The sequence below is a fragment of the Hyperoodon ampullatus genome (assembly GCF_949752795.1).
Source record: "Hyperoodon ampullatus genome assembly, chromosome: 20".
Classification (NCBI taxonomy): domain Eukaryota; kingdom Metazoa; phylum Chordata; class Mammalia; order Artiodactyla; family Ziphiidae; genus Hyperoodon; species Hyperoodon ampullatus.
In genome coordinates this window covers 26,446,968-26,591,146 of record NC_136933.1, presented here as the reverse complement: position 1 = coordinate 26,591,146, position 144,179 = coordinate 26,446,968, and the positions used below count along the sequence as shown (strand labels likewise).

The window sequence follows — 144,179 nt, the reverse complement described above, 5'->3', positions numbered from 1 at the left end:
CTTTGATGCACACTTGTTTCTGACTAAAATCTCAAAAAAGTACGGAAACCATGTAACGAAAACTGCTGGAACACAGATTCATGAAATACCCCATGTAGTGGGGTATCTGATGCCACCATATCGCTTTTTTCGTAACTCAGGACTAGAAAGTTGAAGTCACCTCCCCTGAGTCACAAGCTAAACAGTTACAAAGCCCAGACTCAAACCCAGGACCCTGTTGTTCAGTCCAGTGATGAGATCAGCATCTTTTTAAGACAAGATCTAATACGAAAATCATCTCTCTTTGGATTCCTGCTCTTATAGCAACTACAGGTGTTTCTATTTTGATTACTTTTGTCCCTAAGCAACTAATTACCTATTAGTGTTCTTTTTTAATCAATTAAGCTACCGTTCTTCATGTCAAAGAATCTCATCAGAAGTAATGGTCTTGTCCTGCTGGAAGTTAATCTTGTTTTCTTTATTAAAACGTATACTTCTTAATGCCTTCGAGGAAGGCTGAAAGGGAGCAGAAACAGAACCAATCTGATTCGAATAATTTTCTCCTGTGTCCTCTCATCTCGGGGGTTATTCTAACCGTCTGTTCTACGAAAAGGCAGTCTCTTCCGATATTTCACAAATCGGGAAGTGTCACTGCATCGCATATGCATAAGAAATTTCAAGCTACAGAATCTGAAACGACATCTAAAATCATTTTTCAACTTTATTTCTAGAAGTCCTACAGAATTCGCAGTGCAACAATCATGACCTGTGTTGTTGTTCCCTGGAGCCTTAGAGGGTACAGCAGGAGGTACCGCGTCTGCCACGCCTACCTCCACGCCTGGTCTTGCCGTGCAGGGAGCAGAAGCCTGAGAGTCACCTCCCTGGGAAGTCTAAGTCGTAGGCTAAGGCTGCAGGGTATCCTCAGATCTCTTCTTTCTTCTAAGCAGAAGATCTCTTCCCCAGGGTCGTCCTGGTTCACCGTGCGGAGGCTTGGACGTCAGACCACGCTTCCTACCACCACACACCCAGGGCTGAGCCAAAGCGGTCTCTTCAAAACCCTAGGATCCCCTGCAGCAGATGTTGAACTTACTAATTCAATAACAAATCTGAACTTTACAGAGGAGGAAAGTCAGGCTCAGGAAGCCCAGCCAATTCACCTGGCACGTCCCCGGGAGCTGGTTCACAGCCGAGGATAGAACCACCCTGCTCTTTGTGGTCCCCAAACGCCCTGTGACCGGGGGCTGCCTGTTCAGCAGACAGGACCGTGGTCCTGCAGATACATCATCACTGGTGCAGACCCGTGCTGTGATGGCTGGCGGAGGGCGGGTAGGGATGCAGGACCCCCTGCCCAGCACAAGCTCCTAGCAGGACACGGGCTACCTCTGCCTGGGGCACCCTCCCAGCCCCCTCAAGGAAAGCCAGCAGAAGGGCATTTCCCTGACCTGGACCCGACCCAGAGGCCCTGGCCGCTCAGAGGTGAGAGTGCCCACCCCCCAAAGGGAAAGTCATCAGTGTAAGACCCCTCCCCATAGCTAGGGTCTCCTGAGGGAGCTTCCAGGCTCTTTTCAATAACAGAAACCTAAGTGTTTGGTCATAATCAAGTTGGCCGTAGGAATTACGTCCATTTCCTGGCTGTCTTAGAAAACCACCAGATCGCACGCAACTTTGGCTTCATTGGAATGTTCTCTCGGGCCTTTCATCAGCCAGGCTTGAATATTCCAAAAGAAGGGATTCACGCCAGGGAGCAACTTTGTAATGCAGAATAATTTTTAATTCAAAATAGATAAAACCTCTGTTGTCTCTTTTACGCCCTCAGTATATAAAGAAAATTCCTTACTTTATCAGCCAAATGATTGAGTCATCACCAGTTAATGTGAAATCTAGAAAACACATCATAGAAGACCAATTAAGAAAGGAAGAAGAATTAAAGAACATTAAGGAAACATGTAAAAATAACCAAACACTCAAATATGTTCAGCTCAAATATAAACAGGTTCGTTTCATTACATAATTGCTGGAGTAACTCCTTTTTCAATAAACACAGGAAATATGCCTTATAGATCATGCAGCAAATTGTTATTACAATTGAGTCCTTCTTAAGTAGCCAAATAATTAATACACTGCCTCTCCTTCTATTGTTCCCTGGATGCAAGATTTTTTTCAGAGTCCACGGTGTAAAAGTAATAACTTGCCCTTAAAACTCAAGGAATTAAATGCCTTATAAGACACATAACTTTTTTTTTTTTTTTTTTTTTTTTTGGCGGTACGCGGGCCTCTCACTGCCGTGGCCTCTCCCATTGCGGAGCACAGGCTCCAGACGTGCAGGCTCAGCGGCCATGGCTCACGGGCCCAGGCGCTCCACGGCATGTGGGATCTTCCCGGACCGGGGCACGAACCTGTGTCCCCTGCATCGGCAGGTGGACTCTCAACCACTGTGCCACCAGGGAAGCCCCAAGACACATAACTTTTGACAGGCGATGCTCAACCACCTGAGGGAATGTAAACGTCCCCCTAAAATTTAATGTTACAACCCGCTCCCTCTGGAGGCTACTGTGGTCATCCTCTTCTCCTGTCAGAAATTAGTTCTTGAATTCTAAAAACTACACATTCACAAGACAGTCTAAGCAGCCCACATGGCAGGTGGGGTTTCCCTACTAAGAATTACAGTAGAAATGGTACCATCATCTAAGAGGCAAGTGGCTTTTTGGAAATAGCCTGAAATAAAAAATTGAATTCTTGAGGAGTTCCCTGGTGGTGCAGTGGTTAGGACTTGGCACTTTCACTGCCATGGCCCCAGGTTCAATCCCTGGTTGAGGAACTAAGAAGCTGTAAAGCCGTGCAGTGCGGCCAAAAAAAAAAGGAATTCTTTTTCTAATTTAGAGTTCTGCTCAAACTGGAATCAGAGCTCGTAAAAAGGAGGAATTAAGAGTATTAGTAGACTTTTCCTTTCAATAGCTGAAGATTTTTAATACATAAAAGGAGATTGTTTAGCAATAAATAGAAGATGGCAGGAACAATGATTAAACGTCCATTTAAGAGAGCCAACTACTTTCAAACACTTTTATTTTAAAGTTCTGATTTGCATTAAAGTAATTAATATGTTAATTATAAACAAATCCCATCCATGTATTAATTCAAACCTTATACACTTCTCACCTACTTCAACTTTCTGTGTGTAGAAAAATGTACAAAACCTCCTCTTTGTACTTCTCTCTATGCTGACTAGGACCTGTTCGTGATGCTAACAGAGAGAGTGGTACCAACACTAAATCAGGGCTTGGGATGCAGCTGGCACTCTGCTAAACATCTCACTGCAGCTTTATGGGGTCCTTCATCAATACACAGACATTGAGAGCCTGACTCTGCTCTGAGTGCTAGTGATAAAATAGTGACCTGAACGGATGTGGCCCTCATCTTGGACTTAAACACTAGTCAACCAGAAGGAAGATAAGTGCACAGAGACATAAAATGCATAGAGCGATAAGTGTCGGGGGGTGGGTATGCGAGGGCAGTTAGCGTGTCCATTTTATAAAGGCGGGATGTGGGATGAAAGTAACTTGTTCCAGGACACAGAGTTAATGGCCACAGACCCAGAACTGAATTCACTAAATTTGCAGTTTGTCAAACTCTACAGCCCAAACTCTTAATCACTGCACTTTATAATACTTTACCATGACTTGTGCAGGGTAAATGTACGTATATTGGGCTTGCTTTCTGTTGACTGGGATAAATTACTAATCAACTCATTCAAAACCTATATGGAGCACCTACCATGGGTCAGACATTGGAAATCCAGAAATGGATAGATATGGGTTTTGCCTTCTTGGTGCTCATCTCCAAGAGACTTCAGAGGCAAAAAAAAGGAAAAAAAAAAAATCCCAGATTATTATCAGGGCATGGGAAAGAAGTGTAAGCACAGACAGGAGTGAGGGTCCTGACCAAGCCCTGAGCTGCTGTTGTACCAACACTGCCTCAATCCGTCACCATAATTATTTTAACATCTGATGAGCAAAGGGGAACAGCTTTTTTTTTTTTTTTTTTTTGCGGTATTCAGGCCTCTCACTGTTGTGGCCTCTCCCGTGGCGGAGCACAGGCTCCAGACGCACAGGCTCAGCGGCCATGGCTCACGGGCCCAGCCGCTCCGCGGCATGTGGGATCTTCCCAGACCGGGGCACGAACCCGTGTCCCCTGCATCGGCAGGCGGACTCTCAACCACTGCGCCACCAGGGAAGCCCAGGGAACAGCTTTTTAAAGAATAAGTAAAAGAAGCATCAGTCAATCATAAAAGAACCCTGTGGGCACATAGCATATTCTTACACGTGATATTAGTTGTTTGCCCCCGGAGTAAAGACTTGACAATGAGAGAGAGATGGGCTGGAAATACTTCTCCGTACCTGGCAGTCTCCTCGCTTTATTTCAGTCAGATGCCTTGGCCATCCCAGCTCTACAGTCACCAAGTTCCCTACCTTAAAAATACTCCAAAAGAGCAAGCAGTGGTTTTCAGTTCTGGCTAAATAAAGATTCTTTGCATAAAAATGTGAGTAGGGCTTCCCTGGTGGCGCAGTGGTTGAGAGTCCGCCTGCCGATGCAGGGGACGCGGGTTCGTGCCCCGGTCTGGGAAGATCCCACATGCCGCGGAGCGGCTGGGCCCGTGAACCATGGCTGCTGAGCCTGCGCGTCCGGAGCCTGTGCTCCACAACGGGAGAGGCCACAACAGTGAGAGGCCCGCATCCCGCAAAAGAAAAAAAAAAAGTGAGTAAATGTCTCATTTGTCCTTTCAGCCTCATTGCCTACTAAAAATTATTTTTTCAAAAAAGAAAAGAAAACATAGTCGTGTACAAGCGCACCTTCAATTCCCCATCCCAGCGCGAGTGTTAATTAATCCCTCCTCCCAGGCCTCCGCCCACTCATCTCGTGAGATATGCCCGCTCAGCTGCACAGTCTTAGGGCGGGAACATTCTTCTTATTTTAATCTCCCTTCTCCCAGTGCCTTACTTGCACTGTTTGGATAAATAACTTCAGCTTGGAGAGGATGATAAACATGGATCAAAAACAACAAAGGAAGCAAATTACTTCCCGCCTACAAAGCAGCAGAATAGAACTAATAATCTCCGAAGACACCCCCCTGATTTACAGGTGCAGAAACTGCCTGCTCAGGACATGGCTCCTTCCTGAACGTGCGGGGACACAGAATATAAAGGAAATGAACTGGGTGTCTAGATTTCTAATAATGGCATTTAAAATGCAGCCCGTGCCTGGCACGCACGAGGGGTGAATGAGCAGACGCGTGAGCTGGAGTGGCCCGGGCAGGGCCCAGGACCGCACGGGGGCTGGGGCCACGGCTGCCAGGGCAGAGGGCACCATGCTCTGGAAGCAGAATCACCCACCCACCCTGACCGGGGGCCTGGACGGCCCCATCGTCGGCTCTTAGCGGAATCCAGGAGGATTCTTTACTAAGTTTCCATCACCCAGCTGTGGACGACATTTGACTATGAAAATGACTTCTGCGCTTCTCCCCCAAATGCCCCTAAATCTTGAGTTAGGCAGCACCTTCCCTCTTGTCTTCAGAACGGCCGACACAAGCTTTGCGGCCCAGAGGCGACACTCGAATCTGACCGCAGGCCCAGCCCTTCTACGGGGAAGTTACCCGTGAACTTGGGCAGCCCAGGCCCGACCGCCGCCCCCCACTGCCCCACACCTCCCTGCTCACCCCACCTCCCCCCCACTTGCCCGCAGCCTCCCCCGCCTGCCCCTGGCCCCTGGGAGGCTCCATCTATTGAGACTTTATAATTCAGTTCTAGTCAACCCTGCCAGCTGCTCCTTATTTTTTTTTTATTTTAATTTTTATTTACTTATTTTTGGCTGCATTGGGTCCTCGTTGCTGCGCGCGGGCTTTCCTTAGTTGCAGCAAGCGGGGGTTATTCTTCGTTGCTGTGTGCGGGCTTCTCATTGCGGGGCTTCTCTTGTTGCGGAGCATGGGTTCTAGGCACGCGGGCTTCAGTAGTTGTGGCACGTGGGCTCAGTAGTTATGGCTTGTGAGCTCTAGAGTGCAGGCTCAGTAGTTGTGGCGCACAGGTAAGTTGCTCTGCGGCCTGTGGGATCTTCCTGGACCAGGGCTCGAACCCGTGCCCCCTGCATTGGCAGGCGGATGTTTAACCACTGCACCACCAGCGAAGTCCCCCAGCTGCCCCTTAGATGTGATCGCTTGAATCCCCACAAACACCCCAAAAGGAGGACGTAATTAATCCATCTACAGAGGAGCTGCAAGCTCCTCCCATGTGGAAGAAAAGCAACTTCCCCCAGTGTGGACGGCAAGCGCCTCACAGCAGGCATGCAGGCGTGGCAAGCTCTACAGCGGGGGCCCCTTCGGGGAGGTCCTATGCCTCCCACCTCGTGGACAGGTGGACCCAGGCCTGCTTGAGAGGCCCCTCTCACCACTCAACGCAACCTCGGTCCTGACTCGAAGCCAAAGCAGATGATGGTGCTGGTGGTGGTCCCAGCCAGGGTGGGGAGCTTCCAGGGACTCAGCTGTTCGCCTCCCAGGTGCTGGGGTGCCTTCACCCACATCCAGTGCGCTTCACTCCAAACATTCGTCTCTTTCGTTCAACCTTGAAAAGTGTGTAAATCAGAATCCGTGAGGATAAGAGATGGTGTCGGAAAGCCGAAGGGGAAGAGAAAGATGGGGGGCGTCTGCAGAGGGAGGAGCTGAGTCGCTGATGAAAGTGGGGCCCACGGACCCCAGACCCCAGTAACGAGCAACGCCCGCCGAGGAACAGAGTCCGTCAAACGACCTCGCGCGGACGCAGGAATCTTAGAAAACAAACTGGAAGATGGGAAGGTCTAGGCATAAATATTCAAGCAGGTGTTATGTCCTGTTGAACCTTTTTGGGGGGATAATATCAGGAGGACGGCATAGAGGGAAGCGATGGAGATGAGTCCTGTAGGGGCAAAGCAGAGGCGCGTCCCTAGATGTTCAGGCCAGAGGCATCCGGGGACGAACCACGTGGGACTGACCTTGACGGTCTCCCTGGAGGCCTCTGATGCCGGGAGGACTCCTGAAGAATCAGAGCAAAGCCCAGGATTAGAGCGAGCGCGGGGGTGTCCCGGGGAACTGAAACGAGGGTTTCAGGGCTCACCAGTGACTCACACTCAGGACAAATGGAGCCGAGACGCCAGCAGGTCACAAGCGCGTTTTCACAAAGAGCAAAGCCAGACCCTCCTCGTGACCTGGTTGTCCCCTGATCTGGGCAGAAAACCGGACTTCAGCCTGAGCATTCACCGCGCAGCAGCCGAGGTCTCACCGCCTCTGCTCACTCCCTGACTTGACCTGGGGAAACTTCACCTGCTTAACAAGCCTGCTCCTTCCAGAGAAATCCAGGGGCTTCACCACACTGACAGCTTGAAACTCCCACTTGCAAGCTCTACACACGATGAGAGGCGGAAACTGTAAGGAAGAGCGATGCTTCCCTCTGGAAAGCGGCCCGAGCCGAGCCCTTCAAATTATCACGCTGAACGTGCCGGTTTCTCTGCCCACATATCTAGACGTCCCTTTATCGCGTCAGATGCACTGGAGACCAGGTCCCTTCCAGAAGTTTCCAGGTTGGAGGGAGCTGCACAAGGAACAGCTGCTTTCCTCCCAGTGTGAGAGCAAAGGTCGGTGTGGGGGACTGAGGTCCACCTACAGAGCTGCCACAGAAACGCCCCAGACCTAAGCACCCCGGCCCACCCTCGGGGGTGAAGCGGACCGTCCATCCGGGCTTCCTCTCCTCCGGACAGCTGGGCCAGGAGCCGCGCCTTGTTCTGTCTGACTGTGATCTCTCCACTGCTGCTCAAGTCCAGTGATCCAGACACTTGTTGATTCCCTTGCCTCTTCACTCTTTCACTTTTGTGCTTCTCTATTTCCTTTCTTGTGTCTATTTCTCCATCGCGCTCAGCATGGTATCCTCAAGAATCAGAAAACTGACCTGATGGCAAGGTTTGAGTTTCTAGGACAAACACCTTAATATAAATCATTGTCTCCAAGACAGGCTTCTGTGATCACCACTTGAACCAAAAGTTAGTTACTGTCTCTCTCCACTTTGGAGTTAAATTTTAATTTTATCAAGGTATAAATATGTGAAAACAAATATTTAAAAATAAATAAGTAAACTGAAAAATAAGTAAATATTTAAAAATAAATATTTTAAAGCCAAATATAACTGTCTCATAATGATCAGAATCACCAAAAAAGCCCTTACCCACTTAAAAAGATCCTCAGAAGCAAATATTCTCACCTCTAATCTGTTACTGATGTAAAAACACCCCATTGTGTGTCCTCAACTTCTTTCTCATCTGCCTCAAAATGTCTCTGTATCTTTTTACGCTCGAGCCTGAATTGGCCACCACCTGGACTGTTGATTCTTCTCTGCCTTCTATACTTCACTTTTAAAAAATACTTTCTATTTTTAGACCGGTTTTAGGTTTACCATAAAATTGATAAGAAGGTACAGGGCTTCCGTATACCCCCTCCCTCCCCCACTGCTTCCCCCGCTATCAGCATCCCCACCAGGTGGTCCATGTTTTACGACTGATGAACCTACACTGACACATCACCATCACCCCGAGTCCATGGTTCACGTCAGGGGTCACTCTTGGTGTTGGACGTTCTGTGGGTTTGGACAAATGGATAATGACATGCATCCATCATTATAGTGTCATACAGAGTAGTTTCACTGCCCTAAAAATCCCCTGTGCTCCACCTCTTTTTGTCTTCCCACCACCAACCCCTGGCAACCACTGCTCTTTCTACTGTCTCCATAGTTTTGCCTTTTCCAGAATGTCATGGAGTTGGAATCATACAGTCTGTACCTTTTCAGATTGGCTTCTTTCACTCAGCCATATGCACTGAAGTTTCCTTCATGTCTTTTCATGACTTGATGGCTCATTCCTTTTTAGGTGAATAATATCATAATATCCCATTGTTTCAGTGGACTACAGTTTACTTGTCCATTCACCCTCTGAAGCACATATTGGTTGTTTCCAAGTTTTGGCAATTATGAATAAAACAGCTGTAAAAACCTGTGTGCAGGTTTTTGTGTGGACATAAGCCTTGGACAAAACTTCTTTGGATAAATACCAAAGAGCGAGATGACTGGAGCATACGGTGAAAGTATGTTTAGTCTGATAAGAAACGGCAAACTGTCTTCCAAGGTAGCTGCACCATCTTGCATGCCCAACAGCAATGATGAGAGTTCCTATTGCTCCACATCCTCAGCAGCATTTGCTGTTGTCAGTGCTCTGGATTTTGGTCCTTCTCATAGGTGTGTAGTGGTATCTGCATTTCTTTTTAAGGAATTTTTAAAGAAAGTTCTCCTCTCTCATTGTCCCTTCATTTTCATCCATTTGATTGACTCACTCAGAGGTCTATCTATACACATGCCTAGGTCTCCTCTATGTGGAAAATGCATGTTAAGTTATTTTTTTTAAATCTGGTTTTAAAACTTCAAACTTCCTATTTTTCTCATGACATTTGAAGGAAAAAAAAATACTAGTGGCTAAGAGCCCTTATTTGGGGGTCATATTACTGAATTTACTGCCTATGAGGTCTTGGGCAAGTAGTTTAACTTCTCAAAGCTTCAACTTCCTTTGCAATCAAATAAGGATTAAAATAGAATGTACCTATCAGATTTCTGTGAAAATTAAATGAGATAATACATGCAATTAGCTTAGTAGACTTCCTAGCAGGTATAGTAAGTGCTCAGTAAGTGTTAACAGTAATAGTACAAAGGACCTTTGGCTTCTGCATTCAGAAGTTCAACAATAGCTTCCTAATTTCTTCCTTGGAATTTATTGTCTTCCTCTTTGTAGCTTGTGATGATCTTGGCTACCCTTCTTTCTCTCTCTCTCTCTCTCTCTCTCTCTCTGTCTCAGAACTTACCATACCAACCATAGAATAAGGAAATCTTAAGTTCAACATGATGACCAAGTTACTACTTCTGAGTGTGTGAGGCTTCAGGGCAGATATAAATCCCACTTCAACTTGAAACAAGATAAAGGGAAACATTAACATAGTGTTCATACAGACTCACAACAAAAAGCCAAGCGTGAAAATATACAATTTTGAAAACAAAGTACATTTCAGGTTCAAATTTCAAAAGGAAAAATGTATACGCTAAAATATTATGAAATCCCAAGCATAGGAAACACTACTTAAAAGGGAGAGAGTAAAAACCCCACCGCCAGACAAAACAGGGAGTTAAGTTATCTGACACAGTGGAGCATTTGCCAAGTAAGGAGGGAGATTTTCTGGCAGGGAGAATAATAAGAAGCAGATTTCTCTCTATCCCAACACCACTCTCAATGCCAGCCCTTTTGGTGCAAATATTTCTAAGAGATTTTAAATGCAGCTTGTGTGTGTACGGTAAGACAGCAGTTCCTCCAGGACGGAGCTCCGGTTTGGGATCATCCGTGCATCTTGCTTCTTCCCTCTTCCTCCTGTTTGTGATTCAGTTGCTCATTCACCCAGGCTGAAAGGACGGAGGGAAGATGGAATCTGAGCCAGTCCATTGTGCTGCTTGTTAGTGGTGCTGGTCAAATGCTTGCGGGGTGGAAAGGTGGAAATAAATGGGGCGGGGGTGGGGGAAGGGCTTCTGAGCCCCATGGATTTCATTTTCTCAAGTCCGCTCTGCTTCCATTAGCACGGATAATTCAGAGTTGGCTGCATGGGTTCCCGTGTAATCGGGTCATCTGTAGGGAGATGAGCATTTGATTCCCACACGTCTCTATTTAGACGCTAAGAAACAGCCTCCTTGGAAGCTTCGTGTTGCTTAATTCCGAGCAAACTCGAAGTGGAAATGAGAGGCACTAATGAAGATATTTGTGAGTTCATTATGGAGGAAATCTCAGTTAACAGAGAGTTGAAAGCAGGCAATTTTCCTGGTCTCAGGGAAGACCCCAGGAGAAAGCAGGATGCATTTACATGCTAACGAAAGAAACATTAAAAGCAGAAATCAAGCATGAGATTCATTTACAACCTATTCAATAATGTTTAATAACTTAGGATCTTATTCTCCTCACCTCCCAGGAACCATAGGAAGACGTATGGTACCATATGCCAGAGAACTCGGTGAATGAAGACGGCCTGTGTTTGTGAATTTACACTCTGCTTGTGCCTGAGAAATTACCCTGAATGACTGTAATGCATGACCGCCATCATGTATTACGGGTGTGGGAACCTGCGCTGTATTCTCTGTACCAAGGGCAAGCAGCTCTGTGACCTTGAACATGCTGTGTTATTTCCCAGGGGTCAGGCCCCCGCAAAGGTGTCAGTGAGATTCTCAGTGTCCCCTGGATGTACTCCTAACACTCTCCACCCAGAAGGAGGCCATCCCTCTCCTTCTCGACAGCCACACAGCTCAGAATAAAGTGACTATGATCGTCCTGCCTGCAGGAAACATCTCCAAGTCCATCCCAGGGTCCCATGAATGTGGCAGGCCAGCCGGGCCACCTGGAACACAGACCGTGTCATCGCCAGCCAATCCAGAATAGGGGGCATCAGAAAGCAGCGCTTCGTCCCAGTAGATAAAGGAAGAAAAGAGGAACAGACAAGATGGCAGGCGTCAACCAAATCATGATTTCAGTCGCTAAGACCTCCAGCAACCTAAATAGTCTGTGAATTTATGGATAAGAAGAAGAAATAAGAATACACATATACTTACATATATATGCATAAATCAACTCTTTTAAAGACAGTGAGAGGGACCTCCCTGGCGGTCCAGTGGTTAAGACCCCGCGCTTCCACGGCAGGGGGTGCGGGTTCCATCCCTGGTTGTAGAGCTAAGATCCCACATGCCTTGTGGCCAAAAAAGCAAGAGAGAAAGAGAGTGAGAGAGAACGAGAGCGGTGACATTATTATTTAGGGGGCAACAGAGCACAGCTGGTTAGGCCGACGTGATGGCTTCTTTCAATCACCGGCTGCCACACAGAGGGACATCCCCTCACAGCCCGATACACCCTGCCTGAGCCAACCTCTCTGTCCCAAGCTGACCCAGAAGCTGCAATTACTCAAGGCCCTTCTCACCCTCATCTTCCGTAGGGCAGCTCTGGCGGTCGTGCTCAGCATCTCACAGGCCTGTCTACAGATACTGCAGAAGCCACCGGCTTCTCGCCCTCTCCTCCCATCCACTACCCACAGAGAAGGGACGGTCATGGGTTGGGGAGAAAGTGGAGGGTAAGGCCTGGGGCTGGAGACTCAGGTCCCAGCCCTGCTCGTCATCCACGGACGGTGGTGATAAGCCCGTGTCACACGGGGCCGTCTGAGATTCTAAAGTGGGGCTTTAAGAGCTGGAAATATATACACAAATTGCACATATAGCACGTGTGTAATTGCGCTGACTCACCCAGAATGCGTCCCCACAGGACTTCGTTGTAATGACTACATCATGACGTGGTTCTCGCTGTCAGGCTGCGAAGACCTGGGGGTCGGGGCCACCCTGTGTTTGCTTGTGTTTCCCCAGAGCTCCGCGTGGCCCAATGGAGGGGGTCAGAACCTATGGTGTAAATGAGCCCAGGGGACTTGCTGATGTGTGTGCCCTTCAACGAGACAGTCTCATGCATCAGCCTTGACTTCCCAGAGTTTTCAAATAGGCTCCTGGGGCCGTGACTCAGCCGGTGAGTGGGACGCGCAGCCGAACCCCAGGAGTCCCTGAGTTCCTGCCCCCCCCAATCCCTGGGTGATGACACCAGCCATCACAGACACGAGGGCTCCAGCGTGTCTACACCACTGTGGAGAAGCTCACGGCTCGTCTTCTCTGAGGGCCATGCCCACGGGATGAAGGGAAACTCTGGAAACGTACCAGTGTAAGGCATCAGACTCTTGTGGTTAAGTGGTGTTTTTGATGGTTTTAATCTCGGGGATGTGTTTACACTTCGAGCATTCTGCATCTACCCCTGTGGGACACGGTGAGGCATAGACGTTTGGCCTTCATCTCCAATTCCTGTCCTGGGACCCCTAAGACCCTTGGAACTGCCTGAGTGATGGGGGGATGGGTGTCTGGTGTTCATAACAAGCCCCTCTCACCAGCCTGAGTCTGTGCCGATGAGGGGAGTCCCAAGGGGCCCAAGAGAGGAGCTCAGGACGGGCGGGGGCCAAAGGGATGCGTGCGATTAGAGGGTCGGAGCTTTCAGCCCCACCCCCGACCCTGGGGAAAAGAGGGGGTTGGGGACTGGGTTCATCCCCGACAGTCACAAAGGCGCTGGAGGGTCTCCAGGTTGGTGGCCACTGGAGGTGCGGGGTGGGCAGTGCACCCAGGGGGCAGGGAAGCTCCCGGCCCTCCTGCCCCCTCACTCTGTGCATCTCTGTTCCTGGGTTGTGTCCTGTCTAATAAACTGGTAAACATAAGTGTTTCCCTGAGTTCTGTGAACCGTTCTAGCAAATGACCAAATCCCAGGATGGGGTCGTGTGAACCCCTATTTATAGCCCACCAGTCAGAGGTACCGGAGCCCTGGACTTGTGATGGGTGTGATGGGTGTGACCCTTCACCAGTGGATCCACACTAACCCCAGGTGATCAGTGTCAGAAATGAGTTAAATTGTGGGACACCCAGTTGGTGCCCACTGAGAACCAGAGAACTGCTTGGTGTTTCCTTCACCGTCTTCTCTCCACGACGGTGTCAGGGCAGGACTTCCTGGGTCCCTGTGGGTGACACGGCTCACCCCTCCACACCTTGGTTCCCTCACCACAACACGGGGCAGGACAAAGGGAGGTCAGCCCTCGTCCAAGCCCATGGACACCCCTTCCTGTGACAGGGCCAGCTGCCCACATGCCCAGGGAACTGGTCAGTCACTCAGCTGCAAGGACAGGATGGGACCCACTAGATGCCCCAGGGCCCCTGCCCCTGCTCCCCCCTCAGGAGCTCCATGCAGGACCCTCCAGCTTCAGGGCTCAGAGCCCTCCCACCCCGGACAGAGACAAGGACACCAGGTGGACAGAGTACCTGCCTGAAAGAAGCTCAAGGAAGAGAAGCCCAGATACATTTGTGCAGACTCACGGGGCGGACCACACCCTGAGGGACTCTTGTGTGCAGTGTGGACTCGGGTGATGAAGACGCGTCCCTGAGGCTCCACCCACTGTCACGTGCACATCGGTGGGGATGTTGATGGTGGGACAGGCTGTGGCAGGGATGCAGTACCTGGGAAATCTCTGTATCTTCCTCTCAGTTTTGCTGGGAACCTAACTTAAAAAAATGAAGTCCCTTTTGGCCTGAGCACAGCCAAGAAGGCCAGATAAACAAGGCCGTGTCACAGAACAGAGGGAATCCTAATAATCTCAGTGCCATCGCCTGAAGTGCTGTGTCCACCTAAAATTCATATGCTAAATCCTAACACCCAGGGTTAAGGAGTTAATGGTGGGCGTGGCTTTGGGAGGTGATGAGGTCACGAGGGTGGAGCTCCCATGAATGAGATTAGTGCCTTTATAAGAAGAGACCCCAGAGAGTCCCCTAGCCCACTCTGCCATGTGAGGACAGTGACAAGACAGCCATCAATGAACGGGAACTACGAGAGATAAATGTTTATAAGCCGCCCGGTCTGTGGTTTCTGTGAGAGACACCCGGCCCACTTAGTAATTGATTCAGCAAATGTCTGAGTGCCTTTCAGGCACCTAACAGTATCCTGGCTTCTGGGAATCACTGAGGACTGGAAAACATTAACCAAAATCCTGCTCTGTTTCACAGCAACAACCACGGCCAGAGAGGAGAGAATTTACATAGTTGGTTGCTTTGGAAGGTCCAGAGAGGTAAGGAACCACAAGATAGATAACACCATCAAACCTCACTGAATCCAACCTCCGTTTTTATTTAAAAACAAACAAACAAACAAAACAGCTTTGCGATGCACAGAAGTCCAATCTGCCACACAGCCCCTAGAGGTGAGATGGGAGACCCTCATCACCCCAATTCCCCATCCTGAGCTCCCCCCCGAAAGCAAGTGGAGTTTCCAGGAGTCTGCGAGTCAATTTATAACCCATTTTGTTTTCAGAGCAGAGTACATAAAAGTGGAGATCAAGGGTGCTGCCTGATATCTGATATGAGGACAGGAAAGCAGCCAGAAGAAGCACTGCCTAGGAAACGTCGTCATTCTTCTGATGTTTATTCTCTCTGTAAGATTTCTTTTAATCCTTTGCATAGGCTCTAATGAGAAACGCATAGTTTTTAATTTCTGACTTCTTTAAGCTTCGTTTGAAAAGACTAACTGAAAAAGATCAAGTCCTTTTAAGTGACACGTCTGTGTCTGTATGATTTTGCTCTGTCTTAATTACAACATGCAAGGGTGTCAGAACTAAAAAGAAATGCAGATTAATTCTTTCTGTTGCTTAAATTTTCTATCTATGAAACTCATTGAGAATGTTTTATTTCCATACCTGATCAATGTACTCAGTAATCTCACATGAAATAAAAGCATTCTAATCGATTTGCTTAGAAAACTGTTAAAAGGCAGCCAGAGCTGCCTGAGTGATGTCCAAATCAGCAAAGGACCAAAATAGTGCTTCAGAGTCATAAACTGTCTATTCATAGGCCACACTGGGAATGTTTCATTTCCATAATTGATCAGCTTATTGATTCATCTCAAATTATATAAATGCCTTCTAAATGATTTGTAAAATCTTTAGAAAACCTGAGCTGCAAGAGTGATTTCAAAATCAGCAAAGTGCTTGATATGCATAGAAATATTACCTGGAGTCACAGAATCACTAAGAGTAGACGGAAAGGGGATTTTCAGAGCCTTCTTCTTTACTGCACTTAACCCGGGAGAAGTTAGTAAGAACCTCTCCAGAGTGGGTCCTGTCCCCTTGAATTAGCTCATCCTGTCCTGGTAATAACGTTGAAGAGACACAGTGAGGAGAAAGAGGGTGCAGGGCACCTGGAACTGCACCAACCCTTGGCTGAGGGCACCCCCAGCACAGCGGTGAGAATAAAACCGATCTCACCAACCCTTGGCTGAGGGCACCCCCAGCACAGCGGTGAGAATAAAACCGATCTCACCAACCCTTGGCTGAGGGCACCCCCAGCACAGCGGTGAGAATAAAACCGATCTCACCAACCCTTGGCTGAGGGCACCCCCAGCACAGCGGTGAGAATAAAACCGATCTCACCAACCCTTGGCTGAGGGCACCCCCAGCACAGCGGTGAGAATAAAACCGATCTCACGAGACTGTGGGAAGGATCACAGGAAACCAAGCATGCGAAAGCTTCCTCTACAAGAGTTGAAACCCTTGGAAATAGCACAAACAAAATGAGAAGAAAACCAATAAGTTGCACAAATGCCTGTGTATGTAGAGTATATACATGCATATGTGTGATTAACACGTATGAAAATATTACACTGGTCACACCATGAATATGCAAATAGTGAGTACAGATCTGTAAGAAAATGATTATAAAGTAGTCAGCGAAATGTATGGCCAAGGACAATCAAACATTTTTGATGATAAAGCACCACGAACAATCCAAATGCCCAAGAGCAGAGAAATGGTTAAGAAGTAGGCATATTTGATCCATAGAAGAAATATTATTATGCCATTCAATGCGGAACTGCTGAGGACTACTAATAACATAAAAAAAATTCTCATAAAATGAAATGGAAAGAGAATATAAAACTAGGGAAACCATCTCTATGATTCTGGTCTACACACGACACATAGAAACGACTTTAGTTATTTCAACTTTTCATGTCCATTTATAGAATGGAATAAACTAAGCACCTATATACATATATTTTAAAAAGATGATTTAGTAGGAACAAGGATAACAGTGAAGATGTAGAAATCTAGGAAACTGTTTTTATGTTCATCAAAATAGGATAATATTGGTCTAACACGGGACAAAGGGAATGCCATATTACAAATCCTAACTTCAGTCATTCTGGACCTGCAAAATTCTGTTTTGTTTATCATTAAAAACATTTGAGGTTTTTCTTTCTCTGGGTATTAGTAAAATGTTTGTAAATTTGCTCTGCAATGTACCTGTGTGTGGAGGAGAAGACAGACCAGGAAGTTTGATGTATCTGCCACATAGCAAGTGAGATGCGTCTGGACAAACAACAGCCCAGAGGCTGCAGGGCCGGCAGCCACCCGAAGGGCATGGTCGGCAGAATTGGGCCCATCCTTATATTACAGTTTAAAGAAATTCCAAATGCACAGAGGTTTTACCCAAAATCCTCAGCATGGTTGGGAGAAGGGGCTAGATCTCACATGCACAGCATGTCAAATAGAACTTCAAGACTGGAGACATTTGTCAACGCCATCTTATCTCATTCTCCAAATGACATAATACTAGGTAAAAGGGTCAACTACCTCTACTTTATACAGTGCTAGTAAGACAAAATTACTAAAATTGGAAAAAGTGACCCCAATTGCCATATTATAATTATTTTAAACATTCTCACTAGGAGATCTCTTTCACCTTGGAGAGTCCTTTCCAGCTGTGCTCATTTCCAGCTGAATTTTAAAGAGATTCCAATGCTCTTATCTGATATTTTTGTTTAAAATGTTTAAATGATTTTCTGCTTCTCTAGAATCTCGAGCCTAAATCATAATGAACTAGGAATCAGAGATCCTCACAGATTCAGGACATAAGGCAAGATAAAATCTGCATCTCTTAAAGAATTAAGCAATAGTATTACCACGTCAGTGTCCAGAGCCCTTGCCTCTACCAGTGACTAGTAACCCAGAAAAGTCGTGACTTGGCCTCATCTGGAAACGTCCAGCTTCTGAGGGGCCCTTTTGGTGGTGGGTCCTCTTAGCGGTCCTTCCTCAGCCATCTCTGACGGAACGACCTTGTGGAATTTCTCTTAGGAAAGCTGCTCCAAATACCCTTTAGTTGAATCATAACTGGATTTACAGCCTTTTCAATCTATCGTGGTTTAGGAGTAGATATTTTCACCCAGCAATTATTTTTCCCTTAATACTGAGCTTACCTACTGGATAAGCAAAAGAGATACTATCGATGAAATGCTCTTGCAGTGCCTCAGCTTGCATTTGTCATCTCAGCCGATAGTTGATGCCCCAGGGCCAAATAAGAAGAGTGAAATTTTCAAGTTTTTAGAGACTATCAAACTCTGAACTGTCAGCTCCTCCTGATATAAATCTATTTTCATTTCAGTTTCTTCTGAGACACTTAGCTTCCAAACTGCCGTACTGAAAGTAAAAAGGAGGATAGAAGAGGGCGTATTGTTGAAACACAACGCAAATAATTCAAAAGCGCGAACGATTATACAGTCCCTGGCCAGTGGGATGGGAGGATGCTCACTGTACTTTCGCCTTGGCAAATGAGTCCTTGTCTCTATGTTGTCACTGCCACATTTCTATTTTCTATAGTAAGCTTTGCATTAAGTCGTTGTGATGTTTCCACGCGTCCTTGAAAACAGAGATTTATCTTACTGGTTAATTACAGATCAATACAGGTTAGAAATCACGGGCTTGTTGCTGGGCTACAACAGTCTCTCTGTTCCTGTGTCACAGTCTTTTGTGATCTCTCCTCAGTCAACACGGGATAAATATGCTTCCTGTCTGGAGAGTCAGACGGGCAGCCCGAGTGCATCCCAGTGACGCTGTCTCAGTGACAGGAAATCTCAAAAGGACGGTTATTCATGGTAGTTCTGTGCTACGAAGGCCCCACGAACACTGAACTAGCAAATACCTAATCACTGCTCGTAGGGGAAACACGGGTCACAACATTTGCATCAGTCAGTCCATACAGAACCTGGTTTTATGTGGGCTTCTGTTCAAAGACATCCTACTTAATACAAAGTGTTGATTCATTAACGTGAAATCTCTGCTAACAGCACCATAAGCCACGACCAGAGGAAGCTTCTCTGACACGTGTTTCCCTGTGAGGCTCTTCGCAGTCTTCTTGTCCTAAGGGGCGCTGGCCAGCCCTGCAGCACAGGCCTCGGGGGCCACTGTAACCAGTGACATTTCCCCAAAGAGCACAAAAATGCACGGAAACTTGGCACTAAATAGACCACGAAAAGAATGGTTTACAGGATGAGCACGATGAGTACTGAGTTTGGCGTCGCACATAAATGTCGGCAATTAGGCTGGTGTGGAAAAGCGGAATCTGTGAATAATGGGGGTCAACTGTAGGTAACAAGGAAGTCAAGACACGCTCATGAAGACGCCTGCAGATGTGAGAATAAACTACAGGTGTAAAAAGTATTAATGATGCTTTTCAATAATCCTTCTGGATCAAATCTACATATGATACGTAAACCGAGACTTGGATTGTTTCATTAGCAAAAGCAAAATGTGCCCCATTTTCTTTCATTAGTCATATGCATTGGGCCTCCTAAGTGGATCTGAGGCCTTTACAAAAGAAAGGAAGAACTCAAAATAACAATTTAGATCTAAAACAGGACAGGGACCATCAGAGAGAAGCAGAAGACATGGCTATTAGGGGGAGCCCAAGTGAGTTTGTTGAGGAATAAGGCAACGTGGACCTTGGAACGTGGTGATGGTGGCACAGGTGTGTGCATGGGTCCATACTTACCAAGCTGTTCATGTTCATTATGTGCTGGTCTTTATATGCCAATTACACCTCAACAAAGCTGGAAGGAAAGCCTTAATCCTGTCATTCCTGCAGTGTCTCTCCACGACACTGATACACGTACCCTAGAAACAAGCCAAGGGCTCCAGTCTCTGAAACCCAAAATTGGGATTCTTTCCCAGCTTTCTCAAAGGTGGGAAGGGAAAACTATAGAAAGAATTCTCTTGTTATTTTCCCTCCAATCTTTGACATCTGTTCCTTTTTATCTAGTATTAAAGTTTAATATCAAAGTAAGTCACAAAGAAATATCACCCCCAAAATGTAAAGATCTACCATGATTCATGATTCTGTAGCTTGTTTTTATTTTTTGTCTTTGTTTGTTGGGACTATGTGCTCATACTAAGTTTATTTTGTATATATAGGTGCGTGTGTGTGTACATGTGTGTGTGTGTGTCTCACCAAGTGAGTGGAAAAGTTATCCCTTACTTGAAAATGCAATAAATACGTCATTATTTCATGGTATCCAGCAAAAAGCAGCTACTTTCCAGTTACAATACTCCTTGAGTACTTTCAGAAAATGCTGATCTAATCCAACCTTTCAGTATACATTTAGAGGAAATATGCCCCTAAAAGTTAAATCACAATCACTAAACATTATAGAACCTCCTTCCATTCCTTCATTCAGCATTTTGAGCACTTTTTATGCTCTAGGGACTGGACTAGCTCTCAACAGACAGACGTGAAAGCAAACATACTCTCTACTACACTGCAGATCTTTCAGTCTCCTGGGACTTAGTATAAAATAACTTCAAATAGCCTTTTGGAATCGTTTTCTATCAATTGTCTTTAAAGTGTGATTGAATAATATTCACTCATGACTCAATACTTTTGTGAGAAATACAGATTATCTTACCTAGGAATTTAGTTTTCTGCCAAGAAGAGTTAGTAGATCAGCAACTGATATCAACCAGGCGATGGTACAAGATCCAGTCTTGAATTCCCCACAAGGTAAGGGGAAATGTCCATCCTTCTGACTTTGCTGTCCTCCTCTTAGCCAGCAAGCCTCTTTCTCCAATCCAACCTCCCAGCTGTTCCAAGGCTGAGTTTCTGCATCACTTCCTCTGGAAGCGTCCCCCCACCACCAGACCCTCAGACAGGCAGGACTCCTCCCTTCTCAATGCCTGGGCGACACTCCGTGGGGTTAGTTGTGCAGATACACTAAGAACAATGCAGAGGCATCATGGTACTTATTTGTTGATTTATTTGTTGACATTAAGCTCCTTAAAGCCAGAACTGGCATATGAAGGGTTTACCATATGCACAAAACAACAGCTGATTCACGTGAGCGCTTAGTGAGTGTTTCAAAATGGAATCAAACGGTGATGCTATTTACAGCATCAAAAAGTTGGCCTCCTAAGGTAGCGGTTAAGATGTGGGCTAAACTGTCCTCCCCTGGGCACGTGAGTGATCATCTTTCTACTGGAAAGTTGGATGGATTTCCCCTCTAGCACACATTAACGCACATGTGGCCAACAGAGAGACCAGCAGGTGGAAAAATCTGATTTTCTAAAAGGGCTCAGATGAGCTCGGACACGTCCAAAGTGCTCGGGAGAGACCTCTGCTCTCTGAGTAATGTCCTTGCCTTCATCTGAGCACCAGGTCTGATGCCCCTCCCTCTCCCCACCTTCCCTGAGGCCCAGGAAGCCATCCTGACTTCCGGGCACATTCCGGAGCCTCCCGTTTATCTGCAGGAGCGGCGCAGACCCTCAATCTGCTTCCACTGGTCTCCTCCAGCCTTGGTCCCCTGTACAGCACGTTCTCCCCAAAGACCTAATTCCTGCCATTATGTCTCCTTCAGATGAGGAGACCAGATGATGACATTTGGTTCTTCTCAGGGGTACCCTGACCACCTGGGGATGGGGTCCCCATTATTTGGTTTGAGGATGGCAGGAGGGGCAATAGCAGGCTTTGTGGGTGTCTTGAAAGCCTCCAAGATCCCCGTCGCGGTGGCTCCGGTGGCTGGGTTGACACAGCGGCCGTGTCCTGGAATGTCAATAGTTGGTGACTCAGGTGCGCTTCAGTGCTATTCAGTTTGTGAGTCCTCTGACTCCATCCCCACCTGGAAGGTCCTTATCCTTTATCTCGATTGTCTAAGGCACCTGACTGAAGATTCCTTCATCTCCATCAATCCAGCTCTGGTCACAGAGCTGGAAAGCATTCTTTCCAGGGCACCGGCCACAATGCACAACAGTGGCTTCCTGTTCACCTCATTGTCCTGTACAATAATAAACCTGAAACAGTGATGAGCTTAGATAATAAACACACACCAGTCTAGGACTCAAGTGAAAACAGCTGTCAGGCACATCCAGGGAAAGGTCTCAGTGTAATTGTAGACTATCTACTATCGCAAGCAAGGAGGACATGACTTTACCGCAAATTCTCTCAGGGAAAGCGCCACCTCATCCCAAGAGGGAGGCTATTTTGGTCCCTGTGGATTCTGACTCCAGGTATAACAGAGTTTTGAGGTACATGGAGAAGATGTCACCCTAAAATCTAAACTGACTCTCTGGTTGGCAGGCAGGAAAGATATTTATAAGGTGGAGAGAGGGCAACTCTAGTCTCCACACACCATCCCACAGGGGCAGTCCCAGTTACCCCAGGGAACAAAACAGGACCGTTTTCTAAAGAACAGGGGAACTGCCTGACCTGAAGTCGGCCTTGATGTTCAAGCTGGTGTTTCTTAATTAGAGTGTATGGTAAACACGTCTAGTAGAAAACCTACACCATATCTGTGTCTCCAAAGAGACCCCTATCAGGTGGCTTCATTAATCTGCCCAAATGCAGGAGGCGTGCAGACCTTCACTGCAACGTTATCAAATAAGCACCCAGGTTTCAATGAAGTTTTTAAAAATGCTCACAGCAAAGCCCAGCCACTCTTACTGAGACTCTTGTACTGAACACGTATTCGTTCATCAGTGTGAAGCAGCCTTTGGTCACCCTTCACGCCCAGACTACATGTACTCGTTGTTTTTAGCTGGATTTTACACTCGGCACTGTCCCTGGGGCCAGTGTGTTGGGAAAGTCCGTCTGTGCCGGGCTCGCCATTACCATTTGGAGGAAGGGAAATCTAAGACCAAGCTGAGGGAACCCAGGCTTGAGTCTGAAAGATGCCGTGGGTTTAAATCAGCAGATGCATTACGGAGGTGCCTCCCCTGGTGAGGTCCGTGCTCTCACCTACCTCCTCTCTCAGCGGCATCCTTCTCACCCCCTGTAGAAACCAGAAGAGTTCAAATCCAGGGTCTTTCCAGTTCTCAGGCCGTGATGCTGTACGAAGCTGGCGGCAGATCCAGAATCTGAGTTCAGATCCACTCCATGGGGCGGGGAGCCGGCAGCATCAGAGTGAGATCCTCAGCTAATGTGCATCGTGGGCCATGGGCAGTGATGCAAAATCACCTTCATTCCAAGAACAACAAGTGCTTATTAAGGACCATCCCATATCTTCCCCCCAGGCCAGCCCCCTCCTTCCCGCCCTGAACAAGACATCGGCAGAGTCTCTTGCTCTAAAAGCCTGAACCCCACTAGGCATCACCACACCTGTCACCTGAATTGGGGACTTTAAAGAAGAGTGGAGTGTGAGCCTGACACTCTCCACGCTTGTGAAACTGAGCAAGTAGAGGCTGGGGTTCCCTGGTGACGAAAACACAGGGCCTATCCCCATGCAGGTCAGCCGGGCAGCAAGACACCTCCACAGATGTAGCTGATCTCAGCCCCCGGTGGCTATTTTATTTGCCCGGACTGTGCAAGCTTCAAGTGGAAATTTAGACAATTTCCCCAGAGTTTTCTTACGTCTCAGACACAGACTTGGACAGAATCACTCCATATCACTCAACAAATAACCTGCTAGCTTGTATTTCCTTTAATGACTTCAAGGGGCAATTTGACAGGACCCACTAAACCCGTGGGCTTCATCACGATCAGGAATTCTTCCTGTTCCTCTGAAATGTATCAAAGCGTTGCTCTCTGGACGGGATTCGTATAAAATTAGCTCAGTAGTCATCCTTATCACTCAAAATGGTTTCAGGTTAAATCTAGGAGGAGATTAATTTGTTCACAGTAATGTTACAGATCTAATATATGAGAAGAGAGATCCCAGAAGATGCTGAGGGGAAAAGGCTTAAAATGAGTATTGAATGATTTGGTGGAGAGTCTCACCGGCATTCCTCCCCTTGCCATGCATTTATGAGAGCGAAATAATACGCTGGTGAAGGGCTCCTGTGCGTTCAGGCGTACCTCTCAAGGTATAGGATGATCATCTTGCCTCTCTGGGGAAATGTGATGGTGTCATGGTCCCCATTCTGTAAAGGATAAAGGCAGCCTGATTGACAAAGTGATTTCCACGTTTCCAAGAAGCAAGGAAATCCCACTGCTGGACCGTAGCCTCCATCCCTCAGAACTGTCGTGCAGAAGCGTTTGCAATGGCGCTCACCTCTGAAGCAGACATGATCGCTCAGAAATTGAGGTCACACCCGCTGAAATTGCCAGTGGATGTTCATCCTGTGAGAAGTGTCATTAAAGCAGTTAGGAGGCAGGAAAGCTGGAACGGGGTTGACACTCAGGCGGGATGCAGGACCTGACAGAGGAAGGGCTCGCTGTCTCTGACCCTCCACTCATCCCTACCTCCAGGGAGAAAATGTGATCCTAATTGCCAGATAAAAGCCCTGTTTCGTTTGTAAATTTTGTTTTCGAAACCAAGTGTTGAATGGTGTTGTTGATGTTGCTATTTCATTTATTTATATCGCATGCATCATGTCTTTCGATTCCCCAAGAACCTTGCGAAGCAAGAAGGAAAAGTATCTTCGCTCCTATCACACAATTAACGAATCTGGGTCTCAGACATGCTAAGTGCCGGGCACAACTCCACTGTGGTGAGCAGGACCCCAGGAGGGACCCGGCCACACGAAGGCAGCATCTGTGGAGAGTCCCCTTGTGCTCCGCCAGAGGGACCACTTGCTGGGTGACTGTCCCCTGGATGACAGAGGACACTCAACGGGCAAAGGGCTGCTTGCGCCCATCTGAGCTGATCCCGGGTGGGGACACCGGAGCGTGACCGCAGCCGCCCATCCAAGTGGAGGGTGAGGGTCTGCACGGCCAGGAGATGAGGGGCTTCCCGCTCCCCAGCGCATGGTGGCCCCTGTCCCTCCCCCAGTCCCGCATGCGGGGCTGAGATACAAGTGGTTGAAGCACTTGCAGTTGCAGGAACCGCCTCGCTAGGTCCCCGGGCTATGACGGTAATTCTCTGTGTCACCTGGGCGGGACTGAGGGATGCCCAGAGGGCTGGGGAAACAGCATGTCTGGGCCAGGCCTGTGAGGGTGTGTCTGGACGAGATCAGCATTCGAATCTGCAGACAGTAAATAGGATCAGCCTCCCCAGTATGGGCGGCTTCATGAGGAAGGGAGAACTCTCTCCCTGTCTTTTCTTGAGCTGGGATGTGTCCATCTTCTGACTACGTCCTGGGGCCTTAGGATTTAGGCTGACATACATCACCGCCTTTGCTGGTTTCTGGTTTGCAGACAGCGTATCTCAGCGTCCATAATCACGAGAGCCGATTCTCCTAACAAATCTCCTCTTGTATCTCAGTCATCTATCTGTCTATATCTATCTGTCTCTATCACCTATCTATCTATCCATCCATCTATCCATCCATCCATCTTATTACTTCTATTTCCTTGGAGAACCCAAGATGCTGGCCCTTGGTGTAAAGGTGACCACAGTGAAGAGGCCAAATGGGAAACTTTGAAACAGCCCACAAGCCCTGGCCAAGATATCAAATCAAAACCATTGTCACACCGGGGGACGGGGAGGGGAGTAGAGATTAGGGCCCTAATTAAAGACGTAAAGTGGGGGCGGGCGCACCTCTCCTGTGGACAGTCAGACCGCACGTATGTCAGGTTTTGCAGACACCATGTCTCTGTGGCCACTGCTCAGCTCTGCACCCCGGAGATGCATGAACCCCGTGAGGGCTGGGCTCACACAGAGCAGTGACAGAACGGATGTGGGCTCGGTGGGGTCCAGTGGGCTGTCAGGTGCGCCTTGGGGGTGCAGGGTGGTGGTCCCCGCCCCGCCCCCCTTAGCTCGCTGGGGATGGCTGTATGCAGGCCAACGTCCGTGGACCAGCCCGGGTGTCACCAGGTAGCACCCAGCCCGAGTGCTGTTTCCACAGCAGATTCCTGAGGCCCTGGCCATAAGGTGTGTGGCCATCGATTTGCTGAAGGCATTCTTCCTCCTTCCAATTAGAAAAGAGGACGAAAAACAGCTGGATTCACATGGGACACACAATAATCTCCATTTAGGTCCCGCCTCAGGGCTAGGCTTCCTTGCCCTCCCGCTCCCACATCACAGGCCAGCCCTGTCCCTGGGAAACCCGACAGGAGCCACACAGGTGACTCTAAATCTTCCAGCAGCCACATTTTGAAAAGCAAAGTGTTAAATTAATTTTCATAATGTCTCTTATTTAGCCCAATACATTTAAGATATTATTTAACATGCAATCAATATAAAAATTATGAACATGGTATTTTACATCTTTGTTTTCATACTCAATCTTGAAAAACCAGGGTGTCCTTTGTCCTCAGAGCACCCCTCAGTTTGGACCAGCCTCCTGTCAAGTGCAGGATGGACCCAGGAGGCTAGTGGCCACCACTTGGACACTGACGCTGTGGTCTAAGGGGGTCTGGACCAGCGGGGCAGCCCAGAGAACACGTGACCCGTAGCACCGATGGCATCATGCTGATCAGAGGGGACAGGATGCATGCACTCCGGGGGAGGGACTGACCTCTGGGCTTCAGTGTCTTCTGAAAATAATTGTGACACCTCGACGTGGGTCATCATGGAAAGTAAATGACTTCAGTTTCCTCTGACAATAATTGTGACACCTCGACGTGGGTCATCATGGAAAGTAAATGACTTCATGTGTATCAAGTGCCGAGAACAGCGCCCGGCACATTCTAACGTTCGGAAGTTGTTTCCATCATTAACTGTGTAAAACGACAGGTTGATGAAAGAAGAAATAAACTAATAAATAATTTTAAAGGGAAAAAAAAGTGAGACTCAACACTTTCATGTAACCTGAATCTGTCTGTTGCCCTTAACACCAGAGAATGAAAAGGTGAGGTTTGTGGGTATTTTCAACCTCAGCAACATTTACACAGCTGCACTTACTAGTTTATGATGCTTGGGCTGAGCTGTTCCCACTGACGTGGAAATACATTTCACACCAGTCAGTAATCTCAGTATCCCCACAAAACCACCTTCCCAGCCCCCACAAACCATCTTAGGGGAAGTGGCCCAAGTGGGCCTGGCCTGTGAGTCTCCAAACAAGCGTTACCTGGAAATAGAAGATCCCAGAGGCCCCCTGGAACCTGGGAAAGCCCTGGAATCAATTACAGCAAGGGAGAGGGAGCAGGGACCCGCTCTGGTGTTTATACAGGGCAACAATTCAGCAGTGCTTTTGATTAACTGCCTAAGTAAAGACCAGGCTTAATATATTCCGGATCTAAAATAGAAAGGAGCTCAGCCTGACAGGGGATAATAAACCAACGTGAGCCGTATAATGGGCTGTAACAGCCTTCCAAGTTCTCGGCACAGATCTGAGGGCTGGAGTCAAGTGAAAAGGAGCTTACATTTAGTGCTCAGAGGAGCCAGCCGCTGGCAGGCACTGAGGGCTGCAGAGCCAGGATGCTGCAGCCCAGGGCGCATGGATGGGACTCTGTGGACCGGGCTTTGTCTTGGGTTTTCCGAAGAGGGTGAATGGGGAACTGATTGAAATCTCATCGTGCGTCTCCGCTTTTGCACATCACTCCCACTCCGTGCCGAGCCTTCTGGAAACTTTCACTGATAGTCTAAAGCCCCAGAAAGGCTCTATGTAAAGAAAACGGAGCACCTCTACCCACTTTTGCTGATTTCATATTAACCACATAAGAGCTTAGTAAGCATCCCACCTACTTCACTTCTGGGAGCACCGTGGTCCAGCAGCCAAGGCCACGGGTCTACGGGAATCAGACGAGTCTGAGCTGTTGGACCCTGTTGTCCATCACGGCACCCCGTCTCTGTGCTGCCCTCAGCCCTGGACCCCGGGACCCAGTGCCTGCCGTCACCCACAGGTTTCCAGATGTGGTGACTATGGTTCCCTCTGTGAAGCCTGGCCTGCAGAGTGAACCACTGCCTGCCTGCTAAGGTAGGTAATTAGAAATTTTGATATCAATACACATACCCCATCCATTCCCCATGAATGCCAGTGGATTTAGGGGTTAGAGGGAGAGAGAAAAGGCAAGCAAAAAATGCATGAAAAAAATACAGCACGTGTAACATGAATCTATCCATATAAAATTGCATTTGTGCCCATGTGCACAGAAATTTGGGGATAAATAGATAGGGCTGTCTAACGATATAATGCTAAAAGGAAAATAAACTTACTATACAATGTATATAGTATTTTGTTACACATTCAAGATTTTGTTAAAAATTTAAAAATGAATAAAACCCATCTACATGCCTATATCTGGAAAAATGCTGTGTATCTCCAGTTTGATGTGATGAGGTTTAGTTATGATTCATCACCTAATGCATCCTTCAGGAATTACTAGCATAATGATTTTTCAGAGTACAAATAAGCAAACAAAGGAGAGAAAACACAGATAATTACTAAGTTAAAAACAAAGCGCTGGGATTTCCCTGGTGATCCAGTGGTAAAGAATCCGCCTTACAATGCAGGGGACACGGGTTCGATCCCTGGTCAGGGGAACTAAGATCCCACATGCCGCAGAGCAACTGAGCCTGCGCACCACAACTACTGAGCTCACGCGCCTCAGCTAGAGCCCGTGTACTGCAAACTACAGAGCCCACGAGCCCTGGAGCCTGTGCGCCACAGCTAGCGAGGGAAAACCCGCACGCCACAGCTAGAGAAGCCCGTGCACCACAACAAAGAGCCCACGGAACGCAACTAAGACCCGACACAGCCAAAAATAAATAAAATAAATAATAAATAAATCTTAAAAAAAGCAGCGCCATTTAAGGAGCACCTGTGTGCAAAGTTAGCTGCTGACACCGTGACTCCAGAATGCACAGTTGTTGTATTCTGCAACTTTCATCCATATGTTTATCCATCCCCTTTTATTTATTCTTTTCTGTCATGAATATGCATCGGTTTCTCCTCAATCACACTCACTTGCTTAAGTGTAGCTACTCCTTTGAGATTTATGCTCATTTTCTGAGCACCGAGCGAGGAGAATCTGCAGGAAAAATCAGGCTGCATGATTCATATCATATCATATAATTCAGATTATAGCCATACAAATCACATCCATGATTTGTATGCCATAATTTCAGCCAAATTTAAACAGCATCACATCTGTTATCTACAGAAATAACCATGAATTACCTCTCAAAACAATTTTCCACATTCTCAAAGGTACCACTTCTCTTCCTATTTATAGATATTTTTGCCATGAGATAGTGAGGTATGCGCTGGGCAGCTAGGTTGATGGAGAAAATAACTTTTTTCCTGAATTTAATTAAACAGAAATGGATTGAGTCCGTACTGTGTGCTGGACCCATACTGTGGGCTGCAGGAAACACATCCCGGCCCATGCGGGCTCCTCACTCCTGCTCACCTGCCACGGTCACAACACCTGCTCTGCAGCCCCTGTGCTATCACCAGTGCAGGCTGCTTGGGTTAAGTGATCTCAGGGACATTCTGAGTCCCACGGAGATACTGCTCAGAGGTCACCCCGCCCAACGTGAAAGCATGTGGGAAATCACAGAGAATCATAACCAGGGGTATCTCTTTACTCCAGAGGATTCAGGGATCCCACCTTCACTGCATGAATCTTGACCCACAAGGGATGGCTAAGATCTCATGCTTAGCTGTTTGTGTCATACTGTCTGGTAGCCCTTTTGGGGTTCACCACTGGGTGTATGCTTCTGAATGCGATGACCTCTAAACAGAGCAGAGTTCTGCAGCGAAGCTTCTTTTCCATGACTCTTGAGTGCCTTTTATGGTCTTTTAAAAAAATATCAAGATATCAGACTGCATCTACCAAAATATACGTAATTCTAGCTTTAATCAGAGGGAGACTAATTGCTCCCACTTCGATTGTAAGGATAATGTGTGCTGCCCTTTCTTAAAATGAAAGATTTATAGATCATTTTAAAGGCATTTTAATCATTTTCTTCTTCTTTTTAATTCAGCATATTAATTTGCAGGGACATACTGACAGCATTTAAAGTCTCCACAAACTCAGAGGGAAACACAAAACAGGCACTTCAGTAATTCATTAGGCTGAACGAGGTAGCTGGGGTGACGGAGCGGGATGTATGTGCCTATAACATGGAAATGCCCTTAATTATATCAGGGGTCGCCAAACAAGCAGCTTGACAGTGAGACTAATTCTTATCTCTTAAAAGAAAGGAGGGGGTCGGTGAGGATTTCACCAAATTCATTTTACGTGGGCTCTCCAGCATTCTGTGCCAGAGCTGTGTGTGTGTTTGCTGTGTGTTTGGATTTTGCAGAAATGATACATTGAGCGCTGAGAAATGCACAAGCAAAGAAAAAGAAAAATTAAATGGCTTAGGAGGAGGAGATGAAATCAATCTTCGGAGACTCTGCAGTGACCTTGAGCCTTTCTGGTGGGAGGTGCTCTGCCCAGATGAACTTCCCCGGGAAGGACCAGGAGTGAAAGGAAGGGCTCCAAGTGGAAGAGCAAAGGAGGTTGAAACGCCTCTCCTGTGCCCTCAGCCCCTCGCAAAGTGTGAGTCTTTATCTGTAAAGTGACCGTCCTTCCTCCCTGAGTTCTGTGGGTGTAAAGAAATGAGTATTTGTGGATGGTCCCCCGTCGAACTACAAAGTGATGTGGGAAGAAGGGATGGAGGGGACTCCCCACTTCCCTTCCTCCCCTCCCTCTGCAGGAGAGGCTTCTGAGGGGGGCTGGGGACCAGGGGGCTGTGAGCCTAGCTCTGGGGGAGGCTGACACGGCCCCTCCCCTCAGGAAGGTGCTGTGCGCATCTCCTACAGACTGACCAGCGGAGAATGCAGCTCTGACCTCACCTCACCTGAAGCAGTACCTTGTGCCACGTCACCGAGCGGCTCTGGGCCACTTCCCATCTGCACTTCAGCAAACAGCATCCTTCAGCCACATGGAGCCAAAAGTAACCCAGCCCTTTCCTTGTGTCTTAAATTTAAGGAAACACACTTACTACTCACGCCTCTGGCAGGATTAGTGTAGCCACCTTGTGCTAAAAGTGTTAAATTTTTTTTATGAAAATGCCCCTTTGGCTGATGGGAAGTAATTAAAATCAAGATGAGAGTGAGTAAATAAACACTATTGGGGGGAAATCCCTTACTGGCAAAATAAATAAACAAAAATTCTCCTTGAGGCTATAAGACGGAGCAAGGTTACATCCAGACAAGCCCATCTGTTTTACAGGTCGGCTTGAAAAATGGAATCAGAGAAGGTGGCAACAATGGGATCACATGTGCTCATTCCCTCCCGAGAGGTGTTCACGACACAGAGCACGCTGCAATAAGCTAATTCACAACAACAATTATTTTTATCTGTTGATACGTCAAAGTACATAGCCATTGCCTGTTTTTAAAAAAAAAAACATTGAGGGCTTCCCTGGTGGCGCAGTGGTTGAGAGTCCACCTGCCGATGCAGGGGACACGGGTTCGTGCCCCGGTCCGGGAAGATCCCGCATGTCGCGGAGCAGCTGGGCCCGTGAGCCATGGCCGCTGAGCCTGCGCGTCCGGAGCCTGTGCTCCGCAACGGGAAAGGCCACAACAGTGAGAGGCCCGCGTACAGAATAAATAAATATAAATAAATAAATAAATAAAACATTGATTCTTCGACAATAAAAGTAACAGGAGCTGCTACAGAAGGTCCTACATGAGCATCGCTGTCCAGCACACTCCACACAGCCACTTCCTCCCCAGAGGCAGACACCCCACCAACCCTGAAAGTGCCTCCCACTCCTTAGTAAGGCTCCTTCTCATCCAGGTATCCACCCAGGGTCTGGGACCATTCCTGTCCCCGGGGAGGGGGGGGAGGGGGATGGAAAAGCCAGGGGTCCTTACTCAGGGATCTCCCTGCTTGGTCTGGGTCCTTGCCGTTGTGCCCCAGGCATATTAAATGGGTCATAGCTTTGTCCTTGTGTCCTGAACACACCATCATTCCCTGTTTCAGCTCCTCCCATGGGCACGCCTGGAATTTCCCCATCTCCCACCCAGAAATTCTGACATCTCCTGGCCCATCTGTCCGTTATGATCCACCTGCCCTCCTGTATCTCTCAAAAGCCCCGCTCCCGGGTGGCCCCTCCAGAAGCCCTGGTGGACATTTCTGATGCTGAATGCTTCCCAGGCCTCACCTGCCCATACGGCCACCTGTTCTGGTTATAGAAGGTATCCTGACTTGACAGGGTCCCTTCCTCAGCACTCAGCTCTGTTCCTGCAATAGGAGGATGAACACTGAATCCCAGCTCTTTTCACTTGGCCCAGTGCTTGCAGGTAATTCATTCCTTCACGCCCGGCAAGATCACAAACTATACTACAGACGTATTTCGGGAAGTCCATTTTTTGCATGTTTTGGCATATCCTCTCATAAAATGTGCAAGGTTGGCAGGGGAGTAGAAATGGAGATCCACCTATCACATCACTAAATATAGGAAAGTTAAAGTCAAGCTAACTAGCAGTGAAGTAGAATGCTTTGGAGCCACTCCCCTTTACAGATATACTTTCATGAAATCCAGGAAGGTCTGGTTCTACCTGACAACCTGTAACCGAGTCCAAGCTCACTCTGCTCGCTGCACGACAAGCCAATACATCCGGAGACGAGGTGTGGAGGCAAGGAACACAACTTTATTTGTAAAGCCAGCAGACTAGTGTCTCTGAAAAACCACCTTATCACGCCCTGGATGCCAGTTTCTTTTACAGAACAGAGAGGGGGAGGAGGTGAGGAAGTAAAGTAAAAAGGCCACTTATCTTGCAAAACATCTCCCGTGGCCAGCATCAGGGAGGGGATGTGTTAATCTCTTCCTTTCTGCAGCCATTCACAGGTGGGCAGGGTCAGATTGTCTCCCTGTGAGCTGAACAAAGGCACCTTAGTTTAACACTCTGGCAGAGGGGCAGGGTTCCCTGAGGCAGGCCATTATGTGTGATTGTAATAACAAAAGCAAAGACTAAAGTCAAAGAAACAGATCCAAGATGGAGGCAAAATTGTCTCTTCCCTGTTACAAACTGTTGGTCTTCTCAGAGCTCCACCTGGATGGGGGGTGAGCTGCAAGGAGGGCTGGGCCCCGGCCCTACCCCACACCCTGGGCTTCTCACCCCAGGGTACTCCCACGATGCAAGTGGCATCACACACACACACACACACACACACACACACACGCACACACACACACGAGTGTGGATACCCAGGCTCTGTCCACCTGCAGATGGGTGCCTCTTGGCTGCAAACTGATGAAGAGATGTGTCCCTCAGTCAAGGGACCTGGGGAAGGAGCCCAAGAACCCCTAGGATCAAGGCCAATCTCCAGGGCATCTAAGGCCCCATGGGCACATCCCCTGGACCCCACCAGTCAGAACACAGCCTGAGAGGGTCCCATCAGGGGTCAGGGTGGCTCCTGTCTGGACCAAGGACAGAACTGCTCTCAGAGACCCAGAGTTCGCCATCAGGAGAGGCGCTAGGACCACTGCCAGTGTCTCGCCTCCATCCTCCTACAGAGAGGGGCACCCGGGACCACCTACCACCTCTGCGTCACCCAGCAGTAACTTCCATCTGAAGGACGGTCCAAGTAACCATCGGACCAGAGGAGGAAAGCTGCTGTGCTCACAAGGCACAAGGTGGGGGGGTGCTGCAGAATGACCGTGTGCTCAGTCTTCATCCTGTCCTTGGTCCCAAGGGCTCCTGGGGGAGCATCTGAGCTGGAAAGAACAGAAGGAGCCCCCGAAACACCGCAACCACGGGAACCCGGAGTGGGGGAACACCCTGGGGAAGCTGGCAGGGAGGGGGCACCCCTCCTGCAGGTGGCTCAGGGGGGCTCGGCTCAGGGACACCGGCTTTTCCAGGTAGGCAGCACTGGTCCTTGGATTGTAAACTCCACCACCAAGCGCACCTAGGAAATAGGGACTGTGGACTGACCTGATCTCAGGGTCCCCTCCCCACCCTGGGCTGAGGTCAGAATGGCTTCCTAGACCCTGGACGGCATGAGCTGGCAGGTATCGGAACAATTCAGGGCTGGGAGAAGTCCTGAGTGGGCTGTGCTGGGTGCACACGGGATAATATACTCACATATTCATACAGCACCGGCTTGTAAACCCTTGGGGAAGCAGCCATTCCTGCACAGATACACACTTTTCATTCTTTGGGTGTGTTTCATCAAAGGCCTCAAAGTCAGATAAATTACACCTGACCCTGGGAATGTATGCACTGCGTGTGGGTCTTGCTGAGCTGCTCGCTTTTTGGAAGCTTGGGGTTTTTTCATTTTCATTTCTTTTCTGATACTTCACCTCGCACAGAGAGGGCAGGCATCCTCTCACTCAGTGCTCGGTAGCATCACCAGCTGTGAAGCCCCCGGGGAGAACCCTCCAGGACCACTGCCCAGCCACCTGCCTGTCACCTGCGATTTTGCACGGAAGCCCCTGGTGGACGACTTACTCAGGCTGAGTGCCAGGCCTCCTGATGCCACCTGAAAAGATGCTTTTCAAGAACCAAGAAGAAATGAACGCATGTTTATAAACAGATAAAAAACTGCTTGGCGCACCAAGGGAGCTGGGAAAACCGGAGCTTTCACTGTTATTTTATGTTTCTGTTGCCAGTTCACTCAGGACATACTTTTGGGCACTTAGAACATGTTTCAAGGGAATCACAGCCTGATGGTTTTATCATTTTTTAATTTAATTAAACATATATTAAAACTTTTAAGATCGAAGCTATTTTCCCTTTTGTTACCTTTCTCAGTACATCAAAGAACTCAGAACCCAGAGAATCACTTCAGTGTTTTCTTAAGTCTTGCTCAGGTTTCCTCATTGTCTTTGGACACTACTGAGCTCAGAGATAAATTATTTCCATATTCAATCATTGGGTAAGTTCTCACCTCCGCATGAATTTCTGTGTGTTAATTTTTTAATCTTAATACTCCCTTTTAATTTTCTCTTTGACCTAACTTCCCCTCACTTTGTGTCATTGTACTGTACATATTGAGAATTATTACTAAACACTGTTGAAATGAGGGGCAGAATAGGTTGACTGACCAGATGGATGGATGAATAGATAGAAGGTAGATAATAGGGTAGATCGATACAGAGGTGATAGATACCTAGATAGATGATAGATAAGTACATACATACATACATACATAGATGATAGATAGATAGGATAATTTAAGATGTTATTAATCCTCCACACCCATGTGGAAGAACAGAAATAAAATTCTTAGCACTGATGACATGGTTTGAGAAGTAAGGAAAGGAGCACAAGAGAGGAAACTGGGATAAAAGTGAACAAGGATTTATTTTCCTTTTACCACTTTCCAGTATTTTTTTTTTACAATGAGCACTTATTACTTTCAATAGTTTAAAAATGCAGAACATTAGAAATATACATACTCTATAAAAATAAATGCTACATCGATAAACTATTAGAAATATAAATGAATATAAAAAATATAGGGTTGAAATGTAATATATCTTTAAATTCTACATATAAAATGCCACGAAGGCTGCACCAATTTACATTCCCACCAACAGTGCACAAGTGTTCCCTTTTCTCCACATTCTCACCACTCTTGTTGATAACCTAATTTCTGGTGTATTCTAAAGTACCTCAGAAGACATCTTCATTATATACTCACTCATTTTATGTACATATATATTCCCCACCCCACCCTGCTTTGGCCATGCCACCAGGTATGTGGGATCTTAGTTCCTTGACCAGGGATCAAACCTGTGCCCCTTGCAGTGGAAGCGTGGAGTCCTAACCACTGGACCACCAGGGAAGTCCCTACTCACTTTATATTTGGAAGATAGAAGCACAAATGGATTATCTAAGATTGGAGATAGAGCAAAGAGAGACCTACACCGATGTTTAATTCACTCTCCACAAAAGAGTTGAGAGACATGTATTTTCCAGCGAATTCATAGCAGAATATTAACAACGTAATCATGAACTGTTTTTATTAAATGATTTTATTTGTGTTTGCTTGGTAGATAAGATTTATGGTGAATTAAATAAGGTCAATGAGATTTTTTAAATTAAATATATTAATCATTTAGAAATAGACATGTTTATGTATTTGGTGGGTACTTTTCTTTTTAAATAATGAAAAATAATGAAATCCAGGGGAAAATTTTGATCCACACAAAACAAAAATTGAATCTAAAAATGGTACACACACACATATATACACACACATACACACACATATACATACACACATACATATACACAAACACACACTTCTCATTTGCTTCTTATTTTTTCCTAATTTCTCCACTTTCCCCTACTTTGACACAAATTTCATGGATAAAATTTATTTTTAAATATTATTTTAATTTTAATAATATTAATGATACTAAATACTATTTTAAAGAAAAAAAATTTTTTTACAGCAGCTAAACAACCTGTCAACACCATACTTTAAGGAACAGGAATTATACTGGCTTGCAAAAGACAACACAGGAGAAAGAGGCATTTGACTTTTAAAGGATGATTTTCCTGAAGTTCTGAGGCCAGAGGCCGCGTCCAGATATGCTGGCTGAGATGACCTTGAACTTGGGAGTATTTATAGCCTGTTGAGTTACATAAGCCACACAAGCGTACACTTCATCAGGCAAGAGCGCTGACGGGCGCATTCCGTCAGGAGGACGAGCAGGACAGCTGGTGTGTGTGGATCGTCTGTTGCTTAAGTTCCTGCTAAAACTGTCAGCCACACCCTCACCCTCTCCGCCGCTGGCAGAAAGTTGGCACAAATTGTTCCATAGACAGCAGTCTCTTCATTATCCTTTAGATTTATCCTTTAGAGCAGCCCAGGACGGTGGCTGCTCTAAAAATAAAGCTTTTCCCCTCCTCGTTCTGAAATATGCAATGACAACACTGGATAAAAATGGCTAACGTTTTCAAAAAGACAGAAATCATGCCTCCTTTCAAAAGGATGGATGTCTGCTCCATCCTTTTTCCATGTCTGACTTGGAAAATTGGATTAAGAAGATGTCAGCTCACTGCTAAGTCTCAATTTGTTAGAAATGCAGGTAGCAGAGCTCAGGGAGAGGAAGTCAAATCACTGTTAAATCTGAAGTTGACAAAGTTTGAATATTCGCAGGTGGTGATCTCTCTGTGAACCAAAGACTGAGGGGAGAAGCCATCAGTTTCAAGATCAGGAGGCCCCGTGTCTGCTCTGTTCACAGGGCAAGTTGTTTTTCAATCTCATAATAACCCTGCAAAGAGTTACTGTCTCGATTTTACAAATGGAGAGAGGACTCCAGAGAGAACAGAGGTGATGTTCTTCAAGACCCTGGCACCTCGATGAGGCAACGATTGGTTACAGCTTCCGGTCATTTTTATTATCAACACATATTGTGATGAAAACAAACAAGGGATTAATGATTCCCGCTGAACTCTCAACATCTGGCACTTGAAACAGTAAACAGCAGATGAGAGCAGCAATTAGTCAACTGGGATGACGTTCCCTCCACCAGCCAACAAGATGTTGACAAGGTGAAGGCAGACCACAGTGTTTTAGAAGGTTCTAGAAACAGTCCACCCCAACTGGAGACAAACAGCTCCTGCACACCAAGTAGAACAATTGAGGAGAGCCACTCCTTACAGCATCACTACATAACCTTTCCTATCAGCCCCCAAAGACGAGATACAGGAGAGGATCCAGGATCCACCAGAGATGGGGACTGTGAACCCTCTAATTTGGGGAGAAGCCAGGAGAGTTCGATGGTCAGGGACCCCTTCCAAAGGGCGTCAGCACATGATTATTAATAATCATTGCTTTACGTTAAAAAGGAAATAAATAAAAGAAGAGCATTTCCTGAATTTTCAACCTGTGCCAAAATTTCTCCTTTTTCAGCTACACTTGCCACCTCTCCGGTGTTCCATCCACCCCCTACCTGACAAACCTCTTGTCGCTCAGGGGCCGTGTCCCTCGTAGACTCCCGAGGAGGCTCCCTGCCACCTGCACCTACGCTCCTAGGGCGCTGATTTTGCAGCCGGCTTTGCACACCTTACCTGCCTCCCCTGATGGATAGAAAGGCTCTGCTGTCCTGAATAAATGACAAAGAACTTGAAACCCCAGCAAAGGACCACAGATAAGGTAGAATGCGCCGTAGCACTGATGCTCTAAAAGCTACAGCTCACGGTAGGATACAGGTCAGCCTGGGCTGGAGGAAGGCTAGAGGCTGTGAGCCCAGGAGGCGAAGGTGAAGTGGCCTCTATTCTCCCTGCTCCCTGAGTACCACCGGGAGAGGCAGCGGGAAGGGATTGGATACCCAGGGTCCAGGGAGCTTGGCAAGTGTCTCGTTCCTGCAACTTGCGATGTGGCCAGCAGCCTGTGGGCTCAAGAGGTCCCCTTTCCCTGGACTGGGGGGGCTGGCAGTGGGCACTGCACTGGACTTGTTCTACAGCATTCTGTACACACCCCTGGGGAAACCCGTGCACTCTGAGGAAGTAGGACCTCCAGGGGTGTCAGCCAGTTTGGGCACAAGTACCCACAAGACCTCGAAGCCGCTGTGTTTGTGGACATACACACTGGACATTCCTCTGCTTGTGACCAGCGTCCTCAATGGCCATGCGTGGTGGATATGCTGACCTCTGTGTTCAGCCTGTACTTTATGGTTTGAGGTTATGTTTCTCTTCAGAAAAGTGTTTCCCCTGTTGGTACCTGCTTGCCCAAGTTAGCCTTTGCTAATTGGGTCTCCACCATTTAATGTTAAAGAAATAGGAGAAACCGGCTTGTTAGAAAGAAGATTATAAACAGGAGAGAGATAATTATAAGGTATCCATTGTTAGCTGCCAAGGTTAATTGTTCCTAATGGTTTTTCACCGAGTTTTAATTACACACAATCTGAAGGTGGTCTGCCTGGTGGTGGGTGAAGTAACCACAGGGAAAGATTCTGCAAGCCCCTTAAGATCAGGAACAGAAAACTTCAAGAAACCAAATTTACATGGCAAAGCCATGCATCAGATGTTTGAAAGGAGAGGTGGTGGGTCCAGGAAGAGGGAGCCTGCCTGGGGCCACCTGGAGGCCTGTGGCTGCAGGACAGGGCTGGGTCCTGGGTAGGCGGACTCGGAAATCCCTTAGGACACTCCCAAGACGTATCATCCTGCATCTTCCAGCTTGAGGGCACATTCCCAGGGGCCAAGGTACCACATAGTCTCACCGTTTTTCAGTGAGTTGTAGATTCAGCAAACAAAAGCTTTTTTAAATTTACTCTCTGTTCTCAAAGAGTTTGCAAATGTTTATTAAACTGAAATCTCACAAACTTAAACAGTGAGCAGTTCCCTGGAACTGGAAATTAAACTCTTGTAATTGACAGGTAACAAAGATCCTACCTGAGTATTCTTCTCATTGGAGATACAGAGTGTGTCAAGGGGAGATGACGAGCTAGCGGAGACTCAAAGCTCTGTGCTGGGCGAGTGAGGGTTTCCTGCCTCTGAAGAGATGTGGTGCATTTCATGTCCTCCTGCACCCTTCTGCCTCGGAGAGGACGTGAGGTGGCAGCCACATCTTCATCGTGCTTCCACAATCCTGCTTGTGGACCTGCTGGTTCGTAAATCAGAGAAATTGAGTGTGAGTCCACCCCCTTCCCTGGGCAGCCTCCATTTCACATGATTATTCAAGTTACCATCAGGTTCCTGGTTCCCACACGGCACTGGACCACCACTTGGGAGCACCCATCTCTCCGTCCCACAGGTGAGGTCTCCGAGGTCCCCAGCACATAGCTCACGTGCTGCCCACATTGGACTCAAGACCTCAGACCCCAAAGCCTCTGCCCTGCGTCCCTGCCTTCACGGAGGACGGAACCTGAACAACGAAAACACGAACGTGGGAAATGCTCACTTATACCATCTCACTCAAAACACTGTGGGGCCGCTTTCCTGTTTTGATGTGAAGAACATCGTCTTTCGAAAGAAGAAAAAGAAGATAAAACTTATTTTATCCTTTGATTCTCAGTGAGTGGCACCTCCACTGATGATGATAAAATCATTAAGTGATCAAGTTTTCTCATTTAGTCAAAAAACAATATCTAAACAAGGGGCAATACATAGGTTATGGTGTTTGGTTGAAGTAATCAGAGGAAATACCGCAAAGGCTGTATTTTTCCGTCCATGGAATGGGGAGATTCTAAGCGGCTTTCTTGTGCCTGTAGATACGGTGTTTTGTTGCTGGTGGTGGTTGTATTTTGCTTTCTGTCTGTTAACCCAGGCGATTCAACCCCGGCAAAGGCACCTGTAGCACCCGCCTTGGGCCCAAGACCCTGCTCGTCACCTTCACACGCTTTTACTATAAGAAAAGGCGAGATTCATCTGCTCTTTTTTCCCTTGATGGACAAAAAAAAAAAAGGTAAGGTTTTATCTTCAACTTAGTTACAGCAGGGAATAGCATTACCTCACATGTTTCTTTTCCCCTGGTAAAAACTACAAGAACACAAACCTTTTTTGTCTTTAACCCTTAGGCCGAATCTGTGTCCAGGTTAGTTATAGCTGTTCGGGGGACATCCCCTTCCTACAATCGAAAAGGGAAACGCAATTCACTATTTCTCTTATGCGACAAATCGATGTGAAGGATAACATACCAGGGAACATATTTTATTTACATTAGTTTAAGAAATCTGTCCCAAATCAGCTCAAATGCCTGCAACGATCCATTTCCATGAGGCAGAGGCAGGCAGTTTTACTCCGAGGGCAGGGGTCTGACTTTCACAGCCCTCATACACCTGCCGCCCATGAGTGCCTGTTTATAATTGGGAGCCCAAGGCCAGAGAAGGGGTCACTGACCCTCATCTACCTAAGAAGCGGGGTCCAGACTAAAGCGGATACCTGCCCTCATTCCCTGAGAACGGCTGTTTTCGGTAGGTTCCACCTCCTTGATTTATTTTATTGTTTTGTGGTCTGTACACGATTCATATCTTTTTAGCCAAGTTAAGAGGGAATGTTCACTGCAGATAAACACAAGCTGAATTGAGGGTGATGGAGACTCAGGCTAAGGGGACCAGGGACCCCACCCGCCCCTCCCAGCCCAGCGAGGACCAGCCAGCGGCTGCTTGTGTTTCTGGAAACCTGTCCAGAGAATGCATGTCGTGTGTCTGTAGCTGAAACCTGAGGAAGAACAGCAAAGAATAGCAAGGAGGTCTGTCTCCTGAGGCTCCAGAGTAAATGGTAAACTCACAAGTTAAAGATGCCTTGTGAGTCTGAGTTGAGGGCAGATGACATAAATGGTAAACTCACAAGTTAAAGACGCCTTGTGAGTCTGAGTTGAGGGCAGATGACACGTCGATTGGGCAGCAGAGACACAACAATGCTCAACGCTGAGAGCAGAACAACTAATTAATCCCGGAGGACGATGCGCTCCAGTTCCCCCAGGGGGTACAATTTAGCTCAAAGTTGCCGCTTTCCATTACTCTGCAGTATCACTGAGAAACATTAAGGTACATTTTCTATTTGTTACACCAGACGTTATACAAGCAATTTTCTCAATGTTGCGATACGTGTTAAGATTGGGTCTTGTTCATGTAACCACACTGATCTCGTAGAAGCTTTGGACCAGCAGACCTGGTTGATTTGTCAGACTGTTTATCGTTTGATTTTTATTTCTTGTCCTCACGAATGACAATGACTTCATCAAACTTAAAATATATTTATTCCTTCAAAGAAGAGTCCCAATTTAACCATTATTACCAAAAAATTGTGTAAAAAATACACAACAAAATTGAGATAAATGGAAAAGAGGGCAGAAGAAAAATAAATACTATCAGGAGAAGAGTTCCTATTCAGTGTGTCTGTCTTAAAGATCATGTGAACTTGATCTGGGTGGAAACATCAACACTGAGGTCCTAGCGCCTAATTCTTCTTCTTTCTCTAGGTACAACTGACAAAAAGTATACATATGAAAGATATACAACGTGATGATTTGATACTACATACGCAGGGTGAAATAATCACCACAGTCAAGCTAATTAACACATCCATCACCCGTGTACTTACCTCTTTTTTTCTTTCTTTCTTTGTAATTCTTGAGGTTTAAATGGTTGTTTATGTATAAAGAAATCAATGTCTGTGTTACCATACTGATAGGCCTCAAGGGAACCCCTAGCTGCAATTTTGGGAAAAAAACTATTTTCTTGACTAGATTCAACTGAGACCACATCATTGTAAAAATGATGCTGATTGGTTGAACACAGAAATAGAAAAGAAGTAAATTCTCAAAAAATTATTTGTAACAGTGTATAGAAGGAAGTGGGAGTGAAACCTCAGGAAAAAAGATCAGAAAACGTAATAAGCCAGAGGAGACCATAAGGCAGGAAACAGTGGCGTAGGGGTGGGAAATACTTAAGCATCCCTTTACTTAGGTAGCCTAGTTGATAAACAGGAGCACTTGCTTTTTCTTTTTCTTCTTTTAATCGTTAGAAGGGAAAACAAGGAAACATATTTCCCGGGCGTTTTCTTCCATTGGTCAAAAGAACTGGGACATCTAAAAAAGTCACTCTCACCACCAGATGACAGCCTCGAGTGGGGTCTTGAAGGGGTGGGGGCCCCAAGGCCCCGGCCACCAGGTATAGCAAGCACCACGCCCACCCACCGGCTGGAGCACGCACCGCCCACTTGTAGGAAAGGCCCCGCCCACCTTCTGGGGAGGCCCCACCCACCGGCTGGAGCAAGCTCCCCGCCCCTGCAGCTCACTGTGCCCCTTTCTTTCCCAGCATGGGCCGCCCTGGGCCTCCCGCCTCCGTTCACCCAGAGCGCTGAGCTGTCTGGGGCCTGAATGCTCAGAAGGTTTGTCCCCGGATTCCAGGTCCCTTCTAGCCCCTTTGCTGTCCCCAGGGTCCTGACTCCCTGCCTGGTTAATGAACGCCCTGCTGAACTTAAGGCGTCCTCCATCCCTTCAGAGCCGGCTTCCTGCCGGTGGCAGGTGACCTCAAAGGCGACCTGCTTCTCTGTTTCTCACCTGGTGGTCTCCGGGGATCAGCCATCCTTTACCATGTGGTGAGCTGTTTCTTTAAACGCTCTCCGTGGTTCAACTAGGACATGGGAACAAAGCCAAAAGCATGGACATCCTGGGCGAAGGAGCCTTCCCTGAAGCCAGAGAACCTGCTGGAGCCCAGATTCCACCACGCCTCCGGCAGCACGCAGGTGTGTTTGCCCAGCCCGCCTGCGCCTGCACCGCATCCGCCCTCCGCGCGCCCACCGGCTGGCAGCTGAGGTCTTGAACTGACTCCTCATCAAAACGACAGACAGAGAAGCTGATGTCCTAAAATTCAGATCTGAGAAGTACTTTAGGAAACTTTTGAACTGCCTGAAAAATCCCAAGAACCTGTTGAAAAGGAGTCTTCTGGAAAGTCCCGCATATGAGACGAAAGCTGAGCGTCATGATGGCGGGGCCCGAAGTGTGCGGGGGGAGCTGGTGATGCAGTGACACACCCCTGTGGTGCGTGGATGGAGCTCAGCTGGAGAACTGCTGGTCCCACTTTTACAGATTAGGAAACTGAGGCACAGAAAGATAAAGAAGATTTGCCCATGGTTGCTGTGCAGCTGGGTTCCGACAGGGCCAGGACTAAATCCTGAGCTCTCCCTGCGACGCTGTGTTCGCCACTTTTCTACGGCAATGTATTAAAAGCAACGAAAGAAACGATGTTTGCGTTACCGGAGAAGCGGAGGAACATCTTTAATAAAATAAAAGCAGATACATCAGCGTGGCTGGTGAGTGAGAGCTGCAGTAGGGAGCGGAGTGAGGAAGAGGAACCAGAAGAGCAGACGTGGTGCGGCCTTGGCGTCATAAAGCTGAACCGAGTGGGGATTGTTTATCTTCATTTTCATTTTTAATACACCCCTTTATTGTACCTCTTTTATATGCCCCCTTTGTTTAAAAAATACCATCATAATTCTATGCGAAAATGAGGTTTAAATGGATTTTCAACTATCTTAAGCCAGAAAAAAAAAAAGAAGAGAAATTGTTATGTGTAATCTTTTGTTCCATTTCTTTCTTTTTTTTTTTTTTTTTTTTGCGGTACGCGGGCCTCTCACTGCTGTGGCCTCTCCCGTTGCGGAGCACAGGCTCCGATGCGCAGGCTCAGCGGCCATGGCTCACGGGCCCAGCCGCTCCGCAGCATGTGGGATCTTCCTGGACCGGGGCACGAACCCGTGTCCCCTGCATCGGCAGGCGGACTCTCAACTACTGTGCCACCAGGGAAGCCCTGTTCCATTTCTTATTTAACTATACGTCCAAGGGGCAATAAAAATGAAAAGAGATCCCCCAAACTAACCATGTTTGTTCACTATAAGACAAAAGGTGATAGGGGTTGCTAATGCCCCCTGGCAGCTTCCTCTCCCAAACATGCATTGTGAAAAAGTCCTTTGAAAAATCGAGAAGCAGGGCAACCGTTGAGAAAGTACTCAAGGACAAACAAGGGCACCTGGGTGATCATAGCTCCCCGAAGATCCAGAAGCTCCTCTGGTTCAGATCCCACACCCTCACCCGATAGCTCCGCAGCATCATTTGCTTCCCAGCATCATGGGAAAAATTCCAATGCTGTAATTTACTGCTTTGAAAAATGAGGGCGCCTGCTGCGTTTGACATGCCTCTTTGAAACAGGGAATCTTTAAAATTCATACCCCAAACTTAATGTAGAGATAGATCACATCTTTTTATGACTTCACTGATGTAATGAGAGCCTTGTAATATCTCACAAGGTATGTTTTATTCCTTCTAATGTGTATCACGTGAAGATTAAGAGGCTATATTATTGCCTTCACAATGACCTGCTATTTCCTGGACACAGTAATTTGCCGGACCTGTCCTTGTCACTGGGATAAGCATAATGCCTTTAATAATTTTCCATTCACTAAGCGATGTGTTTGCATCAAAAAGATGGATCTGGTTTGCCCGGGCAGGCAGGCGTTCGGTACCTGTTCTCCGAGTGCCATCTAGAGGTTTCAGGGCCCCGAGCACAGGAACTGCCTGGGAGAGCTTTCTCCACGTTCATTAATTAGCATTGAGAGCTTGTTCCCCAGGCTGAGAACTAGTATCTCTAAGAGCTGGGTTATCTCATCACTTCATTCCAAGCGGGAACTGTGGGAACGCAGCCGAGAGAGTGCCGGCAGAAAGGGGCTGAACCTGGGTCTGGGGCAGATTCGCGCTGAGGACAAAGAAACCGTTTGAAGCCGCCAGCAGTCATCTGAGCTTAAAACCCAGTGCCGCGGAGAAGCGGGCCTTGGAAAGGCTGTTATATTGAGTTCTTTTTCCAGCAAACAAGATGCCCATCAAAGGTGATGCGAGGAAAGCAAAGGCTTTTATCAAAACCCTGCCGGTAGCGCATCCTTTCAGCCCACCTGCCTTCTGAGTGACCGGCCACCATCCTGTCCCCCTGCCCGCGGGCGGCCGTGGTGCGTCTCTGAGCTGCGGCCCGAGGGGTCACAGGTCACGGGAGCTCCCGTGGCATCGGCCGCCTCCGCCTGGAGGGACCACGGTTGCCAGGCTGGTGTGTGAGGCTGACCGGCCGTGTGTTTGCGTGTGACGTGGCACCAAGTGGAGAGAAGTGTGAGGCCAGGCGTGGCGCACTGCTTCACACCAGAGCCACAGTGTGACTCGCAGTGGCCTGCGAACGTCCGTGATGGAGAGGTAAGCGTGACCCATGTCGCTATGGAACTACCGCCACTGATTACCCACAATCCCCTCTTCTACTGCTAAGGCAGCAAAACCACCATTTTGAAGGAAAGGAGGTACAAGCCCAGCATCCCCAAGGCCTTAGTGTGAAATGAACGCTTAGCGAGCGTGAGGACAGAGAGGCAAACCCCCTCCTGCGGCGCCGCAGCTCCACGCAAGCAGCCGCGAGGACGGGGACGGGCCCCGACTCGTGGGAAACTTCCCTGAAGGGAAATGGTGAAGAGTGGCCTCAAATTTGACCTAAAATCACAGAAAAGATGGTTGAGAAAGAGCAACAAAGTGTGGATGAGGAAAAAGAGGGAAAAAAGTCAAGAGGAAGGTAATCTGGGTTAAATACTAAATGTTAATATTAAATAGTCATACAATGACGGTCATCATGAGAGCAAGCACGCACGTACGCAGCACTTGCTGTGCACCAGGCACCGGCCTCAGGGCCTTCTCTGTGCTCGTCACGTGACCAACAAGCTTCATCCGGAGCCTGGGGGTCAGGTCCCACCACTGTCCCCGTTTTACAGCGGACGGAGGAGGACCTGAGTCGGTGACTGTGCCCGGCACCCAGTGCGTGGGTGGCAGAGCCAGTGTCCTCACAGCTCAGGCGTCTGGGCCCTCTGGCCCCCTCGGTGCAGAGGCGCTGGGAGCTTCAACAGGGACATGGTGGGGGGATGGGGAAGGGAGGGCGGAAGAGTTGCGGAGGGAAAAGAGGGATCCTTATTCCTAAGGAATAAACAGGGCTTCCTTGGTGGCGCAGTGGTTGAGAGTCCGCCTGCCTATGCGGGGGACGCGGGTTCGTGCCCTGGTCCGGGAAGATCCCACATGCCGTGGAGCGGCTGGGCCCATGAGCCATGGCCGCTGAGCCTGCGCGTCCGGAGCCTGTGCTCCGCAACGGGAGAGGCCACAACAGTGAGAGGCCCACGTACCGCAAAAAAAAAAAAAAAAAAAAAAAAAAAAGAATATGGGCAATCTCAATGCCCAGTTTTATAAGACGCAAAATCTCTGTATTTCCCACGTGAGTTGAACAAGTTAACACAGTCGTTTCCCCTGGGTGTATTGAAATATGATTGACGTATAACATTGCATGAGTTTCAGATGTAGGATGATTTGACACGTGTGTCTGTTGTAAAACGATGACCCCACCATAGCCTCAAATCACATAATTACTATTTCTTTTTTGTGGTGAGGACATTTGAGATGTAATCTCTTAGCAACTTTCCAGTATGCAATGGAGTATGATTAACTATAGTCGCCATGCTGTGCATTAGACCCCCCAAAACTTACTCCTCTTGTAACTGGAGGTTTGTGCCCTTTGACCAACATCTCCCCATTCACCCCCCCAGCCCCTGGTAACCACCATTCTACTCTCTGTTGCTGAGTTCAGCTTCTTTACATTTCACGTGTGAGATCATTCAGTGTGTGTCTTTATCTGCCTGACCCTTTCACGGAGCATAACACCCTGGACATCCATCCATGTCATTGCAAATGGCAACATTTTATTCTCTTTTATGGCTGAGCAGTATTCCATTGTGTGTGTGTGTGTGTGTGTGTGTGTGTGTGTGTGTGTGTTCACAAATATGCATCACATCTTCCTTCTCCACTCACCCGTGATGGGCACCCAGGTTGTTGCCATGTCTTGTCTATTGTGAATAACGCTGCAGGGAGCATGGAGGTGCAGGTATCCCTTCAAGACAGTGATTTCACTCCCTTTGAACGTACACCCAGAAGCAGTGACATATTCTTTGGGTGATAAGCAGCTAGTAGGAATGTTTAAGCTACAAAACAATGTTTTGGTCTGTGGTCCCCTTAGTAGGTCCTGTCTCAGTTCTGGAAGCTCATGTCTGGTAACGTCATCAGTTTGGTGAAGCGTCATTTTTACAAATGCCAAGTCACACTTCAATCCTTTACATTCCCACCTGCTCAACCTGTTCTCCTCCCAGATGAAGCCTTCTTCCATGGTTGATTCATATGCATTTATACCTAACAATTCTCATGAGATGGCCAGAGAACTAGACATTTTTAACTGATGGTTGATTTCTTTAAAAGCCCCCATTCCACCCTCACCTACCACATTTCATAATCATATGAATCTGAAATTCACTCTTGCTATAACAGCTATCAGAATGCATATCACACTCACTCGTAAAAGGCATCATTTTCCTCCATTTTTGTAGATACAAGAAAACAAGACTTAAAATAATCCAAGTGTGGAGGGGGGTGGTGGGTGGGATGAACTGGGAGATTGGGATTGACATGTATACACCAATATGTATAAAACAGGTAACTAATAAGAACCTGCTGTATAAAAAAATGTATACCATTTATGATAGGATTGCAAAAACAAAAAAGAAAAGGTACATGGGAGGGTATTTTCATCTGTCTTTGTGTCTGATTGTGTTTTATGTTTTTATTAAACCTTTGTTCTACGTTTTTAAAAAAGTACCTTATGCTATGATAATTAAATATTATGTTTTCCAAAAAAAAGGAATCTAAATGACTTGCCCGTAATAAAAAGCTGGCCGTTCGCTGAGCTGGAACTCGGTGCTGGACCTGGGCTCCACGCACTGCGTTTCTGCAAGGAGTCATCCTTACCAAGGCCTGAGGTCGTGAAACAGAGGCAGATGTGTCTCATCACGAGCTTTCATACTGAGGCAGGAGTGAAAATGAAGCCACACGTGAACTTGACCTCTGCGGTATTAGGGAACAAAGGTCACCGCAAATGACCAAGAGGAAAGTCCTCACAAAATTCCAGCCTGTGGATGCTGAGACTTCGGAGGTCAGGTGACACCCAGACAAAACCCCCAGAAAGGGGACTCGCCACCCAGGTGCCAAACACAGAACATGGTATTCAAGCTGAATTTGGACAATTTGGGAATAAGAATAAATAAGGACAATAAAATATTACAATCCACTGAATACAATAGGAACCCATAGGTCCAATCTGAGGATGATAGATAAATATAGACATTCACATAGACATAAACACAACACATAAACCCACGCCTGACGGGGAGGGGACCCTTGCTCAGAGCCGGATGCTGAGTAAGAAGCCTGGAGGGTGCAGCTGTCTGAAGCATCACCCTCCTCAACCATCGGAAGGAAGATGGATTCAGATGAGACTTATCAGCGGGCGCCAAATCTGGGTGGGAAAGCGCCGAGGAGCAGGGTGTTTACAAGGTCCTAAAGTGCCCCCACAGATGGTGGCCTGTGAGCTGCACAGGGACACAGAGCAGCTACCCTGGTTCGCACGATGAAATTCAACTTCCAGTGAAGGACGGTGGGATATTGTGCTTCTGGACGTGCCCCACCGCACCCTGTGGTAGTGGGCTGGCTGATTTTGTGTGTCACCTGGGCAGGGCCGAGGGATACCCAGAGAGCTGGGAGAACAGTGTTTCTGGGCGTGTCTGTGAGGTCGTGTGTCTGGAAGAGATCAGCATTTGAACCTGCAGACTGAGTGAAGATCATCCTCCCCCGTGGGGGCGGCCTCATCCAGTCCACTGAGAGCCCGAATAGAACAAAGAAGCGGGGAAAGGGAATTCGACGTCCGGTCTGCTCCTGCCCTCGACTTCGGAGCGCCTTTTTCTCAGGTTTTGGACACAGACCAGGAACCCCATAGCCCCAGATTCTCAGGGCTTGGGACCCAGAGGGAATTTTACCACGGCTAAACAAAAACGACTACTTAAACTAAAAAATAAGCAAGTTCTTTCTAACTAAATAAAGGTCAAATATAGAGAAATCTGCCTGGGTCTACCCTTGCCAACGATGTTCTTGGAAACACTGGTGGACTTTGCAGTAATAAGAAACTCAGCTAAAGATCACCTGTACAACAGAAGAGGTAAAAATGATTTTAAAAATTCGTATCGAGACTCACAGAAGCCTGCTCAGCTGGCTGGCATTATGAGGGATGTACTTATATTTCAGGATTTCTTTGATTACCTTTGGAAAATATAATCCAATGTCATAGAGTTTGGATTGGCCTTAATGACACAGAGAGAGAATATTCTGGACTCTCAAAGCTTTCTCTGTTACGGAGCAATATGTTTAATACAAAACTAAAATACGGAGATAGGATTTTTATGCCAGAGGAATTTCAGCCTCTTTCCAAAAAAGGGAGAAAAGTTCAAAGAAAGGATATGTTCATCCCACACATTTTTAAATCTTCACCAAGAGATCTTCTGTAAACAGCCAAGTTTCACTTTTCCCCCCATGACCACTACTGTGATCGTTTCAAATGAGTTTTCTTCCCTTTGAAATGCCTTAATTAACACACTCAAAAAGCATGCGGCCATCTATGTATTTTGTTTTCCTGACAGTGATTTTTACATCCAGTGGACATTTCTAAGCCCGCACGAGATGTCACCTTCCCAGTCTAGTAGCCTCGGGCCCAAGTCCTCACGGGGAAGCTGCTGGGGGTAGCGGGCTGTGCTGGGAGTCTGGTCCCCACCCCAGGCTCCCGGCTTGGGGTGCATCACCTGCTTGTTCCAGCTGTGAAGCTGCACCGTGACCCGTAATTAAACAAGCCAGAGGGGAGCAGGCAGATGTGCTGGGGACGCAATGGTACAGCAGAGACACCGCAAGTTGCCTTTTAAAGTTTTATTCACCTGAAGCAAGAGAGAGCTGAGAGTACGGAGGCACACACGCTGTCCCACCAGCATTTCAGAGCCCCTAGGCCTGAGGGCACTAGAGGGCACAACCCCAGCGCAACGTCAGCTCACCTCCAACCCACCCCGTCCAGCACCTGCAGACACAGCGGTGCAGCCTCCCGGAAAACATCCGCGTTTCCGCTTAGAAGGACAGAAACCCCTAATCACCAAACATGAAGACTAAAACCGAAACGCACAATTGACTATCAAGCCACGCTGGACGCCGCGGGCCCTTGTCACCTGCTGGGCACAAGCACCCGTGCCGTCTGGCTCCTGGGCCGCCCCTCAATGGGTGGGCGAGGATGCGGACGCGGGGATGAGCTTGGGCTTGGCCTGCTGGGGCAGCGCCACGTCGGGGATCTGCTCCCCGTGCTTGTATACGCTGACCGTCACGTCGATCTTCTCGCCCCCGTACTTGTTCTTGACGTGGATGCTGTACTTGCCCGAGTCCTCGGAGGTCACGCCCTTGATGGTCATGTTGACATACTTGGCCTGCTCCACCTTGACCAAGAAGTGGTCGCTCAGCTCGATGTCCCTGTCGTTCTTGAACCACACCACGTCCGGGTCCGGGTTCCCGAACACCGTGCAGGTCAGGTTCAAAGTCTTGTGGGGAGGGTGGGCAGAGAGGGGAGAGTTAGAGAAAGAAAAGCCTGGCGGCCTCCGAGCAGCCTGGGCCCTCCACCCACTCGGCTATTGATCTGCCCTTCAGGACATTTATTTAGTCAACACGCTCTTTACGTATATGTAGGCACCACACTAGACACCAGGGATCCAAAAAGAGCAGGAAGTTCACAGCTTCCTGGGGCAGCTGGAGAGAAAACTCAAAGGTAATCTTTTCTATTTATTCCCAGATCTAATTCATGTGTAAGTTGATTAAAAATTTGAAGGTAATCAAGCTCTGGGTTTTCCAGTAGATATTTTTAGCCTGGTTCTAAATTTCCTTTATATTCAGACTCATGGGTTCCCTTTACCAGTTGTTCTGGCAAATCCACAGACTGCGTTGTCTTATGATAAACTGCATTGTGGACACTTAGCAAAGCATGCTTTCGGTCCAGGATAAAGTAAAACTAGTGCTAATCCTCAATCCATGACCTGCAGGTACAGCTCGCCAGGTTTTCCTTAGCTGCTAAAGAAAAGGGCTCTACGTTTTCGTGTTTTGGCCTAATAAAAATTCTCTCAAGTAGCTATGTCCCCGTGACACTGAGATGGAATCACTCAAGCACCCAGAGAAGTACCAATTAGATATCAGTAATTCCAGTGACAGGTGACCGATTAGAACTCCAATAAATGGTTTCCCTTATACACCCCAAAATGACCTTGACAACTGGAGTGGAGATTGCTCTTTTTATTTCACACTTGACAAGGCGGCTCCCACCTTCACACGAGGCAGGTGGGTCGCGTGGGCGAGGGTGTGGGTGGGGCCCACCTGCCCCTTCATTCACGCCCTCGACTGGCCCCCGGGACCCGTGGCGTCAGAGCCAGGTGGACACCAGGGCTGGAAACACCGGGTGTCACAAACATACCGTGTAATGTGTCTCCCCGTGGTGGGAAAGGTGCCCTGTGCGCATTCAGAGGGTTAGACTATTCCCTTTGAGGACACAAGTTTCCCAGAGGCAGCCTGGGCCCAGCAGGACCCAGGACGCCCCCCTCCACACCGGCTGCTGGCACTGGGCCTGCCGTGGGGACCCCCCGCTTCGGCCGCCCTCCCTGGGCACCCCGTTGCCTGCCCTCACCTTTCCCTCCATTATGGTCACCACGTCGGGTAAGCCGCCGAGCACCTTGCCACGATCTGTAAGAGCGAAGCGACTCTGCTGAGAAAACCACCCATGGGGACCATCCTGGGGGTCGGGCCCTGGGCTGAGCACCGAGGGGCACAGCAGGAGCTGGGAGGGGAGCGCTGGCCCGGGAGAGGACACAGGGCAAGGCACACCGAAGCGGGGACCCGTGCTAAGGTGCAGGGTGGGAGCAGGGGGTAAGTGACTCCGAGCACGGGGGTTGTGAAACGGTCGAGAGGAAACGCGGCCGTGAGCCGGGCGTGAGGAGGAAGGTCTCACCAGGGGCTCAGCACAGGGCAGACCCCGTCCTTCTGTAATTTAGACAGGAACGGGGGGCCTGGCCTCTGGAGACGGGATTTTGCAGGGGGATGTATTGCAGGCATGTTTTCACTTTCTGTCTACTGTGATGCTCTGACATCGTAAGTCCCGCCTGGCTGGGGAGAGACAACCCCCCGCCAGCCAAAGGCCCAGCCAGGAGCCCGCCTGTGACCTGTGCCGACAGCCCGGCCAGGCCCGGCCTCCTCCGCCTGCCCCACCCCCGGGGAGGTGACCCTCCTCTGCCCGAAACACCCGGGCCGGGTGCCCGGCGGCTCGGGGCAGCCCTGTCACCCGAAGCCCAGCAAAATCACTAAAAGCAGCCAATCGTACATGTTCCCCCCGCACCGCCTGCCTTTCCCCTGGAAACCCCAGTACAGGCTGTGCCCTCAGTCTTCCTCCGTCCTGTCCTCTGTCCCCTGACCCCCTGGCCATCCCCCCACGTGCCCGGCGTGGCCCTGCCTCTAGGACCCGAGAGCCCAACAAACTGTCCTCCCTGGGCCTGTCCTGAGCCTCCTCCGGCGGCCACTCCTGACTGACCAGCTCGTGAAAGGACATAGAACAGGTGGTGGAAGGTGAAGGCAGAAAGGAGGCTGGGGGTGGGGTGGGGGCGGGGAGCTGGAAGGCGGGCTGTGGGGAAGCTGGGGATGAGCAGGTGAAAGCAGCAGGGGCTGTGGACAGTCCTAAGGGTTTCCAAGCGGGCGGCAGGGTTTACTGTCTATTGTTTAACGCACGAAATGAACACTCTTAAGTGCAGACCTTCTGCTCCACCCCAAATAATCTTTTGTGCTTGTTATAATCTAACATGTACTTACTTTTCTCTGCAAAAGCAGCTGCCCTGAAAATTAAAGGGGGGCAGAGAATAAAAGAGTCATGAGCAAATGCTATCAACCAAGAGCATCACACATTTCAGAGGTTTGCTAGAGATGAAAGCCAGATGAAGAAGGAAACGTGTTTGCTTCTCCTAGAAGAACACATTCGGGTCACAGGGTCTGAGGACCCATATGTATGTACTTTTCCTGCCGTTTCCCACTGCCCTGTCTTCCAGCTGATAAAACTCACAGAAAAGTTTCTTTTTTCACCAGATTACATTGGAGATTTTTAGATATTTTTGAAAATGTTGGTATTTGATTTACCTAAATCGTCCATTCATCCATTCAACAAATAGTTACTGAATAACCTAGTAAGGGACAAAGACTGTTCCCGGTGTCGGATGCTCTAAACTTTAGACACATGTTTAGAAACCCCCAGTTATTCTTTAAAAAGTTGCTCTAAACACTGGGACATTGTTCAGCTAAAAAGAAATGAGAATTTTCTGTACCTTCCTCTCAGTTTTGCTGTGAACCTAAAACTGCCCTAGAAATATAAAGTCTTAAAAAAGAACCTAAATATATAACATTAAAAAATTGCTCTGTGTGATGTGTTGCTATAATTATACCTATTTCAGAAACTCAGCATTTAAATTCATTTAAATTAACCCAGGGTTATTATAACTCTAAAATTAACTGATAGATGCATTTACAGTTTAGAAGAATGCCTTCTTCTAGATACTGAATGGCTTAAATTGTTTGTTTGTTTGTTTTATTGCGGTACCCGGGCCTCTCACTGTCGTGGCCTCTCCCGTTGCGGAGCACAGGCTCCGGACGCGCAGGCTCTGTGGCCATGGCTCACGGGCCCAGCCGCTCCGCAGCATGTGGGATCCTCCCAGACCGGGGCACGAACCCGTGTCCCCTGCATCAGCAGGCAGACTCTCAACCACTGCGCCACCAGGGAAGCCCTAAATTGTTATTTTTAATCCCAGCTCCTAGGAACATCACATTCCTTGGGTCAGCTAGGCGTCCCTAGATGTTCCCACACTCAGCCAAAATGACACCACGTCATCTGGACCCCAGACGGAAACATAATAGCCAAGCATGCAAATCTTACTTGAGCTGCTGGAATTCAGCAAATGCTTCATCAAAAGCTGCAAGGAAATATTTTGTACATTAGTAACCGTTCGAATGTGTTCGGCTTTTGTTCATTCCCTTAGCTGCTCTGCTCGTGAGTTTGCTTAATGAAAACTGATTGGTTTGCTTAATGAAATAGCCAAATGAATAAAGTATCTTCTCTGAATGAAAATGGTAAAATCAGATTGCTTCCCTCTCAGCATCCTTGATCACTAAGGTAATCCCTAAGTACAAAATTATTAGGTGCTAAAGAATAATGATCTTACCTTGACCGGACAGGTCAAGTGACCGTTGATGGTTATTTTTGCCGTCAAAAATCTCGAAGGTGTATTTCCCTTTATCCTTCTCGGTGGGCTCGCAGATCTTCAGCCAGGCCATCTCCTCACTCCCGCCAACCCTCATGTGCTCACTCGATGCAATCTTAGCATCCCTTTGAAAAAGTCACAGGGACATACTCAATTTAGAATCTCATATTACATGTAAGATACCGGTGGGGCCATATTACACATCTTTCAGGGGGAGCCTCCTCTAACTTGCTGGAGCTGATGTCATCATAGACTTTTCTGGATGTTATACATTTACTAACTACATCAGCAGCTCAGCTCTGAAAACCTTCTGAAATTAAATCTGATACTTAGTTTTTAAAGATACCTTATGGTTTAACATATGCTTATTGGTAATAGGTAATAGACTATCAAATACTCTAGACAGTATGGCATTTTTCTGCTCAAAAAGTTAAAAATAGAGTCACCATGTGATCCAGTGGATGCACACCCAAAAGAATTGACGGCAGGGGCTCGAACAAATATTCGTACACTCATGTTCATAACAGCATGACTCACAGTAGCCAAAAGGTAGAAACAACCCAAGTGTCCATCGACAGATGATGGATAAACCAACTGTGGTCCATCCATATAATAGAATATTATTCAGCCTTAAAAAGGGAGGAAATTCTGACACCTGCTACAACATGGATGGGCCTGGAGGACACTATGCTGAGTGAAAGAATCCAGTCACAAAAGGAGAATGACCGCGGCATCGGCTCAGCCAGGACGAGGGGTAAATGATGCACTAGAGGAGGAGGAGTCCACCAAACGCCAAACCACATGCAACCCGCTGGGCGCCCTTCTCAGGGCCCTGACCCCAGCTGGGCTCTAGCGCAGGAGCCCACGGCCCCCTGAGCCAGCATGTGCACAGCCTGGCGCGTGACCCTGAGCTCAGCTCCAGAAAGGAGCCACTCGCCTTCCATCCTAAGCCCTGACCTGAGTTCTGACCCCGCCTCTGTCACAGCCCTGACGCCTTGCTGGACTGGGCACAAATGCTGTTCCCAGACACCATGTGAAGCCACCCGCCAGCAGAGGGCCAGCAGCAGACACACCCCCCGCCACCTGGCTCCCCCTCCCAGCTCAGAGCCCCCAGCCTGGCTCCACCCCTGGGGTGAATTCCAGAACCCTCCCTAATCAGCAGTCCCATCCTCACCCTACACCCGCTAAGGCTGGCTTCTGCTGAATTAGCCAACTTATAAGAAGGCAAACAAGTCCTGGTAGCAAAGCAGAGCTGCTGGCTGCATTGAATTTGTTATCACTGTTACCCCCTAGGCAGTGACTTTGGCTCGAAGGACTATTTGTTTGTTATTGTTTTGGGACTTAAATGGGCCAAGTCGGATAAAACCTCTTCCTTGGTTTTATTATTGGATCACAAAACATGACCAAATCCCTTCACTCCCAACTAAATTTAAAACATCTTACCTTAAGGTAAGAAAGAGGAGGATGGAAGAAAGCCTAGGTGTGTCTGCTCGTTTGTGCGAAAGAAACCCAGGAGATGGGTCCCTGCAGGGTGTGGGGAGGGGCTGGAGGAGAGGGTGGGGAGGGGTGGTGGGCGCACCTGCGCAGCAGCCCCACATCTCCCCTCCCCCAGGGAGCTCCAGGCTTCACTGAGATTTCAGGGGCTTCTGCATGTGAAATTTCCCAGGTTGAATTAAAATCCAAAGTGTTTTCTTCTATAAAGAGGCCACGCGGCATCTTCAGTGGCTGTGATGCTTCTAAGTCTTCAGTGGTCCATACTTAGCAATTTGAGGTCTAGCCCTTTCTCGATGACAGAGTAATTTCACCTTTGAGCAAGAGAACAAAATCCTTTTGCAAAGGGACATGTCTGCTGAGTTCCCCTTTGTATGCTTCTAACTCGTTTGAAATAAGTTTCAGCCCTTCTTCTAAGTGGCCCTCGAGGTCTTACTCAGCATTTCGTCAAAGAACAATCGGCCTTGCTGACGCCCACATTTCCCCAAATCCTCATCATTCTCTATTGATTTCTCGCCACCCACTGGCACAGAATGTTCAGGTCCACAGCTCGAGTCTCCCTCGGGCGTCCCTGACTCTGTTAGGTGGGCCATTTAGCATCCAGCAGCACGTTGTATTTCTTTCTTTTTTAAAAAATAAATTTATTTATTTATTTATGATGCGTTGGGTCCTCATTGCTGCACTGGGCTTTCTCTAGTTGCGGTGAGCGGGGGCTACTCTTCGTTGCGGTGCACAGGATTCTCCTTGCGGGGGCTTCTCTTGTTGTGGAGCATGGGTTCTAGGCACATGGGCTTCAGTAGTTGTGGCACATGGGCTTCAGTAGTTGTGGCACGCGGGCTTCAGTAGTTGTGGCACGCAGGCTCAGTAGTTGTGGCTCGCGGGCTCTAGAGTGCAGGCTCAGTAGTTGTGGTGCACGGGCTTAGTTACTCCGCGGCATGTGGGATCTTCCCGGACCAGGGCTCAAACCCGTGTCCCCTGCATTGGCAGGTGGATTCTTAACCGCTGCGCCACCAGGGAAGTCCCACAGATTGTATTTCAACAAATGTTTTATATTATTCTCTATTTTTCCAAGTATTGCCTAACAAGAACTTACTTAATAGTCAAATAGTGAAAAATAACCAAGGTTATATTTCAGTGAGAGAATATAACTATAAAATAAAGTTTAACATAGCACTGAATACTATGTAATAGTCAAGTAGTAAAAAATAGCTAAAGGTTATATTTTAGTCATTAAAGAACTGAAGAAATACTTGTGTTGATTCTGCTTGGAGAAGAGAAGGCATGGCAACAACCACGCTCAGGAGTCTGTGGAAATCTGCAACACAACAGCGAGCTCTGTTGGTCTCTAGGGATGGTTTCTTATGATACAACATTTTTGATGAGGCAGACGTGATCCGAGCCCTTATCTCTCAGTCCGTCTGTCCACCTGCAATCAGTCCCCTCCTTTCGGCTGGATGGCCCTCAGCACTGTAGTGGCCAGAATCAGACCAACTAGTGTTCGATCCCTGCTCTTTCACTTACTAGTTGTGTGACTTTGAACAAATGCTTTATCTTCCTCTTGCAAAACCTCAGTTTTCACATCTATAAAATGTGAGTATTAATACCAAGTTCATAGGGCTTTTGTGAGGGTTAAATGAAATCATGTGCGTGAAGTGTATAACACACAGTAACACAACATACATGTACCCGCATGCCCGGGCACGTGTTCACGCGGGATGTGGCATGTATTTAAACTCTGCACGCCCGGCACCCAGCACAGATCGAGCCGTGCCCTGGGAGGCATAGCTGGAGAAGCAGCAGCCTCCTGCAGGGGACATATGCGTTTACCAGGGAAGATAAGACATTTATCACAGCTGCACACAACTTACTGAAAGATGATAGGCTGTAAATAACAAAGAAGCCCAGAGAAGGAAGTGATTCATTCTCCTTTTCCAGGAGAAGGTTTGATTCAGCTAGAAATAGACATTTACTCATTGGTTTTAAAAAATATATCCTCATCAACAATTACATCACAAAACTACACCAGAGTTTCAGTCTTCAAAGCTCCTGGTATTGGAATCCTCTAGAAAAAGCCACTTCCCCACAAACCCCTTAGTATGGGATCTGCAGTGACTGCACCCGATACAGATTTCCATACTAACTACCAAAAACAGAGATGCAGGATTCCAAACACAGATGCACTAAGACGTCAACACATCTTCTTAGTTCATGCTTCTGATCATAACGTCTAAGACAAAAGCACAGCACGTCAAAAGGTAAATAGGAAAAAGATATCCCAAGACATCTGTCCATTCAGCACTTCGGTTTACTCACGAATAGATTCACCTCAATAATGCTTTTACAAGTAAAGTAGTCGTAAGCATGAAGTTTGCCTTTTGAAATGTTAATTAGGGGAAAATAACATCTAAAGGCACGACGTGGACACTCTGATGTCCCAGTCCGTGGAGGAGCAGACAATTTTGGTAGATGGACATCACTGAAAACCTGGCCTGCAGGTGTTGCCCGTGTCCTCAGGTTAGGGACAGACACCACGGTCCCCGCTCCATCCGCTCCCTTTGACGGGCTGCGTTAGAGATAACCCTGGGGGGATGGTCGGAAGGGCAGACCCCAGGGGGCTGGACGCAGGCACTCGTCCACTCGCTGTGACCATAATGAGAGTCTCCAGTGTTTTAGTAGCGAACATGCCCACCTGGACAGGCAACCAGCAGCAGACATGAAACACAGAGAAAACCTGCTGTTTGTACAGGGTTTCATCCCTCTCGCTTTCTTCTTTTATGTACAATTAAGTTTGTTTTGGCCCTTTTCTTTTTAAACAATCTAGTGAGAAACCAACAGACTGGAAATCTGGAGCATCTTTTCCAAATATTATTTTTCCATTAGCTCTGCTGGATTCCAGACAAAATGGTGTCATCAGTAAAACCACCTTTGTCCAAACCAAGACACCGAAGAACTTTGTCTCCAGTACCTTCAGGCACTTCTTTATCTTTGTCCTTCTCCACACACCCCCCCGCCCCCACCCAGTTTCTGTGATGGTCCTGCCCCAAGCCCAAGGCTGTCATCATTTCTCAAAACTACAAAGTCTTGAGCGGACTTGGCTATGAGCACGTGTCCCAGCCGTGAGCCCTGGGCACCGCCCCATGGATGGCATGGCCACAGTCCACTTACTTGTGGTACCAGTTCACTTTCATTTCTTCGCTGAAATATTTCATGAAACACTGAAGTCTTATTTCTTCTGAGGTGCACAGTATCTTCAGTGGAGAAGCAGAGACTCCTGCAGAAAATAAAACCTACTCAGATCTGAGGAAAGCAGTCTGAGCTGTGTGAGAATGGACAAGCCCTGTGGCCAGCTTACATCCTGCTGTAAATGCACCCTCACGCATATATTCTAACATCCGTCAGCCACAAATCCTTACAATTTGCCCAGGCCACGTTCATTCATTAAATAAGCTTTTGCCACACCAAAATAATCTGAAAATCTCTTTGACGATAGCATCAAGGAACTCAAATGGCCCCAAGAAAATATTCCCTAAGGGCACTTCTCACATCCCTGACCACTGCCATCCAGTCATTACCACAGGAATCAACTTATAAATTAGACCACCCACAAGCTTCCCATATAGATGGGATTCCAAACTGACGGGGTCTGTCCTGTCTGCAAGATTGCACCCACCTTCTTGCATCCCCCCCTCCTTCTTCCTGGCATTTGCTAAAATAACCTTTCCCCTGAAGGGAATGGAGCCTCCAGGCACTCAATCCCCTATAGAACTTTCTGGAAAATCCATGTAAATGATGTAGGGATGAGAATCCCCTCATGGAGCTCCGTGGCTGGAGCCCGTCTAGCTGAATGCCCCACCTCCGTGGCCTCTGGCATCCTCTTTCTCTCTACTCCTGCCCAAAGAGAAAGGCAGAAAATGATTTTTCCAAACCCCTTCCCCCGCTTTGCTTCTCCCTACGTGGGGGAGGGCAGTGGGCCGACCAGATGCAGAGGGTAACAAGCTGCACATCCTTGAGCACAAAAATACGGAAATGTTGCGGTCTTAAAGCGGCTGAATAGCTTAAAGTCAAGGGTCCTTTTTCAGACTACACTCGCAGTCGATAAATGATCATGAGCCCACAAGGTTTTCCAATCAAGCGGGGAGGAGGGAAAGGTACCATCCATGAAACGGACAGACAGAAGGAGAGCCGTTCTCAGCTCAGATGCAAGGATGGTGCCTGGCACGTTCCCTAAGTACTGAGAATCAAGACCCGCACACAGAATTAAACTCTAGCCCACAGAACCAGATGGGTTTCATTTCAGCTAGAAAATCAACAGATAAGTAACTTCGCCCACCACAGGGAGGAAAGGATGGCAGGATGCATGTTCCAAGTCATCGGATCACAAGAGCCTGATTTCCAAGAATGACGCTGACCAGGGCCACATGACCTAGGAAGTTGTATCCCTATTTTCTGATTTTATATCCGCTGCATCCTTACTGAGCCTTGATTTTGAAGGTTTAAGGGGCATTTATATCTTATTAGACAAAATTTAACCAGATAGGTATTTAATCTACACAGTCGCCACACCAAAAGTAAGTTCTGCCGTAGGTGTTGCTGTTTCACAATTGATTCTTAAAGTTATTTGATTAGACATTTCAGAGTTCTATCAATGTTAAACATCAAGGTATATAGTTTAAGCTTGGCCCCCTTTAGGTAAAATACGCCTTAGACATTTTTGTAAAACTGAAGGACCACCAACGTTCAAGAGGTGGGTGGGTAACGTCTTAGAATACACGTCTCACGATGAGGGGGGAGTGCCGAAGGGCCGTAGAAGGAAGGCTGGACTCCCCATCTAGGGACACGAGAACACTCTGCTAGTAGTTAACTGCGTGACCCAGGACAAATCACACAACTTCTCAGTGACCAGAGTCCTCATCTAGATAATGTGGGTCTCTTCCAAGGTTCTGCAAAAATACAAAGAGCCCCTCAGCACGTCTTGTCAGATACAGTTAATGGAGATGCCGAAGACCTAACCAAGGAGTTTGAGTCTCCAACTGTGTTTTCTGCATCTCAAAAGTCGGCATGGAAATGAAGAGAAATGTCAAAGGCATGTACACACATACACAGAAGCATGTGCACGTTCACACATACACACAAAGCATCATCCACGTAGAGAACTGTAACTTTGGCCTCGATTTTTATCACGGGTTTGTCCGCAGCCAGAGAATTATAGAACTTTACATCTGGATGAGAACTTGGACGTCGCCTTGTCCAAATTCCTTATTATAAGGATGAGGAGGTTGAGGAACCCTAACTCTCTCTATAACAGCAGGTTTGCTTTGCAGCCAAGCACAGCCTTTAACCTTCGGGACACAAAGAACAAACAGTTGTGTTCTGTGGGCTGCTAGCTGACCCGGCAGGAAAGCCTCCTGAAGGAAAGCCTCCTACACTCTGCCATCCACAAGCCGCTGCAGGATCCTCTCTGTGGGATCAGGGTCGGGAAGGTGGGAGCCCGGGAGGCTGATGTGAGGATCCCATATTTATCCAAAGCCTCTAGTTGGCTCTGAAATTCGAACAAAATTTGGGGGGCCCTCAAGAAGAGCCACTGATTTCTTCCCAACATGCAAACCCCAGAGGCTGTTCGGTCTTAGAAGCTCTGGGAACACTATCTCCCCACACTCCCCCCCCAAGCTGTGAAGGGAAATTTGGTTGAAAAGCCAAGAAAACGAATAGGGAAACGTTTCTGTGCTCCAGGAAACAGGAAAACACTGTTTTGACGGCTCTCTACTTGAAAATTCAGAAGTACTCCTTACATCAACCCAGTATTACGCCTGATGCTGCTCCATGGAACTATAGAATTTGACCCAAAACGCCTCTCCCGGGTGGAGCTGGGCCCTCATTCAACAGGTAGAGGCCACCAGGCAGCCAACACGCATGGCGAGACCGCGACTCGCGTCACAGCGTCCACGTGACTGTCAGCAGAGCACAGACGACGCGTCCCCATCTTCACTCGGCTGTTTCAGGAGTTGCGCGCTCAGCGCTGTCTGCTATCGGTTAGACCAACTCGGGGCTGCATTAGGTCTAAAAAGCCACTGATTGCAGGTGACAAGAGCCCACTTGGAACCCAAGCAGGAATCATGGCGCTTTCAAGGATTAAGAATATTCCTGGGGGGCGGGGGGCAGGTGGAGGAGAAGTGAGGGTGTGTGTACGTGTGAGCGTGTCTGAGTATGTGCCTGGGCGTCAGCACCCCCAAGGGCTCTCAGAAGACACAGAAGAGGCAAAGGCACAGCTTCTCTGAGGTCAGAGGTCAGAGGACGGAGGATGGAGGTGACCGAGGTCCCTGATGGATACAGCAAGGGGACGTGGGAACCACAGATGTCACACCTGGACCGACACCCCAGGCGGCCACGACACCTCAGGGCTGCGGGGAAAGCCCACTGCAGCCTGAGCGGGACGGCCGGGAAGACGGGGCAGCTCTGGGATAACGGGCCGCGCGCGGGCTGCGGAGAGGCCCCCGCTTGCTACGAACACATCCCCCTCGTAGATCAAGTAACGCTAGCTCTGTTCCTCTCCGGCTGCACCAGCACTGAACATGCAGCGTCCGGTAGAGCCAGGGCCCGGCTCCTCGGGAGGACAGGGGCTGAAACTGCTGATGCCACGTGTCCCGTGCCTTCTCTCTGCCCACCACACTAACTCTCAGTAAGACGCACGTGGTCCTTCCAGGCTCGGGCGTCTGGGACCCAAGATCACGAGAATACGATAGGAAACTACGTTCTGTGTTTCTCTGTCCCCTTCACTGGTACCTTCACTTTTCAAGACACCACGATCAATCGCATCACCCATGTTACGGGTCACATGATGCTTTAATGCAAGGTCATCCCATGGAGCATTAAGCGTGAAGCCACCTTTCAAGTGGCTTAACGTACCTTCGCAAAGTGGCACGTACACCACGGAGTGGCATTCGGCCCGTTAATAATCATCAGCAGTAAAACTCATTCAAAATGTGGTCATCTATGTGACAAGCAAAAGCAAAAAGGAACAGTCTACCTCACGGGGATGTTTTGAGAGAGTGATGAAAAAATCAACGTCACAAGTTTTCCAGAAGGATGACCAAAACCCTTACGGGACAGCAGTTGAGCTCAGACCTGGGAGAGATGTGAGCTTCTGGTCCTGACTCTGGCTGCCAGAGTCCCATGGTTAAGCCACCTAACTGCTCCGGGCCTTAGGCGCCTGATCTGATGATATCAATTAGGTCATCTCTAGAAAGCCCACAGCCATAAAAGTTTATAATCAGCAGAAAGCCCTCTACAAATATAAGCTATTATTATCAAATTAATAACCAATATCTTTGTTCTCACAGTTTCCATGGAAGGGTAAATAGGAAGAATTTATTTGCAAAGCTACAAAGTGGTTTAGTATGTATTAAACCAGACACAAAACCAGAGGCTTCAAAATTCATTATTGCTATTTAGCATTTGTAAGGCAGACGCTGAGAGCAATTATGGACAAAGCATCATCGGAGTTGACCTAAGGCAAATTACAAGAAGTGGCTAATTAGGGAATCCAAACTGAGTTTGTTTTGTCTCTTTTTTTTTTAAGAAAAACATATTCTGCATATAATGCCGAAAACCCCCTTAAAAAGCATCACTGAGGCGGTCAGATAACTGTTCTGCCGTTGAATCTGGGGCCTGTTCACAGGAGATGCACTGTGGTTCCATTAGCTGTGGAAAATGCCCTTCTCAGGAAATAGCAATTTTAGCACCAAAATGACTTGAAAGTTAGAAGGCATTTACTTACCACAGACTCTACTGATGGCCAAAATCATATCCTCGTACACTGAAAGGAAGAAGGAAATGCACCATTACGATGTCTAATTTGATCAGCAGCATTTTCATGTTTAATTAAATTGATACAGGAAATCAGGACGTTCATTTGAAAAATGAAACATTAAAATGGCAATAGTTATCCATCAAAGGCTCACGTGTGGCGATAAATCCTTCTCGTCTATTCACTTTTTAAACAAGGAACAAGAACATTGTGCTCGACATAAATCCGACCGTACATTTAATTGAACCTCTTCACCACTGTTTCGATCACTTTAATACATTTGTCACAGGATAGAACTTGGCTCCTGAAGGGGGACTGAGACGGCATTTCATTGAAGCCCAGAGTAATATCATACCTTGTTCTAAAACACTCAAACAGCTTTGAATGCAACTCAAGTACAAAACTATTTTCTTTTCCTGTGTCCCCGCTGAAGAAACAATATGTACTAAGGATACAGATGCTGTGCCTTCATCACACGGTTCATCCTGCTGGCGGAATGGATTTCCTTTTAGTAGAAGGAAGAAGGTTTTATTCTACCTTTGCCAGTGATCTCAAGGACAGACACATCTTGACCTCTCTCGTCTTTCAAGGTTGCCTTATATTCACCGTGGTCCTTCTTTGACAACTGCAAATAAAACACATCCCATATGTACGTAAAACTGACGCCATGATACAAAATGTAATACAGGCTAATACATTCTCTTTGCAAACCATGGAAATTCAGGAGGCAAACTGGGAGATAATGCAGAATACACAGGTTGTTTGAGAGAACTTTCTTATCTTGCTTCTATCTGTTTTCTTTAACACAATGTACCTTTGGTAGGAGCAGCTCACAGACCCCCTTCTCCAGATCAGGCAACTTTGCCGGTTCATACAGAGCATCATCCTTTAGCCATTTGAAGACGGTTTCCTTCTTGGTGTTTGCAACCTACAAGACAGGAATTTTATGTTGAGTATGTGAATCGCTGTGGCCCATGGGAAAAAAGTCTACTCTGATTTGAAATCATAGACCTAAAAAAAATCAGTTTTTATTATAGACAGTCTCAGACAGAAGCACACGGGAAAGCTGTCGGTTCTAATAATAGCAAATACATTTCTAAATTTCAGCTTCTAAAATAATTAAGCCCTGACAGTTCCATTCGGAAGAACAAATGATTCCTCTTCGTGCTAACCCATGAAATTAGACGGTGCAAGGTTTTTTGGTTCACGTGAGATGTCAATAATAAAGACAAGATGTAAGCAGTGTATTTTAAATTTATAAATAATATAAAATATCATTATTGGTCTATAAAACTGTTGAGTGACTGCTTTTTTGGCAACATGACATTGCAGACACACAGATGCAGGGGAAATAAACTTTAACACAAAACGAGCCCACTGGGCACGAGGACTTTCCTACTACTAAAATTCCTCGAAATTCAATCTCTGCCCTAAGCTTGAACTCGAAACTCAGCTTTGCAGAATTCCAAAGATGAGTAAGCATCTCAAGTCACATGCTCTGACCTACACGTCCCACGAAGAAGAATAATTCTGGCTCTGTAGGAGTGGAATGTACTGATCACATTGAACTGTGTGACACGGACCATTCTGCATTCACATCCCATAGAGACTCAACAACAGAGATGTCAGCGACAAAAAATAAATTACAGGGCTTCCCTGGTGGTGCAGTGGTTGAGAGTCCGCCTGCCGATGCAGGGGACACGGGTTCGTGCCCCGGTCCGGGAAGATCCCATATGCCGCGGAGCAGCTGGGCCCGTGAGCCATGGCCGCTGAGCCTGTGCGTCTGGAGCCTGTGCTCCGCAACGGGAGAGGCCACAGCAGTGAGAGGCCCGCGTACCGCAAAAAAAAAATAAATAAATAGATAGATAGATAGATAGATAGATAAATAAATTACAAACATTGAGAGCACGTGATTAGTTCTGAGAGTGTAGCAGTGCAATGTATTTTAGACTTCCCATAGCAGCTACATCAGTTGCTGTCGTTGGTGACAGCTCTGGGGGACAATCCCCAGACAGCAGGGCTCCAGAATGTTCTACTCATGCTTGCACACGGGGCACAGCAGCGTGCCCGATATGGAGAATAAGTCCATAAATGTTTCAGAGTAAGTGCAGGGCTGTCTCCCGCTGATCTGGGAGCTAGGCTCTTCCTTCTGAAGCCAGGACCACGTGGTGACAGTCAGCGGTAGGATGGAGCGAAGCTAAACAATCCCAGCAGACGGTGTCCTTTGTCCTAACACCTCAAAATCTCCCTTGTGTCCATTTCCACGCCAAGCCAGTCCCCGACTCTCGCCCACCTTAATTCAGCACTGCGGCCTCTTACTCTCATTTTCCAAGATATTTACACTGTCGGTCCTTGGGTGCTAAATAAAAACCTTTCCAATGACCTTCAGCCTCTGTTCTCTAAAACCTATATCCTCAGTTACTTTATTTGTCCTGTAGCTCGGGGTGGGGGGGGAGGGGGGTGTGTTCTGCCCCCAAATAACTCATTTGTCGCTTCTCTGAACTCTCTGCAATGTCTCTACCACTTTCTCTTTTTCTTTTCTTCCCTCCTTCCTTCCTTCCTCCCTCCCTCCCTCTCTCTCTTTCTTTCTTTGTGGCTGCCTTGGGTCTTCATTGCTGCACGTGGGCTTTCTCTAGTTGCAGCGAGCGGGGGCTGCTCTTCGTTGCGGTGCATGGGCTTCTCATTGTGGTGGCTTCTCTTGTTGCGGAGCACGGGCTCTAGGCACGCGGGCTCAGTAGTTGTGGTTCACAGGCTCAGTAGTTGTGGTGCATGGGCTCAGCAGTTGTGGCACGTGGGCTTCAGTAGTTGTGGCGCACAGGCTTAGTTGCTCCGCGGCATGTAGAATCTTCCCGGACCAGGGCTCAAACCTGTGTCCCCTGCGTTGGCAGGCAGATTCCTAATCGCTGCGCCACCAGGGAAGTCCTCTACCACTTTTTCCATATGCACACCTCACATGCACATAAGTATCTAGGAAAAGGTCACAACAGGATCACTCCTGAGACACGGGGCCCTGCGCGACTCTCACTGTCTGAGTGCGCCCTCCCCAAAGCTTTACTGGAGGTGTGTGAGAAATCTCTCTCCCAGATTTCCTTCTGTTCATGACTGAGGTTTCTCTTGCCTTAAACTTTTCTTTTAAAAGATGGTTTTCTGTAAAGTTATAATATGAATACGTCCTCACATTGACTTTTCTCCATGTGTTTTGTTATGTAAGTAAATAGAACAATAACCACCTGCCAAAGTATTATTAGGCAAAAACCTATGCGGAAGAAGGTTCACGGAATCACAGGAGTGATGGGACACGAGTATGCAGGCTACGTGGGTTAAATTGCAAAAGACTCACCTCTCAAGCAACAGTTATTCAGTTTCTCCAATATCTGTGTTTAAAGACTTATGACTCACTTTGATCAGGGAACTTAAAATATTATCAAATATTCACAGGAGGGCCTACACCACTAGGAGGATGTCAGAGCACATGGGGGGCAGAACTGCTATTTGTCCCACCACCATTGTGAGCATGTACTCAGGACACCCTTGTCAGAAAAAAGAGCCAACTGACTACAACAGAGCTGCTGCCTTCATTGACATTTACCACCGTGTATGTTTAAGGTGTACAATGCACACAACTTGAGACACATACATATTGCAAAATGGTTCTCACAATGAGGTTAGTCAACACATCCTTCACCTCACACGGTTACCACTGTGTGTATGTGTGAGCGGTGAGAACACGCAAGGTCACTCTCTCAGCAACTTTCAAGTATATAATACACTGTTATTAGCTACAGTCACCACGCTGGGCATTAGACCCCAGAACTTACTCATTTCATAACTGGCAGTTTGTACCCTTTGACCAACATCTCCCCCACCCCTTAGCAACCACCACTTGTCTCTTTGTTTCTATGAGTTTGGCTTTTTTTTAGATTCCACATATAAGTGAAATCATGTCGCGTCTGTCTTTCTCTGTCTGACTTACTTCACTGAGCTTATTTCCCTCAAGATCCATCCATATTGTTACAAATGGCAGAATGTCCATCTTTTTTATGACTGAATAATATTCGTGTGTGTGTGTGTGTGTGTGTGTGTGTCACATCTTCTTTAGCCATTCATTCATCAGCAGACCCTTGGTTGTGTCCACGTCTTGGCCATTGTGAGCAATGCTGCTACGAACACGTGGTGCAGGTGTCTCTCCACAACAGTGACATCACTCCCTTGAGATGGACTCCCAGAGGTGGGATAGGTGGATCGTATGGGAGCTCTATTTTTTTTTTTTTTTTTTTTTTGCGGTACGTGGGCCTCCCACTGTTGTGGCCTCTCCCGTTGCGGAGCACAGGCTCCGCACGCACAGGCTCAGTAGCCATGGCTCACGGGCCCAGCCGCTCCGTGGCGTGTGGGATCCTCCCAGACCGGGGCACGAACCCATGTCCCCTGCATTGGCAGGCGGACTCTCAACCAGTGTGCCACCAGGGAAGCCCCGGATTTCCTTCCTTTTTAAGGCTGAATCACAGTCCGCGAATTTACCACATTTGTTTATCCATCCATCAATGGGCACTTGGGCCACCTCCACGCTGGGTTATTGTGAATCGCACGGCCACCATCATGGTGCACACGTATCTATCTGAGGCTGGATCGTACAGTAATTGCACCCATTACTTCTGAGGAGCTGCCATACTGCTCTCCACAGCGGCCAACTCATAATTCACTCTCTAATCCTCCGGCTCCTAGTTTCCCACGCGGCTGTTTCACGGTTCAGCCTGTGGGAGCGGTTTCCACCCTCGTCGACCTGTACCCTTCTCAGTCATCCCCCTGCACTCAGCTCAGGCTTCACCACTTTGTTGACTTGTCTGCTTGTTTTTCTCTCTTGTCTGTGAGTAGCTTGGGAACAGAAATGATGCACGATCGAGCTTTCCCCACAGCCTCTTCTTCTACAGAGACAGCCATAGAGCAGGGGCTCATTAACTTAAAGTCTGTTCCCCAAAATACAGGTTTTTATAGTTAGTAGTAATTCAGGCTTACTTTATTACTGAATTGCTCAAACAAAAACTTAAGAGCATCTTATTCCCCAAACATACCTTTTATTTCCTAAAGAAATCATATGAGCAGCATAGAAATTACCAGATAAATTTCACCATAGCATTCTTCCCCGTAAGTTCACTTACTGAAATCTTAAATAAATATTTTATAAACGACCTACCTGAATCTTCGTTTGGTTGCCCCTGTAATCTGTTGACAAAGACCACAGACGAGACTGAAAGTCTGAGTACCACCCGCCCCTGATCCAACCCCCCGCGCTTCACCACCAGTGTGATCTGAGCGTAGCTGCTTCCTGACTGTCTCCACTGTCACAAGAATGGGAGTCTCACTCTCTTCTGGCTAGAACCGATTCCTCACCTTACAGACCAGCCGGACTTCACAGTCTTCTGTAACATCCCAGTGCAGATACTCAGCGAAATGAGGGCCTGGCGGGGAAAAGGGAAAAAAGTTTAAATAAAGGAAAAAAATGTATACATATACACACACACATACAAATGCATTTTGGGCAGAAGAAAGTAGCTGTTCAGTCTGAAACCAAGATAATTTAATAAAACTAATTTTCAGGGCTCCGAAGTCAGTGTGTGCAATACTCATACTGAAATCTCTATTTCTAGCTGGATGATGCTGTCTGATCTCTCCTTCTCGGTGATGTCTAATAGCTATTGCTCTTTAGAAGGAAGAATAATGAAGTATTATATTTTTTTCTCAAGACAAGTGTCTAACAACATCCAACAGCATAGTATAGAAAAACTTTAAAATAGGAGAACTAATTGAGGTAAGATGAAGAAAAAGCAGTTTGACCTAGCAATTATGTCAACACATGATATTTATATGGCATTTGAAATCAAAGATTAATTTACATATCTTTCAAAAATATCATTTTTACTTAATATAAATGCAGAAGTCATACGCTAATAATACATTCAACACAAAAATACAAAGCAGTTTTAGAAAGTATTTATTGATTTCTTCCATATAAATACATCCTACAGAGTTGTAGAATCATATTGTAGAAAAAAAATCATATTGTAGAAATGAGTAAAATAAATATTTTTGACTACTAAAAATAAAAATAACTTAAAACAATGAAAATAATGTCTTCATTTTATATTTTAAAAGCTGTATTCTAACTTCTTTTCAAAAACTATAGAAATCCCATATAAAAAAATTTTTCAAATAAACCCTTGGGTTGTAGTTCAGTTTCTGAAATTTATCCATTTCCCTTTGTATCTAGTTAATATGCATTTTTATTATTTATTTATTTATTTATTTTTAATATGCTTTTTAAAAACTATATATTTAAAAAGTATTGTTTGTAATTAAAGTTAAAACATCTAAAAGTTGAAAAGTTCACACAATTTTAAGTAAAATAACAAGCTCCTGGCTATTGGAACTGGGTCCACTGCCCTCTCTCCATTTCTCCTAATAATCCCCCCAACTCACCCACCCCCATTCTTTATTCCTTTTTGTCACAATCACTGGACTCCATCTGGACATGTAATGGAGACACCCTTTCCTTATCACTGCAGGAAAATACGAACACTCAACAATAGATTCCAGGGCTTTTCAAGGTAGAAGCAAGAAGAAAATACAGATGAAATAAAGGGAAAGGTCAAAGAAGAGAAAAGTATCCAAACTTCTACAGCTAAGAAGTGGTCTGACTTCTCCATCATTTAAAATTGAAGCTAGAGTCGTTTGGCATTAAGTAGGATCTGCTCCAAGCAAATGCTCAAATCCTAAACCTTTGTCTTGTGCTAGTGGTGGGGAAGCCAGCCAACCACATACCTTGTTTCCTGAGAAATTCCTTTCTTTGAAATTCAGCCTCTTCTAGGACAGCCTTGAATGCTAAATCCAATATTTAAGGAGAAACAAATAGAAATGAAATACATTTGCTTCTCTCTGGTCGAAAGAATTTGCTTTGAATTTTCCTTTACAGACATATGAAGACCTTCCACACGGCATACCGTCTCCAATGAGAACCAGAGAAGACTGATTTTTGGCTTTTCCGTCGCGAATCTGCACAGTGTAGGTGCCTTCGTTTTCGATGGTAAACTGATCCATCACCATCTCAATGAGGCCAGTTGACTTGTCACACTTGATTCTGTGTGTCTGGGAGCACAGAAGGAAGGGGAGAATTCCACCGTGAAATTCCTCCCTCCAGTTTTCCCGCTGGCACCTCAAAGTTGCACCAACTATTGTATCTTAAGGGATCATGGTGCCCAAAAAATACACAAAAAGAAATTTCAGCCACTGAACCTCTCGGTGAACCAAAGAGCAAACGAGGGACATTGGGCGATGAAGCCCTAGGTCTGCGTGGGGAGTGACCTACACACAAAGAACCCAGCAGAAAGTCTGCACACTCCTCGGGAACGTGCCCCTGATGTGAGATAACTCAGCACACGGGGGAAAGAGAACGGGGCGCCCTTGGCCATGTCCGATCACAAAACCACAGGCAACCACCCACCACCTCCACAGCCGCGAAGGCTTCAGTCCCGGGGACTCTGGGGACACGGGCATCACGACTGGTCGCCCCCTACTCAACACCGCCACCAGCACCAGGGTTGAAGGTGCCCAGGCTCTGCATCCCCCATCCGGGCAGCCTCCAATGGGGACCCTTTCCCGGTGCTGCCCGTCCACAGCTCATGTCTCCCTCAGACTCTACTCTCACCGCCTGTGATGAGCTACAGAGACAGACGTGTGGTTGCGAATGGACCATGTCTTATTCCACCCTTGGATACGATATCTGCAATCAAGTAGGGGTCAGGGAGGCCGAAGGAGCACATCCAGAGAATGACTCGCCTTCGATGCAGCCGTGATTCAGGGCAAGGAGAGCATAGCGGCGCCAGGACCGGGGCTCCCCTCAGGAGCACCACTCACACCACCACCGGAGGGCTGCTTCCTCTGGCCTGGACCCCCCCAACGCTACGCCCAGAATGAACAAAAGCATGACAGCCTTTGCTGGTGACCTTTCCTGCAGGCATTCCTGCTTCCTTTCAGAGGAGCCCAGCTGGGATTTACGCAAAGGCTTCCCAGCCCGAGTAATGAGCCGTCCCAGGAAGGTGGGGCTGTGGGGTGAGATGAGCGAGTCGTCGCCAGTAACCTGTGGCCAGCAGCCAACAGACAGGACCAGCGGGAGGAAAGTCCACTCCCTGCCCTGAGAACCTGCACTCCTTCTACAGCCCTCACCTGGAAGAGACTATTACAAAGAACTCCTATCTGTGAGTAACTAACACAACATGTGTGAGATCGGCCTTTTTCTGACACATCATTGTGTATTTATTTTCACAATGCTCTTCTTTCTCTTTCAGGTGACATTTATACTTTGGATTCCAAATGCTAGTGTCACAAGAGAGCTGAGAAGATGACTATTAGCAAAATAGCACCATTGTTCAACATCCCTAAGCCCGCTTCCCTAAGCATCGGGCATCGTTTCTAAACTCTCATGCCTGATGTTGGAAGCGGCACCTCTGCCTTCTGACCCCTTCCGTTTAATCCAAGTGTATTTCCCAGATGCCCCATGGCCACTCCCCTGGTCAGCCCACCCTCGTTGCCCCCCGGCCCCCCACCGTGCTAGCTCTCCCGTGTGCAAGCTGCAGGGCACACCTGTTCCGGGGCCCATTCTCTGCATTCCTCCTCCAAAGGAGAACCCAGGAATCCACTGCTCTTGAAATCTCCCCTAACTACTCCAGCCTCTCCACACACCCTGCCTTCTCTGAATCGGTGCTCACTGTACTGTTTTTTTGTTTTTGTTTTTGTTTTTGTGGTACGCGGGCCTCTCACTGTTGTGGCCTCTCCTGTTGCGGAGCACAGGCTCCGGACGCGCAGGCTCAGCGGCCATGGCTCACGGGCCCAGCCACTCCGCGGCATGTGGGACCTTCCCAGACCAGGGCACGAACCCGTGTCCCCAGCATTGGCAGGCGGACTCTCAACCACTGCGCCACCATGGAAGCCCTCACTGTACTGTTTTAACACGCTCTTCATTCTGTATTTTTTCTATATCATTCTCTGATTGAAGCTGCATTTCTTCAACTCTGGCATAAGCTCCAGGGGGGCAAGTTTACATCTCATTTTTCTAGGCTATAGCGGACAATCAAAAACAATCTGCAGACTATAAGCTGCCATCCACGGGGAAAGGAAGATGAGTGTCTGGGGTCCCAAGGGTTAACGTGATGCCTGAGGTTCTGCTTGATCAAATATGACTTTCAGGTTTTAAGTGAATAAAGCCCACCCCTGCCCACAGGCCCTGACTTCCAGGAAACATAAAAAAAATCACCTGGAAATCGGAAACTCCAATATTGTTTCAAGTAAGTAAAGCATACACTGTGTACTTGTACAACATCCCTTAGATTTTTTTCTCGATGGGAACTTGGTGTATATAAAGTGAGAGAGAGAGATCAATGAACGAGAAGGCATGAGCTCAGATTACATTTTGAGAGAGAGGCCATTGCAGGAGGCGGTACCGATTACAGGAAGCCTCCTGATTATGGCAACAGGACACTGCTCGCTCCCCGGAGACTCCAGTAGTTCTTGGGGGCTGGACAAGGAACAGCAGTCTGAGGGCTGCCACAGGTGTACCTTGCCGGGGTCCTTGAGTTTCTTTGCAGTTTTGAGTATTTGCTTTTGAATACGGGGAGCAAATTTCAAGTTGATCAGACAACGGTGTTGCTCTGGGTCTGTAAGACGTTCGCCCCCATCAAACATCTGTGAGTAGAGGCCTCTAGGAACCTGCTCTAATTAGGTCTGAGAAGTGAGAAAGAACCACGCTCACCAGCCGGATTCTTAATAATCCAGAGCCTTCTCCATTTTCTCAGCTTCTGCACCGCAGGCTCTGGGCAGGTTTGAGAAAAGAATCAGGCTTCTAGCGATTGCTGTTATGCAGTGAGATGATGTTCAATGGTTTTATGGGGGCCATAAATACAGGCTATTATGTGACTTTCACAAAATAGCATCAATCTCCCCATGGAAAAGTCACCTGTGGATGGCTAATTAAGGAATGAAATAGTACCGCTGTATTCCAAACGATGAGCCGGGTAGCAAAGACATCCATTTTTAAAGCAAGCTCTCCACAGCAGGTAGGAATGTTAATCAAAAGATGTTCTACAAATAAAGTGCAAGTACACTAAATTCCATTGCATTCCGTAGCATGATCTCTGCTCAAAGAAAATGTCTCCAATTACCTTGATCATGCGATGCTCTTCCATACACAGTATCTATACTGTGGACTTTTTGGCAGCCAGGAGGAAACCGCATGCTTTCTACTTACTAGCCAACTCCCCAATTTGTACAGTTCTTCAAGGATGTCATCATTCTCATGGGGAAGATGGACTGGATAAAAAAACTCACGTAATCTTCGTCCATACACGATTTCTTCCTGAGAGACGTTTGTCTAACCAAGCTTTACTAAAAACCCATCAGACACAGAGGCCAGACTAGGGATGAGGCGCCCAGCTCAGAGGGAGAGTAAGTGGGCCGCGCACCTGGCATGAGCAATCCCTACATCTCAACCATCCCGTTAATACCCGTGCAGCAGACACACCGCTGAGGTACTGAGAACTCAGTAGGATAGCTAAGTAGACACGATGCATTGGGTATCAAGGGAAAAGAGAGTGGAGGGGGTAAAGATGGTGGGATGTGAGAGACCCCAAGGGCACCGCTGAACAACAAAGAAAGGCTCCATCAAACAGGTCGTCTTTTAACTGGGTTCCCCGTTGTGCTGTAATAATTAGACAAGGGGACATATATGGAAACACAATGTCCCACAGGCAAAAAAGGAATCCTTGTAATATTGGTAAGCTTCATTCTACACAATTAAAAGTAAAAGAAGGGCCAAGTGTTTGTATCATAGCATCCTACACACTTTTCTCTGCCCAGATTTGCCAGGCCAGCGGGGCAGCCTAAAAGCTCAGGGAAGGTGCAGGAACTAATTTCCCAGCCTTTGCCTTCCATGGGGAGCTCTCAGTGGGAGGGGGGCCTAGGGAGGCGTTGCTCACATCAGGGCAAAAATACACCCCTTCAAAACTGTCATCAAGAGTGAATAAACTGATCCATTGAGGATAACCGCCACCCAAGGTAACCTGAACCTTTTCATAACACCAAGTCTCTAAACGTAGTTTGTCATTTTTTAATTCCAACAGGCTTGGATTTAAAGGCCTCCTGATCTCTCATCTGACCGAGACCAAATCTCTGACCATTGCAAGAATCAACCATCTCTCATTCATGTTGTCAGCCTTCTACACCCCAACTTCTACAGCTCGAAAAGGGATGAAAACAGACCCAGAATACTGACTTTCAGGAACTGACCTTCCCAAGTAATACCTGGCCATCTCCAAAGCCAGGGGCCACGCACACATGTACTCACCTCGCTGTCACTGACTTCTTTGTCATTAATGATAAAGCGGTAGGTGGCGTCTGGTGATAAGTGCTCAGCCTGCAGCCAGAAGCGGACCTGGCCCTTATCAAAAATCCCATAAGCTAATTCTGACTTCAGAGGAATTGCTACAGGAAGAAAAGAAATCACAAGTCAATAATGCATGAATCCTTGTGAGAAAGAAGAGCTGTATACTGTAGGAAAATATCAATCCTCATTATTAAATTTTTGGAGAATGTGAAACCCCGGAGTATTGAACTGGATTATGAAAACCAAAACAAAGAAATAAGACTCTAGTTAGCCTGGTGCTGCATTCAAAGCCTCCATGCCCCGTGAAGCCTTGCACGTGCACGGTCTGCTTTCCTGATGGGCCCGGTGACCATAGATGGATATATTCTTTCTGAATTCAATGTCATCCAATAACTGAAGATCCCATTTGATACAATTCTCACCTGGATTAAACAGCCATACTCAACCCGAAATCCAAAACACTGCATGCAATGAAAATTGCTACACGTTACAATATTAGCTAATACTTGTTTTGAGCGAATTGTTGACAAGTGTGTAAGCTGGCGCACGAAACGAGGCCATCCTCTTCCCCCAGAGCGTCCCTTCCAGAGCTGCACGCGGTAACGAACATGCCTTCCCAGAGCGCAATCCTGCTCTGAGCTCCAGGCTCACTTACTGGGATTTTTTATCTCATTGCTCAGCGCCACCAAACGTTCCAGCTCTAAAATTAAGAAAAATATAATCACTGGTTTTGACCTGTACGTTCAGAAGCTGGCTTAAAAGCAAAGCAGAGATTTGACATCACATCACCAAGTTTAATGTGAGGCTGTGAAAGAAATTAGAACTGGGGGTTCAAAGGAGACATGGGATAACTGTAACTTTGAACACTCCCCCAGTGAATGACCACCTGCAACTAAGATCCTCATCATTTAAAGAACCCACTTACTCAAGGGACCTGTTAGGACGGGTTAGGGCAGAGGTCCCTGGGAGTGGAGGGCACTGGGGGCGGGCAGGTGTATTCCTCGAAGAGAGGAAGACCTACAGAGGGGGCATGTAAAGGGACCCATTTCCAGATCCTCTAATTCCATATGAACTCTTCCCTGAAATGGGTCTGGCTGGCTGAGAACGTGGCTGGTCTGTGATTTTCCTTCTGCATTAAAAGCGTCCTGCTTCAGCACCTCTCTCACCCACCCGGAATTTCACTGTGGTGTATTATCATGAATTTAAATAATAAATAATAATGATACATTAAAAAATAAAAATGCGCTGCTCCTGAGACTCCCAAGAGCACGTTAAGAAAAATCGAAGGTTCTAAACCATTTCTTTCCTTTTCCCTCCTTCCTTCCCTCCTTCTTTCCTTCCTTCCTTTCTTCCTAACTTCCTTCCTTTCTTCTTAAAATTAGCATTTAGAAATGAGACCATGGTCGCAAAGGTCTGTATGCTCCTGTTTATTTGAAACAAACAATGAAGCAGACTTTCTGTGACCAGAAGTAACTCCATCTAGAAGGCTGATTTGAGGCTGAGGGCTGACACCCCCATTAGGTCTCACAGTGGGAACTTCCATACATCAAATGAGCTAACGGCGCAGCATCAAGGTTTTGCCGGAAACGTACTTGAGGTCCATACACAGCATGAAATGTGCTGGAAATGCCCATCCTTTGCAACAATTTAAATTAAGGTGAAAACGTCATCTGCAAACTTTCAAATGGAGCACAGGAGTACATCACCTGTCAGAAGTCTTTAAGGATGTTTTGCTAGTAAAAAGCTGTGTGAAGGCCACTGAGTGAGGGTCAGAAAGGGCAGCTTAAAAGGCAGCTGAGCAGATTCCGGTCCCTTCCCGCCCTGTGAGCAGTGAGCTTGCCAGGGAACCCAGGACGCAGAGATGGTGCAGCCCCTCTGCTGTTCTCCTGCTGGTCCCGTTATATGCACATGGGCTCACCCCAATGCCCCCAACGTCTACACAGGACCTGCGGACGCCTGCAGCCATCAGACCCTGTCCCCCCCACACACCCGTCCTAGGCGTCCCCCCCTTGTATCCCTCCCCTGGGACCACACCCTTTGCTGCAGCCAAACAAGATGCCAGCTGATAAGGAAAGGATTAGACTATCAAGCTTAGGGCATTTTAACTGAGGGCCCTCAGAGACTCAGAAGCTTTTAAAGGCCCAACATGGAGTTTTGAGGGTTCTGTCCAAGGCTACACAGTTCCCTGCACATCACTGACTCATCATCGTACAAACTTGTAAAACTGACTCTGACCAGCACGGGGTGGTAGATAAGGGCTGGACACAAACATCAACCCAGGCAGTGGAAGAATCCTCCTCCCGAGGCCAGTTCATTGTGTGGGGGACTCAGACCCGGGGACCTGCCTAAGAGAAACGGCTGCTTTTCCCCGGGTCATAGTAAACCAACTTCCTTCACTTCTTTCTGCTGTTTTCTGTTTATGAGAGCGAGTGATTTTAACTATGGAAATTAAATATTATTTCACACACCTAAAAAAATATATACAGATAAATGTGTGTGTATATATATACATGTATGTGTTTTCTTTTATCATCTGATTAGTCGATTATTCAATGTTGGGAGAAAAGGGAGGATTCCTTCATCTGTGCGCCTCTCGTTAGTTTTACGGACTTATTTGCTAACATGCTACTTGCCAAACTAATGAAACGTAACTAAAACTCATCTCTAAAAGTACAGGTGGAAGGCTATAAAAGCAATATATAGAGCAAGAAATAAAGTACCCCCGGACCAGTGATTTATTTAGTGGCTAGAGTACAAACTCAAGAGTTTGTGTAATTTCCAAAGTAATTTTTGGCTTTCAAAGGATTCCCCACCCCACCCCACCCCGCCTCCTGCAAACACACACCCCTTTTCTAAGCAAATCAGTCTTTTCTCTGTTAGGGTCAATCTTTGAAAGTCTTATAAAACCCCAAAAGGCAAGCCTAGGTCCTACAGGTGTTACCTTCCTCATCCAAGACAAAGCTGGAGGACACACCATCCGTGTCACTGACGGACACAGAGTAAGTCCCTACGTCCACTTTATCCAGATTCTTAAAGTACAGCTTGGAGCTGAAAGGGAAGGAAAGCCGGTATGTTAATTACTGTGTCTGTAGGCGTTCCTAAGAGGTGGTGACGGCCAACTCCAGAGTGGAACTTACTGGTCCCCCACGGTCTCAACCTTGAACCTCTCGTTACCCGCAATGTCCTCGTAGGATTTGCACCACGTGAAGTGAGAGGCGTCCGTCATCTCCTGGCAGTCAAAGCTCAGGTAGATGTTGCCTGCTTCATCCACGCCCGCGCTGATCTCCTTGGTGCCTGCGGAGCGAGAACGCCAGGGAGCATCTTAGGAACACAGTGTCCTTCCAAGTCTTTTTTTTGGAGAAGGGATGGCCCAGGCGGAGGGCTTGTTTTACATCGAATCATCAGGTTTTGCCTACGGTCTACCCAGGACATCGGGCAGATGGGAAAGAGCGAGCCCTCTGGGCAGCGGATGGAAAGCAGAGAAGTTCAGGTTTGGGTTTTAAGTCATCACCTGTCTGTCCACTTCCTCTTCTGCATCCAGCACCACTGGAGAAAACCCTCTGGGCTGCCCATCCCGGCCATAACGATCCTTTTCCCCTTTGGGATCTGACCCCTCGCCACTCCTGGGGCCCGGGCAGCGTGGTTAGGGCACTTGTTTCCCACACACCCGGGCTCTACTTTCTCCACTTTTTCCTTCGGGGGATTGTTTGTTTGTTTGTTTGTTCCTTTTTGACCAAGTGGACACGTGGCCCAACACAGGCCAGTCAGCATCTGTCCCTTAAGAGTCAGAACTGGAGGAGACACGCCGGCCTGAGCCAGGTGCACACAGACGCGCCCCTTGCCAGGAGGACAGAAGAGCACAGAGCCGGGTGGCAGGGTATCCATGGAGCCAGTCTCCAGGGAGGGGAGGAATCCAGGGAAAACATGGCTTCTGGAGACCCTCCTCCCCACGTATGCCGTGAGCTCACCCCGCTCCCTCGGAAGCACTTCCCCGCCAAGGTCCCCTCAGCTGGGCTTTTACTACTTTTAACCAAGAAGATTGCCAGCAGCTTTATCATTTCTGATCAAAACTCAGCAGTAACATAAAAGACCATTGTCATCCCTGCACGTTCTACGGCTGAAATGAAGACCCCGCCACCCTTGCAGAATGACTGCATGTGCCCCCTGCTGCCCAGGATGCTGGGGGGGTGCGTGCAGTGGGTCTTTGAAGACATGCTGTACTGCGTCTGTCAATCCAACTCCTTCTATAAATGTGACGGGTACCGCCCATGCATCCGCCGTCCATTCACACACACACGCATCCCTCCTTCCAGATCACCCTGCTCTGAGGTTTGCCCTGTTAACAGCCGAGCAGATGAGGCTCACCTGGCCTGGCCTCCACAAGTACCGGCTCCGACGTGTCTGAGGGCTTCCCCACCCCACTTGCATTTACTGCCCGGACACGGAAGATGTAGGTTTTTCCTTGGTGCAGGTTGCAGACCTTGAAAGAAGGAGGAAACGTCACATGTGAACAGATAGATGAAAATGACTTCATTCTTCATCACATTTTATTACAGATGTGTTTTCTTTTTACAAATAGCCTATTCTTCCGGTCAGAATAGCCGTACAGAGGAAGTCAGGAGTGCAGAAGGGAAAAGGAGATGGGCAGACTCATGACCTCACTTGGTGAGAATAAACAGGGGACTAAATATCTACGGGACTAAATATCATTTCACGTGATTTTTTACTTTGTGCAAAATATCCCATCATTGGGGCAATATCAAAATTAAACCCATCTCTTATACATCTACAGATGACGTATATTGTAATCTGCATTGATAACCAAAAATAAAATGTATATTAGCTAATTTCTAACAAATTCATTTAACTGGATTCTGAGCAGTTTTTGTTCGTTCAGAAGACACTGATCTTGTTTCATGTTGTCCAACTGCTCTCCAGAGGCTGCTGCCCATTTACCTGTCACTCAGGTGTGGCCTTTCTTTAAGGAAGTACATTGCCTCTCTGTCTAAACCACACCGCAGAGCCCACAACCCAAAGAAGAAAGCCTCTGACGAGGGCAGCTGGATCCCCGGGTCTAAGCCACTGTCACCACTAACCTGACCCCAGTGACTGGTGAATTGCAGGTGCTAAAATCAGAAGTATTTGGAGAAAGAGGGGATAGAGAAATTACACATCATAATTCTGCCAAATGTGTTTACACTCTGTGTACGTGTGTGTGTGTTTATCATATAGACGTGCATCAGCGATCACGTGAACTGAGTGAAGTAAACACGGGCTTGGTGCGGAAAGACATAATTCTAGTCATCACTGTGGAAGGCACATCAACACAGCCCATGACCGTGAAGTGTCAGCACCATTGGGGGTTGTCAGACGGCAGGAAGGTGAGGAAACCCATCCAGATGGTCCCCACACGCAGTCGCTCCCCACGTCCACGGAGGGGCAGGCACCTCCTTGAACCCCGTTGGCTGGCAGCAGGGGTACCAGGTCACGTGCACAGTTCCCTGGGGGCTTCGAGCTAGACCCCCGACAGGGATGAAATATGTTCCCCAGAAGACAATGCCTGAGAAAAAGTACCGTCACCTTTAGGTAGCGATGTGCCGTGGTGGCCTCGTTGACGGTGATCCACTCTTCGGAATCCTCTTCCTTATGGTCCACGAAATACCCAGAGACGGGGCTGCTGCCCGAATACACTGGGGCCTTCCAGAGCAGCACCAGGGACGTGTCCCGGACCTCACAGAACGTCAGGTCGTAGGCAGGACCTGAAAAGTCAGGTGAGCCTGTGGACTAATTCACGAGTCTACACGCTCGCCCGGGACCAGCAGGTACATCTCACAGAGAGAAAGGTGTGCAGGAGAGGATCCTGAGGTACCCACCCACCTGCTGGGCTGGAGACCTGGGCATCACAGGACTCACCCAGGGAGTCTGACCACCCGGGGAACCAAGCACTCACCAGCTCCACCAGCCTAGTACCCCAGGCCTGCCTGTGACAGTAACCCTGGGGGTGCCGCTGACCAAGCCCAGGTCCAGGGGAGCCTTGAGCAGTAAAGGCAGGAGGGGTCCCACCCTAAGCAATCACTCTAAGCCCCCAAAAGCCTCTGGGAACTTCTACAGCTTCTCCTTCCACTGCCTCTTCCAAGGGGAAAAACTTAATTTCATTAAAACAAGTATCCCCCACCCCCCCAAAAAAAAGAAGAAAAGAAAAAGCCATATCATCTGGCCACAGAACTGAACAATCGTCTCAATTTTTTGAGCTTTTCAGCTTCAACTTCAGGTTCGTTGTTTTGTCTCACTTTGTTTTGTTCAAACCATGAGCATATTATCCATGGCATTAGGGGTCTTCATGGACTGGATACAGAGAAATCGATGCCCAGTCCCTGCAAGTTTGTGAAAACAGTTTAAAAATGTGGAGCCCTGAGTAAATGCAGATATTTTGTCAATGTTCACTTTAGAACCAGAGGCCCCAAGCTCCCACGTGCTCTGGGAGGAGGAGACCTGAGTGAATACACAGTCAGTAAGGTCCTGCTGTCCCCACTCTGGCCCAGCTGGAGCCTCTCCTGCTGGGAGCTGGCCTCCCTCCGCCCCTTTGGGAGAAGTCCACCTGGCGCAGGTCTGCCCTGGACCAGCCTCTGGCCACAGCATCCTCGACCGGGGGAGCAGCCAGGGGTGGGTGGCCCCCCAGCCTCACACTTCAGTGCTAATGACTCCGTGCCTGTCACTGCCCTACCTGTGTGTCCATGGCCCAGACCACAGGGCGGGGCCACCTAAGGCACAGCTCTGCCCCGGGCCTGGCACGTGGTAGTGGTGCCAGGATCTGTGCAGAGTGACTGAAGCCTGCTGGCTGCAGAGGCTGGTAAGGCCTGGGCTGGCGCCACGGAAGGCCCCCTCTCCGGCCAGCCCCGCGTGTGCACGCGAGGTACCCAGGGGTGAGTCCTGGAGAGACCGTCTTACCGGGTTCCGGCGCCGTCCAGGCCTCGCACTTGAAGAGCTCGCTGGGGTCCGACGGCTGCCCGATCCCCACGATGTTGGTGGCGGCAATTCTGAATTCGTAGAGTGAGCCCTCTGCCAAGCCCTCCACCTATTCAGAGGATGTTTAAGTTATAGATGAACCCACAGACATAGGAAACAAGCTTATGGTTACCAAAGGAGAAAGGGGGCAGGGATAAATTAGGAGGTTGGGATTAACAGGTACACCCTGCTGTATATAAAATCGATAAACAACAAGGACCTACTGTACAGCACAGGGAACCACACTCGGCATTTTGTAATAACCTATAAGGGAAAAGAATCTGAAGAAGAATACATATATACACGTATATGTATGTATAACTGAATCACTGTTGTACACCTGAAACTAACACAACGTTGTAAATCAGCCACACTTCAATTTTTTTAAATTAATTAATAGGTGAAACAAAAGCTGCGTTACGACCCACGATCCATCGGGGGAAGGGGTATTTCTGGTTGATTTACAGATGGAATGTGAGGGTGAGGGACCCTGTCAGTCAGTCAAGTACGCGTCTGTGGAAGGTTATTGACCCACCTGCACGCTGCAGTCACCACCTTCACCCCGACACGGTTTGCCTCATCCACTCCATAAACCCTCCCCCCGGGGATGACGTGATGACCCAGGCAGGGAAACAGGCTCAGAGACAAAAGCCACAAGGAGCCAGTGGAAGAATGGTGGGCGGGACCTGACCTCGGGCCCAGGGTCTCTACCCTCCACCCCCGGTGACACCGCATCTGGGGTGTCAAGGGCCCGGGCCGGGAAACGTCCTCGCCAGGGGACGGTGGGGAGTGACCTGTCTCCTCCCCGTACACTGGCTGGAGGCCCCTGAGGGTCCACTCTGCCTGGTCTGTGCCACAAAAGATGGAGGGAAGGCCCTGGACCAGACCCTCAGCCCTGCCTGGCAGCCCGGCCACTGGAACAAACACAGCATCTGGATGACATTATCTCTGAACACAACAGCTCCCAAAGCAAGCACGTGTCACGTGGAGCCGCTTTATCCCCTGGAAGGCAGGTCTGGCCTCGTGGAATGCCAGCCTTCAGAAAGTACGTGGGCATTTCCTCCGGAGTTTGGGACCTGACAGCCAATAGTAAGGTGTCCGGGGACAAGCGTGGACAAAACACCAGGATCTTCACACCGAGCTTGAATTTTGGCAATACGCATCATACACAATAAAATGCGTGATAAGTACGTATTGCATAAATAGAGGTATTAGCACAGACTCTTGTACAAGACAGAGATGAGACCTCCTCTCCGCCTCCCGCAAAAAACCCCTCGCTTTACCGCGTGACTCCTGTGAACGAACAGGTGGGCGTGCTGCCTGGTAACCGCGTGAGCTACTGTCACCGACCCGGGTGTTCCGTTAAGTACACGCCTTCTCCCTCATCCCTCTCATGAGAAGCCCCGTGTGGCGGCTCACGGGAGGAGCGGGGGCTCAGGGAGGTGAGAGCTGTTGCCCGAGGGCTGCCAAGGGCTTGCCTGGCGACTTGGTTCTGCCCTTTCTTACTCCAAGTCCATGTGGCTTGCGCTCCCTGCACCTGGACGGAACGCGTAGTTGGGCGAGAGTCTCACTGGGAGGCTTGAGCACACGCCTTCCTTGGGAAACGGGGACAGACAAGCAGAGGAGCCTCGATCGGCACCGTCTCCTGCGCATCCTGCCCCGAGGCTGAGAGCTCCAGCCACCGGGGTGGAGGCCGGACGCCGCTCACAGCAACACCTGCACCTGCCAACGACCCACCTGCCGGCTCGCCTCCTCTGCTTTGCTTCTCAAAAGAAGATGCTCCGTGACCCTAAGTTCTCAGGGTGAGTTGTTTCATTCATTTTTGTTTCTGTGTCAAATTGCCTAATGTCACTGAACTCTGAGGCACAGAATGGGGACCCTGCCCCACATGAGAAATTGCCTGCAAAAGTGAACGAGTCCGTGAGCACCCACCGTCAGGATCCTCTCTCGGAGAGGCGAGGCGTTGACCTCGTGCCAGTTTTTATGGTGAGCCTCTCTCTTGTCTATGTAGTAACCGAGGATGCGTGAGCCACCGCTGAACTTAGGCACCTTCCAGCCCAGGGTCATGGAGCGGCCGTCACAGTTCAGAAGGGTGATCCCGTAAGGATGGGACGGGACGGCTGCAGGAGACACAGCGGGAAAGTCACCCGGACCTTAGTGCAATCATCATTAATCTACCGCGGCTGGCGCCAGCATCTCAGAGGGACAGGCAGCAACGGGAGATGGCCCTGGGTGCCTGTACCCTCTGTCCTGTCCAGGTCTCCCTGCTCACCATCTTCGCTTGTCTTTGTCTCGTCTTTTAAAGAGAGTAAGTTTTTAAAAAGCTTCTTTCATATATATTTATTGCAATTTCTAAATACATCTTCCAGTACATCCATCCTCCAATATCTCAATAATACAAGGGCCAAGAAGGACACTTGAGACAAAAGACTCTCCCCCTCCTCTAAGGAAAACCTTAAGAGAGCAGCTTTCTCATCACGGCCATGAAAAATGACCACCTCACCTTCCACGGCCAGTGATGACCCATAGACTAAGCCACTGAGTCTTAACTTCCCCCATAGTTATAGGAACTTCAGATTAATTCAAATGAGTATGAATTCAAGTTTCCCTTTTGAACACCCTGCTCGGAAATGGACCATCTTTTCCTAACAGGTTGAAGAGGATGTGTCTCTGCTTCCCCCTTCCCCAACTCTGAGCAACCTACGTCCAATCATCCTCTGTTACCTGAGATACAGGTACCCGGGAATGAGCTGGTCTTACTGCAGAATTAAAACGTAAATGATTGGCTTTCATTTAGCAGGAATGACTTGAAGAGGATAGTGGTAATGTTTGAAAGTCCCTCCTGGGAAAAACTGATAGATTATAATGAGCTTAAAATAAGAGTTAATCTTTTACTATATTGCCCACCTAAGTATCATCAGATTTGACATTCCTTGGAAATTCCAGTAACGTTATTCTATCTATTGTTAGACGAGAAATCATAATTTCTGAAGATACTTTTAGATTTAGTTGAAGACAAAAATAAAGAGCAAAACATTTCTCTCAGAAGTGAAAAGATAATACTATGATGCAAAATGTGTCTAAGAGGCGATCGTGGTCCTAAATCTTCCTGAATACTTCTAAGTCATGGGGTCCATTTTATATGAAACAACCAGAGCAACATTATACAACACAGAGCTGCACAGATCAAGTTTCCTAGGGCCCATCACTGCAAGTTCGGCCCTGAAGTGTTCTGTGTGGTCAGAATAATAATTTTGAAAGATCACTATTTATGAACAAAGCCACAGAGTTACATAAACATTTGAAATTCTCTGGAATGTCGTTAAGTTCCTTGAGCTAAGAATAGCTGAAAAAGCCATCGACATTCTGTTTTAGCACCTATTTTGAAAAGAGACGGTCACACCCTACAGCATACATTTTAATGGGGGCACGTGCGCTTGGAAACCAGTTTGACCTCTGATAATATTTTCTATTTTCAATTTGCATTTTACTAGCATATTATCCTTTCTCCCTCTCACACTGGCATTTCCAAGACAAGTAGCCAACTGATGAGAGGTTTCCACAGAACTGCATGTTCTCTGTTCAACAATTTACATCCACTTTTCCCCTCTGGTAATATTCCAAGCGGCATCATAAAGGTTTGTTCATGCAGAAATTAAAACGTAGTGGAGAACCGAAAGCTGGCACAGAGTCGCCCATGAATTACTTACTGAGGGCGGCCTGGACTTTTATGACGTCAGACTCCTGAGAATTCTCACTCGTCCCAACAGCATTAACGGCTTTAACTCGGAAGATGTACTGCTCACCGGTGGTTAGGCCGTGCACCACGAACCTGACAAAAACACGAGTCGGGGGCGTGAATACGAGGCTCAACCCTTTCTCTTCCTACAATAGACACAGAAGGCACTTTGAACACGCCACGAACATCTGTCACTGGGACTGAAAAGAAGTTTACTTTTTCGAGTGCCTCATGGATGCATATTAATTCCAATCAACATGCCACGTCCAAAAGTAAGCCAGCAACACCCAACGACACTGGGGCTGAAGGGAGCTGGACTCGGGGGGCGGCGGGGGCACCAGCTGCTGCCCGCAGGTCCCAGGGGGGCGCGGGAAGCAAAGCCCTGGAAATCCTGAGTGACCTCACTCAGTGCCAAGGCTCCTCCTTCTTTTCCAAGCCTTCTGGATTTTGTCTGCATCAAAGCTCTATTCTAAAGTAGGGTTCCTCTCCTTCCCTCAAAGAACCCACGTCTGCAAAACTTAGGGAGAAGGAGTGACACCACACTGGCTAAGATTTGGCTTGGAGACCGATTTTATGTCCTCAGTCAAGTTACCTAAAAGACTTTGTTTTCCCATCTGTGAAAGAGGATCATAGTACCTACTTCTCAGCACAGCCACCTTGCCCACGGTAAGTACTCAGTAAACGTGAGCAATAGTTATTTATCTTCGAGTCTGCAAACATGTATCAGGCATTCACGAAATTCCTGCACTAGAATATTTGAGGTGTTTTGTTCTGAGAGCTCTTCCTGCACTTGCTGGCGTGGACTGTGCAAAACATCTAACTTTAGTGTCAGTTGTGTCTCTTCTTTTCCAGCCACAGCTTTTTCCAACTTACTGGTTTTTACAGAGTGAAGAGGGAAGGGTGTCAGAGCCGTAATGGATAACCCAGCCGCAGTGGAGGATCTGACAGCTATTTTCCTAAGCGTGTCCTGCGGGAACCCTAACACACCCAGGCCTTCCCTGCAGGCTCAGCATGAGACGGGAGCAAGTCAGTGTCGGCAGAAAAGATGCTCAGCCCCACTGCAGGCAGAGCCACTGTCGCCCCGCACAGGAGCCAGGTGCCTCTCTCCACCCCCTCCCCGGCTTTGTGCAATTGGTGGCCGGAGGGAAGGCCTGTCAGCTTTGTGAACAAAGCAATTTTAAAAGTTCAAAACATCAATACAGAGAACTAAAACACCCTTTCCGTCCCAGTCACTACTTTAACTCTCCTGTTCAGGGTAAGTCTTAAACGCTGAGTACGTCAGAGGAGATGCTCTGGGGCTTTTCTTCATCGACAGACAAAGCACTTCAGCCACGGGGTAGAACTAGCTCGCGAGCTTCCAGCTCTGCAGCCCCCACGTGTGGGTGAGGAACCCGGCCCGTGGTGTGGACGTCACAGGTGTTCCTGCCGTGGCACCTGCGCCCGAAGGCCCCGTGGGTCCCGGGGGGTGTGCTTCTCACGTTTTCTCGGGGGCAAGGATGTCGGGTGGAGGGGGACCCGGGCAGGCAGCACCTGTTGTAGCCGACGGGCTTGTGGTTACAGGGCTCCCAGACGGAGGACCCGGCCACGCAGCAGTCCACGTAGTAGCCGAACAGGTCCTCCTCGTGCTTCGGCCGGTCCCACTGCACCACCACCGACGTCCTTGTGTTCCGGGAGGTGATGACGCGGCCGGGGGCTGAGGGGACCACTGTGCAGGGGGGACAGGGACACAGGCTCAGCGGCACGGGAGTCTGGGGGCACGCCAGAGACCCACAGGCCCTCTCGTCTGCAGAGCTTGGGGCTTTAGAGGAGATTTGGACAGGGAAGACGTGCAGGGCAAGGGGGCACCTGGGAGGTTCCGGGCAGTCCCTGTGCTCTCTGTCCCCAAGTCCCTCCCTTCCGAAGAAAGTGATTCCCATCACGGAATCTCCTGCCCCTGCTGCCCCCACAGACCCATCCACAAAGCTCCCCCAGTGACGCACGCGCTTTGCTACCTGGGAAGGAACTATGTGGGGATATAAAATTAGCCATTAAAAAAAAAAATAGGACACAATTCTACCAGATTCAAGGGACTCCGCAAGGGACTCAGAATCAAACCATGGATTTCTCCCCTCGCACAATTCAGAATTTCTCTAATCTGTATCTGACATCTTCTGAGAGGGAACCTCAAGCCATATGGGCAAGAAACCCTAATGCATTTAGGGTTGGGTTTTTTTTTTTTTTTAAGTGGCCATTGCCTAAAAATATTGCTAATCCATTTATTGGTTTCATAAAAAGAAGATGTAACTTTGGAGAAATGTTGACCAAAACAAGGCAGAGAGATCTTCACCTCTTGTAAAATGGAATGTTAAGGCAATTTGAATTTTAAATCACGTGCGACACTAACGTCTTTATCAACGCAGGTGATGGTTGTCCAACACGGGTGATGTTATTCGGGGCCCATCCTACAGTTTGGTCACTCGCGCTAACAACTCACCAATGGTGTCCTGGGCCTGAATGGGGGCGGTGATTTCCGACGGGTCGCTCAGGCCGTGCTTATTTGCTGACAGCACTCGGAACACGTACGATTTCCCCTCGGCAAGATCGAAGATGGCGTATCGGGGGGACCTCACTGCCGTCTCTGCGTTCACCCGCTGCCAGCTTCCGCTCCCGACCACGGACTGCAAAGACAGGGGCCTCGATGGAGCCAAGCTCCCCAGACCCGCATGGGGGGGAGGGGATGCTCCGCTCTGGCCCCCAGTTACACTGCAGGAGACCCACAGCCCACGGCACCTCCGGGGCCATCAATACCTCTGTTCTGAATTTTAGGAAAAGGAAGCCAGTTTGGAGAAGAAGGTGAGAAACTACCCAAAGTTGGAAATGTTACCAGAGAACATTTTTACATGAAAGCTGATAAACTATGGAAATCTTCAGGGAATCAATACATAGGTCGTAGTTTTAGTAAAGACGGAATGAACTCTAAACAATTAGAGATAATTGAGGAGTAGACGTGTAAAATTCCATCATAACTGCTCACATTTCAGTTTAAACTTTTTGCTCTTTCTCAGCTATTATAGTAATAACAAAGTGACAGCAACCTAAATGACCAGCAATAGGGTAGGTACATTATGATACAAAATGATACATATACATTAAATATAGCCATTTAAATTATTGTATAAAGATCTTTACTCGGAGGAGAGGAATTGTATCATTTTGTTAAATGTAATACAGGATGCCAACTGTACGTATGATGTATCAAGATATAAAAACCGATGGAGAAAAAGACTAAATATGTCCCACATGTTAATAATGACTATTTTGCGTGATCAAATTATTGGTGATTTTCATTTTGTTCTATATAACATACACATGTTTTCCAAATTTTCTACACCGCGTGTTTAAGTTTTATCATTGGTAATTACTTTTCAAACTGGGATTGCATGTCTAATTTAGTTTTTTCCTATAGATATAAGCCCCCTTTTTGAAAGGAATCCTGAGACAGTAAAAGTTGAGTGTACACTGACCCCACTAAGGCTGCCTGCCAGAAAGGACTGGGAAAGCATTTCGAACAACCCAGGCTTCTAGAAATTAGATTCCTGTTTAGAGAAGTCTTCTCTCATTTTAGCAAAAGTGAAGTGGCTTTCTTGGACTGACGCAGGCGTCCACAGTCAGAGGCCCCCTTGTGCCCCAGTATGTTCACTGTCTGGAGAGCAGGGGGAGTGCAGCAGGGAAGCCCTGGGCACACTTAGCTGGGCCGACGGGAGAAAAGGACCCTGGGGCTGAAGGAGGCAAGACAGGGAGGGAGTGGGGAAAACACTGCTAGGGTCTTACAGTCAAGCTTCTAGAAAAGCTAGTGCCCATCTTCTAAGCAGGGGTGGAGGAATTTCTTGGGGTTCTGCACCCCGAGAACCGCAGGGCACCACTGCCTTCACCGCAGCCAAACTCTCAGCACACGAGCCCAACGTGGACAGGACAGGCCGTGCGCCTTGGGCTGTGGCCACACGCGGGCTTTCCAAGCAGAGCTCACTCAGGGGAAGACGCGTACTTCAGACTGTGCTCAGATGCCAAGCTGTTAACCAGAGCACCGCCGTTCCTAGCATCTTGTGCCTGGTCCTGACATAAAGTGGAAATACAGGACTAGACAGAGGACGCTGACTCATAACCATCCCTGTGGTTCCTTTTAGGCCTGATAGGAACGAAGGCCCCCAAAGACCCCCTTGGATGGGTTGGGGCAGGACCGTCCTCCGTGAGTCGCCCAGTCCAGCTCCCTCCCGGGGTCCCTGGACATCACGGCTCCCCTCAGGCTGTCCTGGAAGCTTCCTCTCCCTGATCACACACCCTGTGCTGTTGCTCACTGCCCGTAGCAGTGGGTAGGGAATGGAAGGGTGTCCTCGGTGAGGCAGGCCTCTTTTTTTTTTTTTTTTGCAGTACGCGGGCCTCTCGCTGTTGTGGCCTCTCCCGTTGCGGAGCACAGGCTCCGGACGCGCAGGCTCAGCGGCCATGGCTCACGGGCCCAGCTGCTCCGCGACATGTGGGATCCTCCCAGACCGGGGCATGAACCCGTGTCCCCTGCATCGGCAGGCAGACTCTCAACCACTGCGCCACCAGGGAAGCCCTCGAGGCAGGCCTCTTTTTAAAAGTGGGTTTGCTAGTGGGGGGTGAAATAGGGGAAGGGGAGTCAGAGGTACAGACCCCCAGTCCTGTAGTAAATAAGTCGAGGGATATGATGTACAGCAGAAGAAAGATGGTCAGTAATACTGTAATTACCTTGTATGGGGACAGATGGTGACTACACTTGTGGTGACCACATCATAATGTATGCAAATGTCCAGTCACTACATACTACACCCGAAACCAACATAATACTGTACATCAACCATGTTTCAATAAAAAATAGTTTAAAATTTTAAAAGATTTTTAAATGTGTTTGCTGAAACCTGGTCTTTCCGGCACTGGGTAGGTGAGCAGGAAAATGTCTCTGAAGAGGGCCTGAGAAAGCGCCTTTCCTCCTGGGAGGGCTGAGCACTAGATTTTCATGATGCAAAACAACAAGCTAGCACCCAGAAGCAAGAAGTTAACACTTGACTCTGCCCACAGGTAAGCCTTGCAGATAAGCAGAGAAAGCTGAGGGTCATTATGCCGTCTGGAGCCTGAACACTGTTCATTTCCATTCTGTTTCCTTCACCTTGTTGTATTACACATTATTACTGTATGAAAGACATATGCTCACATTAAGAGTTATAGACTTTATGTGTATATTACACGTATTGGATTCTCTATTACATTGTAATATAAATTTCGTATCACAGAACCACAGTTACAGGATTCATATGGTTATACAGGTTTTTCAACAACGGTCCACAGCCCAGTCACAGGCCAGCGATCTGAATGACTGTCACAACCTGCATTTTTAGTGCAATTGCACAGACCAAAGCAGGAGAGAGAACACATGGCATGGAGTAAGGACACTGTGTTTGAAATTTAGTTGGTGATGTACGTTCAGTGTGTGTGTGTGTGTGTGTGTGTGTCTGCAACACACAAACGATTTCTTCCTACGCGTCCAGATCTAAAAAGTCTGCAAACCAATGATTCTGTGTAACCCTTCGCCATCTGAAGTGTGAATTCCTCAACACAATCGCCACCAAGTGGCCACTCGGCTTATGAGCAAACTGAGAGCAGGGGTCGCTGTCCCTCGGCCCACATCCGGAATCCTCAGAACTTGGGAGCCTAGAATGTTCCAGCAGGAAGAAAGCTGGCGGCTCCCTCAGTGCGAGGCCCTGGTGTACAGCGGGGAGCCGGGAGCCTGACCGGCCCCCGCGGAGGACGGCACAGCCTGAGCGGGACATGCTCCTCGGATGCCACGCCCCTCACAAACTCCCTCAGGCATTCACAGCTCAGCCAGTTTCTGCAGCTTCACGTTAAATAACTGATCTGAGAGCTGCGCATCCTTAAAACACACGACACAGCACCACGGGAAAGCCTACAGAGATCGGCTGCTTCAGGAAACCCACCCGGGGTGTACCTTCTCAATGAAATACATCAGCGGCTCCTTGCCACGGGGGATAGGTGGGTCCCAGCTGAGGACGACATATGTCCTGCTGATTTCGGAGGCGTGGACGTTGGTGGGAGGTCCTGGAAGCTTAACTTCACCTGGAGGAGGAATCAACACTGTGAGTGCTGACAGAAGCCAGGTCAGCCCGCTTGCTGCAGCCCATCTTGGGAGCACGACCCTCGGCTACTTTACAGGCATTAAAGGACTCACGTATCAGTGTCGGCTTTTGCTTCATTTCTATTCTGGGAAAGCAAGCAAACTGCAAGGACTATTTTTCCAGAGCCAAAGTATAATGAACTGGTAAAGATCGTCCAATTACTTCTGTTTCCAATATAAGCCAGTTCATAAGAAAGGAATCTAATCCAAAATTCATCCAGAATTTCAGTTGGAAGTGGGGGAGGAATTTACCCAGAAGAAACAGGGCATTTAACCAGAAACGCAGCTCTGACTGTTTGGGGAATTTGTGCAGAGAAGGTACCAGCAATCGCGTCCTGCAGCAGGAAAGCCTTCCAAGGTGGGGGTCGTACTTTCTCTAAGGGCCCTCTCTGGTTGTTTTCCTCTCATTATGCCCTCAAAGCATGGAAACAATATATCGACTTCCAAAGCACACAGCTTCCCTTCCTGGGTAGATCTGTTCCACACCCACAAGCATTGCATCTATGTCTATATACTTAAAATTCCAGCGTGATACCAATAAGCAAGTAACTATAATAGAACAGTCCCATCAAAGAAGCCCACTGCGTCTCTTCTGACACACGTCTCTTTTTAATAAAATGCTAGGTGTCAGGCGTGTTATGTCTGGATGTGAGAACTTCTCATGAGGGGTGGAGGTTTTCCAGACACACAGTTCCAGTCATTGCGATACAAAATATTATGAGCTTCCAATTAGATTAGCACATGATTAAGATGGTTCAAAACGTCCCCAGGACACCTGGGAGAGCCCTGCTCAAGATACAATGGTTCTCTCTGGACTGCACTGCCAGGGAGGAATTTAACAGCCACGTGGAAACAGCCCAAACAAGCCTGGGTTTCATTTCATAAGAGTCCTGTTACCAGGCTTCCCTGGTGGCACAGTGGTTGAGAGTCTGCCTGCCGATGCAGGGGACGCTGGTTTGTGCCCCGGTCGGGGAAGATCCCACATGCCGCGGAGCGGCTGGTTCCGTGAGCCATGGCCGCTGAGCCTGCGCGTCCGGAGCCTGTGCTCCACAACGGGAGAGGCCACAACAGTGAGAGGCCCGCGTACCGCAAAAAAAAAAAAAAAAAAAAAGAGTCCTGTTACCGCGCTCATCACATTTTACAGGCAATGGGGGCACAGAGGCGCACAGACGTGGGCTTACCCAGGAGCATCTGGCAAATGGGTTGGGTTTCAAACAAGGAGCCAGAGTATGTCCAGAAAAGTGCCAAGTGTGCCGGGCGGAGCAGGGCCCCGGCACACCCTACACGCCTTCTCTGGATCCACCTGCCGTGTCCACACCTAAAGAGATCCAGGGAGAGGCCCTAAAGAGAGGAGACACAGATCACCCATCCTTGGGTGATGCAGCCAAGCTTCCAAAGTAAGTCGTGGTGCACCTCAGAGGTACTAGATGACACAGGAACAAACCAAGGGGGCAGAAGGGAAATGACGCAAATGATAAAGCAGTGTGAGCATGGGAACACATCAGTGCAGAATCGCCTTTCCTGCACATTCAGATCTGAATGCCTCGCTGTGTTTAGACCTGGCACATAACTTCAAGACCCAGAGGAAAATGGAATAAGGAGCACTTTATCTGAGGCCAAGACAAGAAGGAAGAATCCAGCTTTTGTCAGCAGGGACTCCCCGATCGGGGAGGATGCTTGGGTTATGCAGACTCTCCGCCCCACCCGGGGCCGTGCACTAATGAGCCTTGGAGATCTGCAGATGACCCCAGCCCCGGAGAGAAAAACAGGATATTCAAAATGGCCCTGGGAGCCAAGGGGAGGACCAAGGAAATAAACTGATGTCTGTTACCGACACTCCAACTGCTGAGAGGATACTCAGAGAGAGAAAAAGCAAATGCAGGCAAAACAAAAAAAGCGGCAACAGCCAAGTGCCTTACGGGGTGTGCTGACCACAGTGCTGCTGGGGGCGGGTCCTGCGCCTGCCTCTGCCTCAGGGTCACGATGCTCCTCTGGAGCCCTGTTCTAACGAGCCATGTCAACACCGGATGAAGGTGGACATATGAGATGGAAACGCAGCTCAGAAAGAGCTCAGGAAAACGCAGTGCTTTCCCAAGATCACACAGCTAGTGGGCGGCTGTGCAGGGGTCCAAGCCTAGGTCTTCGAATTCCAAACCCAGCTTTTCGTTCTATTGACCAGAGCCTCCAGAACCTGCCCCAGAGATTCGCCTCTATGTCAATGAAACGTAAAGTTTGTTCGGAATTGTTAGAATGCCCAAGAGGACAGAATTCAAGACAATGAACAACTATAAATGAGTTTGCGGCATTCAGAGCAAAGGATGAATTCAATGCGTTAGCTACAGATGACCTTGTCCAAAACAGTGCAGTAAATGCTTGTATATATAATAGTAAAACAAAAACAATCTCATTATATCTGCGAGAGACTGTTCTGGCCTTTCCAAGAATGAGGAGTCTAGTTTTCCATGGAGCAACTCAAGAGAGGTAGGAAGATTTGGATGATATTAAAAGGAGAGCATGGATATTAATTTAAATGTTTGTAGAAAGACACCAACCAAGATCAAAATGATTAGAAAGATCAAAAGAGGGACCTTCAAGACGGCAGAGGAGTAAGACGTGGAGATCACCTTCCTTCCCACAAGTACATCAGAAATACATCTACATGTGGAACAACTCCTACAGAACACCTACTGAACGCTGGCAAAGACCTCAGACCTCCCAAAAGGCAAGAAACTCCCCACATACCTGGGTAGGGCAAAAGAAAAAAGAATAAACAGAGACAAAAGGATAGGGATGGTACCTGCACCAGTGGGAGGGAGCCGTGAAGGAGGAAAGGTTTCCACACACTAGAAGCCCCTTCGCGGGCAGAGGCTGCGGGTGGCGGAGGGGGAAAGCTTCGGAGTAGCGGAGGAGAGCATAGCCACAGGGGTGCGGAGAGCAAAGCGGAGGGATTCCCGCACAGAGGATCGGTGCCGACCGGCACTCACCAGCCCGAGAGGCTCGTCTGCTCACCCGCCGGGGCGGGCGGGGCTGGGAGCTGAGGCTCGGGCTTCCGTCGGAGCACAGGGAGAGGACTGGGGTTGGCGGCGTGAAGACAGCCTGAAGGGGTTAGTGCGCCACGGCTGGCCGGGAGGGAGTCCAGGAAAAGGTCTGGAGCTGCCGAAGAGGCAAGAGACTTTTTCTTCCCTCTTTGTTTCCTGGTGCGCGAGGAGAGGGGATTAAGAGCGCCGCTTAAAGGAGCTCCAGAGATGGGCGCGAGCCCCGGCTAAAAGCGCGGACCTCAGAGATGGGCGTGGGACGCTGGGGCTGCTGCTGCCGCCACCAAGAAGCCTGTGTGCAAGCACAAGTCCCTATCCACACCTCCCCTCCCGGGAGCCTGTGTGACCCACCACTGCCAGGGTCCCACGATCCAGGGACAACTTCCCCGGGAGAGCGCACGGCGCGCCTCAGGCTGGTGCAACGTCACGCCGGCCTCTGCCGCCGCAGGCTCGCCCCACATCCGTACCCCTCCCTCCCCCCGGCCTGAGTGAGCCAGAGCCCCCGAAGCAGCTGCTCCTTTAACCCCGTCCTGTCTGAGCGAAGAACAGATGCCCTCAGGCGACCTACACGCAGAGGCGGGGCCAAATCCAAAGCTGAGCCCCAGGAGCTGTGAGAAGAAAGAAAGGGAAATCTCTCCCAGCAGCCTCGGGAGCAGTAGATTAAATCTCCACCATCAACTTGATGTACCCTGCATCTCTGGAATACCTGAATAGACAACGAATCATCCCAAACTGAGGAGGTGGACTTTGGGAGCAACTGTAGACTTGGGGTTTGCTTTCTGCATCTAATTTGTTTCTGGTTTTATGTTTATCTTAGTTTACTATTTAGAGCTTATTATCATTGGTAGATTTGTTTATTGATATGGTTGTTCTCTTCCTTTTTTTTGATTTATATATACTTTTTTTTCTCTTTTTGTGAGTGCGTATGTGTATGCTTCTTTGTGTGATTTTGTCTGTATAGCTTTCCTTTTACCACTTGTTCTAGGGTTCTATCTGTCCGTTTGTGTGTGTGTGTGTGTGTGTGTGTGTGTGTCTTTTTTTAGTATAGTTTTCATGCTCGTTATCATTGGTGGATTTGTTTTTTGGTTTAGTTGCTCTCTTCTTTCTTTTTTAAATTACTTTTTTATTTTTAATAATTTTTAAAATTTTAATAACTTTATTTCATTTCGTTTCTTTTCTTCCCTCCCTCCCTCCCTCCGTCCTTTCTTTCTTTCTTTCTCTCTTTCTCTCTTTCTTTCTTTCCTACAGGGTCTTGGTGCCCTGGCCTGGCATCAGGCCTGAGCCTCTGAGGTGGGAGAGCCGAGTTTAGGACACTGGACCAGCAGAGACCTCCCGGCCCCAAGTAATAGCAATCAGGAAGAGCGCTCCCAGAGATCTCTGTCTCAACACTAAGACCCAGCTCCACCCAATGGCCAGCAAGCTCCAGTGCTGAATGCCCCATGCCAAACAACTAGCAAGACAGGAACACAACCCCACTCATTAGCGGAGAGGCTGCCTAAAATCATACTAAGTTCACAGACACCCCAAAGCACACCACTGGACAAGGCCCTGTCCACCATAAAGACAAGATCCAGCCTTATCCACCAGAACACAGGCACCAGTCCCCTCCACCAGGAAGCCTACACAAGCCACTGAACCAACCTCACCCACTGGGGGCAGACACCAAACCAACGGGAACTACGAACCTGCAGCCTGCGAAAACGGAGACCCCAAACACAGTAAGTTAAACAAAATGAGAAGACAGAAAAATATGCAGCAGATGAAGAAGCAAGGTAAACACCCACCAGACCAAACAAATGCAGAGGAAATAGGCAGTCTACCTAAAAAAGAATTCAGAGTAAGCATAGCAAAGATGATCCAAAATCTCAGAAATAGAGTGGAGAAAATATAAGAAAAATATAAGAAAAACATTTAACAAGGACCTAGAAGAACTAAAGAGCAAACAAATGATGATGAACACCACAATAAATGAAATTAAAAATTCTCTAGAAGGAATCACTAGCAGAATAGCTGAGGCAGAAGAATGGATAAGTGGCCTGGAAGATAAAATAGTGGAAATAACTGCCACAGAGCAGAATAAAGAAAAAGGAATGAAAAGAATTGAGGACAGTCTTAGAGACCTCTGGGACAACATTAAACACACCAATATTCGAATTATAGAGGTCCCAGAAGAAGAGGAAAAGAAAGGGTCTGAGAAAATATTTGAAGAGATTATAGTTGAAAACTTCCCTAACATGGGAAAGGAAATAGTTAAGTCCAGGAAGTGCGGAGAGTCCCACACAGGATAAATCCAAGGAGAAACACGCCAAGACACATATTAATCAAACTATCAAAAATTAAATACAAAGAAAAAATATTAAAAGCAGGAAGGGAAGAGCAACAAATAACATACAAGGGGGGCTTCCATGGTGGTGCAGTGGTTGAGAATCTGCCTTCCAATGCAGGGGACACAGGTTCGATCCCTGGTCCGGGAAGATCCCACATGCTGTGGAGCAAGCCCGTGCACCACAACTACTGAGCCTGTGCTCTAGAGCCCGTAAGCCACAACTACTGAGCCCACGTGCCACAACTACTGAAGCCCACGCACCTAGAACCTGTGCTCTGCAACAAGAGAAGCCACTGCAAAGAGAAACCCGTGTACTGCAACTAGAGAAAGCCCACGTGCAGCAACGAAGACCAAATGCAACAAAAAACAAATAACTAAATTTTAAAAATCAATGTGAAGGCCAGACACTATCAAACTCTTAGAGGACAACATAGGCAGAACACTCTATGACATAAATCACAGCAAGATCCTTTTTGACCCACCTCCTAGAGAAATGGAAATAAAGACAAAAATAAACACATGGGACCTAATGAAACTTAAAAGCTTTTGCACAGCAAAGGAAACCATAAACAAGACCAAAAGACAACCCTCAGAATGGGAGAAAATATTTGCAAATGAAGCAACTGACAAAGGATTAATCTCCAAAATTTATAAGCAGCTCATGCAGCTCAATAACAAAAAAACAAACAACCCAATCCAAAAATGGGCAGAAGACCTAAATAGACATTTCTCCACAGAAGATATACAGACTGCCAACAAACACATGAAAGGATGCTCAACATCTTTACTAATTAGAGAAATGCAAATCAAAACTACAATGAGATATCATCTCACACCAGTCAGAATGGCCATCATCAAAAAATCTAGAAACAATAAATGCTGGAGAGGGTGTGGAAAAAAGGGAACACTCTTGCACTGCTGGTGGGAATGTGAATTGGTACAGCCACTATGGAGAACGGTATGGAGGTTCCTTAAAAAACTACAAATAGAACTACCATATGACCCTGCAATCCCACTACTGGGCATATACCCTGAGAAAACCATAATTCAAAAAGAGACATGTACCAAAATGTTCATAGCAGCCCTATTTACAATAGCCCGGAGATGGAAACAACCTAAGTGTCCATCATTGGATGAATGGGTAAAGAAGATGTGGCACATACATACAATGGAATATTACTCAGCCATAAAAAGAAATGAAATTGAACTATTTGTAATGAGGTGGATGGACCTAGAGTCTGTCATACAGAGTGAAGTAAGTCAGAAAGAGAAAGACAAATACTGTATGCTGACACATATATATGGAATTTAAGAAAAAAAAAGGTCATGAAGAACATAGGGGTAAGACAGGAATAAAGACACAGACCTACTAGAGAATGGACTTGAGGATATGGGGAGGGGGAAGGGTAAGCTGTGACAAAGTGAAAGAGCGGCATGGACATATATACACTACCAAACGTAAGGTAGATAGCTAGTGGGAAGCAGCCGCATAGCACAGGGAGATCAGCTCGGTGCTTTGTGACCGCCTGGAGGGGTGGGATAGGGAGGGTGGGAGGGAGACGCAAAAGGGAGGGGATATGGGAACATATGTATACATATAACTGATTAAATTTGTGATAAAGCAAAAAATAAAAAAAATAAAAAAATAAAAAAAATAAAAAAATAAAAAAATAAAAAATCAATGTGATACACCGTATTAACACATTGAAGGATAAAAACCATATGATAATCTCGATACAGAAAAAGCTTTCGACAAAATTCAATACCCATTTATGATAAAAAAGCTCCAGAAAGTAAGCACAGAGAGAATCTACCTCAACATAATAAAGGCCATATATGACAAACCCACAGCCAACATTGTTCTCAATGGTGAAAAACTGAAAACATTTCCTCTAAGGTCAGGAAGAAGACAAGGTTGCCCACTCTCACCACTATTATTCAACTTAGTTTTGGAAGTTTTAGCCACAGCAATCAGAGAAGAAAAAGAAATGAAAGGAATCCAAATTGGAAAAGAAGAAGTAAAACTGTCCCTGTTTGCAGATGACATGATACTATACATAGAGAATCCTAAAGATGCTACCAGAAAATTACTAGAGCTAATCAATGAATTCAGTAAAGTAGCAGGATACAAAAATCAATGCACAGAAATCTCTTGCATTCCTATACACTAATGATGAAAAATCTGAAAGAGAAATTAAGGAAACGCTCCCATTTACCATTGCGACAAAAAGAATAAAATACCTAGGAATAAATCTACCTAAGGAGACAAAAGATCTGTATGCAGAAAACTAGAAGACACTGATGAAAGAAATTAAAGATGATATAAACAGATGGAGAGATATACCATGTTCTTGGATGAGAAGAATCAATACTGTGAAAATGACTATACTACCCAAAGCAATCTACAGATTCAGTGCAATCCTTATCAAACTACCAATAGCATTTTTCACAGAACTAGAACAAAAAATTTCACAATTTGTATGGAAACACAAAAGACACTGAATAGCAAAAGCATACTTGAGAAAGAAATGGAGCCGGAGGAATCAGGCTCCCTGACTTCAGACTATACTACAAAGCTTCAGTAATCAAGACAGTATGGTACTGGCACAAAAACAGAAATATAGATCAATGGAATGGGATAGAAAGCCCAGAGATAAACCCACGCACATACGGTCACCTTATCTTTGATAAAGGAGGCAAGAAATACACAATGGAGAAAAGACAGCCTCTTCAATAAGTGGTGCTGGGAAAACTGGACAGCCTCATGTAAAAGAATAAAATTAGAACACTTCCTAACACCATACACAAAAATAAACTCAAAATGGATTAAAGACCTAAATGTAAGGCCAGACACTATAAAACTCTTAGAGGAAAACACAGGCAGAACACTTTATGACATAAATCACAGCAAGATCCTTTTTGACCCACCTCCTAGAGAAGTGGATATAAAAACAAAAATAAACAAATGGGAGGTAATGAAACTTAAAAGCTTTTGCACTGCAAAGGAAACCATAAACAAGACAAAAAGATAACCCTCAGAATGCGAGAAAATATTTGCAAATGAAGCAACTGACAAAGGATTAATCTCCAAAATATACAAGCAGCTCATGCAGCTCAATATCAGAAAAACTAACAACCCAATCCAAAAATGGGAAGAAGACCTAAATAGACATTTCTCCGAAGAAGACATACAGATTGGCAACAAACACATGAAAGGATGCTCAACATCACTAATCGTTAGAGAAATGCAAATCAAAACTTCAGTGAGGTATCACCTCACACCAGAGAGAATGGCCATCATCAAAAAATCTACAAACAATAAATGCTGGAGAGGGTGTGGAGAAAAGGGAATCCTCTTGCACTGTTGGTGGGAATGTAAATTGATACAGCCACTATGGAGAACAGTATTGAGGTTCCTTAAAAAACTAAAAATAGAACTACCATATGACCCTGCAATCCCATTACTGGGCATATACCCTGAGAAAACCATAATTCAAAAAGAGTCACGTACCACAATGTTCATTGCAGGACTGTTTACAATAGCCAGGACATGGACACAACCTAAGTGTCCATTGACAGATGAATGGATAAAGAAGACGTGGCACATATATACAATGGAATATTACTCAGCATAAAAAGAAAAAAAATTGAGCTATTTTTGTAATGAGGTGGATTGACCTGGAGTCTGTCATACAGAGTGAAGTAAGTCAGAAAGAGAAAAACAAATACCATATGCTAACACATATATATGGAATCTAAAAAAAAAAAAAAAAGGTTCTGAAGAACCTAGGGGCAGGACAGGAATAAAGATGCAGACATAGAGAATGGACTCGAGGACACAGGAAAGGGGAAGGGTAAGCTGGGAAGAAGTGAGAGAGTGGCATGGACATATACACACTACCAAATGTAAAATAGCTAGCTAGTGGGAAGCAGCCACATAGCACAGGGAGATCAGCTTGGTGCTTTGTGACCACCTAGAGGGGTGGGATAAGGAGGGTGGGAGGGAGACGCAAGAGGGAGGGGACATGGGGATATATGTACAGGTATAGCTGATTCACTTTTTTATAAAGCAGAAACTAACACAACAATGCAAAGCAATTATACTCCAATAAAGATGTTAAAAAAAAAAAAGCCATTGCTAGGAGGGAAAAACAAGTATCGTATATTAACGCATATATGTGGAACCTAGAAAAATGGTACAGATGAACCGGTTTTGCAGGGCAGAAATTGAGACACAGATGTAGAGAACAAACGTATGGACACCAAGGGGGAAAGTGACGGGGGGGGTGGTATGATGAATTGGGAGATTGGGATTGATATATATACACTAATATGTATAACATGGATAACTAATAAGAACCTGCTGTATAAAAAATAAATAAAATAAAATTCAAAAATTCCAAAAAAAAATGCGTATTTTATACAGGTTGTTCTCCTGCAGCAAACATCTCTTCCAATATAACTGGGCCATTTTTATTCACTCAAACATCTGTGTTTTCATCAGCTGTTTAGGAGGTCATAACATCCACCTTTCCTAAATTGTTTTCTTTTGTTACTTACTTGTTGGGCATCTTTCCCAGTTTCTGAGTTTTTCTGGAAGCAGAGGTTTTAACTAAGACTTTATTTTATTTTTAAAATTTTTATTGGAGTACAGTTGCTTTACAATGTTGTGTTAGTTTCTACTGTGCAGCAAAGTGAATCGGCTATATGTATACATATTTCCCCCTTTTTTGGATTTCCTTCCCTTTTAGGTCACCACAGAGCACTGAGTAGAGTACCCTGTGCTATACAGTAGGCTCTCACTAGTTATCTATTTAATACATAGTATCAATAGTGTATATATGTCAGTCCCAATCTCCCAATTCATCCCACCACCCCCCTTCCCCCTTGGTATCCATACGTTTGTTCTCTATGTCTGTGTTTCTATTTCTGCTTTGTAAATAAGATCTTCTATACCAGTTTTTTCAGATTCCACATATATGCGTTAATATACGATATTTGTTTTTCTCTTTCTGACTTACTAATTTTTAAGTTTTCACTCATTGTCCTCTGTCAACTGTAGTTATAATTCCAATTAAAATCTTTGGATTCCTGGTTAATGAAGCTAGATTCTCCTTCTCAGTAAATTGATCTTCCCAGATATCTAAGGACTATTAAGAAGAAGTGTGTATAAAATCCAACAGAAAAAAGGAAATGCAAACTTTCAAACCAAAGGGACATTATCTGATAGGAAAACGAGTCCCTTTTAGTCAAAATGTTAGAAATAAAATTTTTGCTTAAAAAAATAATAAAACAAAATACTGTTCAGTCGTGGAGTCTGGGAGAAAGGACCCCAGCCTCGGCCAGGACTCAAGTCTCAGGTTGGGTCTGGTTACTCCTCTGTAGGTCCCCGAGGACGCCTGAGAGACCCCACATGAAGCCATGAAGCCAGGACTCCACTGACCTCCACTCTCACTTTCATTCCCGCCCTCTGCCTTGCTGACTTTTTTAATTCCATAGACCTTAAGCTTGACCCACAGTTTTTATTTTTACATGTGAAGAGTGTACCCACCACTCTCTAGTTACAACCCTAAATCCCTAGGGTATAAGCAGCTGAAAGGAAATGGTAACTAGTTCCTTACCTTCAAGGTCCTCCTGAGAGATTACGATTTCTTTATCTCCCTCCCAGTGGACTGCTGCAGAGAGAAAGGTCAGTGCTGAATTTGATGTCCAGAAAGCGCTGGATTCCCAGAATCACCTTTGCATTACGATGACAGCATCCGCACTACTCTGAGGTCATCAGAGTTGATATTTTGGAAGTGGTCTCAAAGAGATCAGTGCTTCTCAGCTCTTTATATTGGATTCAAAAGGCCACGCAGGTAAGGAAAATGCAGTGACCCACTTAAAACCATAATTAAGGGCCCAATCCCGTTAAGGAGTCTGGGTCATGTGAAATTAAAATTCAGAAAGGGAGGGGCTTGGCTTCAACACCTTCTGAGTCTCATCATGTGTTGAAATTACAACATCAGTGGACTAAGAAAAGTCTAATTCTGAACCAATTTAACTGGATTTCAGTGAAGAGCCTTAGGAAGATGAAGCACCTTCGTTTCAAGGTGTAAATGTCAGCCTGGCATCCCCACCCCTAACATGACCTTGACGGCCACCAGGAGCCCACGAGGCACAGCTGTGCTGTGCTCAGCACTGAAGATGCTCTCAAGACTCAGATACAAGATGGGGGGAAAAGAGAAAGAACAAATCACACAAAACTGCTGGAATTTGAAGTCTGAGCGCCCTACCTTGTAACGGTTTGAGGTCATGGGGGTCGAGGGCAGCCACAGCCTCAGAGACTCTGGAAGGCCGGCTGATCCCTGCATTGTTGACAGCCCGCACACGGAATATGTAGGACCTTCCTTCAAAAAGCCCGGTTACGGGGTATTTACAGATCTTCACAGGGCGGTCATTGCACTGAACCCAACTGTCAGTTCCCACTTCACATCTTCAAATAAAAAATGAGAGTAGAGAATAACAACTATATCAGTCTAGTAAGTATATAGAGCTGTATACATACATTACGCACATATATATATATCACAGTTATAACAGGAGAACATCTCCCACTGGTAAAATAAATGCTGTCGAAATACTGATTTACACAAATAGTAGTATAAATAAACTTTAAAAGACAGAACTGTCTAGGAAATGTAGTATATACACATATACGTCCCTGAGCCTTTCTAACTTACAGCTGAAGCTCAATTCCCCACTTCAAAAACATTTAGGCAAAATCTCCTCCAAAGGTTATTTCAGATCTGTCCCTGACAGTTCTCTTTCAATTTACACCACAAAATCTCTGGGTGCCCCTAAGCTCCCTGGCACGTCTGCTGCCTAGGCCCAGGAAATCAACGGTCCTTCACCCAGTGTCCCAAAGACGCATCTTTCTCCACCGGGTCACAAAGTGTGTCCTCGCTGCGAGGCTGGCTCAACATCTACTCCAATCACGTTAAGATGTTTCTTTCTAGAACGCTTCTCATGTGGAATTTGGAAGTCTTTAGAAAATATTAAGTCTTGACCAGAAACCTGGAAATGTAGAAAAGACTGACCTCCATTTTTCCCAGGTTGAGAAATTTCAATACAGAAACTGCATGTCAAATTCCAAGGAGAAAAGAGCGAGTTCAGAAGATTTGTCTTGTACCTGCACTTTAGGAAGAATCAGCTCTCTTTCCTCCTAACTCTTCGGAATTTTTAATGAAAGTTCTCTGACCTGCGTATGCTGACCTGTTTCGGCCAGAGTCTGATGTGGTCAAAACTGAGAGTCTGGAAGAAACAATCTCAGCCCAGACCAACAACCGGCAGGTTACAAGGATAGGAGGGCATCAGAAAAGAGAGTGGAGAATTATCCGAGAAGGTGCATGAAGTCGTTGCTGCCAAAAGGTTGGGAAAATGATCAAATGTCATAGGAGAATAGAAAATAGCTTTTGTTTTGGTTTTTCTGTTTCAATTCGAGGTAAACCCTGAACAATGCAAACCTGACGCCAGCATATCAAAATATCACCCTGATGGTGACTATAGCTTTGTTGGATGGAGAAGAGAATTTAATCAACATAATGCAATAAAACTGAGCTGCTTGGTTTTTTCTGAAATAACTGCCTTATATTCATGTGTTTTACACATATAAAATCTTAAATTCCTACCTAGAGCCATCCTCTTAAAACAACATAGCTTATACCCTTCTATCTTACTTCTAAATTCATTATCTTTGACTGTAATGTCTCTCAGTGATTAGAATGGATAATACACTGCATATCCAATAAATTCACAGCTCTGCTTGGTTTCCCTCCCAGGCTCTGAGCACTATTCCAAGTAAAGGAACAAGAAAAGAGTTCAAACTCCTTTGGGTTTAATGATGACCTGCATTTACGTTATTACTCAAATTCCAATATTTTGTACCTTGAAACGTCAGTATCTTTCACCTGGAAACAAGAAGAGAACGCGATTTAACTGAGAAGAAGATTGGCCTTTGGGTATAAATGAGCTGGCATCCTCAGCCCGACGTCACCATGCCCAGGCTCTCGTCCTCCGAGGGAAGGACGGGGCTGAGCACAGACCTGCCGGCCGGAGCCCCATCCCAGCCCCAGGCTGGACCCTCAGTGGAGCCTGCAGCCCGGGCTCAGAGTGAGCCTGGAGAGGCAGGGTGGGATTTGATACTGGTGCCAATCAGGCAAGCTGAGCCTCAGCCAGCACACGGTGGAATCGCGTGTGGGTACACGAGGCCCTGCCTGGCAGGCGATACTTTCCAATTACCCAGTCAGGAGTGACTAATAACCAAATAGTGAAGTTACCTACATCCCATCAAGAACGGCGTCACAAACTTGAGATGAGAGAAATACCTACGCACCTCGTCCTGGGTAATACTCTTTTGAGGAACGTTTCCATCCCCAGAGGAATCAGTGGACACTCACCGATCAATGAAATAGCCGATGACCGGGCTCTCCTTGGTCGTGTTGGGTGGCTTCCAAGTTACGATGACATAATCCCGGTTTACATCGTGGCACTGCAGGTCCATGGGCGCACCAGGGGCCCCCGTAATCAGGGGGTCAGCGTCTGGGGTGGGAGAGGAGAAGGAAGTCACGTGATCAGGGTCCTGGGTGCAGGGGGGACAGCTGAGGCCGGCTGACAACTTCTTCAAACTCGGTGAGCTATCTGCATGCTCTCCTCCCCTGCTTGTCCTCACGCCCTTGGTGGATTGGTGACGAGAGACATACATGTACTGATGAGTCTTTAAACTCGAAACACTCTGTCTTCGATGACACACTCAGTCTGTGATTTTCCATAAACGAATCCAAGTTGAAGTTCGCCTTCTGCTGACGGCATGTCATCACATAATGTCATGTCGTCCAAAACCGACCGATGAAACGATAATAACAGTGAGGCCTTTTGAACACCTGAGAGATAGTACCTTAGACACGTGTGTGTTTCAGAGTCCTCAGAAGGTCTGAGGACTTAGATTTTTTTTTTCCTGCAAGTCGTGAGCACACTTTGGGTCCGTATGCATGCATCCCTTCCACAGCCAATTATGATCACCGTGCAATTACGTTTGTTTTCAAATGTTAATTACGGCGGCACTGAAGGCCAACAGAGCTATTTAGAAAGTTAATATGCTGCACATTTAATTTCCTTATGTAAAATGTGTATTTACTCAGGACCTAGGGCAGTTGGACCTTCTTAGCAGTGTAAGCATTGTACACTTTCTCGGTCCCATCTCCTCAGCATATTAAAAGCTAAGGATTTCTTCACGCCGAGCCAAATATTGTCTCTCATATTCAAAGTCCTCAGGAAGTTGTCAGAACACTTAAACTCCCCATACGTGCATTATTTTCTTCCCGTTGGCTGCACAAGCAAGGCAATTTCAGCTACTGCATTTATTGTGCTTTCATGGTGCAAAACATCTTGCTAGAAGGCACGCACGGAGAATGGAAGGCACATTTTAATGCCAACCGAATAAAAATGGTAAAACTTTGTGGACGTGTCTAAAACCCCAGCCTTGCAGGTTTATGCTGTCTGGTGGGGGGTGGGGGGTTGTGCTTGTTGGCACTTTTTTTTTTTAAGTTAAAATATTCCCTGATGATACAGCCCTTCCATCACGCATGGATCTAACTGAAATGGTTTGGAAAAAATAATATACTGACAGTGTTATTCCAGGCACATATAACCTGGAGCCCGAGGTGGGCATACAGGTGCAGGAGACACGGAGAACAGGGCAGGTAAGGCGGGGGTGGGGAATGGAGGATAGAGTGGCCAGGGCCGCAGGGAGAGGAAGAGGGGGGTCCCGGTCAGGAAAGCAGCCGCCGGCCACCCAGAAGAGACTGGTGTCCCGGGGAGGGGCCAGCCGGGCCTCAGCCAGGAGGGGCCTCTATGCCCAAGGCCGCTGCACGAGCCAGGGCCGGTGCAGGGTAAGGGCTCGGCTGGGGGGCACTGCCCCGCACACAGGGCCGGGGCTTCGCAGGGGGCCAGCTCCTGCTTCCCAGAGAAGGGCCCAGGCCTCTGCGCTTCACACCTTCACTGGGAAAGAGAGAATATTTTCTTCCAAAACTGCTGTAAGATTTTTAGATTATATATACATCTGTGAATATGTATGTGTGTGTGTACACATATACATACACATATATACACCTGTATTTATGTATACACATATACATATATATAATATTATATATAATTTTATCCATTTTATATATCCCTTACATAAAAGTATGTATATGTGACATATACATCTATACACGTATGAATATATACACCTACAAGCCTATATATGATAGGCATTTATAGATAATATATAAATATCTGTGTTATACATATACATAAAGATAAATACACGTATATCTATAACAGCGACCACTGTGCCTGGAATATCACGAGCTTTGTTTTCCCTTCCATGAGTGGGATGGACAAGGCTCTCATGGGCTGCTGGGAGGATGAAACATGACAACACACGGGTCTCCTGGTGTAAACGCCCCGGAGGTGTGGCCCCCATGGTTACTGTCTTAAACACACATGTGAATGAAGTCAGTGGTCATGACAGTGTCGGTTCTTCCTGCCATGGCCCTGTCCCTGTCACAAGGCCTAAGCGGGGGAAGAAGGGAGGGAGGCCCAGGCGGCCCGGGAACGGGCCCTTCCACTCCGGACCCCACTCCCCACGTGGATTTCTTCCAGAATCAGCAGTTCAGGGCCATTCGCTCCTAGGTGTCATCCTACGAATTCCAGCAATTTATCAGCGACAGGGACACAAAGCTCCGCCTCTGCTCCATCCCCAGTGACACCTGCTTATGTCACGGATGCGATCGGGACGCGCCCAGGAGACACCTCCCGGCGGTCACGCCATGTCCGGGGAGCATCCTTGGGCTCCATCTGGGCCCCGTCCCACCCCACCCGTAGCCTGCGCACCTCGGACAAACAGGAAGGCGCTGTGCTCGCTGACCCCGCCCCTGGACACGATCCTCAGGGTGTAGAGACCCTCGTCGTCCTTGTTCAGGTGGCTGAAGGACAGCAAGGCCTGGCCTTCCCCGAAGAACATCTTTGTCCACTTGGACTCCTTCAGCAGCACGTCTGGAAGACGGTCAAGGGAGACGGGCTTCAGGGACATGCAGGGACCCGGGGCACCCGCGGAGGGCAGAGGTGCCCGCCAGCCTGACCCACAGCACAAACACACACGTGGGGCTGGGGGGACCGGGACACGCGGGACAGGACAGAGGTCAGCACTCGGAGTGTGAAAGGCGGGACGCGTCTGCAAGGGTCCCTGCTGCGGCTTCGAAATGCACTTAACCCACACGCTGACACCAGGAAGTCCCCCACCAGCGTTCCTTAGAAATTAACAATAAAGTGCCAACAAACCACAGTCAAAAGGCAACAAAACTAAAGAGGCAAATTTCGGGAGAGGAAAGGTAAGTGACGAAAAATATTCAACGCTGGATATCGAGGAGACACAAAATAAAATAATGAGAAATTATTTTTCACCCACTGATTTGGCAACATCCATAACTAGAGAGTGAAGAGGAGACAGCCTGTCAGGTGCAGCCTTGAACCTGCCTGTTCCATTCGAATCGGCCAAGACTATGAAACCGCGGGTCCCCAGAATCCCGGGCACTTCCTAGTCCCGGGAACACCTTCTAAGATCCATGCCAACATCCTCTGGGAATATTAGGAGAACTCTCCTCGAATCCATTTCATTTCCAGAAAGCGTAAATTAGAATCTTAGAACTTCGCTCTTAAATCTTAAATTAGAATTGCAAAGGGTAAGTTAATCTCCTTTACCACCACAAAGAGGCTCTCTCCCTTCCTCTCTCCCTCCTGGACCATGAAGATCAGACACAACTATCCTATTCCAACCGAAGGCACAGGCCCAGTGCCCTGGGATCCCAGCAGCGGACTCCCGGGGGATGCAAGGTCACAGGCATCTCCTTTGCACCTGGGACGCGTACCTGTTCCTCTCCTCTGCGCTTGGGCCCAGGGGTCCCCCTCCGCCTCCGCCAGCTCAGAGCCCTTCTCATCTGTCAACAGCCTATTTTTTCTTTCGATAAAGCTCTCCATCATCACCGCAAACCTGCTTTCTTGGCTAACTTTAACAGTGCGTGGGGCCAGTGCCATGCGTTTGGCAAATTATCACAGCCTGTTCTGGGACATTCCTTATACCTTACAGAGACTCTGCTTTACCATTTTGTGTATTTTCCCCAACTAGATTATAAATACCTTATGGGCAGGAATGGCATAGGATTCTTTGTGCTATTTTGCATGGTGTTAGGCCCTGAATAAACACAGGCAGAATGTTCTGTGACTGAATCCATAGGGAACAAGCTCCCTTTAGGAGCAGCAGCCAGAGATGAAGCTTCCTTCCACAGTCTACCCACACACACTACACACACACATCACACACACCACACACACACACACGACACACACCGCACACACACACACCACACACACCACACATACACACCACACACACACCACACACATCACACACACACCACACACACATCACACAAACCACACACACACCACACACCACACACACACACACACACACACACGGCCGCGCAGGGCAGCCCACGCTGGCTGGCAGAGGCAGTGGAACAGGGCCCTGGGAATGGGGGCTCCCAGCCCTGCCACTTCCCGGAGGTCGGGGGGAGGCCAAGGAAGTTCCTTGCCTCAGCCGCCCACGTATGAGGGGTTGACAACACTCCCCTCCCAAAGCCCTGATGAAAATCAAGTGAGTTATCACACTCCGAAGAGAGTCGGGACGCAATAAGCTCTAATAAATGGTAGCTACTGTTTCAGCAGAGGAAAAACATAAAGACACAGACACCCCGCTCACTCCTAACCACATGGAGACCCTCTTTACGGAGCTATAACAACCCCCATGACTCATCTACCTCCAGGCCTCCCTGCTAACCCCATGCCAGGGGAAGCTCAAGGTCAACGCGGGTCCAAGCTGCCCCAGGCTCGCCTGCTTTGCCGGCCGCAGCTGTCGCGGAGGTGGAGAAAGCGCCCGGTCAACACTAAGGCTCAAAACTCACCATCACCCCAGCGAGGCCGGGGTCCGAGCCCAAGCACGGCGGGCGTGGGCGCAGAGCGCGCAGGAGGCCGCGACACTCACCGTCCCGGTACCACTCGGCCCGCGGCTGCACCCGCTTCAGGTCCGGCGTCACCAGCAGCGTGCACTTGAGGGCCAGCGTCTCGCCTTCCCTCCGGAAGGTGACGCCGAATTTCTCCAGAAACTGGATGTCGAAGTGCATGTGCGGGATCACGGCGGGCAGGGGCACTGCACGGGGCAGAGGGCGCGGTCACCCGGCGGGCCCCTCACCACCTCCTGCGCTCGCTTCCTCACGGGCTGCGCTGTGGCCCGAGCGCCTGCGTCCCCCCGTTCTCAGGACGAAGCCCCGCCCCCCCGTGTGAAGATATTGGGGGGCGCCTTCGGGGGATTAGGCTGGTTGAGGTCGTGGCGGTGGGGCCCGGGATGGGGTCAGTGCCCTTGTAAGGAGAGGACGAGACCACAGCCCTTTCTCTCAGCTCTCCGTGAGGACACGGTGTCCCACACCTGCCAGTTGGGATGCAGTCTCCCCTCCTTGGTGGGCACCTCGACCTGGGACCTCCAGCCTCCAGAACTGAGGGAAGTAACTGTCTGATGTTCAAGACCCAGGTGTGCTGTTTGTTATGGTGCCCGAGCTGACTCAGCCACTTCTGAAGAATCAGAAAACCGGCGTGGAGTGGCATCTGGGCATTTGTGCCAAAGGAGCATGGAAGGCGGATTGAGCAGGGGGTGTGTGCTCTGAGCCACGTGCAAAGCGTAAAGGGTTTAAATCCTGCATCAGCCCCAAGATGTGTGCGCCCCCGAATCCACGGCAGCGACGGTCAGCACACCGACACCAGCCAGGAGAAAGGGCCTTTTGCAGTACAGTTTGAAAAGGGATTTGATGCTTAGAAAATATGTTTCAATGATATGCTATGTCAGTACACATTCTTCTGCACAGAGAAGGAAAAGAATCAACTTACAGCTGATCGGGAGCCCCACGGAATGGAACGGCTCCTCGTCACCTCGGAATCCTGCAAGACAGTCAGGCGATCACGGCGGAGAAAGAGGAGAGAAGCGGGGAGACAGCGCCCCATCCCCGCAAGACGGCAGACTCACTTCTCACCACCACCGCCGCATTGGTGGACGCCTGTCCGTGCACGTTTGTTGCCACCGCCGAGTAGTTCGCAGTATCGTCAAAGTCCGCCCTTGGAGGGAAAAAAGCAAGACAGCGTCCTGAACGTGCTGTGGGGCCGGCCTGGTCTCTGAGAGTCAGTGACCCGAACTCAAGCACAGCCTTGCTCGACAGCAGCTCGTGTGACCTGGACCCCCGGTTCGTGAGTAATTTGTTTGAGAACAGTGCCAGCTCTGCCCTCGGAACGAGGTATTAACTACAGACATGGGCAACGTCTGATCCCGTACGATGCCTTGGCTTTGGCTTTGCGGGGGAAGAAAGTGTACTAGCACTTCCGAAAATCCAGAACTGCACTCTCAGAGAGAAGCTTGTATTCCCTCTGGTTCTGTTCTTCTACCTGCAGCATCCGTGGTTTTATCTTGTCAGTGGGCAGCTCCAATGGCCTCAACCTCCAGGAGAATCAACCCCACCTCCCTCCCCACCAGGGGTTCCCTGCGCAGACCCCCAAAGCAGTGGGATCACCCAGACAGGAAGCACCCACTCGTGGGCGTAACGAAGGTGCCTGGACTGGACCCACCTGAGGCCTCCGGGCCCGGAGTGTTGCGAGGGACGCGTGTCCACCCCCGGGAAGGACAATGGCCCAGGGACCGCGGAGCCCAGTTTCTCAGTGGTGGGGCTTCTCCAGCCCCCCACGTCCATCCCACGGAAGCCGAAGCTTAGTTTCTGGCTATGAACTGTCTTCCCACCAGCTTCCCCCCAAAACTTGACGTAGGACTCTTACTCAACTGACTCTCTGCTAGTTACTTTCCGTTGGCTACTTTGTCTAAAAGTCTCAAGTGCCCAGCAAGACAGTACTATTACCCTATTAGCTTGGAGAGAAAGTAGAGCCTTTAAGAATTTGGGTAAACAAGGTCCACAAAACTCTGAACTCTGCAGCTTTCTGGTCTTTCTGCCATCTCTCCAAGCATAGGCATCACAGGCATAGTGACAAAAACACAGAAAAAGTTTACTCAGGCCTCATGTTTAGATGCTTTAAGCATCCAGTGACCCAGAGACAAACCCGTTCTTTGGAAGTCCTTCGTCATTTTATTGTATTTTCTATTCCACTTGCAGCTGAAAATAGTTTCTTTGACCGAAAAATACAGTGTCTCCAAGAAAAGAGAGAGAACATTTCAGGGACCCACGCTGCCTGGGAAGAACTCCGTCCCTGCCCCGACGAGGCTCTAATCCAGTTCCACTGCACCCGGCGATGCCACCTGGCCTCCTGTAACTGTGCCGCTGCTCAAGGGAGAGAGAGCCGCTACCGCAGGTGTTCAAACCAGTGCATTACGTACAGGCTCACCTTGGAGGGATACAGGCCAACCTCAAGGCCCCTCAACAAAGCTGCAGTTCTAGCCTGAACGCATCACATTCCTTTGCCGTGTCATTTCCACGTACACTGCGGGTACAGCGTATCGCCAGGGGCAGAGTCAGAGTGACGGTACAACACGTAAAAATCCCGTAACCATAACACGGACGCTTTCCCCATAACTGGCCATTAATGTTCTCTGCTGATCTACACACACACTGCGTGCGCGCAAACACACACACACCCCAACAAACAGGCCGCAGCAGCTACCTCTGGGAACACGGCTAGGGCTGGGGCTCTAGGGATGAGTGGAGAATTTCTTCTCTTCCATAACCTTAGGCATCGCTTGGATTTTTTTAACCTTGCCCTTGGGTTATTTCTTCTAAACACTGAAACCACTGTATTTTCATAAACGCACTCTTCAAACAGGAAGTATTCTTCTGGGATCAGCCCTACACCTCGCTCTACAAAGATCCCTCCCCGCTAGCGGGACTCACCCTCCCCGCAGGCCGGAGGGTTGGGCCGCCCACGGGCATGGGCTGGGGAGTCAGGAGCCAGAACAATGCGGGGGGGAGAGGCAAAGGCTCCTGTACAGACTGCCGCACCAAATCCCCTGACCTGGAGGCTGGGATGGAAGCTGACTGTGACACAGACTCAGAAGTAGGAGCCGTCAGGCAAAAACAGACACCCCACCCAGAGCCGAGAGACGGGGCAGCCCAGCACAGGAAGTGGCCCTCCCCCTGCTGGACCTGAACCAAGACTGTCCCCGGGCCCAGCTGGTCAGCGTCGCTACCCACTGCTGAGTGAGGAGGTTACTGGTGCCTGAAGCACATCAAGTGCTTGAGAAGACCGTGCACAGACGTCACTCAGAGTGTGTCCATCAGCCACCATATACCTGTTTCCATCTTCTTCAATACTTCCCTCCAAGGCCTTTCTGGACGTTACTTAGTCTTGGTAGTCTCCAAACTGTGTCCCATAGTTTTCAAACCAAATCTCCCAAGCGTGCTACCAATTTCTTCTTCAATATGAAATTCAGCAGTTTTTAAAACAACAGTAGAAACACGCCCTTGACACACCACATACTGGCCACTCACTGAAGCCCAGACACAGCTTTGTGCTGCGCTTGACTTGTTTGTGCCCTGATGGCCCTCAGGCAGAGCTGCTCACACCTTCCCTGCTTAACTGAACTACATTCTGAGATTTCAAGGTCACACTTAATGTTCCCATTTGCGACTACTAATCGCTGTGAATCAGGACTTTTCTTCAATATGGTACAATCAGAATAAAAGCCAGGGCAAAATTATGTTTGCTGAGACTATTACAAGACTGCAGTCATCAGCCACAAGTTCTGATTTCAGATCTGTTCCCTCATCAGGCCAGCCTGATAAGTCTCATCTACTGACTTTTTAACAAATAAACAGCATGTATTTAAAACTTCTCAAATACGTGTATTGAATACCTACCCTTTACTTGGGGGACACTGATGATTAACTAAAACAATGCATTTGAAAATACTTTGCAACTGGTATAGTACTGTATGAACTGTATATATTATTCATTGAAATGTATTAGCTGAATTCTTGGACTGAAGTGCAAAAAAGGTTCCCTTTCCCTCCCCGGAGAAGGTCCTCTCCTTCGCCTTTACATTCCAATGAAACAGCAGGGATTTCTAAGCGTTTTGAGAACCGCAGTGAATTGCTCTCCATGTTTCTTAGCTGAGAACAGCTGGGGGAACCCAAGGAGGAGGCTTGTGACGCAAAGAAGTGGCAGGAGAAGCCCCAGGCACCAAGCCCACCTGGACAGCAGCATCTCCCGCCGGAGTCTGAGCTGCTCTTCAGTTAACTCACAGAATTAGGACCCCGGAGGCAGACGTACCTAACACTCTAGCGCTGATAGCCGGTCAGGTAACCAGTTAGCACTTGGTACTTAGCAGGAGGGCCCAGGCTGGGGAAAAGGTGCCTTGGAGGCAGGATCTTGGTGCACCAAACACGTGCACACCTGCTCACGTGCACCTATCCAGGAGAGAGGCTCCACGGGGTCATCTGATTGGTAAAGAAGCCCATGCCCCCTAAAAATATCCAGACCCACTGATTTACGCAACAGACCCCAGGCAGGGCGCACCTGGCTGAGGGAGTACGCAGGCGAGAGTTAGAACTTCTGGTCATGCTTACTTGTGTCTCGTTCATTTTGCACATCTCTTTTGTAAATGTTTTACATTCTATAAAATATAGTAGAACATATATAGATTATAAATAAACACACGTGCATGGATTGGGGGAGGGCTCATATATATTTGTTGGCTGCTCTGGCAGGGGGTGGGCTGCAGGAAGCATGGCGCCTGGGGGCACCGGACAGAGGGCACAGCAAGGGACCAGGCAGGCAGGACTTTGCAGCTTCGGAGGAGACTGTGCCCAACTTAAAATTCTGTTCACAGGTCACTTGGAGACCCACATGCCTGACCACAGCCCAGGGGCCCCCAACCTTCCTCTCCTTCCCGAGGCCACACTAGGAGAAGCACGTTGCCAGCCCACAGAGTCTATTTCAAGCCTCTACTTCATGCGGTCAGAAGTTGCAAGCAAGTGATTAAGGGGCAAACGGGTTTATTTTCTGTTTGGACCTCATCCCAGAATAGACAGAGGTGGTATCCTTTGGTCTCAATTTTTACAAACTTCCACGGGGCACTTTTGCAGCCCAGAGTCTCAATCTGAAATGCTCCCAAAACCACTCCAGGGGAGAAACTAATAACACTTCATCTATTTTAAAGAGGGGCAGGCAAACGTTTAAGTGGCACATGAATTTCTCTTGTGTAGTCAGGCCCCATGTACTCAAAGTCTAAGCGGTGTTGACACGGGATTTACAATTTAATTCAAAGGAGAATTTGAATATCAAAGTCTAAAAATAAAGTGCAAGAAGAGATTCGCCCTGGAGTCGCCCTGCGAGGAGTGGGGAGTGCAGAGAGGTGAGGTTAGAATAAAACACAAGATCGGATGTTCTAAACACCTTTATAAAAACACGAGAGCAGCATAAAAATTCTTTGAAGAAATAGAACTCACCCTATGACTCCCAAGAGAACATTTTATGAGCATATAAAATCGTATCAATTACAGCTTCAATTCGAACAGTACCAAAGGGAACTAAGCTTTCTTTTCGGCACTTCAAGAATTCGGCGACAGTGGCCAAAGAATATTCATAGGAATAAATGTCACTCTTGTAACAGAAAGAGCTCATTCCCCAGCCAGGGGAGCAAAGGAGCCAGCATATTCCTCACCACTTAGCCGGCCACAGATCAGATGATGGTAACTCAGCAGTTTGGAATGAACAGCTGAGGTCAGCTGTAATTTGTGGGCTTCCCCCGGCTCTTTTTTCTGAAGACTATCTACATTTCATCTGTTAAGAATGTCCCAATGTGGGTAAGAATACTGAGAGAAAAGTCAGTCTCAGGAATTTCCTTGTCCCAAATTCCTTAACTCTTTGCAAGCTGAGGCAAACTCCAAGTAATATATCTGAGGCCATCTGGATATACTGGGGCCTCACTGATTTAGTTCACATGGTTCAAAGCTTCTCTTATTCCCAGTACAAATTTAAAAGTTGTCAACATAGTGTGAACAGGACTTACTTGAGAAAGGGAATTCGTTTCTCTTTTCCAAAAGATGACTAAAATTCAGCTTGAAAACAAACCAGTTGCTAGGGCACCCCAGGTTAGAAAAGAGTCACCCTCTCACCAAATAAAAATACTCTTCAGAATGAAGGAAAGTTTCTCTTTCTAGATAGTATGGTTTACTGCCTGTGGAAATTTCTGGAAATTTTGGAAATTGAAGGAAAGTGGGATGTCTAGACCCCGCCCACTCTCAGCCTTCCGCACCCCAGCTGACGCAGGAGCCCCCAACCCTGGGGCTGATTCCGACCCCTCTTTTTCACTGACACACACATCCAATCCATCAGCAAATCCTACTGCTCTAACTTCAAAATCGGTCCCCGCCCACCTCACTGGCTCCACCTCATCCACGGTGGTCCAAGCCCCACGATCGATCTATCTTTCTTGAATTTCGGCCAAGCTGTCCAAGTCTGCCCTACTATCCGTTCGCAGTCAGTGACCCTTTGGAAACGCAAGTCAGATCTTTTACTTCCCCTTTGCCCCCAGTAACAGCCTTGTGAGGGCTACAGGGTCCGGGGTGGTCTTCATGGCACTGGTGACATCTCTAACCTCTGTCCTGTGACTCCCACCAACTGCTGCAGCCCTGGGGTCCTGATGCTCCTTCTCGGAGCCTCCGCCCCACGCCTCTGTCCCCTCCTCCATCCCCTTAGATGTCTTCTCCTCTAAGGCCTGCCTGGCCCCCCTTTAACACCACACCCACCCCAGCCCCAGGCCATATGCCCCGACCCCTGCACCCAGCATCATCACCCTGATCTACTGTATGATTCCCTTTTTATTACACTTAAGGCTTGCCGCCATGTTCTGGACCTCCAAGTCAGGAATCGAGGTTTTGGTCACTTTAACACAAGTTCCTAGAGTGTGTGGGGCACATAGTAGGTTCTCAATAAACAGTGCCAGTGGGGCCCATGGGGCCAGGGCCTCCAGCTTTTCTAAACAGCCTCAAATTTACCTAGATAAACAAGGCTATGACTCGACACAAATTTTAATCTTAACTGTAACCTGTTAGCTGTGTATACAGAAAAGCAGAGAGTAAATGAACAGCGGAATCTCACTTTTGTTAAAAAAAAAAATCAAAACGTGCTTGTACGGTTCTACACGTGTGTTGTGTAAGGCAAACAGCAGTGCTGTAAGTACACCAAAATACCGACCCTGGATGTTGGAAATACGGATGAACTTTACCTTCTTTTAGTTATCTGTATTTACTGCATGTTTTCAATTTGCTATGAGAAGAAAATAAAGGTCATATTTCCTTGAAGAGTTGAGCTTAGGAACTGTTGCCCAAACCTGCAGGAGGTGCAGCCCGGCTGCTGAGCAGGTGTGAGGGTGTCTGTGCGTTTCCCCGTGGCCCTCACACCTGGCACTGCCGTCCTGCCTTAGGCCATTTTCTCCTTTCGTTCCCAGAACAGGAGCCCCGCAGAACCAACCCCTGAATCCACATCCCTCTGGCCTGGCCCCAAGGAAACAAAGGGAAGCCTCTACCACCAATATTTAACTCAGAAACACCAGGAGCGTCACGCGGAATTCAGATGTGGTGTGAGCTGACCGCCGCTTCTGTGTGTGGGAGGCTGATCACCTGGGCAGGTGCTGGGGCACGGCCGTGCCCGCCAAGCCCTTACCTGTTGATCTCCAGCGTGTGCACCCCGTACTTGCTCTCAATCCTGTACTTTCCTGGCTCCCCTGCCTGGCAGATCAAGCTGCCGTCTTTATACCTGAAAGAGGGAAACACTTGTCTCAGCGTAAAGGCCGACTGGCTGTTTTGCACGTGTCCCCACCTTGTGGGCGGGCGGGCGCACGCGCGCACACACACACACAGAGCACATTTTCGCTCTGCTTCTGCCTGATTCACCGCTCAGATTGTAGGCGGTGGGCAGGGCGGGAGCAGCTACGGGAAAGGTCCAGAGCCCACTCTTGGCTGTTTAAGGGGAGGTGGCCCTTGCAGGACTCAGACTACCTGGGCAGCCCTCAACCTGCATGGGACAGAGAGTGGGCCAAAGGTCCCCTGGAACTTGTTAGGAACTCTGGATACATCACTCCAAGGAAAAACATAACCAGTGTTGGTTAGGCCCTGGTCCAGCCTCTGGAGGGAGGCCGCAGTGTAGCCGCGCTGCACGTGGAGAGACCCAACTGCTCTGGACCCTGCCTGGAGGAGGCTGGCCTCGGTGTCCCCCCAGGACAGCAGGGCCACGGCTCCCCCTAGGGCAAGGGTGGGCGGCTATCAGCCTCCCCGGCCCCCAGCCTCCCCGGCCCCCCTCGTGAGCAGCCAGAGGGCAGAGGCACTACTTTTCTGCTCTGCTGCTGAGATCCCTAACCCAGGACGCACGTGAAAGCACGGTGTTGTGGCCAACGACAGACCCTGGGGACTCAGTACCAGCAAGTGGGAAAATAAATGAATATACAAGTTGGTTTTAGCAACATACGTTGAAACTAAAAGTGTCGGTGGAGCTTATTTCATTTTCAGCATCACAAGGCTCGAGGGACCCTCTCACTGTGGCTCCAGAGCCTTGGAGTTTAGGGTCTCCACTTACATGAGTAAAAGCAGAGCTGCAGGTAAACACAGGTCATTTCCGGGAACCTGGTTTTCAATAAAAGTCCTCTGGAAAATCATTTGGGTCAATTGCACTAAAATGAAAACGCCTGCCTAGGATTTCCAGGGGCCCCTCCGTGTGTTTCCACACGCGCATTTCCTGGTGAGTTTTAAGAGCATCGGTCCCTGGAGTAGGTGCCGCGCGCTCCCTGCAGGTGGATCTTCTCCACCCGCTCAGGTGAGTCGACGGCTGCAGATCCTTCAAAGGAAGAGCAGCGGGGCCTCCGCCCCGGGGAGGCGCCCCCACTCACCACTGCACCACGGGGGTTGGGAAGCCCTGCACGGTGAAGCACAGCTTGACAGACATCCGCTCCCAGATGGTGTGCGACCGGAGCTGCACCAGGATCTCGGGGGCTCTGCTTAGTTGCTCCTCAAGTGGGTGCATCTCCCAGGCCAGCCCGTCGTCCACCTGCCCTGGGAAGCCACGCGTCAGGGTGCCAGGGGCGCGAGGCTCCCGCCACCAGGCCCGCGGGCATCGTGCTGACTGCACGGCTGCACCCGGCACCCGCCCGCCCCTACCGTGTGCTGCAGGCCGTATCTGTCCACGTGCTGCAGGGCGTATCTGTCCAGCTTGTCCCGGGCATGGGTGCGGGCCAGGTGCACGTCCTCCTCCAGCTGGGCCAGCTCGCTGAGGAAACGCTCCCGCTTGGCCTCCCCATAGGAAGCCACCAGCGACTGGTACCTGCAGAAGCCAAGATGCCACAGTATTCTCGGGACACGTGCAAAGGGCGTGTGGTCACTGAGGGCCTGGGACCAGACACGCGGTCCCCGGGGACTTCCTAAGTGGGCTCGAGGAGAGGGTGGGAGAGAAGCTACTTCTGCTTCTTTTGCAAGCTCTCCTCTGCGTGGCGACACACAGGACCCACTCGTTTTCCTTAGAGGCTGCCGTTTCTGAGTGAATTTAAGACTGAAGTAAAGGCTTCTGAACAAATAGATTCAAGTTAAGAAAAAAGTCTGTATTCTAGAAAAAGTCAAAGGATACAGTCAGCAGCTTCTTAATCTGTCGGCGCAGAGAAATGAAGGGCACCTCCCTTCTGGCCCGAGGGCCACCTCTGTGGGCTCCGCAGTTTACATCCTGGAACTGCCCGGCCCAGCGGGGCGTCCCGCCACCCTGTCACCCCTCCCGGCCCCATCCCCTCCTTCACCACCGCGTTCCCGAGGCCCCAGCAGAGCCAGAGGCTTGCTGTGCCCTGGGCTGCCCGGGAAGGGAAACCGGCAGCATCAAGTGTGCAGCCGGGGAGGCTGGGACCAGGTGGACGTGGCTCATAAAGGTGGGGTGTCAGACTGGAGGACTCTCTGCTCTGCGTGGCCCAGCGGTGTGGGGAAAGCCGTCCTAGAACCCGGGCAGCTCCCCCCTTCCCCGGCCTCTCCCACCCCGCCCCTCGCAGCCCTAACCACCAGTCCGCACTTCTCCAGACACAGCGCAAACCGCAGGCTTGGTGTCAGGTGTCCGGGAAGTTGGAGATCGAACACAGAGTTTCAGGAAACTCTGCAGCTTCTTCAAGCAGAACCGTGGAGATGGGAACTATAATAAAAGCCAAACCCCGAGCGAGTGCTGACTCAGCCTCGTCTTCACTTCTGACCAGCCCAGCCCAGCCCACACCTGCCTGTGTCCCCTCCTGGACACACACCCATGATCTCCTCGCTGCTTAGAGGTCATCTCCTTGCCCCTCCGGCCTTTCCCCACACCCTCTGCTCGTGGTGATTCTCCACGGAGGAAAACAAGCGTCTAGGATTTTAGGCACAGGTGCACACCCATCACATCACCCTAATCCCAGCTGCCTGGCTCTTCACTCACGGAGCCACACGCACAGAAATGATTCTGTAGGTCCCTGTGGGAGAAACAGCGAGTGCCTTGCTAAGAGGGCTCGCAGGAACCGAGCCTTCTTGTCTGCAGTGAATCCCACTAAATGCCAGCGTAAGCAAAGGCAAATCTCTCTTCGTGCCGCAAACTGTCCTGATAAGCTTAAAGAATCAGAAGTCCCACCTGGACCTCGATTAAAATGTCTATGTGAATTGCACTTGTCAATAGCACAGCCAGCCCCAAAGGTTTTATAATATATATTAGAACTAGAATTGCTCCCCCTGGCCGGCCCAGCCCCAAATACTGTGATCTGGGACACTGAGAAGGCACCCCTGCTAGTCTGTGATGGGGTGACTGTGACACTGACCCTTGTGCAGAACGATGTCACTCATCGTGCATCTGCCCTAAAGACAAGCCCCTCGGACAGCTGCATAACGCAGGGAGGCCCACTTTTCACAGGACGGAAGTAGAGGCATCAAAGGGACATTTCTAATCCCCTGTATCTTCCAGGAGGACATTTCCAGACCTTTCAGGGCACGCCGATGCCTCGTTGGTGTTTATTTTACATGAAGATATAGCTTAACTCAAACTGATGAACCCATCACTTCATCTCTCTCCAAGGACCGATTTGTCCTGTGGGTTACACTCATATCTGCCACAGGAGGTAAGGAATAAATACGTACTTTCAGCAACGCCTAAGGCCAGCAAGAGTAGTGAATTATCATAATAAAGACTGGAATTCATCGAACTCCTCAAATCACCCTACACCGGGCTCCCTCGAATGGCAGAGACAGAGCTGGAGTTGCGATAAAATCTGCACTAACTCCGGCCCAGCTCACCCAAACCTCCAATTACTTAGATGTACTGTTAAAGGAGGAAAGACCTAATTTCAATAAGACCTTTCACACGGGAGATATGCACATGGGTTGTGAGAATGAAATCCTGGGAGGGTCCTAAAATGCAGAATCCCCAAGCACGGGTGCTGGGCTCCGTGGAGAGCTGACACAGCCCTGACCTATATCCACTGCACTTGCCCAGAGGGACTGACATTTACCCTGAGCTCCAGGGACACAGTAACATTATAATCAGGCATCAAGAATCAAAATACATTCTTGAGTCAGATTTGCTATTGCAAGAGTAGCTTCATGTGTTTTAGGAAGATTTCCAACAGCCAGGATTGTCACAAAAGTCATTTTTGCTGAAACCACATCAATCATGGTAACACACTCCCTGACTGTTCAAATTAATACAAGCTTACTTTCCCCATTTATTTCACCCCAGGAAACTGAGGAATGGGAACTTTATGGGATAAGATCACACCGAGGTATAACTGGTTAAAATAAAATTATAAAGCTCTGGTCCTCTCACACCCTGTGCCAAAACCTCAAGCATAGTAGAACCCTTTCTGAAATAATCCAACACACAAAAATCCAATTTCTTAATGTACACATTCTGAAGTGATTCTTTTACAAAAGAAGTCGTCACTTGACAATAAAATAAATTTTCAGGGCAAAATTCCCACAAGGTATCTAAAAGATGATTTAAAATTTTTTTTTTTTTTTTTTTTTTCCTTGTGCGGTACGCGGGCCTCTCACCGCTGTGGCCTCTCCCATTGCGGAGCACAGGCTCCGGACGCACAGGCTCAGCGGCCATGGCTCACGGGCCCAGCCGCTCCGCGGCATGTGGGATCTTCCCGGACCGGGGCACGAACCCGCATCCCCTGCATCGGCAGTCAGACTCTCAACCACTGCGCCACCAGGGAAGCCATCAAATTTTTTTTTAAAATAAAGGCTAATCTTTTCAGCTATACAATATTTTTACTAAACAGATTCCTTAGCCATAGTGCAACTTTCAGACTGAAACATGTTGAGCGAGGTCTCATTTTCCTTCCGGTTTTGAGTGTTTTAACGATACAGAGAAAACTTTCTAGAAATAAGTAGGAGGAAAAAATAGAGCAGATATGAAATGAAGCATTCATGAGATGCTCAAGTACTCTGCTCTGAAAAGATCCACGTCAGTTGACCACCTGTTTCTCTGTGATGTGGAAATAATTTGAAGACTGACATTCTTAGGAACCCACCCCATTCCTGTGACATCTTCCCCATGAGCTGAGTCTGTAGAAATGTGAAGCATGAGGGTCTACAGAGCCCCCTCCCTTCAGCTCTGTGTCCACACGGACACGTGGCTGGAATCTTGGCCTCCCTTTGGAAGATTCCCCACTCAAGCCTCAAGCCTCACAGCTGTTCCTTAGTAGCCAAAGAGGCTGGTGGTGGAAATTCGAAAACTCTAACTCAGACCTTTAGGTCTCGAGGCCTCCGAGTGTGACCAGAGTGCTTTCTGGGGAAAGGGAGTGAGTTTGGGGGGAGAGGACAGAGGCCTGAGGCCAATCCAGCTGTAACGTGTGGACAGTGGCCGTGGGTCCTCTGGACCGCAGGGTTGTCTTCTGCACGAGGATGCAGAAAATCCATCCCCAGTCGTTTCCTTGTCGGGATGAATCAAGACGATGACGGTGGAGAATAAGAATCGACTGAAAACAGTCGTGCGTGGCTTTCACTGCAGCAAGTGTTCCCTTCCCAGTCTGCACACGTCCCCTTTCAGCTATGCCCCCCCACACCGCCTCATTCTCTGACCCAGAGCCCCTGCCCAGGCCCCGGGGCAGCGCGGGGCCCCCGGGGCTGGCCTGGCGGCAGGCAGAGAGGGCAGGGCATTACCTGTGCTTCCTTTCCTGCTCATCCTCTTCCAGCGCAGAGCTCAGCCTCCTGGCACACAACCTGCAGGTGGTCCCCTCCGGTGCCGTCTGGTTGGACTCTATCTGCGAGGACGACTTCTGAGTGACAGATTTCTGGGAAGACGTCTGGGTGGAAGCGCGCCTTGGCGAACATGGGAAAAATCACATGTGGTGGAGAAGTGTAAAAATGCATCGGCACAAACAACATCACTCCCTTTCCACGCCCCCAAACCATCCTCGAAATGCAGGGCACCCACACCTGCACATGCGGACACACACACATGCACACGCCTGCAGGCACACCTGTGTGTATGCGCTTACTTGCACATGTGAACACACACACACACACCCCGAAGTGTGGCCTCCAGCCCGTCTGCACAGGCCCATCCCCCACAGGGGCGCGCCGCCCCCAGACTCAGCTGCCCGCCACCCCTGCCCCTCCCTCAGGCCAGCCAGTGCCTTCCAGGCCCTTTTGGCCTGAGGCCATGATTATATATATATATCTTAAGGGATCTGAAGCTCCCCGGAGGCTGTTGGGAGGGGCAGAGAATGTTTGGCTTTGTTTGTTACCAGGATGGCAGCTAACCACGAGGACCACAGGTGGTTCTAAATATAGGGGCTGGGGATGGGGACCTGAGGCCGGAGCCCGTGCCCAGTGTCCACCTACTAAATTAACACCGCAGAAATGTGGGCGGCCAGGGCATGTACCGCTGGCCCCTGCAGACGCAGAACCTCGGAAACTCACAGATGAGGCTGGGGCCTGACACCAGTCTATCAGGCAGTGAACAAAAAATCTACCTTTTGCAACATTATTATTAACGTAGCAAAATTATCATTGAGATGGGCTTCCATCCGATCTTCACTCGGCCCCCATTAACTTCTTTCCCACCGACATTCTATCCCATGGGTTTCCTTCTCATTGCCCTAGCTTTTTGGTGATCTTTTAGATTCTAGCTCTGGAAGGCATGTGAAGAAGAGTGAAGTCAAGGAGCAATTACTGAAGGTCCGTGACTCATGAGCTAAACCAGGGGCTAAGAGCCAGTCTACCAGGACCTGCCGGGATCTACAGGATTTGCTGAGATCTCCCAGGATCTTCCAGGACCTGCCAAATCTGCCAGATCTTCTAGGATCTCCCAGGATCTGCCAGAACCTGCCCAAATCTGCCAGATCTTCTAGGATCTACCAGGATCTCCCAAGATCTGCCAGGATCTCCTAGGATCTACCAGGATCTGCCAGGATCTCCCAAGATCTTCCAGGACCTGCCAGGATCTACTAGGCTCTGCCAGGACCTGCCACGATGCCATGGAGTGCCCCACACAAAGTTTGCTGTGCAGCTGGGTCAGCCACGTTCCCCGTCTGGCTCTGGACATGGGCATCGGGGAGCACTACCTCCCGGCTAAACCAGTTCATCTCCAGGCTTCAGGGGACTGGATCAAGCTTCTTGCCTTGAAAGTCAGACAAAGCTCGTAATCAAGGCTCGGCCTGCCCCATCAGTGAATGACAACTTACTTTTTCGCTGCATATTCATCCAGAAGGTACCTTGTTTGAATATTACGGTACGACTGGTCAAAGTGTTTGTGTCTCTTTTGGTAGAAGGGCACGGCAACAAGCGACATCTTTGTGGACACCTAGGAAAAAGAGTAACAGATAGAGCAGAGGTCCTGGAATTTCTAAAGTAATCAGGCTCCTGCACTTCACACTAAACTTTTAGGTTGTTCCAAAGAGGAAAATCAACTCCAATTAACAAAACCCTTGTGGGGGAAGAGAACATAAGAAAGAGTCTATAAGAGGAAATAATCTTGGACACCTATTAAGTTCCCTGGGACCTGACTTCATTTCTTGTTTGCTTCCATAAAAATTAGAAGATTGAGGGGCTTCCCTAGTGGCGCAGTGGTTGAGAGTCCGCCTGCCAATGCAGGGGACACGGGTTCATGCCCCAGTCTGGGAAGATCCCACATGCCGCGGAGCGGCTGGGCCCGTGAGCCATGGCCGCTGAGCCTGTGCGTCCGGAGCCTGTGCGTCCGGAGCCTGTGCTCCGCAACGGGAGAGGCCACAGCAGTGAGAGGCCCGCGTACCGCAAAAAAAAAAAAAAAAAAAAAAAAAAATTAGAAGATTGAGCTGCACGTTTCACTTAATTATAAACTCATCCAATGTCTATAAACTACCTAGTTTGTTCAAGGCTTTTCATTTTTATCCTTATCACTCACATTGCTTTTCATGTTAAAAAGCAATGTGAGTGATAAGGATAAAAATAATTAAAGCACAGGTCAGAGAAGTAAACAAACACTTAGAATACAAGAGAGGAGGAGATAAGAGCAAAGGAGACACAAAAAGTGCTGGGAAGTAACAGGGGGAGCACGTGGCCCAGGGCCATGGCAGCCAGAGGCCCTGAAGCAGGTGACATTTGAGAAGAGCCCAATGGACTGGGGAGGTGATGGGCGGAGGTGGGGCGGGCAGAGGGCATCCCAGGGGCAAAGTGGGAAGCAGGAAAACACTGGGGCTCAGGATCTCGGGAAAAGCAGATGGGAAACGTCGCTCCGGAAAGCACGCGGCCGCGTGGAGCTCTCGGCATCCGCGCAGGAGGTGAAGCCTCTCCTGCTCTGAAGGGGGGTTTGAGAACAGAATGGTCTCCAGGAAGCCTTCCAGACCCAGTCCCCTAAAATCCCATCTCACTGGCTACTTGTCGGTTTGCTTGGTTGGGAGGGGCAGGCCTGGGGGCTGAGCCCAGCTCCAAAGTCTGGGGGATGCGGGGAAGTGAGCGCTGTTTGGCTAAATTCTCCCCAAACAAGAAGTCTTCGAGACCCACCCTGCAGCAAGGATGTGGGGATTTGAAGCAGCGCAGGTATTAGACGGCCGTTTGCTGCATGGGTTCACCCAAATAAGTAAAATGCCAACTTACCGGGCTGCTTGACTCTCTCTAAAAAGGGACGCAGACAATGTCCCTAAATCCCTGTGATTTTTTTTTTTTTTTTTTGCGGTACGTGGGCTTCTCACCGTTGTGGCCTCTCCCATTGCGGAGCACAGGCTCCGGACGCGCAGGCTCAGCGGCCATGGCTCACGGGCCCAGCCGCTCCGCGGCATGTGGGATCTTCCCGGACCGGGGCACGAACCCGTGTCCCCTGCATCGGCAGGCAGACCCCCAACCACTGCGCCACCAGGGAAGCCCCGAGCTCCATTTTTGTCCTCTGTGTTGAAATTGGAATAATCTGCCCCGATTTAAAGAAGGATCCTTAGGAGGCCTCACAGCACAGCCCCAGGGGACACGGGGGTGGAAACGGGCAGAAAATGCCAGGTCCTGTCCTGAGACGGGCCTTCACCCTCATTCCTCATTGCAGCGCACACCTCTAAGCAAATGTTAGAAAACCTTACAAGCATAGAATTTGCTCCAAGTCTATGTCTCAGGATCTGTTCCCTTTAGCCTGTGATTTCCTAGAATCACAGAATTACAGAGCTTGGAAAGGTCCTTGGGGATTATCCAAACCCCTATTCTATGGGGGAGGACGAGTGGGGCAGGGGACCCGACAGCCAGAGAGGAGAAGTGATTTCCCTAAAAACATACAAAAAGTGCCTGCCCACCCAGAGGCCACCAGACTTCTCTTTCGGGGTCTTCTATACTTTTCCACACTAACTCATCTCAAAATTCCCTCCTAAAAACCAACTAGTCAACCAACTACCACATCTCCATTGAGGGTCCAGCGTGTGTCTTGTGGCTGGCATACATTTGACTATAAATATATAATAGAATGTTGCATCTAAAAGAACCCAATAAAAACATACCCCCTCCATCCCACCCCCAGCTGGAACGAGGTACCATAACGCGGAGGTCAAGTGCACAGGTTTTGACACCTGACAGGCCTAGGATCGACTTCCGACTCCAGCACTACTGTGAAGTGACCTTGGGCTGACCTATCATTTCTCTATCTTGGACGTTCTACTGAATCTGCACAGTGCTGGCCCGTGCTTGGTAGGGAGGAACAAACAACCCAAACTGGGAGCCGCCCCTAGCACACTGTTGTTGTTTGTTGTTGTTAAGTTGAATTCTGCAGGTAGGACAGGGTGTCTGAAAACATGCACTTATCCCTTTAATATTTGCACAATATCCTCGACTGCATCTCTGGGATTTTCCAATGAGTTACTCAGGATGAATCTTCAAGGAAAGCTTCTGCCCATAAGGTACACACTCCGTTGCTGGGGACAGGTCACTGGATTGGTGTGTTGGGGCACACGGGTCACCACTTGGAGCCAGTTTCATCTAGACGCCTTCTCCCATCACCCCTGCACTCATGGAGGAAAAGTCAGCTACAGCAGAAAAACCCAGAACAGCCCCTGCCCCTGCTGTTGCACCAGTGGTCCTGTCCCGTCACAATATTTACTTACATCTCTGTGGAGTTACCCTTCAGATCCGGGTGTGTTTCTTGGCAGAGGGAAGAGTCCAAAAATGGCCTAGGTGACCGGCGAGGATAAGCTATCTCGACACGTTTAGAGTGTGGCAGCTATAGCACCCTCAGAGCCCCCCCTTGGTGGGACCCGGCTCCTGTTCAGAGCCAGCGGCCTGCGGGCTCTGAGCGCAGTCAGCAACCGGCGTGTCCTGGGCTGACGTGACGCCAGCTCGTGTGGCCGGTGAGTCCTCACGCCTCCTGCCGGGAGCAGGCACTTTGTGGAGATCAGGGGCAGGGCCGGAGTCGAGTGCACATGGTTCCCCTGCTCTCGCTCTGACCGTGGACTTGCTGGAGGTGCGACCCCCAGGACACCATGGGGCCGCGGCGGTACCCAGGGTTCAGCCCACGTGATTCTCTGCTAGCTGAGTGGACATGACGCTGACCCACCCGCACCTGGAGCACCTGCCCTGCACCACGCCGGCCAAGCCTGGACCGGGGGGCCATTGCATTTCAAGGACCGAGACATCTTGGGGACGCCTGCTCCAGGGAAGGCAGCAAACTCCCACCTTCTGTGCATGGGACCCCCTGCCCGCGCCCACTGACTGTATGAGCCTCCATCCCAGCCCAGGTGCCCGGGAAGAGCCACCACACGGCCCAAGCCCACGCCAGGCCACCCATTTGGGCTCTGCTCAGTGGACCTCAAATTCCAGAACCTGGGGACTTCCCTAGTGGCACAGTGGTTAAAAGTCCGCCTGCCAATGCAGGGGACACGGGTTCGAGCCCTGGTCTGGGAAGATCCCACATGCCGCAGAGCAACTAAGCCCGTGAGCCACAACGACTGAGCCCACGTGCCACAACTACTGAAGCCCACGTGCCTAGAGCCCGTGCTCTGCAACAAGAGAAGCCACCGCAATGAGAAGCCCACGCACCGCAACAAAGAGTAGCCCCCACTCGCCGCAACTAGAGAAAGCTCGCGTTCAGCAAGGAAGACCCAACGCAGCCAAAAAATAAATAAATAAAATTAAAAAAAAAATTTCCCGAACCTGCCTGGGTGTCCCTGTCCCCACTGGGGGCCTGCAGACAGGGGTGAGGACGCCTCGTGGAAGCAAGTTCCCTACAGGCTCAGCATGGGCTCCAAACCCCCTCAGCCTGGGGCCGTGAGGGACGTAGCCAGCTGTGCTAGGGGGGCCCCACCGAGAGGAGGGCGTGGCGGGCGGTGTGCACAGAGCTCTCTCCACTTTCTCCTTCTTAGGCAAACGACCCCCAGCTGACGCCTCAAAACACAGCGAAGACAGCGGCCCCCAGCACAGTTCTGGGGGGTGAGTCCCTCATGGAGGGGGCGTCGGGGGCTGGATTCCAGCGCTGACCCTGCCGCCCACCCAGCTCTCGGGTCTCAGTTTGTTTCGTTGAGAACAGAGGGGTCAGAGGAGGAAGCAGGGACTTTCCTTCAAGCGCCAGCGGCGCCCAGATGTGTGGTCAAGTTTAAAACCACTGACCACCCTCAAATACCAAAGAAACAGAGTCGACCTTGGTCAAACCTCAGGTTCTGGTGTTTTCAGCAATCGTGAGTGAATTGACACAACTTGAGATGCAGCACCTTATTCTGTCCTGGTTCGAATCTCGACCTTTCCCTACGAGGAAACTGCTTCAGGTGATGAAACTAACCCTCAGGTCACTGGTTCCCGGGGACGGAGCCAAATTTCCATCCCGGCGTCTGACTCGGCACCGGCCTGCCCCCCACCCACCACTGCTCCTGACACGTTTGGGAATCATGACACTGAAATGAAACCCGAGCCTGTCCTCAAGTACAGGGGGCTGTGCGTCCGTGACAGGCTCCGTCCTGATCCCTTCCTGCGAGGGCTATTTGGAACCGATCTCTCAGGTCACCAAGAAGGGTTTTAATCTGTGAAAACGTTTCAGTGAAAACACATTTACTTCCATTTAATAAACATGCTAAAGTTGTTGAAGTCCATGAACACACCGTTAAAGCTCTTCTAGAGAAGCAGAAAGGGTACAGTTGGTCCACAGCCCCAAGGAACTATGCCCTCAGTTCCCAAGACGGGTTCCATTCACATCAGGAACTACTTTCCCCAAGGTTTTTCCAAACTACTTGGCTCCAAAAGTAAATATAACTGAGCACAGCGTAACTCTAGAAATCCTCACCATCCAACGTGGCCTGACTTCTAAGGTCTGTCAGCCAGCTTCCCAAGTGTCCCCCAGAGAGCCTCTCAGCCCCAGGACTGAATGTCTTAGCAGGTCGCTCAGCTACCTCTCTCCCTGAAGCTCCAGAGTTCTTCCAGGGAGCCTGATCCATCCGGGCCCAACGCTTAAGCAGGATCAAATCAGATGGAGAAACAAGATAACGTGCTGCTTCCTGGACGGGAGCTTTCCAGCAACCCAGCGACTTACCACATTTTTCATAAATTGCGAGAATTAAAAACAAATCAACGGTTACACAAATATTTCATCCCATAAACTTTACCCACAGGTTCTCCTTGTTTTCATGAAGCACAGGCACATGGGTGAAGGTCTCTAATTCACAGTTAGCTTCATGCAAATTCGCTGCACATAGAACCCAGACTCAGTCGAGTGAATAACGACTCTAAATAATCTTTGTTGTATGTGCTCTTCAACGCCTGTTTTACTTCTACGCAGTGAGGAATTTTTAATGCTTTGGGGCTAAAGTTTCCCTGGTACCTAAACGGACACTCGCAGATGAGTCTCTAACACAGACTTGATTGCAATAAGCTTTTTCACCATTTTGACACCAAACCCTGAGAGTGCTGTTAGCCGTGGATGGAGGGAAGGTGGCGTGTGTGTGTGTGTGTGTGTGTGTGTGTGTGTGTGTGTGTGTTTGGTTGGTTGGGTTTTTAAAAATTTATTTCAGAGATGACTCAAGTTCTGACTTGGTTTCATCCTGGGGTTAATTTAGCCAGAACTTCTACCTAAAAGAGGACCCATGCCTAGTTGGCAAGTTACATCTTATTTATAGTTATTACCACCTTGAGACCAGGAGGTGGAGACAGCTAAGCATTTCCAAGCACTGAGACCCCACGTTCCTGCTTCACTGCCCCTCCCAGGCCTTCTGGGTACAGTCATCCAACTCCACTGCCTTTTTCTGGGGCAGCGTTTCAAGAGCATGACCAGAGGAAGCTCAGGCTCTCTTAGGGGAACCGAGCCTGAAAATCCTGCAGGATCATAACGCATCAAAAAGCACAAAGGAGAAATGCATCATTGTGAGGTGAGAACTTAGAAACAGTGACAAGAAGTACTGTTTTTATCCCCTCCCCTAGATGCTACAGTCCAGGTCTGAGCTGAATAGCCCTGCTTTCTTTCTGTTTCTCTTAAGAAAATATCCAATTTTATTTCACACCCTTTCAAACCTGCCCTCTCCTGAGAGAGGCTCTCATTTCTGTGACTCGTGAAAATTGCAGACATCCATCCACCAACTCAGGGACCCAAAGGAGATGCTGCAAAAACCAGGGTTAAAGTGCAAGGGCTGGGAAGGGGCTCAGAACCTCCTAACAACACAGAAAGTATTCAAATCCAGTCAAAGAAACACAGACCTTGGCTCTAATTACTGGCTGACTTTTTCTGCATGGAGTGGAGTTCCTTGGTTCCCATGGCTTCACCCTGACACCCTCTGCTTAGGAAATCTGAGTGCAGCCAGCTTCTGCACACTACTCTTCCTGCCTCCAAAGCCTCACAGCAGAAGAGCACAGAAGCGGAGGAAACTTACCCAGAGAGAAAGGAAGGTGGCAAAGAGGAGACGGCGTCTACCTCACGGGCTCACCAGGCTGCAGGCTCCGGCCGAGGGAAGCAAAGCACGTCTCCCTCCAAACGCCCAGCCTCCCTCCCATTTATGGCTGAGGAGATGCTATTTATAGACCCTTGGGAAGCCTGGCCCCTCGCTGATACCTGAATCATAAATCATCAGCCTGCTCTTAGGAGGGAAAAAGTTTAATTCGAGGCGGAAAAATCGAAAAGTGAAAAGCATCCTTCCCGACTCACAAAGTGCATTTCTCACGCCCAGGAAACTGAGGAAGCAGAGCTACTGACCGATAAAAAGAGGGCAGGGCCCTGACAGCCCACCCCTGCCCGCCCTCCCCAGACTCAGCTGCACTCCGAGCATAAATTTGCAGACTTATTTTTAATGCTTTGGGGCTAAAGTTTCCCTGGTACCTAAACGGACACTCGCAGATGAGTCTCCAACACAGACTTGACTGCAATAAGCATTTTCACCATTTTGACACCAAACCCCGAGAGTGCTGTTAGCCGGGGATGGAGGGAAGGTGGCCTCTGTGTGTGTGTGTGTGTGTGTGTGTGTGTGTGTGTGTGTGTTTGGTTGGGTTTTTTAAGTTTTATTTCAGAGATGACTCAAGTTCTGACTTGGTTTCATCCTGGGGTTAATTTAGCCAGAACTTCTACCTAAAAGAGGACCCATGCCTAGTCGGCAAGTTACATCTTATTTATAGTTATTACCACCGGCGTGCGCGGCATCTAACCCGCCCAGATGACTACGGGGTGCAGCATGTGTCCAAGTATAAATAACACACGACTGGCATGATTGATCTGGGCTGTCACAGGGAGCCTATCGCCGAGAGGTGGGCCGAGTCGGGTGCCCCGCCTCAGAGGCCAGAGCTGACTGCAGCCATGTCCCAGGCTCGGCTGCAGTGGGGCTGTTTCCCCGCTGGCACAACGTGTGTGAGAACAACCGGCTTTTAAGTCTGTTTTAGTGAGAATAAGATATAGGAAGTGCCTGAGAGTCCAAAAAACTCCCTGTTCCCACATCTGGTTTATCAGGAATGTAGCCAAAGGCCAGCAGCACAGGTCAATGGATGAGAGAGATAAATACCACGAAGGCACGCAAGACACAGAAGCAACCCCAGTGCCCATCGACAGATGAATGGATAGAGAGGATGTGGTACATACATACGATGGAATATTACTCAGCCATAAAAAAGAATGAAATCATGCCATTTGCAGCAACGTGGGTGCACCTAGAGATGTTCATACTAAGTAAAGTAAGTCAGACAGAGAAAGACAAATATCATATGCTATCGCTTATATGTGGAATCTAAAAAAATAGTACAAATGAATCTATATATAAAACAGAAACAGACTCAAAGACACAGAAAACAAACTTATGGTTACCAAAGGGGAAAGTGGGGGAAGGATAAATTAGGAGTTTGGGATTAACATATACACACGACTGTATATAAAATAGGTAACAACAAGGACCTACTGTACAGCACAGGGAACTGTATTCAATATCTTGTAATAACCTATTGATATAGTGGAAAATAATCTGGAAAAGAAATATATATTGATATATATGCATAACTGAGTCACTCTGCTGTACACTTGAAACTAACACAATCTTGGAAATCAACTACACTTCAATAAAAAAAACAAGGTATCACAAAGGCACAGAGTAAAAGCCGTTTACTTCACCATCTGAGCATCCTGGCATCCTCTCCATCCAGCCATTCACTCTCCGCCCTAAACACTGCCATCTATGTTCCGAACGTGGGCTGAGCCTGCAAGCAGACAGGAGCCAAAGAGAGGAAACCTAGAGGATGTGGTCAGAGGTGCGAGTTACAGCCACCCTCCCCGGCTTCCCAACCACAGGGATCCCTTTTTTTTTTTTTTTTTTTTTTTTGCGGTACGTGGGTCTCTCATAGCTGTGGCCTCTCCTGTTGCAGAGCACAGGCTCCGGACGTGCAGGCTCAGCGGCCATGGCTCACGGGCCCAGCTGCTCCGCGGCATGTGGGATCTTCCTGGACCAGGGCACGAACCCGTGTCCCTTGCATCGGCAGGTGGACTCCCAACCACCGCGCCACCAGGGAAGCCCAGGGATCCCTTTTTTACTGAAGCCACTTGGCATTGGGTTTCCGTCACGTGCGACTTAAAGAATCCTGACTAATGCAGAGAAAAGCTTCAGTGATTTTACTTCTACAAATTTAGCTAAAATTTGCAATAAGATGGAGGAAAAAAATGATATCAAGGAGAAATGTCAGAGGACATAAAAAAGGAGACTGAAAGCTAAAATGTGGCGTCAGAAACGTTCTGAATCAGAACGTTCGTGGAAACCTCGGGGTCACATGGATTACGGGGCTAAGTTAAGTCCTAAGGATTTCATGAAATTATAGCACGGGGCCAAAATAGATGCTCAATGCAGAAAAATCTATTTGAATACTTGAAAAAAGTAAAATTATTCTAAGATATTTTGTGAACTTCCATACATTCTCTCTCAGAAAGCACCAAAAGAAATGGTCTAACGCAGTTTAGAAAATGTCTATCCAACTGGCCAGATATTCGTAACTATTTTACGTTGCAAAGATTGAAGGCCCATCAAAAAGAAGCTTCCAGGCTTTGGCAAGAACATGAAGCACAGCATCAATCACGGTGGAAACGGCGCCGCTGGCCGTCTGGAACGTGTGTTGGCCTTCATTTCCTCATGTCTACAGTGGGTGCCCCACTAACAGACGGCTGCCAGGAGGGGCGCCTGGAGAACTGGGCCCCCTTAGCCCCAAATACGCCAGCTCTTTCTCCCGACTGTTCATCTCTCTTTTGTTGAGGGTTTCACTTCTCACCAAAGAACTGATCCTAACATTCTTGCTGCAGTGGCCCATCCTGAGCCTATAAGCTGGACACATGCACTGCCCAGCTCACCAGCCCTGCTCAGCCATCTTCCCAGCAGATGCCACCTGACAGGCCCCCACAGGGTAGGGGGGCAATGTCCATCACAACTCCCCCATGAATTTCACTCCCTTCAGATTGCTGGCCTGCCTGCATGGGGGCTTAAGCCTATCCCCCCAACCCTGCCCCCTGGACCCTGTCCCCCGGACCCTGCCCCCTGACCCTGCCCCTGGACCCTGTCCCCCTGGACCCTGCCCCTGGAGCACAACCATCCTGTGAGGCAGCTGCTCCACTGAGGCAGGCATGTCCTAGAGGAGCTCAGTTAATAACTCACCCAAGAGAAACCACAGAGCAGGGTTTTAAACACAAGCTTCCTGTCCGGCTTCCTGTCCATGTTCTCAGCTGCTCCAAAGGGCAATCAGAATTTTCTCAGCCCTCTCAAACAATCCCACATTTTAGGCAATGAAGCAGCACCTCGAATGGTAAGCAAACCCTGCATATGAGAAACGAGAACCGTAGACCTGGACAACTCCATTAGGCCATCAGCCCCGTCACCGGCCCTCCTTTTCAAGCCCTGGAAATGTGAGGATCCCAAAGGAGGTACACTTTGAGAAATGTGCTTTGTCCTTCTCTCTCTCTTCAGAATGTCTTTCTTCCTAGACATGTGTGTCTGTATGTTCCATATTTGGATTATACGGGAGAATGGTTTAAACCTCAAGAAAAGCGCATGTCTAGATGAGAACGTTCTGAAAATGTTCGTCGTGCGAGTGTGACCTTGTTCAGAGAGATGAAACCACCCCCTTTTTAAAATACCTGTGTTCAAGAAAAAAGACTACAAAATGGAGAATTTCATCAGGAACTGGAGTTTATTTTTTTTAATAACATAGATTTTTTTGGTAATTTATCCTTTCCTTTTTTAAAAAATTAATTTCTTTCTTTTAGTTATTTATTTTTGGCTGTGTTGGGTCTTCGTTGCTGCGCACGGGCTTTCTCTAGCTGTGGCGAGCAGGGGCTACTCTTCGTCGCAGGACACGGGCTTCTCATTGCAGTGACTTCTCTTGCTGCGGAGCATGGGCTCTAGGCACACGGGTTTCCGTAGCTGTGGCTCGCGAGCTCTAGACACAGGCTCAGTAGTTGTGGCGCACGGGTTTCGTTGCTCTGCGGCATGTGGGAACTTCCCGGACCAGGGCTCGAACCCGTGTCCCCTGCATTGGCAGGCGGATTCTTAACCACTGCGCCACCAGGGAAGCCCTACTTTTTTTTTTTTTTTAAAGACCTTTTTAGAGCAGTTTTAGGTTCACAGCAAAATGGAGTGGAAACTATGGCGGTTTCCATCTACTCTGGTCTCCCCACATACACACCCGCCCCCATGACCAACACTCCACAACAGGGGTGCCTTTGTCACAATTATCACTCCAAGTCCTCTTACATTAGGGGTCCCTCTTGGTGTTGTACTTTCTATGGGTTTTGGCAACTGTATGACATTTATTCACATTACAGTATCATATAGAGTAGATTCATCGACTAAACATCTTCTGTGCTGTCTATTCATCCCTCCCCCCAACCCCTGGCAACCACTGATCTTTTTACTGTCTCTATAGTTTTGCCTTTTCCAGAATGTCACACAGTTTGTGGACTTTTCAGGTTGGCTTCTTTCACTCAGTGATATGCATTTGAGGTTCCTCCATGACTGTTCATGGCTTGAAGGTTTATTTCTTCTCAGTGCTGAATAATATTCCATTGTCTGGATACATCACAGTTTATTTTATCCACTCACCTACTGAAGGACATCTTGGTTGCTTCCAAGCCTTAACAATTATGAATAAAGCTGCCATAAACATCCCTGTGCAAACGTTTACGTGAACATGAATTTTAACTCATGAAACTTGTTTTCATGAGTTTTTCAACTAATCCAGCACCATCGCTGGATCATAGGGTAAGAGTATGTTTAGTTTTGTAAGAAACTGCCCAACTGACATCCAAAGTAGCTGTATTCCCACCTCTGCATCCCCACCAGCAGTGATGAGAGTTCCTGTTGCTCCACATCCTCACCAGCATTTGATGTTGTCAGTGCTCTGGATTTTGGACCTTCTAATAGGTGTGTAGTGGTATCTCATGGTTTTAATTTGCATTTCCCTGATGACATGTGATGCAGAGCATCCTCTCATATGCTACTTGCCATCTTTGTATCTTATTTGGTGAAGTGTCTGTTCAAGTCTTTTGCCCAGTTTTTAATCAGGTTTTTCATTTTCTTTTGTTGATTTTTAATAGCCCTTTGTATATTTTGGATAAGAGTCCTTTATCAGATATGTCTTTGGCAAATCTTTCTCCCAGTCTGTGACTTGTCTGTTCACTGCCTTGATAGTGTTCTGCACAGAGCAGACATTTTTAATTTTCACCAAGTCCCACTGATCAATTATTTTTTTCATGAATCGTGTCTTTGGTGTTGTACCTAAAAAGTCATCGCCATACTCAAAGTCATCTAGACTTTTCTCTTAGAAGTTATTGTTTAAAAAGAACAAAATGAAAATTCTAGAACTGAAAAATCCAACTATAGAAATTAAGAACTTAATAAACATTTTTAACAACACTCCCTTTCTCTCCTCCGCTCCTAAGGCCAATATGCCCCCCTGTGCTGTGGACCCCATCCCTCTCGTGTGGAATAATCCCCAGAGCTCACAGAGGGTCAGGAACACTTTGTGAGCCCATCAGCCAGAAGGGAAAAGCTCACAGTTCATGGGACATGTGAAGAGGTCCTCAACAGGGCACTGACTAAGCAACACATCAAACTACCCTAAGGTAAGGCTGCTCTCACATCTCTATAAGCTCAAGAAGGAGGGAATGCATTGAACATGCTAAATAAAAACACAGACGGTATTGAGAAGATCCAAGTGAAACTTTTAGAGAGTTCCACGTCTGAGGTTTTTCAGGTACTGATGGGATGGACCGCACATTACTTCAGAAACAAATATCGCTGAATACTGAGGATGGAACAAGAGAACATATACAAGATAAAACACACAGAGAAAAAAGATGGGAGAAAATAAAAAGAGCCTCAGAGAGCTATAGGACATCTTGAGGCAGGTAATTACAGACATAGAATTCCGGTCCCCAAGGGATCGGGCTGGACAGAAGAAACTATTTGAAGAAACAACTTGCAAAATGTTCCTAAAACTGCTAAAACTATAAACCCACAGACACAAGAAGCTCAACAAACATCAAGTTCAAGACACATGAATGAAACTATGCAAGTCATATCAGTATCCAAGGGCTTAAAGTCAGTGATTAAGAGGAAAGCTTAAAAGCAAAAAGAGAAACAAGTCATATTCTGTAGAGGAATGAAGCTAAGAAGGATTTTTCATGGAAACAATGCAAAGGAGAGTATTCAGCCAAAGGAAGGAAAAAACCTTTCAGAAACGAAGGTGACCCCCGCCCATGCACACACACAGCCAGGGTGCTGTGAGTGGGAACCCCAGGAGACACCCCTGCCTCATACCCAGGGTGTCGGCCGAGGCCCGGGGGGGGCGCCTGGTCTCACCCTCCTGTCTGCTCAGGGTGTCCACGCTGTCGCCCCGCAGCCCCACCGGGCCCTTTCCCATCACGACCCGAACGTCCTTCCAGCGCCCCCCGGCCGTGGGAACAGGGCCCCCAGCCCCACACGCGCTCCGGCCGCGGCCTCGCCCTCCTGGCCCGGCTCCCAACCTGCACATGCTCGCATTCCCCGTTTATCCCCTTTCCATTCGTCCTCTGGCCTCTCCCAATCCACCTTCCGTTCCCATCACATCACTCACCAAAATAGCTCTAAGTCACCCACGACCCCGGGTCACCACCTCCAAGGGACGCGTCTGCTCTCAGGTTCCTCACCCTCCGGCCACCGGCTGACCCCTACGGCCACCTCCCTCCCAAGCCTTGCGATCCCACCGTGAGATGTCAAAGCTGCCCCAGGGCACTGCTCACGGCCCCTTCTCTTCCCATCTTCCCTTACCCTTCGGAGGCTCCACCTGGAAGCAGGTGCCTCCCCGGGCGGGGGGCGCGGCCAGCGCTTGTGTCCAGCTGCCCTCCCTCCCCCATCTGAAGCGCAGATGGAACCTTACACTGAGCAAGGCGAAGGCTGAACTCGGGCCCCCTCCTGCTGCCCCGTCTCCGTGTCCAGCAGTCCCCACCCCACGAGCAGCACGAGGCAGGGAGCCCGGGCGCCTCCCCCAGGCCCTTCTGATCCTGCACAGTCTTCCTCCTGGACACCCTCAGTCCCGCCACCTCGGACCCCCTCCAGGGCCATCGCCCCAGGCCGAGTTGGGACCGGCTCCTGCTGAACGGCGACAGCCTCTCTCCGCGCGCCCGTCCTGGCTCCTCTAACGAGCACTGTCCAGACCACGACCAAATAAATGTCTCAGAAGGCAAATCGGAGCAGTCACCCCACGCCCCTCAGAGCCCTGATGTCTTTTGTTTTGTTTTTTGCGGTACGCGGGCCTCTCACTGCTGTGGCCCCTCCCGCTGCGGAGCACAGGCTCCGGACGCGCAGGCTCAGCGGCCATGGCTCACGGGCCCAGCCGCTCCGAGGCATGCGGGATCCTCCCGGACCGGGGCACGAACCCGCGTCCCCTGCATCGGCAGGCGGACTCTCAACCACTGCGCCACCAGGGAATCCCCTAGAGCCCTTATGTCTTAATCTGAAGACCAGCACCTTGCCGTCTGAGCCCCGCCCGCAGGCTCCTGGCTGGAAGGCTCCAGGTTGGTTGCACGGTCTCCCTCTTTCCCCTGTTCAGACCTCATCTCAAGCACCATTTTTCAGGCGCCTTTTCCGAGCCCAGTCTGAGCGGGGTTCCTCCATTACGTCCTCCCCAGGGCCCTCGCTGCGACTGGTAACCGCGCACGCGCAGTGACTCGGGCGCCGGTCTGGCTCGTCCATCTCACCAGCAGGGCTCTGAGCACCGGGTGCCCTGCTGGCCATGAAAATACAGGGGCTCAGCTCCAAACCCACTCAAACAACACTCTGAACAAAGAAGAGCTTCCTACCGAAAACACCAAACTAGTTAATGTGCCTCCTTCACTACGAGCAAGAAACTGTGTGGTGACCCGACATCAAAGCAACCGGGTGGCGTGGAGCATTTCTCAGCGTCTCTGTAATGGAGCCCGAAGTTTTTCCATCTTTTGTAAATCAAAACTAATCCTAGGAAACCTGGCCCCAGCTCTTGGCCTTGTACCTTGCAGGTGTCATGTGTGCATTCTCTTCGGTGTGACCTCTGTCGCATTCCTCACCGAGATGGGGGTGCGGGGAGCCCCCAGGGCCATGGGTGATGTGCAGCCCAGCTCACCCGGGGTCAGATGTTTCCCAACTCGTGAGGTTCATCTAGAGGATAAAAATTGTCTTAGCAGAGGAGAAACCCAAAGAGGCTACGAAAACCCATGTGGGAGAGGAAAGGCTGACATTGAAGTCACTTGTGGTTGTCAAGGCAACCACAGATTTCTACATCTTGGCAACGTTCAAGATTACAATGCGATCCTCAATGCAATATTCATGGCTGTGTTTTAAAACTATGAGAACTGCCACCTGACTGTTAGAACTGTACCCTGTATGCCTTTCTTCTAAACCAACTGTCCCCAACGCCCAAGGACTGGTGCAGAGACAGGAGTTGGTTGGGATCTGCACTCTTACTTTGACCAGATCGTGCCTGGCCCATCGTACAAGCTCAACAATACATTTTTACTAAATGTGAAAGCATGGCCTTTATCCTGTAGATGCTATTTACGGGTTTCTGTTTACAGCTATGGCCCTCAATTAATGGGAAGTTTATCTCTACCCTGTCATTAAATAATCATAGCAAGGCCAGAGGAGGTAAGACGTGGCCAGAAGGCCCTGAGCTGTTGTCAAGGGCACTGGCTCCGGGCCTGGTTTTCCTGTTTGTTAATCTGTTGCTGAAGCTGCGTGCGTGCCTTGGGCGGACTCTCTCCACCCACCCAGACCTTGGCTTACCCGCTGGGAAAGTGAGACTTAGATTAGATGATCCTGGTCTAAGCCCGGATACGCTATGATTTCAGTCCTGAACCATCACGCCAGGAAAAGAGAGACTTACCCACTCCAACACGGTCGCCAGCGGCCTGGCCCAGAATAGGATCCAGGAAACAGGAACCAGAGCACAGGATGGTCCTGCCAAGAGGATTCTGAAAGTGCTTAATGGCTTAAAGATCACCAACAACACAACAAGCCAGGTGCTTGTAAAATAGAGGCTGTCATAAAACAAAGGCGGGTGGAAAGTGCAGGAGTGTGTTCAGCTGGCTGGGATCACGTGTCCTGTGCACAGCAGGAGACAGACCGCGTGCCCCCGGGCTCCGGGGGGGTGCACGCGGGGAGGACAGGGACAGACCCAAGGCCAGCCCACGGAGGACGCTCAGAACGAGACAGAACATCCCCTCTGGCCCTCACTTCACCCTATAAACTTGGAAACTGAGGCCCAAAAAGGTTAAAATAAGTTGGCAGGGTCACATGCCTTGCATGGGTTTGAACTAAAATTCAAATATCTTTATTTTCAGGCCCTCATGGTTTAGCCGCCAGGGAGGAGTTGGTTCCCACAGTGGATGTGTGAGGCCAGGTCAAGGTCAAGGTGACGGCCACGACCAGTTCAGCAAGTGACTTGGGCCACGACCCACTCAGGGAGGCCACAGCCAGGGTGAGTTATGGGGTGATCCACACACAGGTCAAGTTTGCTGAGGGGCCAGGCCCACAGGACGCATCCAAACATGGGCTCTGAGGTCCAATTCTTTTTTTTCATTATTCAAGTATAGTTGATGTACAATGTGACATGTTACAGGTGTACAATATGGTGATTCACAATTTTTAAAGGTTACACTCCATTCATAGTTATTATAAACTATAGGCTGTATTCTCTGTGCTGTACAGTCTATCCCTGCAGTTTATTTTCTACCTAAGAGTCTGTACCTCTTACTCCCTCTCCCTGTATTGCCCCTCCCCCTTCCCTCCCCCCGCTGGGAACCACTCGTTTGTTGTCTACATCTGTGAGTCTGCTTCTTTTTTGTTATATTCACTAGTTTGTTGTATTGTTAGATTCCACATATAACTGACATCGTACAGTATTTGTCTTTCTCTATCTGACTTTTTTCACTTAGCATAATGCCCTCCTAGCCCACCCATGTTGCTGCAAATGACAAAATGTCATTTGTTTATATGGCTCAGAAGTATTCCATTGTATATATATATATGTACCACATCTTCTTTATCCGTTCCTCTGACGACGGACACTTAGGTTGCTTCCATATCATGGCAATTGTAAATAATGCTGCTACAAACATCTTTTCTCATTAGTATTTTCATTTTTTTTTGGATGTATACCCAGGAGTGAGATTGCTGGATCATATGGTAGTTCTATTTTAAATTTTTAAAGGAACCTCCACACTGTTCTCCATAGTGTCTGCACCAATTTACATTGCCACCAACAGTGCACGAGGGTTCCCTTTTGTCCACATCCTCGCCAACATGTGTTATTTGTGTCCTTTTTGACATGGCCATTCTGATAGAGGTGAGGTTATCTCTCACGGTGGTTTTGATTTGCATTTTACGGTCCAGTTCTTCCCAAGCACGTGGAGGTCAGGAACAGGCTCTAGAATCCAGTGCGGCTTAGTTCTCACCTCCTTGATCCTGAGAGCAGACACAGTCAGGGGTGGGAACCAGGGTGACATTTGGGCCCAGAGACCTGCTCTGACAATAACTAGGCATTTGAACAAGACAAGGCCTGGAAAACCACAACGATTTTCCCCAGGACGTTCAACTCTGTGTTTACTTGAAGTCAAGAATATGTTTGTGTTGGCTCCTCAGGCTTCCTGGAAAACCCCAGATTCTCCCATTCACAGCCATGTGTCCATGATTCTGTTATAATGAAGGACCTTACAACTTATCACCCAGGCTGAAACCATATATGGAATCTAAGAGAAAAAAAAAGGTCATGAAGAACCTAGGGGTAAGATGGGAATAAAGACACAGACCTACTAGAGAATGGACTTGAGGATATGGGGAGGGGGAAGGGTAAGCTGGGACAAAGTGAGAGAGTGGCATGGACTTATATACACTACCAAATGTAAAATAGATAGCTAGTGGGAAGCAGCCGCATAGCACAGGGAGATCAGCTCGGTGCTTTGTGACCACCTAGAGGGGTGGGATAGGGAGGGTGGGAGGGAGACACAAGAGGGAAGAGATATGGGAACATATGTATATGTATAATGATTCACTTTGTTATAAAGCAGAAACTAACACACCATTGTAAAGCAATTATACTCCAATAAAGATGTTAAAAAAAAAAAAAAGAGAGCAAGGACCATAAAAAACACTCTGAGACAACAGGCATGTACCTACTGTCACCTGGGGTGTCTGATTTCATGTGTCACCCGGACGGGGCTGAGGGATTCTGGGAGAGCTGGGGAAACGGTATTTCTGGGGGTGTCTGGGTGGGTGTGTCTGGAAGAGATCAGCATTTGAGGTAGTAATTGAGTAAGACCACCCTCCCCAGTGTGGGCGGCTTCATCCAGTCCTCTGAGGTCCTGAATAGAACACACGAGTGGAGGCAGGGACAACGCTCTCTCTCTCCTTGAGCTGGGACGTCCACCTCCTTCTGCCCTCAGACGTCGGGGCCCCTGGTTCTCGGAAACTGCACTTGGACCAAGTCCCACCACCGGCTGTCCTGGTCCCCAGCTTGCAGACAGCTGATGTGTGTGGGGGTGCTTTTTGGCCTCTGTAACCCCACGGGCCACTTCCTATAATAAACTTCCCTTTGTGCCCGTCTGTCCATCCGTCTGTCCTGTTGGCTGTCTCTCTGGAGGACCCTGACTACCACACCCTCACTACAACCAGCATAAGCTCAACCCCAAGAATGGGGAAGTTGTTACCTCACATCTTGGGGAACCAGAACCGTTTGGGGGCCCAGATGTACTTCATAAAAAGTTAAACACTGGGCTTCCCTGGTGGCGCAGTGGTTGAGAGTCCACCTGCCGATGCAGGGGACACGGGTTCGTGCCCCGGTCCGGGAGGATCCCACATGCCGCGGAGCGGCTGGGCCCGTGAGCCATGGCCGCTGAGCCTGCGCGTCCGGAGCCTGTGCTCCGCAACGGGAGAGGCCACAACAGTGAGAGGCCCGCGTACCGCAAAAAAAAAAAAAAAAAAAAAAGTGAAACACTTGAGAGGCGCTCTCTCTGTGAGGATGACTTTTTTTCTCCAAAAGACTAGTATTTTTCCTTCTGGTCTGATTAAAAGCTGAGTTCACAGAGTTTTCCTATTTTCCCCATGAGCTCTGCACTTTCACAGAATCATCTCACTTGACGAGCTTTACATTGTCCTTCTTTAAAAGATTCCTTTTCTCATCGCAGACTATTTTACTTGGAGAAGACTCTGAGAAAAAAATGTATAGATGATCCCCTCAGTGGTAAAATATC

At 48.4% G+C, this 144,179-nt stretch overlaps 1 protein-coding gene across 1 annotated transcript; it reads right to left on the bottom strand.

Moving 5' to 3' along the window:
- Positions 1 to 50,047: 50,047 nt before the first annotated feature.
- On the bottom strand, positions 50,048 to 131,867 carry MYOM2 (myomesin 2). The gene is made up of 37 exons (XM_079726539.1): positions 131,839 to 131,867; positions 125,230 to 125,348; positions 123,704 to 123,862; positions 119,708 to 119,870; positions 119,440 to 119,597; positions 118,221 to 118,313; positions 111,586 to 111,674; positions 111,450 to 111,500; positions 110,554 to 110,718; positions 108,345 to 108,506; positions 105,863 to 106,004; positions 103,700 to 103,899; positions 103,046 to 103,099; positions 91,878 to 92,005; positions 88,350 to 88,533; positions 87,407 to 87,581; positions 85,848 to 85,969; positions 84,070 to 84,257; positions 82,081 to 82,207; positions 80,713 to 80,891; positions 79,498 to 79,612; positions 78,270 to 78,426; positions 78,074 to 78,180; positions 75,788 to 75,832; positions 75,094 to 75,230; positions 70,700 to 70,844; positions 70,521 to 70,580; positions 69,093 to 69,160; positions 64,519 to 64,632; positions 64,242 to 64,329; positions 63,675 to 63,713; positions 59,066 to 59,171; positions 54,371 to 54,534; positions 54,085 to 54,121; positions 52,974 to 52,996; positions 51,802 to 51,857; positions 50,048 to 50,671 (listed from the first exon to the last, which is right to left on the bottom strand). The coding sequence occupies exons 2-37, from the start codon at positions 125,334 to 125,336 to the stop codon at positions 50,354 to 50,356; spliced, it is 4,425 nt and encodes a 1,474-aa protein (XP_079582665.1). The 5' UTR covers positions 125,337 to 125,348; positions 131,839 to 131,867; the 3' UTR covers positions 50,048 to 50,353.
- Between the last annotated feature and the right edge of the window lie 12,312 nt (positions 131,868 to 144,179).

Coding starts and splice junctions, on each gene's coding strand:
- MYOM2 (XM_079726539.1), bottom strand. CDS start 125,336: ATGTCGCTTGTTGCCGTGCCCTTCTACCAAAAGAGACACAAACACTTT. Junction 70,581..70,699: donor TCTGGTTCTCATTGGAGACG/GTATGCCGTGTG, acceptor TATTGGATTTAG/CATTCAAGGCTGTCCTAGAA. Junction 69,161..70,520: donor GGAATTTCTCAGGAAACAAG/GTATGTGGTTGG, acceptor TTTCCCCGCCAG/GCCCTCATTTCGCTGAGTAT.